Source organism: Phacochoerus africanus, chromosome 4 (assembly GCF_016906955.1).
Source record: "Phacochoerus africanus isolate WHEZ1 chromosome 4, ROS_Pafr_v1, whole genome shotgun sequence".
NCBI classification, from domain to species: Eukaryota; Metazoa; Chordata; class Mammalia; order Artiodactyla; family Suidae; genus Phacochoerus; species Phacochoerus africanus.
In genome coordinates this window covers 119,375,187-119,519,365 of record NC_062547.1, presented here as the reverse complement: position 1 = coordinate 119,519,365, position 144,179 = coordinate 119,375,187, and the positions used below count along the sequence as shown (strand labels likewise).

At 38.5% G+C, this 144,179-nt stretch overlaps 2 protein-coding genes across 4 annotated transcripts; both read left to right on the top strand.

The window, feature by feature from the left end:
* Positions 1-40,957: 40,957 nt before the first annotated feature.
* Positions 40,958-71,842, top strand: CCDC112 (coiled-coil domain containing 112). Of its 2 annotated transcripts, XM_047778445.1 has the most exons (10): positions 40,958-41,243; positions 52,412-52,533; positions 56,076-56,197; positions 59,134-59,223; positions 61,627-61,702; positions 62,100-62,490; positions 67,958-68,371; positions 69,776-69,871; positions 70,910-71,028; positions 71,226-71,842. In XM_047778445.1, exons 1-10 carry the CDS (start codon positions 41,127-41,129, stop codon positions 71,254-71,256), a joined length of 1,578 nt encoding a protein of 525 aa, XP_047634401.1. In that variant the 5' UTR covers positions 40,958-41,126; the 3' UTR covers positions 71,257-71,842. The 2 variants fall into 2 exon arrangements, with proteins under 2 accessions (XP_047634401.1, XP_047634402.1); XM_047778446.1 differs by lacking the exon at positions 69,776-69,871 and having other exon boundaries at positions 40,982-41,243.
* A 3,182-nt stretch (positions 71,843-75,024) lies between these two features.
* PGGT1B (protein geranylgeranyltransferase type I subunit beta) lies at positions 75,025-125,873 on the top strand. 2 transcript variants are annotated; one of them, XR_007134568.1, is made up of 10 exons: positions 75,025-75,200; positions 81,485-81,603; positions 93,770-93,837; positions 94,542-94,693; positions 96,228-96,360; positions 107,542-107,587; positions 115,920-116,104; positions 120,418-120,526; positions 121,045-121,124; positions 124,905-125,036. XR_007134568.1 is itself a non-coding variant. In XM_047778444.1 (9 exons), the coding sequence occupies exons 1-9, from the start codon at positions 75,061-75,063 to the stop codon at positions 125,084-125,086; spliced, it is 1,134 nt and encodes a 377-aa protein (XP_047634400.1). In that variant the 5' UTR covers positions 75,027-75,060; the 3' UTR covers positions 125,087-125,873. The 2 variants fall into 2 exon arrangements, 1 of the variants encoding a protein (XP_047634400.1); XM_047778444.1 differs by lacking the exon at positions 121,045-121,124 and having other exon boundaries at positions 75,027-75,200; positions 124,905-125,873.
* The last annotated feature ends 18,306 nt before the right edge of the window (positions 125,874-144,179 follow it).

Below are 144,179 nucleotides of genomic sequence, written 5' to 3'. Positions count from 1 at the left end.
AGCATTCATTCGGATTAATATGTGTCAATTAAATATCTCTCTCACCCTGCCAGCACATATGAAAGTTTGGAGGAGGAGAGTCTACGGTTTTGTGTAAAAGCAAGAAAACTTCTTTCCCAGAAGTCTCTAGTTCACTATTCCCCAATTCCTTTTGCCCAAACTGGATAATGTGTTCATCTCCTGACCAGTTTCTATGGCTAGAGGAATGTCGTGCCCTCATTAGCTTAAAATAAAGTTCAAAAACTGAGCATCTGCAAAGGGGATATGCCTACCCCAAAGTTAGAGGAAGGGATGACTTCCTTGCTGGGTGCAAAAGGGGTGGATATCAGAACAAAAGTCAGAATATAATTAAGAAGCAGGAAATGGCAAGTCCTCTTGTGGTGCAGCAAGTTTAGAGTCTGGTGTTGTCATTACAGTGGCTTGGGTTCAGGCCTTAGCCCAGGAACTTCCACATGCCACAGATGTGGGAAAGGAAGCAAGGAAAGAAGGAAGGAAGGGGGAGGGAGGGAGGGGGAGGGAGGGAGGAAGGAAGAAAGAAAGGGAGAAATGCAACCATCAGTGCCTTCTCTTTTAGTCTCAATATCACCAGCTATCAATGGCGGCAGTGTTATCTTCTTCACAATAGCATGGTAAGGATTAAGTGAGGTCAAACTTAGAACCAAGTTTGGCTCCTTGATTCACATTAGGTGCCCAATAAAGAGTTTCCATAACAATAAGAAGAAAAAGAATTTGCTCTTGTCAAGAACTCTGCAGGATCTGAGATTTCACACCATTTTCAAGCTTAACAAGTTTGCTGCCATAGATTAATGGATTTTAGACGAAGATACCATACCTCTGGGTCAGAGATAAAGAAGTTTATCACTCTTAGCCTTAGCAGTAGCTAGAGTATCAGTATTTTCTAGCACCAGTTCCTTGAGTCCCATCTCCCTCAAGGTGATTCTAAAGCCAGGTGATAACCTCTAAATTCAGTGAGTTACATCATAAGGGAGAAACTCTGGGCTTAGGGGAGCCCAATATTTTATAAAGGGCAGTAAACTTGTTCTTTGCTCCAGAGGGAGATATAATCTCTGTCTTCCAAAGCTGCTCTCTGTATAGACATCTTTGAAAAGATATATCAGAAAAAAAGGCATCTGTGCCTCTACTCATAAGACATGCAGAAATTCGAGAGATCCCATGCAAAATTATCTCCCAATATTTGTTTGGTGGTAAATGGGTAAAAAAGTTTATTAGCAGTCAAGTTTAATTTTTCTTCTTTGAAGCATTTTTTCAAATATTCATTTTCATTATGTTTATCCCAGGATAGTGAATATAGTTCCCTGTGCCATATAGTAGGACCTTGTTGTTTATTCTATATGTAATAATTTGCATCTACTAACCCTAAACTCCTATTCAGTCCCTCTGCCACCTCCCTCCCCCCCTTGGCAACCACAAGTCTGTTCTCTATGTCTGTAAATCTGGTTTTGTTTCATAGATACGTTTATTTGTGTCATATTTTAGACTCCAGATATAAGTGATATCATATGGTATTTGCCTTTTTCTTCACTTAGTATGATAATCTCTAGTTGCATTCATGTTATGGCATCATTTCATTCTTTTTATGGCTGAGTAGTATTCCATCATAAGTGTGTATTTGTGTACACTTAATTTATACACACACATGTATGTGTGTATAATGCACATCTCTTCTTCATCCATTCGTCTGTTGATGGACATTTAGAATGTTTCCATGTCTTGGCTATTGTGAATAGTGTTGCTATGAACATGGGGGTGAATTTAGGTTTTTGAATCATACTTTTTTCTGGATATATGCCTAGGAGTGGGATTGCTAGATCATATGGTAATTCTGTTTTTAGTTTTCTAAGGAACCTACTTACTATTTTCCATAGGGCCTGCACCAATTTATACTCCCACCAACAGTGTAGGAGGGTTCCCTTTTCTCCATATTCTCTCCAGCATTTGTTATTTGTAGGTGTCTTAATGATGGCCATTCTGACTGGTATGAGGTGATACTTCATTGTAGTTTTGATCTGCATTTCTCTAATAATTAGTGATTACTCGAAGCATTTGACTAATCCTCTTTGTGTAAGATTTGCAATCTGTGTAATATGTTGGTGGGGAACCAAATGTTCCTGGCCCTTATATGAGAAGTCTTAATAGATGAAATGAAGCTTATTTTGTATAATCATTACTCGTGTCCACTCACAGTTCAGTGTTCACTGATAACTGAGGCATCTCTAACTGGAGTGCCCTGAAAATAACACAGGGTAGTAGAGATTCTATCATATCCATGTAAAACTCAGCATGACTTTCATCTGCAACAATACAATGTCTCCTCACCTTAAATTAAGAGGACATTAGAGGTCTTAGAAGAATTTGGCAAAAAGGGGATTGGGGGTGTCTGGGAAAAGAGAGACAGGCAAAGAATGTACTACAGGAAGAGCTCCCTGGCTATTCAGTTCTATTCTCTAACTATACACAAAGAGATATAAACCTTTCTCTCAATGTACAGCAGCCCTGAATCCCTAAGCTGATTTGTTTCATCAATTCCAATGTGTGGGCCTCCAATGGACTTCAGAGTCAAACAGATGTTGCAGCCTCTACTGCTGACTAGCTTTGTGAGTTTGTGCAAGTTTCAGATTTTTGTTTCTTAGCTAGAAAGAAGAGATAATAATAGCACCTACCTCACAGGCCATTACAAAGGGTAAATTCTGAAGAGTACTTAGTTTAGAGTCCAGTATATGTTGTCAGTAAATGGTACCTGATACCTTGGAGAAACTTCAGTGGTGATAGTCCTGGTGATGTGTGGGAAAAACTGTGTCCTGTCCTCCATCCATGTTTACCATACACGTGGGACCAAAGTCATTCTATACACTACCTTCACGTGGCGAGTTTAGACTGGTCAGCAAAATGATGAGGTGTCCCAGAGGCTCATTACTACCGCCAGCTCACTATAAGGTCTCTCTGGGTGATGTTCATCTGTCCTTTTTCTGGACTCTCTGCAGCCATAGAGCCAACTTCCAGCTCCAGGAGATGGGTTTAAGGCGTAGTAATTAAACTATAGAATTTCAATATGCATCCTAGTTCTACTTCTTTTTTGACTTAGCATTGATATGCCATATTGCATAAGTTTCAGGTGTACAACATAGTGACTCACAATTTTTAAAGTTTATACTCCACTTATAATTATTATTATAAAATATTGGCTGTATTCCCAGTGATGTACCATATATTCTTGTAGCTTATTTATGTTATACATAGTTGTATATACCTTTTAATCCTTACTTCTTTCTTTCCCCCTGCCCCCTTCCCTCTCCCCACTGGTAGTCACTAGTTTGTTCTCTTATCTGTTTCTTTTTTTAAATATTTATTGGTTTGTTTTATTTTTTAGATTCCCCATATAAGTGATATCATACAGTGTTTGTGTTTCTCTGATTTATTTCACTAAGCATAATACCCTCCAAGTCTGCCCATGTTGCTGCAAATGGCATTACTTCCTTGTTTTTATGGCTGAATATTATTCCTTTGTATATATGTACCATATCTTCTTTAGCCATTCACCTATTGATGGACACTTAGGATTCCTCTAGATCTTGACAACTGTAAATAATTCTGCTATGAACATTGGGGTGCAGGTATCTCAAATTAATGTTTTTGGAATTTTTTTATATATATACCCAGGAGTGGAATGGTTACACATTTTTTTTTTTTACTGCAAACTGATCAACACTTCCACAAAGAGTTGTAATATTTAAATAAATCATGTTTATAAATTTCTAACTGGCAGTTTCTGGCACATTTTACATATCCAATAATTCTTTATTTGTTTCATCATATTGTTCTAAGGTGGAACAGGTGTTTTCTCCAAGTGATTGTCAAGTTGCCACTTGTGGGGTCTAGAAGGAGCAACTCTTTCAGCAAGTCTTTTTTTTTTTTTTTGTCTTTTTGTTGTTGTTGCTATTTCTTGGGCCGCTCCCGCGGCATATGGAGGTTCCCAGGCTAGGGGTCAAATCGGAGCTGTAGCCACCGGCCTACGCCAGAGCCACAGCAACACTGGATCCGAGCCGCGTCTGCAACCTACACCACAACTCACGGCAGCGCCAGATCGTTAACCCACTGAGCAAGGGCAGGGACCGAACCCGCAACCTCATGGTTCCTAGTCGGATTCGTTAACCACTGCGCCAGGACGGGAACTCCATCAGCAAGTCTTAAACTCCTTAAGTTTTAGTGAGCATCTAGAATACTTGGGGAGCTTGTCAAAAATGCAGAAATCCCAGTCTCCATTCACAAACTTTTGAATAAATGGATCTGAGTTGGTGCCCAGTAATCTGCATTTTTAACAGACTCTCCAGGTGATTCTTCCAGTGTTGGTGACCCTTGGACCACACTTTGAGAAATGCTGCCTCAAGTGTACCAAACTGTTTTGGGCTTAGTTATCTATGTAATATTACTTATTTCTGTTTCTCTTTTACCGTATGACACCATAAAGATTTTGTTTTCAGAGTGAGATGTAGGACAACGGTAGAGAGCATCCACCAGGGAAGGGGAGGGCAACTCTTCTGTCTCCATCTCAGAATCCTTATGTGGTTATCAGGGTCTAGAGTTGACACCACAAATAAAAGGTGAATTTTCCAGTGATTAGGAAAGTCTGAATTGGTTTGAGAAAAGAGAGGAATTTGCTAACTTAAAGGGCACAGAAGCACATGAAAGAAAAAGATTGTTAAAGAATAATGAAAAGGGTGTTTGCCAACTAAAAAGAACACAGTCCTTTAAAGTGGTTGGTCAGGAGTTCCCGTCGTGGCACAGTGGTTAACGAATCCGACTAGGAACCATGAGGTTGCGGGTTCGGTCCCTGCCCTTGCTCAGTGGGTTAAGGACCCGGCGTTGCCGTGAGCTGTGGTGTGGGTTGCAGACGCGGCTCGGATCCAGCGTTGCTGTGGCTCTGGCGTAGGCTGGGGGCTACAGCTCCGATTCAACCCCTGGCCTGGGAACCTCCATATGCCGCGGGAGTGGCTCAAGAAATAGCAACAACAACAACAAAAAAGACAAAAATAAATAAATAAATAAATAAAGTGGTTGGTCAGTGAGGATTCAGGTTATTATACAGATAAATTCAGAAATAGTGCTTATGTGTTTTCGATAAAGAAAATAGACTTTCTGGTTCTAATTAATGTCTCCTGTACTTGAGAAAAATCATACACAGATACGACTGATGGTAAACACTCTGCCATCTTCCATTTGGAAGTGCCCGATGGGGGATGGGTGTCTGTTCTTCCCTACAACACAGGCCTGGGGACAGGTTGGGCATTGTGTCCTGTTCCCAACTAGGTATTTCTAAGAAATGAAGTATTTCTGTGACACACCCTCTGTGTTCCTAAAGGAACGTCCCTGTTCATTATTCACGTCCATACAAATCCCTAGAACAGGTTCAGTAGCCGAAGTTCCTTTGCTTCAGGACAGTGAAGTATAAATAATTTTGTAAGATTGAAAGCCTAGATCATCTCATAATACTGAGAACATTGGAATGGAGCTGTGAATCAGGTTTCAAGTACCATTTCTTGAAGAAAAAAAAAAAAAACAACTTCTTTAATTTATCTCTCAAAGGTCTAATGAATTTGATTGCTTCTATTTTGAGCTCAGCTTCAACAGTACACCCAATTAACCTGGCTATGTTTAAAGGAGGAGGAAAAGAAACATCAAGTAAAATAAAAAGACAACACTCAGAGATACAAAACAAAAAACAGTGTTACTCTTTATCCAGTCATTTTTTGAAGTAGGTGAGTGACCTGGAGGCCTGAAATCTCCAGGCAATCCTAAATTTGGAGGTGAACATGGACACAGTGATATGGAATGATTGGCTTCCTTCGCCAGGAGTTCGAAGCTGATCTACAGCCCAGAGAGGGGAGACGGACCTTTTCTTCTCAGTTTCTGATATAGACAGTATCACTGCCCCCATTGCCTTCCTAAGAGAGAAAAGCCCTCCTCTACCACCTTTCCAGATTCTGTCACAGAGGATGTCATAGAGGCTGTGAGAGATGCTGATTGACAGGCTTTCCTACAATATCTTTAAATGTAACGGGACGCACTTTTCCAATCATATCCGTACTATAAGACAACTGTGACTTGCTGTACATACCTCTTTTCCCTTGCTCTTCCCTAGATAGAGCTGTCCAGCCATCTGTCCATCTCTTTCCTCCACTCTCAGACTCATTATTCAGAGAAGATCATTTTCCCAACCATTTCCATCATGGTCACTTACTTGTCTAATGTCTTATTCCCTCCTCCAGAATTCATCAAAGGAGAGTACTTAGAAAGCTGTGCGTAACTGCATCTTCAATATGCACCACAATTTCTCTGTGCATTTGTGAAAAGCAGTGGGTTTGGGAAAATAGGCAACAATAACTGGCTGATACTTTAGGAGTGTTTATTATGTGCCTGGCCTTATTCCAACTGACCTAATCCTCATGTCAGGGCCTGTGTTTATTGTGTCTATTTTACAAAGTAGTAAATTGAGGAGAAGAAAGGAGAAGCGACTTGCCCAAGGTCACAGTTCACAAGGCTTGGAGCCAGGATTGGAGTGCAGGCAGTGTGGCTGTAGTCGCTGTGCCTTTAGCCATTAACTAAATAAGAAAAGTATCCAGTAGTGTGTGCCCTCAACCCCCTTCTCCTGGGCAGACTATAAGTGGACCATGTGACTTGAATAAAAATGGGGAATAGGAGGCACTGCTAGAGTCACTCAGAATCAAGTCACGAGCTCTGGCCTCAGCACCACCTGAGAAACCTCAGAGGAAGCTGACCAAAGGTTCCATGAGTACCCTCAGACCTGGGCTCTGGAAAACAGGCCTCCGTCTTTCCTGAAGCCATAGGATGCTGAAGATCAATTGACTTTGTGCCAAGCAGACTGTCTCTAAGAAAAGGGAAGGGTTTCATTTCCTTTTTGGCTGTCCAGACCCCCATCACACGCCTTGGTGGGGAGAGAGGCCACGGCTTTCTGTCCTGGCTCCATGTTCTGGTGTCTGTCTGCTCAGCCTCATTCCCTAAAGCAGAGACGTCAGGCATTGGGCAGAAGTTCTGAGCTGTGAGGATTTGATGCAGATGGAGGGATTTTTCTCCCCTAAGCAAAAAGGACCCTCAGGGCCCCAGGTGTGGCAATGGAAGGTACTCACCAGAGAGAAGACACAACTGCTGTTTAGACCTGATCTAGCGTGGCTCCTGGATGCTCACACAGCACCACTCATGATCATCTTTCCTGCAGTCCACTCACTGGGCACCCCCTTCCGTACTATATCCCAGGATCAGACTCCAAGTGCCTAAGAGTATGTAAACTGTATCTGTTTTCATCACTACATATATCTATATATATTCAGAAAAAATGCTAGTTGTTGTCTTCCTTCTTTTTCGTTTCTCTTCTCCTCTGCTTTTCTCCCGCACAGTGAAAGTGCAGAGTATCTTCTGCCATTAGTGACAGCAATTCTCTTTGCATTTCTCCCCTCCACAGTGTTTTAATAATAGTGCTTCCAGTAATTTCTAAACTTCAGTGCAATGCAAAGCCTGCTTATCTTTGACAGGTAGAACACAGTTTTTGTAGAAACAAAACCAAACAAACATTGTGTGTTTGCAGTAACATGGAAAAAATAGATGAAAAGGGTACACTCCAGGTTATGAACGTCTGTTATCTCAGGAAGGAAATAATAATGGGGGGAGAGGGTTACAGAGGCAGAATTTATGTTATTAAAGGTTATTTTTTATTGTTTCCCTTTTAGAGTAAATTTTGTAAATTAAAGCAAAATAGTGAAAAATTTATTTTTTGCTTAAAAATTTATTTTATTGAGGTATAGTTGCTTTACATTGTTGTATTAATTTCTGCTGTACAGAATGAACAGCTGAAGTGATTCAACTATACATATAGATATATTCTTTTTCATTATGGTTTAGTATAAGATATTGAATATAGTTCCCTCTGATATATGATAGGACCTTATTGTTTGTCCATTCTTTATATGAGTTCCCAGGCCAGGGATCAGATCCCAGCTGCAGTTGTGACCTTTGCTGCAGCTGTAGCACCTCGGGATCCTTTAACCCACTCTGCTGGGCCAGGAATCGAACCTGCCTCCTGGCAATGCAAAGACGTCACCAATCTTGTTGCTCCAAAGCAGGAACCCCTGTAGACTTTTTAATGATGGCCATTCTTACCAGTGTGAGATGTTACCTCATCATAGTTTTGATTTGCATTTCAAAATAGAGAATATCTTAAAAGGAAAAAGTGGACTTCCACTTCTAGGAGGATGGAGTAGACACAATTTATTCCTGAGAATTCTAGGCATTATATATAAAACAAAAAGAAAAATACTCTGAAAGGTGGAGAGACAACACAGACTGTCCATGGACAGAGAAACACACAGGACACCTTGGTGTTTAGTCCTCTAGGTTTCCTGTCTGCCTCCTTTATCCCTCCTTGGAAGCCAGCCACCCAGAAAAGCCAGTGGATGCAGACACAACAAGGCCCAACAAACCCGCTCTCTCTAACCAAAGGACCCAGAGAAGGGCCATCTAGTAAGACAGAAAACAGATAAAAACCACTCTCGTCCAGCTAAACCCCCAGCAAGGCTTAAATGAGGAGCCTAGACTTCCACCCTCAGCAGGCTGTAGAGAGGTGGTGTCAGAAAAGGCCAGGTTGGAAATAATCCGTGCCAGACAGTAATAGGCCCCTCCCTTCATGGTGTCACTCTGCGTGGGCAGTAACAGGCACTCCTCCTCCCTCCCCCTGGGGACGTGTCAGGGAGTCAGGCACCACCACCACCCAGTGGTGATGAGATCCCACCCCCACCCCCAGTGAGGGTCCGCGGAGCACTAACAAGGGACTTCCAGCCTCTCCCAGCCTGGTGGGTGCCCACAGAGGCCTGGTGGGGAGCCAGTGGTCCATTCCCTGCCTAGCAGTAACTTCAGTCATCCAATTGCTTAAAAGCTGTGAGACTCAGAATACGCACAGTGCGAAACGTGTACTTGACTCTACTCATTAGCAGTTCATTAAATCTAGTGCCTTGAATGTTTGAAATATCTAATTTCTTCTCTGTTCTAAAAATATTAATGTTTAAAAAACTATCATGATACATGAATATATTCTAATTTGTTTGAATATATTCGAAAGTGCAAACTGCGTGGAAGTATATAGAAGAAGACAGTCATGGCTAGCGATTTAATATATATCCTTGCAGACCATTTTATACCCATTTATGTAAATACACGCATATGTATTTATAGATCGACAGAATAAGAGCCATTGAAAATTTTAAGTGGAATTAAGTTTTAGGGATTGTTTTACTACTTTTAAAAACTTTTTAAAAATATTATGGAGACCTTTACATGCTAGTATATGATACTTACTTATCAGTACAGTTCTTTTCTCCACGGGTGTGAATATATCACATGCATGCATCCTAATTCCATCATTATCATAGTGATTATCTTTGTATTCTTTGGGCATATATATATATATATATATATATATGTATTTTTCTAAGGAAAATACCTAGAAATTGAATTTCTGGTTTGACAATCGGACATTTCAAATGTTGATCCCACAGAGTTCCTGTCATGGCTCAGTGGTTAACAAACCTGACTAGCATCCATGAGGATGCAGGTTCAATCCCTGGCCTCGCTCAGTGGGTTAAGGATCTGGCATTGATGTGAGCTGTGGTGTAGGTCACAGAAGTGGCTCAGATCCAGCATTGCTGTGGCTGTGGTGTAGGCCAGCACCTACAGCTCTGATTCGACCCCTAGCCTGGAACCTCCATATGCTGTGGGTGCAGCCCTAAAAAAAAAAAGACAAAAACAAAATAAATAAGTAAACAAATAAAATGTTGACCCCAGAGTTCCTGTTGAGGCTCAGTGGGTTAAGAACCCGATTAATATCTGTGAGGACGCAAGTTCAATCCCTGGCCTCGTTCAGTGGGTTAAGGATCTAGAGTGGCCACGAGCTGCGGTGTAGGTCACAGATGTGCTTCAGATCTGACATTGCTTGTGGCTGTGGCATAGGCTGCCAGCTGCAGCTCTGCTTCAACCCCTAGCCTGAGAACTTCCATATGCTGCAGTTACGGCCCTAAAAAGTAAAAATAAATAAGTAGATGGATAAATAAATATAAATAAAATGTTGACCTCTTCCACCACATTGTCGTCAGTAGAGTGGGTATCAATACATACTCCCAACAGTCGGGGAGCCTCCACGGCCACATCTGGAACCCAGGATCTCTGGTCTGGGAGCACTGGCCAGAACATCTCCCAGCCCTGCAGTAGCCCTCTCCACAGTGTCCCCTGTCCACCCAGTCCTGCCTTCTCGCAGTCTTTCAAGGACTTTTCAAAAGGCTTAGTCCATTAGTGGCAGTTGTCCTTGTATTCTAGCATTCCTTTTATTATTTAGTTTTTAAAATGTCCCCTGTTCCTTGAAAGGGTTTGGAGAGGAAGGCATCTGTGCTCCGTCTGACATCTTGTTCTGATCTTCCAGCTCTGCACAAAGGGAAGATGAGTGGTTCAGAATTGTCACAAAACAAAGGCTTGCTCAGAATCTTTACATAGAAACTCTCTAGGAAATGTTCCTCTTTCAGAAATCTCTGACCCTGAAATCTGCCAGTGGGCTCTGTGAAACATCATCTGTCATGCTAGTTTTTTTTTTTTTTTTTTTTTTTGATTGAATGCCTCTAGCTGTGGGTCATGGGGGCAGAGGACAGAGATTTTTATATCATCCTAATGGATTAATGGCTCGAAATCAAATCCTGGCAGAGTATCAAAGGCTCACATGAGAAATGTAAGGGTGAAAGGTTCTTCTCTTGAAAATGTAGAATTTGAGACTTGTTTTTAAAATGTTGAATATGTTTATCACGTTGTTTTAATCTAAGAAATCAAAAGAAAACCACATGGTATTAAAGTACAGAAGAGTGCCTCCAAAGAACACAGAATAATTTTTGGAAACAATAACATCTACTTTAAAAGATTTGCTTGTTTTGAAGAGCAGCAAAATGATCTCATGTTTCATATCACATTCTCAAATCTGGACGTATGCATTGTTACCTGTTTAAAGTCCTTTGCAGGAGTCTGGGCAAATGCTTTGTCCAGCTGGTTTGTGCTTTGAGCTGCCTCTGCTCTGACTGGATTTCACCTGCTTGACTCGGCAGGAAAATTTCTGGTCACAGACTACCCGGCTCTGAGCAACATTGTGAAATGAAGAGACTTTTTTAGCCCCTGGCTTCCCAATTTGAGCACTCTTTTTTTTTTTTTTTTCCTCCTGCATTTTCTTCTACCTCCTAGCTGTTAAAAAACCGGTTGTTTATTAGATTTAGGTGCAAATAAATGATGATAGCTTAAACTTTGACCCCTTTAAAAGTACCTACATTTGATCCTTGATGCTATAACTGTGGAATCCTGGTGTCAGCCGGGAAGTGAGGGTCAGGGGAGGCGAGACTCTGTGGGCACCAGGGCCTTCCAAGTCCCACCTAGGTGAAGGGTACCCTCTCATCTGCTCACCTGGCCACCATTTCTCTTCTCCCCAGGACACTCATCTCACTATGGCCAACAGCATAATATTTTTGTGCCTCTTCTGTTCAAAGAGCTTCAGGTAGTAACTGCTTCGGTAGGAGCCCCCCAGGAGGCACCACGAGAGGAGAAAGTCGTGAGAGCAGGTGGGATTCAGGCCCCTCTCCCAACATGTTCTGCAACCAAAGTAATTCTTGTTTTTTTCCTCTTTTTTTTTTCCAATGTAAAATATTTGAAAAAAGGAGTTCTGTGCCTAAAAAACATATAAAACAATGTGAAGAAGACGTTCTCTAGAACAGAAATGATCTGGGCTCTTTCTCCTGCTTTCTGTTGCTCAGGTGAGTTCCATCTGGGGTGGCCTGATGTCAGCGACTCCCAGTGCCGCATGGAGCCAGAGGAGCTTGTACCTTGCAACTGCCTCCCAGCTCAGGCCACACGTTGTACAGATTAGACTGCTTATTCCATCCTTTGGGGTAGGAAAGATGATGTACATGAGAGAGAGATTTTCAGTGAATGTGGGAAACCATACTGTTACAAATGACATGCGATATTTTTTTTTTGTCTTTTTTTTGGCATTTCTTGGGCTGCTCCTGCGGCATATGGAGGTTCCCAGGCTAGGGGTCTAATCAGAGCTGTAGCCACCAGCCTATGCCAGAGGCACAGCAACGCAGGATCCGAGCCGCATCTGCAACCTACATCCCAGCTTACAGCAATGCCAGATCTTTAACCCACTGAGCAAGGCCAGGGATCGAACCCGTAACTTCATGGTTCCTAGTCGGATTCCTTAACCACTGCGCCACGACGGGAACTCCACAAATGACATGCGATATTTTAACTAACTCCCCAAGCCTCAGTGTCCTCATCTATAAAGTGGGAACAATGGCCAGTGACCTCATAGGGTTGTGGTGAGGATTGAGTACCAGGTAACTCACGCAAAGCTCTCTGCCCAGTACTTGGCCCACAATCAGTGTAAGTGCCAGAGCTACTTAGATGGCATTCTTATATTTTTCACCTCCCATGTCTCTACAATACCTAGGGCAATGTCTGGCGTATTGTGGGTTCTCACCAAAAACTTGTTGGTTGAGTCATAAATATTACAGCTGAGACCATGGACTCTTTTTTGCTTCTGTAGTCCCTAAAATTGTGTCACCTCCACTGCCCTCCTTTCTTTTTACTCTTTATATATAGAATGCAAGCACTTACTTCCAAGCACTTTTTGATTTTTTTTAGAAAATGAAGTTTCTCCTATTTGATTTTTTGTTTGTTTTGTTTTTTAGGGCTGGACCCATGGCATACGAAGGTTCCCAGGCTAGGGGTCACATCAGAGCTGCAGCTGCCAGCCTACATCACAGCCTCAGCAACATGGGATTCATGGCAGTGCCGGATTCTTAACCCACTGAGCAAGGCCAGGGATCAAACCCAAGCCTTTATGGATACTAGTCAGATTTGTTTCCGCTGTGCTACAACGGGAACTCTCTCCTATTTGATATTTTAGTCTACCTGTATGAAAATGTAAAGGAAGAAAAGGGATAAAAAATCAAGTTTTTCTGTTTTTTTCTTAAATTTACTTTTGAGTCAATTCAATGAGAGCAAATATTTTCTGCTTTTAAACTATTGAATCTTGGAAGCATTTCTTGTTTCACTTTGCTTTATACATTCCTCTTGCAAAAAGAGGATTAAAAACATGCTTTTGAGGGCGGTGGAGACTGTCCTGTTTTTATAAGATTAGAAACGAAAGCATCAATAAAGATTAACTGCATAAAGTGTAGGTAGTAGTAGGGGCATGAAAAGGATTATATTCTCTTCCACTGTTGGGTGGATTTTAAGTTAAAAATAAATTTAATATAAGATTAAGTTTGTAATTTATGAGGTGGCAAAATAAATGACTTGATTAAGTTGTTAAACTACACATAATAAATAGTGCAGTTAATACTGAATAGCAAAGGAGTTTCCTTACTTAACTTTAAAACTTTAAAAAGTAATAGGAATGGAGCTCCCATTGTGGAGACGTGGAAACGAATCCGACTAGGAACCATAAGGTTGCAGATTTGATCGCTGGCCTTGCTCAGTGGGTTAAGGATCCCACATTGCCGTGAGCTGTGGTGTAGGTCACAGATGTGGCTTGGATCTGGTGTTGCTGTGGCTGTGGCATAGGCCAGCAGCTGTAGCTCCGATTCGACCCCTGGCCTGGGAACCTCCACATGCCACAAGTGCAACCCTGAAAAGCAAAAAAAAAAAAAAAAAAAAAAAAAGGTAATAGGAATAAAATGGTATGGTTACTCCAGAATACAGTTTGGTAGTTTCTTTAAACATGCCTTTACCACACGACCCAGCAATTGCACTTTGGGACATTTATCCCAGAGAAATGAAAACTTAAGTTTACACAAAACTTGTGCGTGAATATTCACTGCAGCTTTATTCATAATAACCTAAAGCTGGAAACAACTCACATGTCCATTCAGTGGCTACATGGATAAACAAACTGTGGTCCATCCACATGCAGCAGTAGAAAGACAAACAGTTGATACACACAATAGGAACTCTGCTGAGTAAAAAAGCCAGTCTCAAAATATACGATAATTGCATATCATATGATGCAATTTGTGTAACATTCTTGATTCAACAAATTAAGTGATGGAGGACTGATTAGTGGTGGCCAGGGGTAAAGGAGGGAGGACACAGCCATAAGATGGTAGCCCAAGGCAGCTGTTGTGTTGATGAAACAGTTCTATGTCTTGGTTGTGGTGGTGGTTACATTCATCTGCACTTGTGATAAAATTGCATAGATCTGTGAACAAATGCATGCATGCGCTTGCACACACCGGCACACAAATGAAGGCATGTGAAGCTGGCGAAACTGAATAAGCTCTGTATATTTTACCGGTGTCAATCTCCTGGTTTTGGTATTGAGCTATAGCTATGCAGATGATGCAGTCAGAGTACATTGAGTAAAGTATATTTGAGACCTCCTTCTATCTGTCTGTCTGTCTCTCTTGCAACTTCTTGTGAATATATAATTATTTCAAAATAAAAATTAAAAACAAAACCCAATGAAGTTCTACACAAAATAAATTTCCACTGCACACATTAGTTTACTTAATATATATATATATTAAGTAAACTTAATATATAAGTTTATATATTACATATATAAGTAATAATAGTTTACATATATAAAAAAGGAGCCCTGTAGCACTGCAAATGATATACAGAGATTGAGCTTTGGGGTTTGGAGAAGCATGCAACAGATTTTCTCTTTGACTTGGCTTGTTAACACAGATGGAGTAGATTTTATCATAAAATTTTTCCCTCCCAATTAATAAACTAACTCCTAGTATGTTTATTAGTCTCTTAAAAATCCAGGAGAGTTCTCTACTATCATTGTGTAAGACCATACATACCTAGCCATATTTTTAGAGAAATAAAATGAAGTATAAAATGTTTTACTGTATGTATAGTATATACTACTGAATTTCTCTTATTCCGGAAATTCTTTATTCTCCACTGTTCTCTGTACTTCTTTCCCTTTCTTTTGATCTTCATAATAATCGCATGGAATACGTAGGGGAAAGAAGACAAACAGAAATAGAAAAATCTTTGGCTGCTAATATTACAGTTCTTCTGTGAACTGCCAAGATGATCACACCTAACCAGGCACAGGGGTCCTCAGTAACTGAGACACCCCACCTATCTCTCACATTTTATATCAGAAGAACATAAGAATGCAGAGTGATCTGACCATTCCTACAGAGCACTGTGCTGATTCAGGCGTTGTACTGTTTGGTTCATTCCATTCCCTAGTCCTTAATCCTATGACACAGGCATCTTATAAAGAACCTAGGTAGCTCATAAACTGGTCAGTGAAGTCCATAGATGACTAAGCATCTATTCAGGGCTAGTCCTGGCCATGCCACACTCACGGTGACTCTATGCTTGGCACTGAGAGCCATGCTGTGTGGCTGTGAACTTCAGCTCTACAAGTATGAGCTATGCTGGCCAGGCCAGGTATACATGACCTCTCTGTGCCACAGTTCCTCATCTGTAAATTATAGGGTATAATCAGAGTGTTTTGAAAATCAAGTAAGTTAATACATGTAAGGATTTTAAACCGGGGGTCCTCAGTAAGTCATTTAGCCCAGGAGTCATCAAGCTGTGTCCAGCCCCACAGCCTTTTAGGGAAAATAAAATTTTGCTGGAGCAAAGCCACACTCTTTCCTTACCTGTGGCTGCTTTCTCACTACAGCTGCACAGTTGAGCACCACTTGCAGTAAGACCAGATGGCCCACAAACTGAAAACATTCACTGTCTGGTCCTTTGCAGATGAAGTTTGCCAACACCAGCGTTGGATGAATTCTTGGTGAAAACTGAGTGCTCAGAAACTGGTGCCTATTGTTGTCACTGTAATTGTCAAAGCTCACACTGAAGTCGTGGAGAACAGCCTTGCCCCGTCCATTGAGGGCTCAGTACACTTCGTACTTCAAGCAGTTTACTCTTCCGTTGTAATGCTGAAGTCTCTAATTTAGACATCCTTTACAGTCAGCCATATTTTAGGCCTGTGTCAGGAGGGCAGTAACCTGATAGAACTGGTTTCTACTCTCGGAGAAAACTAGAGAGTCACTCCAATTAATCAAGTATAGCTGACCTGTCAGAAATCCTTGGTGGCTGGCAGAGTTGTAGCCCGGCTTTTCCAGGTCAGACCAACAAATGTGTTTGCTAGGAAAGCAGGAGGCAATGGACTGATTTTCTCTCCATACTAGGTCATGATGGACTTGTTCTGTGGGGATAGGAAAGGTCATCATCAGAAGCCCTGCTGTTTTTAGAGGTCACGTCTAAAGATAAGAAAGAATAAGGAGAAAGATCAGACACTAATCTGGATTTGGAAAAAAAAAAGAAAGAAAGAAAGAAAGAAAGAAAGAAAAACAACAACAGCAACAACCAAAACCGAAGAAACAGAAAATAAAATAAAAAGAGCAATCTTTTCCCTGACCCTAATAGAACGTCTGGTTTAATTGGTATCAGCCTAAATTACAAAGCTGAACTAGATCTATTTGTCACACAGTGTGCAGCTCAGTCTTTGAAAACACAGATCAGATTAGGTCCTTCCCTTGATGAAAATCTTCCACCAACTTCTCATTTTAGCAGAAAATCCGAATTCTGCGATCCTGCTCTACTCCGCCTGGCGCCATCGTCCCCTTGCTCACTTGGACCCATCACGTAAGCCTTCTTTTCTTCCCAGCACACGTCAGGATGCTCCTGCCTGAGCTGATTGCACCTGCCTGCCTAGAACACTACGTCCCAGCACCTCCACCAGGCTGGTGCCTTCTCATGTGTAGGATCTCAGTTAAAACGGCACTTCCGCAACCAGTTTCTCTTAGGTTCACCTGCTTGCATTCTCCATTACATCTTTCTGTTCTGTTCACGGCCCTCATCCTAAATCGAAATTATGTTTTTGCTTCCTTGATAACCATCTGTCTTCAGTCATTAGTACACAAGCTCTGTGACCAGCTGGAATTTCACTTGTACATCATCGGTATTTAATAAATAGTTTTTCATTGAATGAATGAATGGGCCAGCAAGGTTTTTACCTCACAACTTCAAGAGACTGAAGTAAAAAATAAGAACTCTTGAGGAAAAATTAATTTAGGTCACGAAGCAGGGTGCAGTTGCAGTGCTGTAAAGTGGCAGAGACTGTCAAACAGAGCTCTTTGGAATGTGCTTTTGAAATGCGTTCCTCTGATACATGTGTCCTGTCGCCTATGTAGGCAGGACTTTCCTGCTTCTATGGAAGTGTGCTCTAAGTAGCAGCTACATTCCTCCTTGTTAATCTTCTTCAGACTGCCTTTAAGGCCAGTAGACAAATGGAATTTCCCTGAGTGCTGAGTTCACATAAATGCCTGCAGGTAATTTTTCCTTTCATTGTCTCTGGCATGGTAGTCACAAAGGTCAAGGCCACCTTCTAGAAGAGAATGAAAATTATTTATAAACACTCTTTGAACTTTTTGTTTCCACTTACAGTTTTTTTTAAAAAAAATATGAGAAATTATTAACATATGAAAGCCTATTAAGGAAAATAACTTTGAGAGTAGTTCTCCAGTGTTTTCACGAAAGCTAAAAACAAACTTGTCTTATGGAAGAAATGATGTCATTAACCCTTGGAAAGACCTCTAACCGCAGTTCTTTTGTACTGGCATTAAACGAGACAAACATCCCACACAGAATGAGAGATCTAAATGGCCCTTTACAGTATCTATTCTGATAAACTAAGGCTGCCAGGAAAGCCAGCAACCATACTTCAGGAATCTCCCCAGGACCAAGCATGTCTCATTCATTTGTCAATAGCACATGCATATTACCACCGAAAATGTATTTAAATCTGCGTACAAGGTAAAATGTACACCGTTCATTCATGTGAAAGGTTGTAGATTAACTTTAGCAGTGAGAAAAAGGAAGAGTTAAAAATAATTGAATTGGAATTCCCATTGTGGTAATAATTGAATTGGAGTTCTCGCAGTGGAAACGAACCTGACTAGTAACCACAAGGATGCAGGCTTGATCCCTGGCCTCACTCAGTGGGTTAAGGATCCAGTGTTGTCGTGAGCTGTGGTCTAGGTTGCAGACACGGCTTGGATGCCACATGGCTGTGGCTGTGGTGTAGGCTGGCAATTGTAGCTCCAATTTGACCACTAGCCTGGGAAATTCCACGCTTTTTAGGTGCGCCCCTAAAAAGCAGCAACAACAACAACAAAAAAAAAAATTAAGAGAAAAACTGCCTGTAATACTCAGTGCCTTCATGTGATGGGAAGCTTAGCCTAGTACAAATCTTATTTTCTAGCCTAGGCAGTATTTTTTCAGTTGTATCGTGAAAAGCTTGCTGGTTCATTCACCCTTCATTCATTTATTCAACAGTGGACTTGTTAAGTTCCTGTTATATACCAAGGAAATTCTAGGGTCTCACAGGATTTATATACTGGTGCAGGGAGACAGACAGCAAAGAAGCAAGTGAATTTAATTCCAGTTTTAAATCTGGAAATTTTAAATATCAAACAAACGATCTGAAAGAGTTATAGCCTTGACCAAGCCTTAATATTCTTCACGTGAGTGATTGAACATCGATCTGGGCAGACCTAGGAAATATTAAGTCTAACAAGAGTTCAGAATTTCACATAGACACAGATTTGAGTGAGAATTTCAAAATGGGACAGAGGAGAAGTGTGTCTTCCAGTAGGATTTTATTTTTATTATTGAACTGAAGGAGGATTGGGCCCAGATTTTACTGAAGCAAATTAAATATTGGACATTTTGCTTTGTTTAATGTAACAAAATGCATTCTCTAAATGGAGTGTGTAAAACAAAAGCTTTTCATCTCTTCGGGGGAGCGGAAAGATGAGTCTTTCAGGGAGGGATGCGTTTTGTTGTTCCCCACAGCATGCTCCTCTGAGATGGGTCTCTGAGGGGTGCACACGTGTGCAGGAAAATGTGGGCCCTTACTTGCTGATTCTGGGCTCTCTGGCCATGCAGAGGGATCCACAGCCTTCATCTCATTTAAACCTCCCAAACAACCTGGCAGGACAGGTAAGGAGATGGATAGAAACAGAGAGTTAAGTGATTTTTGTGCAAGGTTTGCACAGACAGTATGTCATGAGAGACTCTAGATTAGTTTAGGTCTGACTCAAGAGTCCATAAGCCCTCAGCCATTCCTCTGAGTGGAGGAATATCTGGTGAGCTTGAATCTGAATCAAGGAAGTATTGTGGGCCATCTCACTGTTTCACTTCATCTCAAGTGAAGTGTTCAGATCCGCGGACAAATGGCAGGCATGTGACAAGCTCATTTTTTTGTTTTGTCTTTTTGTCTTTTTTATTTTAGGGCCATGCCTGTGGCATATGGAGGTTCCCAGACTAGGGGTCAAATCAGAGATGCAGCCACGGCCTACACCACAGCCACAGCAATGCCAGATCCAAGCCTACACCACAGCTCATGGCAATGCCAGATCCTTAACCCACCAAGCAAGGCCAGAGATGGAATCTGCATCCTCATGGATCCTAGGCAGATTCGTTTCCACTGAGCCACGATGGGAACTCCTTGACAGGCTCATTGTGATCTACCTGACAAAGCTATTTGGTCCCAGTGCTTTTGTTTTTTACTATGAATTTTAATTTGATTCAAGTACCACCTTTAAAGATTGCTTTCTGTATCACAGGAGAACATTTGAGCAGAGCTGTGAGGCATTTATACTAAGGATTCTTCTAAGTTAAAGTTTTAATTATGAACTATTTCAAATACACAAATAATACAGCATTTAATACTACAGACACCTGTGTAACTGTCTCCAGAATTTAAGACACACCAACTGTGGGGGAGGGGGAGTGGTACATTTTTATCCTCTCCTGAGATGTCCTTCTCCATGAAGGGAGCTGGGCTGGTGAGACACCCTGGTGTCTTGCTAATGTCTCACTTACTCCTGCTCCTGGGTGGTGGAGTCTGCCCTCACTGGCAGGTTTGGAAATGGAAACTACTCATGCTTAGGGCTGTCCTCTGCTATCCTCTTCCTCTGGAGCGCATGCTTGCCCACCCAGAACCTGAGGTTTGACCGCCTTCTGCCATGTAAGGAGCTAAGATTTAAAGGCACCTGTAGGGTCATTGATGGTAGGTCCAGCCCTGTGGGTAAATGAATCATTACTCTTGTCTATTCCTGGGGTCCATCATTTAGAATTTCATATCTGAGCCACATTTTCATCATCTAATAAATGTGAACTTTTGTTGTCAGGCTGTCTGAATCGTTGATTTTCTTTTATTTGGTTTAGCACTTAGGTGGGAAAGGGGGTGCTATTTGGAGGGAGCCCTCAGATCCCAACTTTAAAATGGAACCAAGGTAGGAGACCGCCTCATAATGAATAAAGTTACAATTATAGTTAAAGCATCCCTCTCCCCTCCCCCCACCATATTTTCTTCTCCTTCCTTTCCTAGTGCAGATCACTAACCTGAATGTATTTTCTCCATACACATTTTGGCACTTTTACTGTATAGGTATATGACTATCAACAGTATTATATCATTTTATGTGTTTTTAAATTGTATGGAAGATTATCCTGTGCACATCTCTTAGTAACTGGCCTTTTCCATTCAAGACTGTTTTTGAGATTTTTTTTCTCCATATTGATATATGTAGACCTACTCACTTTTAACTACTGTGTAGTGTTTCACAGATGAATAAGCTAAGTTGTTCTTTCCATTTTTTTGCTCAGAGTGAACAGTGCTACAATTGATGTTCATGTATACGTTTTCTTGCAAAGACATTTCCTATGGTAAATATCTATATATGTTAACAAGTGCTAGCTGTTGAAGCCCTGGGTTCAGATAAACATGGAAACCTCAGTGGCTTAACGTAATGACAGTTTATTTCTTGCTTATGTAAAACCAAGTAGATGTGTAAAGTGGGGGGGGGGGGGTGAGGAAGGGAGGAGACAGCCCTGTTCCAGGTAACCATTTAGATACCCAGGCTGGAGGAGATTCTGCCTCCTGTGAAGACCCGCTTCTCTGTCCACATCCAGCCAGAAGATGGAGAAAGAGGAAGAGTAGAGAAGGTATGCCAGTTTTTTAACCTCTTGAGTCCAGAAATCACACGGGTTACTTCCACTCACTTTCCCCTAGTGAGAACCAGTGCACCTAAATAAATGCAAGCTGGCTAGGAAAAATTAACCCTGGTTGGGCAATTACTCCCCCAACTGCTCTCCCTTCAGAAGGAAGGGAACATAAATTTTTGGAGGACAGCTGACCACCTGTGGCCATAACACCAGAAAGTGATGTTGCTACTTCTTTCAAAGAAGGGTTGTTCACCCTAAGGTGTTTGTCCTCTGGCCTTTTCTTTACACTAAGGATGATGTTACAGGCTTATGAGTCTTGGTAGCGGCAGAAATATGTGGAATTACTAGGAGCTTCTTTCTCTTGCCATTGTATTTGGTGGGATGATGAAAGAGAGCCACTGTTGGTTGTAAATTGTTAATGGTGGTGAGGGGAGGGCAACACAGTGGGTTTGTTTGTTTGTTTGTTTGTTTTTCCTTCACTGTCCCTTTCCTGGGCTTTGAGACTTTGGTAGAGCCCTTGGTTATGGTGATGTCCAGTGACCCCATCAGGAGAAAGTTCAGAGTTCCTTAGCAACTCTAAAGGAATGGGCCAGAAGATCAGATTGGTTGCATCCAAATATATGCCAGCAGAAATTCCAAGGGCAGGTTTTCTGAGGTCAAGACAGCTAGAGAACTCCTTGGGGCAGGACAGAGATGCCTATCCATCCCTATCTTTCAGAATTTCTGGGCTACTCTCAGTGTCCTCTGGTCACCTCACCCTAACTGAAAATAGGAAATGAATTTTATCATTACCACGTGGGAATAATAAAATCAATCCTATGCATATTTAGGATAAGTACGTAAAGGACTAGTGCCGAGAGAAACTATTTGAGAGAAATAAGATTTAAAGTTTTTTTGTTAAAAACAGGCTTTTTTAAAAACAGGAAAAAAGGAGTTCCCATCATGGTGCAGCAGAAACGAATCCAACTAGGAACCATGAGGTTGTCAGTTCGATCCCTGGCCTTGCTCAGTGGATTAAGGATCTGGTTTTGCTGTGAGCTGTGATGTAGGTCACAGACTCAGCTCGGATCCTGCATTGCTGTGGCTGTGGTATAGGCCAGCAGCTCTAGCTCTAATTTACCCCTAGCCTGGGAACCTCCATATGCCTGGGGTGTGGCCCTAAAAGAAAAACAAAACAAAACAAAAACAAAAACAAAATGTTTATGGCAAAATACCCTCCAATCCATTTAGTACCTAAATGGAAATGCCATTTAGGTGATTGGAGGGTAAAACTCTGTGGCTAATATCAAATGCTGCTGTGTTCTTTAATTTAGAGTTGACAGGATAGGAGATGAGGGGAAAAGAGAGTAATTAGAGTTTACTAGAGAAATTATCATGTTCTCTGTTACAGTTAAATGTTCTGCAGCCATCAAAAAGAATAGGGCTGTGTGCTAATACAGAATTATCTCTATTTGTTAATAAAAAAAATGTGTGTATAAACAGTGTATGAGCATATGTTTGTGTATAACAGGAGAATATATATATATATATATATATATACATACATACCCCACATACTTACTCATGTAGGGAAGAATATCTCTGAGATTATAAACAAGAAACAGGTTAATGATAGTTGCTTCCTCAGAGGGGAATGAGGGATCAGGGAAATGGGCATCAGGCGTGGGAGATGGACTAAGTGGTCACCGTATGCTCTTTTGTGGGTTTTGTTCTTGTTTTTTTCTTGCTTTTAGGGACACACCTGCCTCATATGGAAATTCCCAGGCTAGGGGTCACATTGGAGCTGCAGCTGCCAGCCTACACCACAGCCACAGCAACACCAAATCCCCAACCCTCTGAACAAGGCCAGGGATCAAACCTGCATCCTCATAGCTACTAGTTGGATTCATTTCTGCTGCACCACAAGGGGAACTCCCTGCTCTTTGTGTCTGAATTTGCTATAGGTTTGTGTGTATATTTGTGTTCAAGTGTGAGAAAGAGAAAGGTACAGTGGTCTGTCCTGCTGCCTGCTGAGCATGGTGTTTCAAGTTAAAGTGAAAGGAGGCAGCAATTGTCACTTGAAATTAAGGGAAAAAAGAAACCAGCTATGACAAGATCTATCCTTGGGGGAGGCGGGGGCGTGGTTCATTTTTTAGAAGAGGGGTTGTTTGTTTATTTTTAATGGCTGCACCCACAGCATAAAGGCCAGGAGTTGAATCCAAGCCGCAGCTGCCACTTCCACCACATGTGCTACAACGCTGGATCCTTTAACTCACTGCACCAGGCCGAGAATCAAACCTGCTGCCTCACAACAACCTGAGCCCCTTCGGTCAGGTTCTTAACCCACTGTGCCACAGCAGGAACTCCTGTCCTCTGTTTTTTTCCTAAGGTAATGATTCTCCATCTGGTTTTGGCTCAGCACACTGAGGATGTGATGCACCCCACTAAAGAACCCCAACTCCTCCTGGAGGTGAATCTCAGTTGGGGCCACATACCATGGGAAACCAGGACAAATGGCCTTAAATATGTTCAAGGGACTACAGGCAGAGAGGAATGGAGAAACAACAGGAGGCTAATAGTCTCAGAAATATAGTCACAAAATGGTTTACTTTAGAGAAATATCTCTTTATAAAACTATAAGATATGTTTTTACAACTGTGATTGGCTTTTATCCCCTTTTGTGACCAGGGTAGATTTTTTTTTTTTTTTTTTTTAACTTTGGGGCAGAGTTCTCTGGACTGGACAAGGTAAAATTGCCAGCTAATGCATTTTGCATTAAAGTGTTTCTGATCAGCCAACCCAGAGCTCTGTTTCTTTGCCATCCTAACCAAAGGAGGCCTGTGACAACCGAGGGGAGGAGAGTGGCCATAGCACCCTTCAGTAATTCTGATACCCACCCCAGCCTAACAGCCACCCTCACTCACTCAGCCTTGGGGGATAAATAGTTCTAAGTCGGAGGTCATTCTTGTGGTCCTTTGGTGATTATAACCTTGCCCTGAAGAGGGAAGTCAAATCAAAAGAAAGTTTTACCATATTCTTTTTTAATGTGCCAAGGAAGAAAATTATCATAACTGTTCTCACAATTTGTGATCCTAGCGTAATTCAGCTACAACATACCTCGGTTATAGGTGGATCCTTTAAGGGGAGACACCTTCCAAAAATTCCTGTGGGTTTTGCCATATACTTTTATTTCTCCCATACATGTATTAATAAACCTTATCAAAAGGAAATTCGTAACTAGCTAAATGCCAAGAGACCAGGTGAACAAAGTTAGGGCTGGAATAAGTGACCTGGTTTCACTAGATATTACAGAAAAATGACTGATTTATAGGTCACTGGCTTTTTTTTTTCCCTACCACAAGTGTCTGACTAAATTAGGTTACAGCCTGCAGGCCCTTCATCTGTTTCCCACATTTAAAAAAAACAACAACAACAAAAAAAACTTCCTGAGAGTGTCCTCCCAGCCCTACTCACAGGATGGCTGGCACAAAGACATTTCAGCTCATATAAATTATCTTTTGTTGCTGTTTATTTCAGGAGAAGCTTGATTCCCTCACATGGGTGTGGTGTGAAGATTTGCTCAAAGCCAAAAGTAAGTGATAAAATAGTCTCTAAAAGGATCCTTTTATGTCTAAGACTCTAGAATTCTGTGATTATAGGATATGGAATAGAAATTAATGCAGTATGTTTCACATAAATGAGCAGATCTAGGATTAGAAGTATGTCATAATTTGAAGACAACCCCGAATTTATTTTTAGGCTACATGAATCTTTCAAGGTCTCTGATTTTTTAAACAACCCACTCTAGCTAGTTTAAGCAAAAAAACTCCCCCAAAGCCTTTATTAAGTAAAGGTTTTAATAGTTCTCAGAATCTTAGTGAAGGCCAGAGAGTCAGCCACTGCTGCTCTGAGACCAGGAGCTACCTGCAAGTTACATAGCAGGAGGGCTCTGGGGGACACTCCGCTGTCCCTAGGACCAGACAGCTCTTCCTACACCCCCAGGGGTGGCCTAGTGCTAGGACCTCTCTGGCCATGGTCTCTGGAAGGTGCTGCTTCTCCCTCCATCTGCCAGAATGGATTCTGTGAGGTGCCTCATTCACTTTCCCAGTCATGTGGGTCTGGTTGGCAGAACCTAGACCCTGCGTCCTCACATCTAAGGCTTCTGAAGAATTTATGCTTTCTTTGGAGAGCACACTCTTAAACGAGGACATTCTCCAAATGTAAAATGGGTCCAAAGGTAATAGGTAGCTGAAGTACATGGTAGATGCCTGCTAAGCTCAGCTTCCCTCTGGTGCCTGGGGAGACCAAGCCATGCCTTTGCAGGGTAGTCAGTGCCCCATGGGGCAGACTCATGACCAGTGGGAGATGGGGCATGGGAAAGACCTGGAAGATAGATCCCTTTCCCTTCCCTTCTCCTGACGGGCTGCCTTGAGATGCATTCATTTACTTGAACTACTGAACACATCCGTGAGATGGAACATTAACCAGGCTTGTAACCAACCACGGGCTGACTCTTGCCTCACTCACATTGCCTCTGCCTCATTCTCTTTTCCCTCCCTCGTGCTTCCCTGAGATTGTACCTCCCCAGAAAATGGCAGCTCGTTAGCTTTCTCCTTGGGCTCTGGTGTCTGGTATCCAGGCTACCAGAGCATATCTTACAGATGCAACAGCGTAGTCTCACCAAAGTCTTTGCCTGATCTCTTCCACCAGCTTCAGTGATTTCCCCTAGAAAACCCATAATAGAAGCTCATGCTAATTTGTAAACCTGCATTTGCCATAGCTGTCACTCATGTTGAAAACGTCTTCCCTTCGCTGGGATTGGGTTGTGAGAGTGGGAGTGGAGGAATTACTTGTCATTTCGAGTCTCCCAGCTTCTAGTTGAAAGGGCTTCACCCTTTCATTACAGCAGGCTGACTCTCTTCTAGATTACACCCTTCATTAGAGCAGGCTGACTCTCTTCGCTACACAAGCCACTGTGTCTCATTTCTCTGAGCCCCCTCTCACCTTATTTTCTCTTCTAAAAGCCTGTTTATTCTTTTCTTTTTTTGGCACTGTATCTGCGGCATATGGAAGTTCCCAGGCTAGGGGTTGAATCGAAGCTACAGCTGCCAGCCTATGCCACAGCCACAGCAATGCCAGATCCAAGCCACATCTGTGATGTACACCACAGCTTATGGCAATGCCAGATGCTTCGCCCAGAGATCAAACTCACATCCTCATGGATACTAGTCAGGTTCATTACCCCTGAGCCACAGTGGGAACTTCCTGTTTCCCCTTTTTTTATTTCTGCAGTTAAATGCTTCTTGTCCTTGAAAACTAAGCTCGGGTGTCTCCTCTTTAAGGAAATTCTCTTGAGGTCCCCCAACCCCAACTCTAATTTACATTGAACTCTGTATTGCTGTGATACCTTGCACATTGTATTTATGTGTGGACCATGCTGGACTTCAGCTGTTGATCTATGAGCCTGTCTTCCCTAAAAGATGGTAGGCTTCTTGAGGGCAAGGCCCATGTCTCATTTGGCTCTGTAGCCCCAGCTTAAAGCAATGTAACTGGCACATAACGATATATAAATGATTAATACTTGTGGAATAATGGGTTGAATAATTCCATTCAGGATCCCTGTGCCATGTTGTGGCACTTGCTGAAAAATCCCCCATCCAGGCCCTTTCCTGGGTGGAAGAGTTGTGGCGACCCTTGCATCCACCTACGAGAAGGAGTCAGTAACTGCACTACATCATCCTACTGGAAAAATCTCAGTAAGTCCCCCAGGATGAAAGGATTCAGTGTCATATTTTTGGCTGGTTCCTAAGTGAGTGAATAAGGGGTATAAGAAACAAAATTGCTGCTAAAAATAATAAGGAAAGTGTACTTTCACCTTGGTGTTGCCTCAGATGACCGACGTTTTTGTCATCCACATACCACTTTACCAGTGGACAAAAATAGTTGCTTAAAAAAAAGACTTGCAATTGCTCCCAAATTTGGCAACTCTGTCTAAAGCTAATCCTCATTCCGTACATGTGTCCAAATATCTTCTAATGTTTTGTTTATAGAATATTTACTCATTAATTTATGCATGTATCCATTTAACAAATACTTATTGATGCCTGCAGTGGGCTTGTGTTGGGCCAGGAATGCAACAGTGAATGAAACAAAGCTCTTTCCTCATGGAACTCGCGTCCTAGTAGGGAAGGTGTACAAACATTGTAATCTGTATTCCAGAATTCTTTCTTGGCCTTCCCATTGTGGTTCAGTGGAAATTAATCTAACTAGTATCCATGAGAATACAGGATCAACCCCTGGCCTCGCTCAGTGAGTTAAGGATCCGGCATTGCTGTGAGCTGTGGTGTAGGTTGCAGACAAGGCTTGGATCTGGTGTTGCTGTGACTGTGGCTTAGGTCAGTGCCCACAGCTCCGATGTGACCCCTAGATTGGGAACCTCCATATGCCACAGGTGCTGCCCTAAAAAGACAAAAAAAAATTTTTAAATAAAAAAAATTTAAAAATTTTTAAAATTTAAATTAAAAATTATTTCTTTAGGTTCCCCAACGGGGAGCCAAAAAAAAATTTCTTTCTTTAAGTAAATAGTTATGAAACATTATTTATTTACAAATAAATACAAATAAAAACATTTCTTTATTAAGCACTACTGATGACTAGATGGCATAGAACAGGGGTGTCCCATGGAGGCTGCTCTCTAGATCAAATCAAATGGTGACACCTCTTGGATGGGAAAAACAGATGAGAAGAGATCCAACTCCAGATGAGGGTGGAGATGGCCGGAGAAGGCTTCCTTCGGAACTGACATTCAAACTGTGTCCAGAAGGGTCATGATTAAAGCGATGGTTAAGGATTCGCTCCAGATTGCGCTGCTCACATAGGCAAAGGAGCACCGGCGCATTTGGAGAACTGAAGAAGCCCAGGGTAGCTGGAGAACCAGGAAGGAAAGAGAAGGAAACAGGAAAGGTGGTCAGGCCCAGATCATGCAGGGCTTGTAAGTCATTCAAGGAGCCTGGTCACACACAATAGGGGATAATAGATTATCAAAGACTGAAAGAGGTAGTTGGTAAAAATTAGTTCATGAACTTCACAGTTTTACTAGTCTTTCTTCGTTTGGTTTACATTCTGGTATAAATAGTTGAGTTTCTTTTAAACTGCTTATATCATATAGAAATCAGTAGTGTTGAAAACTATGCTTGGAGTTCCTGTTGTGTGCAGTGGAAATGAATCCCACTAGTAACCATGAGGTTGTGGGTCCCATCCCTGGCCTCGCTCAGGGGGTTAAGAATCCGGCATGGCTGCAAGCTGTGGTGTAGGTTGCAGATGTGGCTTGGATCAGGCGTTGATGTGGCTGTGGCGTAGGCTGCAACCCCTAGCCTGGGAACCTCCATATGCCGCAGGTGCAGCCCTAAAAAAGGAAAACAAACAAACAAACAAAAACCCACCCTATTCTAATAATCTTCACTAAAAAGAGCTCTTAGATTTAGTATAAAATTTGGGAAACTGAATCTATTTAAGAGACAAAGTCAGTTGACTATATTTGAGAATCTGAATATGAGAGTAAATGTTTTTATTTTTCTGCCAAGGTTTTAACTAGTATGTGCCTTCCTACCCATACTGCTCATCGGTCTTAACAAGAACATCTAATTTTCATGCATAAAGCATGGAAATATATTTCTTTTGCAAAGAATCGAATATAGACTCTCTACGGTTGTTTGTTGTTTCTCGGGTGACATCTGGTGGATAAAAACTTAAATGCAGTTTCTGTAGTTTTGGAAAGGGGAGGTTCTCAAATTTCATTGGTAGGAAATCATTAAAGAATGTGAGCTGAGTTAGTTGAAGATTAATTTTGCTTACATTTTTTGGCATTTTATTTTCCACAGTAAGTAGTCATTAGGGTATCAGATATAATGGGAAGAGCATTCCAGTGCTGTGCTGGACTTGGCAGGCTTTAAGTTCTACCCAAACGTCTGACAGTAAATTGCAAAGTGATTTGCTTTTGTTTTTGTTTCTTAAAGAGCTTCCAAATTAAGGAAACAGATTAGCTACAGATGGATAAGAATCAGATGGTTATTGGATTTCTTAGTGGCAGTATTAGGTAGAAGAGACAATAGAACAATATCTTCATTGTTCTGAGGAAAACTTTCTATCTAAAATTTTCTACTGAGCCAGACTCTCCTTCAGATAAGAGCAAAATAACTTTTTTCAGACACACATGGGTATGAAGGTTAACCTTTTGTATAAGTCTCCTCTGAAAGAATTACTAATTTAAAATGCCATCTTTGAGAGTTCCCATTGTGGCTCAGCGGGTTAAGAACCTATCCGACTAGTATCCGTGAGGATGCATGCTCAATCCCTGGCCTCACTCAGTAGGTTAAGGATATGGCATTGCTGTGAGCTGTGGTGTAGGTTGCAGACATGACTCAGATCTGGCATTGCTGTGGCTGTGGCATAGGCCTATAGCTATAGCTCTGATTCAACCCCTAGCCTGGGAACTTCCATATGCCACAAGAGTGGCCTGAAAAAAGAAAATAAAAGAAAATGTTGTCTTTGTTAAGCAGGAAGTGTCCTTTTATTTTTGGGGTATTTTCTTTTTTGCTATTGCAATTTGGGTCTTTATTTTCATTATGTCTTTTTTTTCTTTTTCAAAATTGAGATGAGTTGAAATATGCATTATGTTTTCTAACTGGTTGTTTGTATGGATGAAGGCAGTTGATTTTTGCACACTAACTTAGTACCCATCCATCTCATAAGTTCTCATATTGTTTGCAACAGACTTGTAATTGAGTTTTTTGGGTTTTCCAAGTATACAATTATCTGTAAATAGTAATTAATGTAGCTTTCTTCCAGTGTTTCCTCCTGTATCTTTCTCTTGTCTAATTTCATTGGTTAAACCTCTAGAGCTATGCTAAATAATAATGGTGACTATAGGTATAATTGTCTTACTTTTGATTTTAATGGGAATACTTCTGGTCGTCCTCATTAAACCTAGTGCTAGTTTTTAAGAAATATTGATCTTTGCTGTTTTATGAAAATTATGAAAAATAAATTAGAGATGTTGAAATTTATCAAATGCTTTCCCAGCATATATAGAGAAAATTGTACCTTTTTTTTTTCTCTTTTAATCTATTTTATTAACCAGAGTTCACTTGCATGAATCAGAGAGGGATTTAATACAAGCGATGAGCTGCTTATAAATCAATGGGGAGCTGCAGGTGCAAGCTCTCTGGGAGTAACTCCCAAAGCCATACTGTAGAACTGGCCCACCAAGAGACCTGCTCCCTCTACCGTAGTGAGGAAGTCACGCTCCTCCTTTTAGCTCCAGAAGGTCACTGCCTTAATGTGATGTGGGGACAAGAAGTTGCCACCAGAATTCTTAGCTCCAGCATCAAGCCTTCTTATCTGTCACCTTTGAATTAGAAAACTGATGCTAAAACTCTCAGCGGCAGAGTTTCACTGTGTCTGCTATAATGTGTCCCAGCAAAATGTGTGCCTTGCTATGGTGTCTTTCTCTATTTGAGTTCTGAAATCAAATTTCACACAGAGGCCTCTGATTAGCAAAACATAATTTACATTGAGGAGCCTGGGAAATGAGGGTTCTGAGCTTTCCAGTCTCTACAGTACAGATGGCACAGTAAGAAGAGACTGAAATAGATGCTAAGTCAAACGACTGTACCCAGCCACTCCCTAACATAGTGAATAATACTGAATCATTCTCATGATCTTGAGGGGAGAGTTGCTGCTGGATTCAGTTTGCTACAAGGTGATAAACATTTTTTGCATCAATACTCAAAATTATCTTTATCAGTAGTTTTCTTTTTTGTGCTATTGCTGTCAGCTTTTGGTATCAATATATGACTATTATGAAAATTTGGACGTTTTCCTCTTTTTGTCTCTGCTCTGGAACAACTTAAAAATCATTAGAGAGGAGTTCCCGTGGTGGCGCAGTGGTTAACGAAACTGACTGGGAACCATGAGGTTGCAGGTTCGATCCCTGCCCTTGCTCAGTGGGTTAACGATCTGGCATGGCATTGCCGTGAGCTGTGGTGTAGGTTGCAGACGCAGCTTGGATCCTACGCTGCTGTGGCTCTGGCGTAGGCAGGCGGCTACAGCTCTGATTCGACCCCTAGCCTGGGAACCTCCATATGCCGCAGGAGCGGCCCAAGAAATGGCAAAAAGACAAAATAAATAAATAAATATTTTAAAAATAAAAATCATTAGAGGCTATTTATTCTGTAAGATTTCACAAAATTAGAGGCTTTATGAAACCCTCTGGGCCTGGTACTCTTTGGGAGCCTACCATTTTAACAACTTTTTCCTTTTTCTTAGGCTTTGTAATATTTAATATCTAGATTTTTGATTTAACAATTTTAGTAAACAGTATTTTTTTAGAGAAATGATTGATTCATCTGGATTTTCATATTTATTTGCAGTCAAGCAAAATAGTCTTCTGTGATTCTTTTATTTTCCTTTGTTTCCTTTCCTTTTTATTAAGTATATTTGTGCTTTCTTAATTTTAATTCTTAGGTTAGCTAGAGGTTTATCTATCTTTTTTTTTTTTTTTCTTTTTAAGACTACACCTGCAGCATATGGAAGTTTCCGGCCTAGGGGTCAATTTGGAGCTGCAGCTGCCAGCTTACGCCATGGCCACAGCAACACCAGATCCGAGTTGCACCTGTGATCTATGCTGCAGCTCACAGCGTTGCCAGATCCTTAGTTCACTGAGCGAGGCCGGGTATCAAACCCATATGCTACAGAGACAACATCGGGACCTTAACCCACTGAGCCACAGTGGGAACTCCTGGTTTATCTATCTTAACTGGTTAAATTTATTCATTAGGATTATCATTTCTGGTTTTTATTTTATTATTTTTTTCTTTGACTTTTCTTAATTCATTTTTTTCTGTTTTCCTTTTTTTGGTTGTTGAGTTTTCCCTGATCCTCTTGAGCAGGGTGTTTAGTTCATTTATTTTTTTTCTTTCTTGTTTATGAATATAACTACTGAAACTGCTAATTTTCTTCTGATGATTGTATTCTAGGGATATTTATATGTAGTGTGGCCAATGTTTTCTAATCAAATTGCATTTTTAATTTTGATAGCTCCTTTGACTCTAGAACTTTAAGAGAGTTGTAAAATTTTATGTACCAGGGTCTTTCTGTCTTCTCACTTTGAATTATATCTGTATTATTTCTGCAGAATTACCTAATGAACTAAGTCATCTAGTCTACTCTGTATTGAAGGCTCCCTCTCTGTGCCCTTCTCCAGGTAGTCTCCCATGGCAGCCTTAAGGAAGGAGAGCAGTTCTGCCATAGGTGGCTGACACCTACGGTTCCCAAGCTCTGCCAAGAAAGTTCTTGCCTCCCAAGCTAGGACCCAGTCCTCATAGAAATATCAATATGCAGGGGAAACACATCTGCAGGAATGAGTTATTGTGTCTCATTCATTTATACTGACCAATGGGCCAAGTCAAGTGCACACTCGGCTTTCCATACTTGTACAAAACCAAAATCTTTCCTTTTTTCTTTCTCTTTGATTCCATTAAGGTTTCCAGCAGGTACTTCCTGTAAGCAGATCTGTAATACCCTCTGAGCAGTCTCTCAATGCTGCCCACTTTTATGCCCGGCTTAGGGTAGGATGTCCATTTCCTGGTATTTCCCTCTCCTCGGAAGCCCTGTTTGGTAGCTGCAGTCTTTCCTTGATAACAGCCCTAAACTAATACTTGATTTTCCTTCCAGTGTGAGCAAGCCATACGGTGTCTCTGTGCTCCAAATTATGCCCATCACTAGACATTTACTTTTTGTAAACACCAACTAATATTAAAATGTTAGGATTCTCTCAGCCTGTATATAACAAAAATTCAAAAAGTACTGGTTTTAAAAATAGTTGTTTTTCTCACATAAAAAAAAGGCTGGAGGTAGTCAGTATAGCTGCTCAAATTAATAGATAATTGCAAAAAATCTCAAACATCACAGAAGTCCTAACCATTTGTTAATATTTTCTTTATCATTTTCATGATGTATAGTTTCTTACCTTCCACATTTATATAGAGAGACCTGTTTTGTTTTAAAATTCTCAAGCAAAAGTAAAACACTCAATTGAAAAGTTATTTTGTTCCTATGAGCTAGAAGTTCTTAAAATTTTGCAGTAAATCCAAGGGCATATATAGGTGATTTATGAGTTTAATTTTCTATCTAGCTGTAGAAGAATGAGCCTATGATGCCTCTTTCTGGAATCAATTTTTTAAATGATAAGTTCATGTTCATCACATTGGTTTGAATTTTCAAGCAGAAATGCTCTATTGGGGCCAAGTGGTATAGTCGTAAAACTGTCAACCATACTGAAGAGTTTTCATTTCCCTGAGGCGAATCTGAAAGATAAAACCCTGGGACTACCTGCAAAAGAATCGTCAACATCCATTCAAACACAAGTGATTATCTTCTTTATTTTCTACTAGCCTCTGGGAAAAAATTATTTTTCAAAACAAGAAAAATAAGCTCTGATGTTTTTAGGCATTGGGAAAATAAATATTGACTATAAAGTCAGATCCAGGCTTGATGCTTGGCTGTGCCATATTCTAGCTATATTATCTTAGAAAGTGTATTAACTAAGAGGCTTACAATTTATTTATTTACACCAAAGCATAGATATGTGTGTTGAGAAGAGTGTTTAGCACACAGTAGGCCATAAAAAGTAAGGAGTATTATTTTTAAAGTAAATGTTCGCATTTTTTTCCTTTTTATACAGACCCACCTTCAAATTGTCTTTAACAGCTACTTTTGAGGCAGATTGACTGTTGTTTCTCTGGCTGTTGTTATTGTTCAACAACAAATATTTGGGGCCCATCCTCTGGCAAATGACAGTCTGTTGGAGACTACCTGGTTAGGGAGCATTAATATTTCTGAGGGACTGTAAAGTACAGGCAGAAAGGCTGGGAACTCTTTAAATCACTTTCTCTTTTTAGTTTCCAGGAGTAATATAGTTAAGTTTAAACAAGTGAATATTTTGTATGAGAGCAGTAATTTCAAGGTCAGCCAAAAGGAGTTCAATTTTTTTTTTGTTTTGTTTTGGCTGTACCCATGGCATGTGGACATTCCCAGGTCAGAGATCAAACCTGCACTACAGCAGCAACAAGGCCATAGCAGTGACAATGCAAGATCCTTAACCTTCTGCACCACAAGGGAACTCTTAACTTTTTTTTTTTTTAACATGAAAACCGTAGAGGAAATTATCCCTCCTTAAGTAAGCAATATTGGTTACCTTTTATTCTGATTTCAGAAGTCAATATGAACCAACTTTATTCCAGCTCTGTCACTTTATACTAGTGGATTCCATAGGTCAACTATAAAATTATACACTTACTTAGAGTGTTTAGGAGAGTAATACAGATATTTCGTTAATAATTAAGCCTTATGTAAAAAGAATCCAGTGCCTAGGCATAAGAATATATTTGATTTTGCCTAACTCTCTGGGGCAGTTCTACACATTTTGAGTATATTATTCTGTGACTTTGGGATGAATCATAACTGTTTCACAATTGTTCAATTTGTAGTAATAATCGCTGCATAATTATTAAAACAAAACATTTGGCCCTTCTACGTCTTCATTTTATGATCTGATTTCAGGGGAACCCAGGTGACAGCTTTCTTCCTTCTTCCTGTCTGGAATAACTTTGAGAATTGGAAAGAAAGAGGTAACATGATCTCTATTTGTAATAGATAATGTAACAATGTAAAAGGAAACCCTAAAAGAATCATTCTAAAAACCAAAATTAAGAGACTTGATTAAGTAGCAATGTAAAAAAAATTAAATAAAAATCAGTAGTCTTTTGTATACCCAGAGAGTAACCAACTAGGTGATATTGACGAAAGGGAAATCACAGCTGTAGTTGTAATAAAAAAGATTTTTAAAACTTAGGAATAAACCTAAAATATTTACTCTTGAAAGATGCAAAAGTAGACTTGAAAAAATGTAAAAGCATACCTTGTTCATGAATCGGACAACTCTACATCACACATATGTTAATTCTTCTCAAGTTAGTAAAAAAAATATATATAATGTGATTCCATTAAAAATATTGAGATTTTTCTCCTAAAATAGACTCTTGATTCTAAAGTTATTTTGGGAAATGAACAAGCAAAGAAAGGTAAGAAAACCCCAAAAAGAAGAGAGGAACTAGCTCTGTAAGTTGTTAAAACATTTTATAAAGCCCTATAAATAAAGAAGTATGTTCACAGATACATAACTAGATATAGAGAATTATAGAATAGAATAAGAAATTCAAAATAGATCAATTATATGTGAAAAGTGGCACCTAAAATCACTGGCGAAAATGTACTATTTTTAATAAATGTTTTTGGCATAACTGGATAGCCATTTGGGAAAAAGTAAAATTGAATCCATGGCTCAGGCTGGATATGAAACTGAAATCCAAATAATCCAAATATCTAAATGTAAAAAGTAAAACTACACAAGAAAACAAGGATTTGTTTTTTTATAAACTGAGCCTTTCCAATTATAACTACAAATCCAGAAGCATCAAAGAATGTACTAAAACATTGACAAACTTGACTACATAAAAACAAAAAACTTTTTCAAAGCCAATGCCACTAAACAATTTAAAAACCTAGAAGGAAATATTTGTAATTTACATCACAAAATTATATCACAATCGCCTAATTGATGAAGCACTCTTAAAATCTGGAAAGAAAAAGGCCAAATCCCACTGGGGAAAGATGTGAACAGAGTTTTAAAGAAAAAACCAATGTCTTGGCGGCAGTCGCAGTGGTGGTGGATATGGTGGCAGTGGGGATGGCTATAATGGATTTGGTAATGATGGAAGCAGTTTTGGAGGTGGTGGAAGCGACAGTGATTTTGGCACTTACAACAATCAATCTTCAAATTTTGGACCCATGAAAGGAGGAAACTTTGGAGGCAGAAGTTCTGGCCCCTGTGGTGGTAGAGGCCAATACTTTGCTGAACCACGAAACTAAGATGGCCATGGCGGTTCCAGCAGCAGCAGTAGCTATGGCAGTGGCGGAAGGTTTTAATTATTACTGCCAAGGAGGAGTCTGCTACTACAGGCTTGTCAGCTCTTAAAAAAACAGAAGCTCATCAGTCCAAGCTCATGGCTAAAAGGAACATCTTTAAGAGGACCTTTATCTGAGCCACTCACTGCTCACATTGTTTTAACTGCCATGCAGTAATCATTAGCTGCTATGCAGCTGAAATTAATCAATTCAGTTTTGTGAATGGACTTTGGAAAATAAAAATGCATTTAACTTGGAAGGAAAAAAAAAAAGAAAAGAAAAAGCCAATATCCTTCAACATCTGAAAAAAGGCTGACCTTCATTCATAACACAAGAAAGGCATATTAAAATCACTAGGAGATAACATTTTTCATCTATTCAGATTGTCCAAGATACAAAAATTGATGAAATACTGTGATGGCAAATAATAAACAGGTACCCTCAGGCATTGCTAGTGGGACTGTAAAATGGTACAGCTTAGCCAGGGAAAGGAATTTAGCAATATCTAGCTATGTTGTCGTTGCATTTATCATGTGACTCAGCAGTTTCACTGAAGATACACTTCCCCAAATATGAAATACTGATGAATTGTTACTTGCAGTGGGGTTCTGGGCAGGCCACCTGCAAATTTGCCACTTTGGCACATTGTTCTGAATTAAAGTTACCTGAGAAACAGCTAGTGCAAGAAGGATACTCTGACCCTCTCCTCTTTACCCCTGAAAGCAGAAGATAAATCTCCAATGTGAAAGGCAACTTCCCTGCACCAGAAAGTAGAGACATTTTTCTTGTTAGGAATGGGGAATTCAGGCTGGAGAAGCTATATGAATAAACTCTGCTCAGTTTCTTTACTAACTAGTACCCAAGCCCAAGTTCCTTTGTCTTGTCAGTTCTTCACAAATTGATTGTTTCTTTGTCTAAAAAGTATAAAATCTGCCTGCCTTGGTAATTTCTTTGAGTCTCATTCATATTTTTATGAATTCTTTTTTGTATAAGATTAAAATTTGATTTTCTCCTGTTAATCTTTCTCATGTCAATTTAATTATTAGACTACAAGAAGGACCTAGAAGGGTAGAAGAAAAAATTTTTCCCCCATAACTTAGCAAAAGATTAGAAATACACCAAACATTAATAAATGACTGTTTAAATAAAATATTATGTGTCCATTGAAAAAACGAGGAAGGCGTTCCCATTGTGGCTCAGTGGAAAGGAACCCGACTACTATTTGTGAAGATGCAGTTCAATCCCTGGCCTTGCTCAATGGGTTAAGGATCTGGCGTTGCCATGAGCTGTGGTGTAGGTCACAGATGCTGTGATCTGGCATAACTGTGGCTGGGGTTTAGGCTGGCAGCCGTAGCTCCAATTTGACCCCTAGCCTGGGAACTTCCATATGCCCCACCCATAGCCCTAAAAAAAATTTTTTTTAAATGAGGAAGATGTCTGTGAATTTATATCAAGTGAGTTACAAAATATATAAGGTGTAGAATATTATGTATTGTGTTATGGGTTGAATTGTATCCTTTAAAGAGATATGCTGAAGTCTTCATGCCCAGTACTTGTGAATGTTGTCCTCACTTGGAAACAGGCTCTTTGCCGATGGAATCAAGTTACAGTAAAGTCATACTGGATTAGGGAGAACCCTAATCCAATGGTTGGTGTCCTTATAAGAAGAAGGAAATTTGAACACAGAAACACAGACACACAGGGGAGAAGGACATGCAAAGACAGAGGCAAAGACTGGAATACCACTTTCACAAGCCAAGGAATCCCACAGGGAACTGGTCACCACAGAAGGAGAGAGGCCTGGAACAGTACTCCCTCTGAACCCCCAAGAAGGAACCAACTCTGCTCCACCATGATTTTAAACTCTGGCCTCCTGAACTGTGAGAACACATTGCTATTGTTATAAACCACCCAGTTTGTGATACTTTGTTATGGCCACCCTAGGAAACTAATGCCATATGCTAACATGTTTTCATAAGAAAAAAGGAAAAAATAAGAATACATATATATATACTCATTTTTGCAAAAAAAAAATACCAAAGAACATGCCATAAATTAATAAAAATGGTTATATTGAAGATCAGTTGAAAAGGCATGCAGAGGATGTCTTTGGAAGCAAGACTTCTTTATTATATATATCATGTCATATCATTTTGATGGTACATATATTACACACGTTTTACATATTTTTAAAAAGTAAGCTGAAAACAGAAGAGGAAGCAGTGAAATGGAACACATACACAATCAACAGAATCCAAGTACTTAAAAATGGATCCCATTACTGCACAGAAAAGACAGATTTCAGAAAACTCTTGAACACAACACTCTATCTGGATAACCCAGGTAGGACATATTCTAAGGACAAAAAGAACTGCAAAATCATCTTAAGCTTTGCTCAGTTTGCTGTTAATGGTAATATTCAGAGTTGTAATTTGAAACTGCATCATTGTTGCAAGACCAAGTAAATAAGTAAATATGTTAATATTCTAAGGAACTAATATTTTCAGTGTTTAAGAGAAAAGAAATACAAATATAAAAGAAGTTAAGGAAGGGAAAATCTCTGATGTTAAGTTAGAATTGGTACAAAATATAAGACATGAAATTATACAATGAAAATATATTTTGTAGCTCTGGCTATGGAAAGGGCCCACAAATGATGACGCAGGCAGCTGCCTAATCTGCATATTGCAAAGGCCTGTTCTAATTTTCTGTTTATGAAATTCTTACTATTTTTTAGAATTTTCTATCCTAATAAAACATTAAAAATCATAAACAAAGCATCGTGCATATAGTTACTATAGTCTCTTATAGTATCTAGCCCAGTGTTGTCTCTGGCAGAGACCACTCAGTTCAAGTTATTGATTGACTGTTTTGTCTTGAGGGTACCAGGTTATTCTAGACAGTTACAAGAACTCAGGCAGTGCTGTGGCAAAAGACCTCATTTGGGGTGAAAGGTCAGTACATAAATTAGAGGGATTTTACCTTCTCAATACCCCTAGCTACCTTCCTCCTAGTGCACATGGAAGGGAAAGAAGCCCATCTTCTCTCTCCAAATCTACCAACTGACTTGTGGGCAACCCTCCAGTCCGGAAGAGTGGGTGCCCTTCTCAAAGACCAGACTTCCCATTGTGTCCTGTACTCCAGGGCATACATGCTCTCCATCAGTCCCCAACTTGAAACAACACACAGGCACCAGAGACCACACATCTTCTTTAATCACACATCTTTAGCCTACCACCTCATTTCACTGATCACTTGCATCACAAAACTATCAAAATTAGTTGTCTAAAGACATCATTTCTTCTCCTTACCTTCATTATCTCTCCAACCCCCTCACAGGGTTTGGTCTTGCCACCCCATGGACACTGCTCTTGTCGGGGTGTCCGGTGGTCTCCCCATTGTCAAATGTGGCTATCAAGTCTCTCTTTTCAAGTCACTCATCCAAAGAGTTGATCATTCTCTGCTTCTTGAAACACTTTCTTCCACTTCTGTGTCACCTGTGTTGGAGGGCTCTAACTAAGACTCACTTCCCAGATTTCAACGTATACTCTCCCTCGGTGAGCTCATTCAGTGTTTTAAGATATTTTCTACATGCAGAGGAAGACCAAAATTCATATCTTTAGCGCCAGTCTTTTCCTAGGCCCCAGAAGCATTTATCTGTCTGTTTAACATGCTTACAAGGAAGATCTCTGGAGTTAGGCCCCCAGGCTTGTATCCCAGTTCCTAGCTGTATGGTCTTGTGTTACTTAACTTGATCTGTAAAATGAAGCTAATTAGTATTTATTTCACTAGATTATTTAGAATAGTGCTGGCACAAAGTTAAGTGTTGGATAAATACCCTATTTGTTTACTTGTTTGAATTCTCTACCAGAAGTTTGGAGAGAAGAAACCTTGTGTGTGTCTTATTCAACAGTGAATTCCTAAGAGCTGACATAGAGTAGCAGCTGGATATTGATCAATGAATGGCTTTATCCATTCCTTTAAAGGAAGAAAATGAGTGCATCCAAAAAACGCGCTGAAATGTGACACGTTGCCCATGTCTTGGCTGGAGGAAGGAGTCATCTCTGGCTTTTTGCAACTTCCCAGCACTCTTTCTTTGGTATCTCTTTTCTCAGTGGCCAAGTCCTAGAAGTGCAACTGTGAAAGTCTTGCGTTTGATATCTGATGGTGTGGGACATGCTCTGTTTTGTTTGTTTGAAAATGTGAAATTTGAGAGTTCCCGTCGTGGCGCAGTGGTTAACGAGTCCGACTAGGAACCACGAAGTTGCAGGTTTGATCCCTGCCCTTGCTCAGTGGGTTAACGATCCGGCGTTGCCGTGAGCTGTGGTGTAGGTTGCAGACGCGGCTCGGATCCCGCCTTGCTGTGGCTCTGGCGTAGGCCGGTGGCTACAGCTCTGATTCAACCCCTAGCCTGGGAACCTCCATGTGCCGCGGGAGCGGCCCAAAGAAATAGCAAAAAAAAAAAGACAAAAAAAAATGTGAAATTTATTTATTGTTCAAGCTCATCAATAAGGTTTTTCTCATTTCGATTCAGTTTCACCAGAACTTAGTAGAAACCTAGAAGGAAGTTCTATTATGTAAAGTCTGTATATGGATGTATAGATCTCTCTCTCTATATATACCTTATGTCTATATTTGACACGAAAAAATTTAGGTGTAACAGTGAAAAACAATGAATTTTCTTGGTGGTTAAGGTACAGCGGATAGGAAGAAAGATTTTGCCAAAAAAGAGGTGGTACGTGCACTGTAATACAAGCCACCCACCCACCCAGCACGCCGGCCCCGCCCTGCACTCCGGCCCCGCCCTGATCCCGACCCCGCCCCGCCCTGTACCGGGGCCCAGCTCCGCCCTGCCCTCAGCCCCGCCCCGCCCTCAGCCCCGCCCCGCATCTCGGCAGGGCTGTGTATCCCCGAGGTCTCGCCGCCCTGGGAACTGTGCACGGAGCCAGCGTCTCCCCTCACCCGAACCCACTCAGACCTGGGGGGCCGCACGGGACCGGGCGGCTCGGCGTGGCAAGATGGCCGCCTTGACAACGGTGGTGGTGGCGGCGGCGGCCACAGCCGTAGCCGGGGCTGTGGCGGGGGCGGGAGCAGCCGCAGGGACCGGCGTGGGAGCCGCCTCGGTGCCGCAACAGGTAAATCGGGGAGGCGGGCGTGGGCCCCAGGGGCCCAGAGGCCCCGGAGGCGGGACAGGGCCCCGGGCTAAACAGGTGTTTTCTGCAGCGCGGCCCCGGAGACGGGGAGGCACGGTGTTAGCCTCCCTTTGCTCAGGGCCTGGCACCCGCCACCGTTGCGCTTTGTTCGCTTGTGCATTTAACTGCTTTAACGGAGCCATCTCCCTTGTGGTTTTGGAGTGGAAGAAGACTTGGGCGGAAACCCTGGCTCTGCTGCTGCTTAGCCTGTGATAAGAACATACTTTTCCTCTCCAGTGATTCAATTTCTTCTCTAAACATTGAATCTGATAATATGCATCTTCCTGAGCTGGGGACATTATGTCTAGGAAGCCCCTTGTACCGTGCTTGTTTGAAGGGAGATTTGATGCCCAGTGGTGGCTGCTCAGTTATTGTAACAGCGCTGAGAACACATGGAGGAATCAAATATGGGGTGGTCTGAGGCAAGTGTATTACCAAAGATCTTCTTAGAACCCCTTTCTCCGCAGGGAGGACCTGAAGATCCTTCATGAAGAATTGTTGGATCAGGCTGCTCAGGTCAAAGATCTTGCCTCCTCTCATTTTCCCACAGTCCACACCCAAACCCCAGCAATTCCTATCTGTTCTGCCTTAAGAATAAGTCTAGAATCCCACTCTTCTCACGACCTCAAGTACTACAACTCTTGTTCACGCTATCATTTCTCCCCTAGCAGAAACACTTAACTAGTTGATTTCTATTCTTCCTCTCTTATGTCAGTCCAGTAATGACACTTGTCTGCTTGGGTCCATTAGAGTAAAGCAGACATTTTTACTATGGTCTACAGAGTCAGGAAGCTGCCCCCATCACCTATCACCTCCCCAGTCCTCTGCTCTGAGTCACCTCTAGCCATACTCACCTCCTCGTGGTCCCTCAGACATGCCAAACACTCTCTTATTGGAATGCTCTTTCCTCATGGTCGCATGGCCAGCACCATCACTGCCTTCAGATATATTTGTTCAAATGCCATCAGCTCATTGATTCTTTCCATGACCTCCCCAAATGAAATCCCCTTACCTGGCACACCCTGTTCTCTTTTCTGGTTTTGTTTTTCCCCATGGCACTTATTACCATGTGATATATTATATATTTTATACCTATTGGAAAAGTCTTTTTCCACCCTATCTGGGAATAAATGCTGCCTTCTTTGAAGGAAAAAACTTCTCGAAATTTTATTCACTTTTGTATTCTCACCACCAAGACTGTGCCTATTTAGTTCAGAAATACAGTAGATACTCACTAAATATTTGTGTCCTAGTGCAAACCTGACGGCAGGCTGTTGTGAGCTGAGGATGACAGGTTCCATCTTTTTCTTCCTCTAGGGAAATACAGTCTTTATGTATATAAATTCAAGAAATTCCACCTCAGACAAATTCTCTCACACATCCCCTATAATACTTTTTGTTATTCTAACTCAAGCCCAGATGTTTCAGGAAAACTATAAAATATGAAAAAATACATAATAGGAGTTCCCGTCGTGGCTCAGTGATTAACAAACCCGACTAGTATCCACGAGAATGCGGGTTTGATTCCTGGCCTCGCTCAGTGGGTTAAGGATCCGGTGTTGCAGTGAGCTGTGGTGTAAGTCACAGATGAGGCTTGGATCCCACGTTGCTGTGGCTGTGGCGTAGCTACAGCCCCAATTCGACCCCTAGCCTGGGGACTTCCATATGCCACAGGTGCAGCCCTAAAAAAAGACAAAAAGGCAAAAAAAAAATAGAAAAATAAAAATACATGATATATAAAACATTTTTTAAATGTTTTAAATATATTTTTTTAAAATACATGACCCTAGTGTTTTAGCCCTCTTGCTGGCTTTCTCCATGAAACCTTCTTGGCTTATGTTAGTTGAAAATCACTTGTTCCCTAAATTCTTATAACCATGTTTTACCTCCTGGTTTGCATTACTCACAAGTTGCCTTATGTTGTTGATACACCCTCTTATTCATTACAGTGATTCTCAGAGGTTTGCCTTCCTTGGTGTTGGATGAGAATAACCTGTGGAGCTGTTTTAACTGTTGTATCAGTTCCTAACATTTAGCAATGTCTGGAGACAGTTTTGGTTGTCCCAGATGCAGCAGGGCTGTGGGAAAGGTTGTGTGTGCTGCTAGCATCTAGTGGGTACCTGCCAAAAGACAGCCCTCAACAACAAAAAATTATCTGGTCCAAAGTATCAGTAATGCTAAGGTTGAGATACTCGGCTTTATACCCTGCCACCAGTTTAGGGAAAGCAGACTCTCATCCTCGCAACAATAATGAGGTAGGAAAAAAAAAAAAAAAAAGGAGTTCCCATCACGGCTTAGCAGAAATGAACCTGACTGGCATCCATGAGGACGTAGGTTTGATCCCTGGCCTCGCTCAGCAGGTTAAGAATCCAGTGTTGCCGTGAGCTGTGGTGTAGGTCTCAGACACGGCTCTGATCTATTGTGGCTGTGGTGTAGGCCAGCAGCTTCCGCTCCAATTCAGCCCCTAGCCTGGGAACCTCCATGTGCTGTGGGTGCAGCCTTAAAAAGACAAATAATAATAATAATAATAATGAGGTAGAATTTCTCAAGGGTGTTTGGGTTTTACAAAAAGGAATTCGAATCTCTGCTGTACCATGTTGTGATTTTTGAGGACTTTATAAGTTATCCATCTTGGTACTCCCCACAACATAATACACACACACACACACACACACACACACACACACACACTGTATAATAAATTCTACAGCCTAGCACTGATCTTGAATATTTGTCCTAGGATTTCATGAATGAGTGCTCCTATTGACTCTTAACAGTGAAACCAATTAATGTTTTCCTGAGAAGAGATAGTTTTCCTCATGACAACCTCATGATATTAGAGATGCCTGCCAAAATATCTAAAGTTCCTGTATTAGCCCCCTAGGTCTTCCATAACAAACCACTACAGACTGGGTTACTTAAACAACAGAATTTTTTTGTTACAGTTTTGGAGGCTCGAAAGTAAGTCCAAGGTCAAAGTACTGTCAGGGTTGGTTTATGGCTTGTAGACAGCCACCTTCTTGCTGTGTCCTCACACGGCCTTTTATCTGTGCACATGCGGAGAGAGAGTTATCATTGTGTCTCTTCCACTTAAAAGGACATCAGTCCTGTTGCATTAGGATGCTTTCCTTATAATGTCATTTAACTTTAATTCTCTAACACCCCCCTGCATGCACACACACACCAAATCTAGTCATGGAGAAGGTCAGGGGCACAACATGAATTTTGAGGGAAATAATTCAAACCATAGCAGTTACATATATTATTTTGGAATAATTATCTTTGAAGTTTTATAACTTTTATATTGTATTTTATTTTACAACCTCCATAGGGTGCAGAATATGATAAATTTCTTACTCATTAAAAAGTAATCATGTCCTTATCTGTACATTTTAGTGTTTATATATTATTCGCTCATAATTCCCCTCATTTGTGTATTATTTGTTCATAATTCCCCTTCAAGGCCAAAGACTACAAATCTATAGATTCTCCTCACATGTGATTTCCCTCTGATCATTTCAGCAGTTGAATTATGCTTTTCTTGAAGTATCTCTAGCAGTATCACACTAGCTTATGTCCTGATTTTGTATCAGAACAGGGTCGTATCTTCTGTTTGTTTTGTTTCTAGTGGCCTTCCTGTGATGACTTGTATTTTATGTCATTTGGCTGCCTGGAGTGGTCCTTCAGTAATAACCACATTCTTTTTCTGACTTTAAATTATTACTCAAAATGTATTTCTTCTAGAAGGGCTGTGTGTATGTCCAAGTGTGGTAGAGTGAAGAATTCCCCTCCCCACAAGGGTAGTCACATCCTGATCCCCAACACCTGTGATTATGTGGTGGTTCATGATAGAAGGAACTTCACAGATGTGATTAAAATTGAGGATCTTGAGATGGGGAGCATATGCTGGATTATCTGGGTGGGCCAGTATATTCACAGAGGTCCTTGTAAAAGGGAAGTGGGAAGATTGGAACCTATAGTAGGAGATGTAATAATGGAAGCAAGAAGATGACATGATTTGAGGAAGGGGCCCTGAGCTGTGGAATAAAGGTAGCCTCTAAAACCTGAACAGTGGTTAAAAAAAAAAAAAAAAAAGTTCTCCTCTGAACCTCCAGAAAGAACACAATCTTGTCAACATCTTAATTTTAGACTTGACCTCCAAAACTGTAAGAGAATAATTGAGTTGTTTAAACCTTTAAGTTTGTGGTAAACTGATTTTTGGTAAATTTGTTACAGTAGCAATAGGAAACAAATGCATCGTAGAAGGCCTAGGAAAGCCTGAGGTCTCACATTTGGCTGAGCTTCAATCTCTATCCAAGCAGGAAGTGAAGGCTAAGGTAGAGTTGTTCACTTGCCCAAGTACTGATGACATTCTCAGCATGCATACAGACTTCCTCAGCAAAGTCTGGAAGACTTACTGGTTTAAGACATCTGAGAAAATCTCTGACCAACCAATCATTCACTGGCAGCTAAGCTAAAAAAGCAAGAGATTTCAGTGGCACACAAACAAATAATATAGACTTAAACAAATTAATTCAGAAAAATGACTATATAGCAACAACTACAAATCTTAGGGAGGGTAAAGAATCTCATTTTCAGAGTTGCCACATTATATTATTTCAAGTGTTGAGTTTTGACAAACAAATTATGAATTAACCAAAGAAACAAAGTATGGTCCACACACAGAAGAATTTTTTTTTTTTTTTAAAGAGCAGTACAGAGAAACTTTCCCTTAGGATGACCAGATGTTGGACATAATAGACAAAGACATGAAATTATCTACTTTAAATAGGTTCAAAAGGCTAAAAGAAACCATCTCTAAAGAAAGTATGAGAATAATGTCTCACAAAAAATAGAAAATACCTGTAAAAAGAAAAATTATAATGAATCAAGTAGAAATTCTAGAGTTAAAAATATAAGAACTCAAATGAAAAACTGACTAGAAGGACTCAACACTGGATATGAACTGGCTGAAGAAAGAATCACCAAAGTGAAGATAAGTCAGTTCAGAACAAAAAGAAAAAAAGAATGAAAAAAAAAATGAACAGAGCCTTAGAGACCTGTGAGACACCATCAAGTGTCACACCTAATTAGAGTCCCAGAAGGAGAGGAGAGAGGAAAAGGGGGAAAGAAACAATGGCTGAAATATTAATCTGCATGTTGTTGAAACTCGGTAAACTCCAAGTAGAATAAACTCGAAAAGATCCATATCTAGACATGTCAGATTCAAAAAGAAAAAACTAAGACAAAAAATCTTTTAAGGTTTTTAATCAGATTAACAGCTGATTTCTCAACAGAAACCTTGGATTACAAAGGCATGGGACGACATAGTAAAATGTTGAAAGAAAAGGACTGTCAACCAGAAATTCTGTGGCGAGCAAAATGATTATCTAAAAATGAAGGAAATTACATCAAACCAAAAAGCTACGGCACAGCAAAGGAAACATCAACAAAATGAAAAGACAACCTAATGAATGGGAAAAAAATATGTAAATCATGCATATGATAGGAGTTAATATCCAAAATGCGGTCTTATACAACTCAGTAGCCAAAAAAACAAAACAAAACAAAAAAAACCCCATCAGATTAAACCAATCAGATTGAAAATGGGCAAAGGAACTGAGTAGACAGTTTTCCCAAGAAGACACACAGATGACCAACAGGTACATGAAAAGATGCATATCATCATTAATTTTCAGGGAAATGCAAATCAAATCCATGATATGACTTCACACTTTTTAGAATGCCTATTACCAAAGAGACAAGAAATAAGTGTTGATAAGACTGTGGAGAAAAGTGAACCCTTGTGCACTCTTGGTAGGAATATAAATTGGTTCAGCCTCTGTGGAAAATAGTAGGGGAGTTCCTTAGAAAATTTAAAAATGAAACTGTCATAGGATCCAGCAATTCCACTTCTGAGTATTTATCTGAAGGAAATGAAAACACTTACTTGAAAAGGTATATGCGCCCCCATATTCATTATACCAGTGTTTATGATAGCCAAGATATGGGAGCAATCTAAGTGTCCACTGATGATTAATGGATAAAGAAAATGTGATACATACACAGATACACACACACACACACACACACACACACACACACACACACACAACACTGAAATACTATTCAGGTGTAAAAGGAAGGAAATCTTGCCATTTATGAAAACATGGATGGACCTTGAGGGCATTATGCTAAGTGAAATAAATCAGACAAAGAAAGGCAAAAACCATATGATCTCACTTAAATGTGGAATCTTAAAAATTAAACTAGGTACGGAGAGTAGGTTAGTGGTTGTCAGAGGCGGGGCTAGGGTGGGCAAAATGGGTAAAGGTAGTAAAAGGTACACACAGTTATAAAATAAGTTAAGTCCTGGGGATGTAATGTATAGCGTGGTGACTGTAGTTGACAGTAGTTACTTACAGAATAGATCTTAAAAGTTCTGATCTCAAGAAAAGCAATTTGTAACTCTGGTAATGGATGCTAACTAAACTTACTGTGGTGTGCATTTTACAATGTACACAAATATTGACTCATTACATTGTATATCTGAAACTAATGCTGTGTGTCAATTGTATCTATTTTTTAATTCAATTAATTTTACTATATTTATATTTGTACAACCATCATCTCAACCTAAATTTAGAACATTTCCATCCCTAAACCTGAGCCCACCCATCCTTCCCACCCCTTCCCCAGTTATCCCCTTTGGTAACCATAAGTCTTTGAAAGTCTGTGAGTCTGTTTCTGTTCTGCAAATAAGTTCATTTGTATCCTTTAATTAGATTCCACATGTAAGTGATAGCATGATGTTTGTCTATCACTGTCTAGATCCACCCATGTTGCTGCAAATGCCATCGTTTCATTCTTTTTTATGGCTAATATCCCATTGTATATATGCACCACATCTTGTTTATCCACTCCTCTGTTAATGGACATTTAGGTTGCTTCCATATCTTGGGTATTGTATATAGTGCTGCAGTGAACATCGGGGTACATGTATCTTTCTGAGTCATGGTTTTCTCTGGATAGATGCCCAGGAGTGGGATTGCTGGATCATATGGTACTTCTATTTTTAGTTTTTTGAGGAATCTACATACTGTTTTCCATAGTGGCTGTACCAATTTACATTCCCACCAACACTGTAGGAGGGTTCCCTTTTTTCCACACCTTCTCCGGTATTTATTGTTTATAGACCTTTTGATGATGGCCATTCTGGCTAGCGTAAGGCAGTACCTCATAGTAATTTTGATTTGCACTTCTCTGATAATTAGTAATGTTGAGCACCTTTTCATGTGTATTTTGGCCATCTGTATGTCTTCTTTGAAGAAATGTCTGTTTAGATCTTCTGCCCATTTTTTGATGGGGTTGTTTGTTTTTTTGATATTGAGCTGCAGGAGGTATTTATAAATTTTGGAGATTAATCCCTTTTCAGTCATTTCATTTGCAAACGTTTTCTCCCATTCTTTGGTTTGTCTTTTTGTTTTGTTTGTGGCTTCCTTTCCTGTGTAAAAATTTTTAAATTTAATTAAATTAAAATTAAAATTTAATTTAATTTTTGTTTGTATTGCCATTACTCTAGGAGGTAGATCTGAGAAGATATTGCTGCCATTTATGTCAGAGAGTGTTCAGCTTATGTTTTCCTCTAAGAGTTTTATAGTGTCCAGTTTTATATTTAGGTCCTTAATCCATTTTGAGTTTATTTTTGTGCATGGTGTTAGAGAGTATTCTAATTTCATTCTTTTACATGCAGCAGTCCAGTTTTCCCAATACTACTTATTGAAGAGATGGTCTTTTCTCCACTGTATATTCTTGCCTCCTTTGTCATAGAGCAGTTGACCATAGTTTCATGGAATTATTTATGGCTTTCTGTCCTGTTCCATTGATCTATATTTCTGTTTTTGTGCCAGTACTGTACTGTTTTGATGACTGTAGCTTTGTAGTATGTGTCTCAATTTTAAAAATCTAAGGACTTTGAATTTGATGGGAGCTTGGAATTATCTACTACAATATTTTTATTCTAAAAGTAAAGTTGAGACTTAAAAGTATTAAATAATTTGCCCCAATTACTGTTACTGATTTTCAACAAGGGTGTTAATATAATTTGATAAGGAAAGAATAGTCTTTTCAACAGATGATGTTGGGACAACTGGATGTCCACTTTCAAAAGCATGAAGATGGATTTCTACCACACTCCATATATAAAAATTAACTCAAAATGGATTAGAGACCTAAATGTAAGAGGCAAAACTATAAAGCTCTTAGAAGAACACTTAGATGTTAATCTCCATGACCTTTGATTCGGTAATAGTTTTTTCTGTATGACACCTAATGCAGAGGCAACCAAAGATTAAATAGATAAATTAACTTCCATTCAAATTGAAAGCTCTTTTGCTTCAAAGGATGTTATCAGGAAGGTGAAAAAAACAGAGAATGGAAGAAAATATTTTCAAGTCATATACTCACAATATATCTAAAATTATGTAAATAACTCTTATAACTAAATTTTTTTTTAGAAAACTAATTTTAAAAGTAGGATATAAGTAAACATCCCTCCAAAGAAGTGGCCAACAAGTACATGAATTGATGCTTAGCATCATTAATCATTATGGACTAATCAAAACCACTGTGAGATACCACTTCACACCCATTAGGATGAATGTAATAAAAAAAGACAGACAATATCAAGCGTTGGGGAGGATGTGAGGAAACTGAAACCCCTGTACAATGCTGGTAGGAATATAAAATGATGCAGCCACTGTGGGAAACACTTTGGCAGTTCTTTAAAAAGTTCAAAACTTTTGTGCTTCAAAGGACATTATCAGGAAAGTGAAAAGACAACTCAGATTTGGGGAAAATATTTGCAAATCATCTATCTGATAAGGGATTTATAAGAATGTTTCCAGCTTAACAATAAAGACAAAATTTTTTAATGGGAAAGTAAAAAGGAGTTAGCTTATGATCCAGAAATGGTGCTGCTGGGTGTATACTCAAGAAAATTGAAAACATGTATTCATACTAAAACTTGTACATGAATTTCTTAGTAGCATTATTCATATTGACCAAATAGTGAAAGGAACCTAACTATCCCTCAACTGATGAGTGATTAAGCAGAGTGTGGTACATCCATGTTGTGGAATATTACTTGACCATAAAAAGCTGTGGACAGATTCATGATACAACATGGATGAATCTCAAAAACATTATACTAAGTGAAAGAAGCCAGATAAAAAGAGATGCATATTGTTTGATCCCATTTATATTAATTGTCCAGAACAGGCAAATCCATGGAGTCAGATTAGTGGTTGCCAGGGGCTGAGGGGTGGGAGAGGGGTCGGGAAGCAGCTGCTTAATGAGTTTGGGGTTTCTTTTTGGTATGCTGAAAGTATTCTGGAACTAGATAGTGTTGATGGCTGCATGACTTTGTAAGTATGCTATAAACTATTGAATTATAAACTTTATGTACACATTTCGTGTTACATGAATTATATCTCACATATTCCCAAAATATTCCCTAAATTCTTTACTTTATTCTTGCTTCCTCTTTTCTTCATCTCCTACATCCAGGCTGTCAGCAATTCCTCTTGGTTATGTCTCCAAGATACATTTACTCTTCTTACTTTTAATCTCCACCATGACCCCAGTAGTTCTGAACCCCGTTGTTCCTTGTCTGTGTCGCTGCATCACCTGCCACATTGATTTTCCTGCTTCCAGTCTTGCCTTACTTCCTCTCCCACCTCCCACTAATTTATTCTCCAAAAAATAGCTGGAAAGATTTTCTTCAGTGTATGGTGGCATTGTCCTGCTCATAACCCTTCAGTAAAATCCAGATGTCCCCAGTAACTTGAAATGCTGGTGTGATACACCATGTGCCTACGTTTCTACTCTCATCTCCTGCCAAGCTCAGCACTTTACTAATCTCATATCGCAGTTGTCCTGTCTCTGCTTGAACTAGCCAAGGTTTTTCCTGCTGTACATTCCAATCTTTCTGCCTGGCACACCTTTCCCTACAGCATTTGGCATGGCCAGCGTATTCTTCCTTAAACGTCATCACCTCAAATAGACCTTCCAGGGCCATTCTAACTGAAAAAAACAAAACCTTTGAACTCGTAACGTCATAACAGCACTGTTGCTTTCTCCTTTCTTTACGTCCTACAGACCATACCCTACCCTCCCCTCCCTGGTCCCTCCCCCCCCCTCTTTCTCCTCCTCTTTCTCTCTCTTCTTTCTTTCTTGCTCTTTCGTTCTTTCTTTCTTTCTTGCTTTCTTTCTTTCTTTCTTTCTTTCTGTATTTCTTTCTTCTTTATTTTCTTCTTTCATCATTCCTTCCTTCCTTCCTTCCTTCCTTCCTTCCTTCCTTCCTTCCTTCTTTCCTTCCCTCCCTCCCTCCCTTCCCTTCCCTTCCCTTCCCTTCCCTTTCTTTCTTTCACTTTTTATGGCCGAAGCTGAGGCATATGGAGGTTCCCAGGCTAGGGGTCAAATCGGACTTGCAGCTGCTGGCCTACACCACAGCCACAGCAATGCTGGATCCAAGCCGCGTCTGCGACCTACTCTTCAGCTCACAGCAATGCCGGATCCTTAGCCTGCTGAGCGAGGCCAGGGATCGAACCCTCATCCTCATGGATCCTAGTTGGGCTCGTTAACCACTGAGCAATGAAGGGAGCTCCAGCACTGTTTGTTTCTTTAATGGCACTTAATGTAGTTGGGTTTTTAAAATGTATTCCTTATTTCCTCTTTCTTTTTTTAGTCTGTTTCCCTCACTGGACTATATCAGGGGCCATGTTACCATGGGCCATCATTGTTTCCCTAGTGTCTGTTCCTTCACTGGTCACATCACAAGTGTTCAATACATATTGCTAAATGACTGACTGAATGAAAGAATTAGATCTTTTTCTTGAAACCCTGAAAACTTCACATTTCTTACTAATTTAGCATTTCATGATAGATATCCCTCCTTCCACAAACTATGTTCTTAAAAATTAAAAAAGATTGGCCCCCAAATTATCCTTCGAGGATCTCCATTATTGAGGTTTTATCTCTGAAAAAAATTTCACTTTTATCTCTGGCTGTTACTGTTATTGAGGGTAAATTTATTTTTATTTTCTATTTAGCATGATAGCAATTTTGGTACTTCAGGTGGAATTCGACCTTTTCATCTTCAGAACTGGAAGCAGAAAGTTAGTCGGACTAAGAAAGCAGAATTCATACGCACAGCAGAAAGACTTAAAAATCAGTAAGTATAAGAACATTACCCTCATGTAACATTACTAGCCATTTTAATGAGCAATATAAAGTTACTTCCAGTCCATCTTATCCAGTCCAACAATAAGTTAAGAAATTCTAGTTACTAGTCTTCTAAATGTAAAACAAGAGAAAGGACATGTGAAATAGACAAATATAATAAACTATTGAACATAAAGTTCATTTTAAGTAGAGTTTTTAAAATTTCATTTATTTATTTTTCACCATTTTGAATCAGTATATTTCAAGGAAAACAAAAAGTTATTTTTTAGATTACGTACATCAAGTAACCGATGAAATATATTTTCACTTACCAAAGTAAGCACTTGCTAACTATTTTTGAGTGAATGAAAAACTTTAATCTGTCCTCTACCCTTGAGTTATTTTTTAATGGGCTTTTTTTTTTTTTTTTTTTGCTATTTTTTTGGGCTGCTCCCCCGGCATATGTTCCCAGGCTAGGGGTCAAATCGGAGCCGTAGCCACTGGCCTACGCCAGAGCCACAGCAACGCAGGATCCGAGCCGCGTCTGCACCTACACCACAGCTCACAGCAACGCTGGATCGTTAACCCACTGAGCAAGGGCAGGGACCGAACCCGCAACCTCATGGTTCCTAGTTGGATTCGTTAACCAGTGCATCAGGACGGGAACTCCTTTTAATGGGCTTTTAATTGGTTTCCCTTCCTTGATATATCTGCCCCTTTCAGATTCATCTTCCGCATTATGACTAGAATAATCAAGAACTTGGCATTTAAGTTTTAGTGTATATGTTCTTTTCTTTAAATAGCCTGTGATAGTTACTGAATGTTCAGCATTGTCAGTAGCACTCTATGATATGATAAATATCATGAGTAATGATAAAATAATTAGAAGTCAGAGCACCCAACCCTACCCTATTGTTGGAGGCTTTATAAAAAACACTGCTTTGAATTTGTACAGCATCAGTTTTTTAAAGAACCAAGTGAAGAGGAGCCATTTGTAAGAAATGGTCTCTGCACCAGAATTAGTTCCAGTTATCTGTTTAGAAATTCCACCAATAAAACCGTGTACTGTTTGAATTTTTTAGAGATAGACCATGCTGTAGCTTTGTGAGATTGAATTCTCAGTACATTTGTTTAAGTCTTATATTTTTAATACTCAGAATTTGATAAAGTACACATTTTTTTAAATTTCCAAAATACATGACCTGAATAGAGTTATATCCTTGGTTAGGAATTTTGGTTTATGTGTCTTTCTAGATAGGGTAATCCACCAAGCGGTTGTTGTCCATCTATATAGCAAACCAGGAGATTATGCCAGTACAGATAGCTTGTCTACCAGTATGTGTTGGTTTTATAGCTCTGGTTAGGCTTTCTTCATCTGTTATAATGCTTTTGAAAAACTTATTGAAAGAGTGTTAGAAGAATTCATTGAAACTGAATCCAACAATTCCCATTGAATACAAAGGGAAAAAACATCATTTGTAATATAAATGTTTTATTTTCAGAATAGGTTATACATTCACATGATTTAAAAAATCAGTTCATATCAAAGGGTCCTCAGTGGAAGGTCTTTGTTTCACCCATGACCCCAGGTACCCATTTACCCTCCCCTCAGGCAACCACTATTTTTAGTTTCTTGTGCATCCTTCCACAGATATTTTATGTGTTTATAAGGAAATAAAAATACATACTCACGGAGTTCCCATCGTGGCGCAGTGGTTAACGAATCCGACTAGGAACCATGAGGTTGCGGGTTCGGTCCCTACCCTTGCTCGGTGGGTTAACGATCCAGCATTGCTGTGAGCTGTGGTATAGGTCACAGACGTGGCTCGGATCCCGCGTTGCTGTGGCTCTGGCGTAGGCCAGTGGCTACGGCTCCTATTCGACCCCTAGCCTGGGAACCTCCATATGCTGCAGGAGCAGCCCAAGAAATAGCAAAAACACACACACACACACACACAAAAAAAATACATACTCAGATTCTTCCCTTTTGACATAAATGGTAGCATATTCTACACACTGTTCTGCATCTTGATTTGTTTTGTTTTGTTTTTACCTTAAGAGTATATATTAGATACCAAGGAATTAGTGATTTTGTCAGTCATGATAATGGTATTATAATTCTATAAGTCAAATATCCATAATCTGCACACTGAAGTATGTTAGGATGAAATAACATAACGTAGTGGATTTACTTTCGAATACTTCAGCAAAAAAAGAAAAGGTAAATGAACCAAGAAAGGAAAAAAAAGAGCTAGAATTGTTGAATCAGAGTGATATGAGGTATATATCATATGAAGCTATATTGGGGAGCTTCCACTAAGCCATGATGGGAACTCCTGACATGTTTCTGTATGATCATAGTAACTTCCCACACCCCAGCTATAGCCTGGATGGGCCTGCAGGTCCTCAGTGCAGGACTCCAGTAGCCATCCTCAAGCCATTAGCGTTGACCTGAAGACTGAAATCTATTTGATGTCTCTGTCCTACCACTGCTTCCTCTCCCAAACATACATACAAAGTTTTGAACCGCCCCCCACCTCCAGCTTTGGGGGCAGCCAGTTAGGGCCTGTGGTATGCTCATCTGTTTACCCCCATATGCCTTATAAACATTAATTTCTTCTCTATGTGTGGCAAGAGAAAAAAATTGGGAAACTCTACCTTAAATAGTTGCCCCTCAGGTTGTATGAACATAAGTCAGTGGCCAGAGACACTCCACCATTCATTAAATTCAGGATTACTGAAGCAGTCATATTAATTTCCACTTTCTGGGAGAAAGAATGTAGGTGTTGAGAAAACAAATTCCTAGCCACAGATGTTTGTTTCCTAATGGTAGTTTTTTGTTTTTTTTTTTTTACCCAAGGGTTCAACTTAACTTTTGAACTCCTTACTGGTAGATGGACTAAAGTCAAGGAGTAAGGATGAAATGAAGGACGCTTTGGAGTAAATATAGACAGTACTCCTTAAATATATTAAAATCCCTGTTTTCATAGATCGTTTGCTTTCTGAAGTTTTAGTTTTATTAATATTAATAATGTATATTTCCATAGTCCATTTTAATGTATTGTGATCCCTCATCTATATTCTCTCATATAATGTTTATCACAGCTCTATTGGGTAGTGGAGAGCTCTTATTATTCACATTTTAGTGATGGGGAGGTTCACACCTGGAAAGGTTAAATGTCTTGGTTCAGGTTACAAAGTTAACAGTATCTGCTCTTGAAAACAGCCATCCACAGTGGTGACCATTTTCAGCCCACAGTGAGATTGAGTTGGAATCAGTAGCCAAAGGTTTATGTATTTTCAAAGAAGTCTAGTGATTCCATTTTTCTTAAATTAACATTTGATAATTTAAGTAACAACAAATTACTTGTAATGTTAGTTGAACTTAATACTTTCTACTGTTTTGACTCCTTAGCCTTACTGATCCAAATAATCATATTTTGAGTCCTTAGATGAGTTGATACAAATAAATACTAATTGGAAATGTCTTCATATTTTAAACAATTAAAAATATATTTAATCATATTTATGCTATTTGTTTCTTCTCTAAAGAGTTATTAACATAGAAAAAGATAAACGCAGTCATTTCTACAACCAAAAAAGTGACTTCAGAATTGAACATAGTATGCTGGAAGAATTGGAAAATAAATTGATTAACAGCAGGAAGACAGAAAGTAAGTTGAGTTCATGATGAACCAAACCTGTTGCGTGATATAAAGTTATAGTTTTGCCTGGTGCTTAGTCTTTGTGCATTGACTATGTTGTATGCTCAATCAAGATGCTTTCTGGTTGGTAATGAGTTTGTCTTTTGGGTTATGTATTTATTTTGGGGGGGGGTCACTATTTAGTCATTCTAACTGGATTGTTTTCTGTGTATGTTTCTTTCATTTTAATAGCACAAAGAGGGTTTTGTTTTCTGGTTGACAAATCAATGCTGTTAAAATTTTTTTAAGTAAAGAGAGTTTGATTCCTAGGCTGTCTAATTTTAGCTTATCACCGTCATCTTATTAACTGAGACCTGGACTGAGTAAGCATCAGCAGATTCAGTAGTATGCAGTAGTCAAATCACATAATCACTTAAACCTGAGTTTACTTGTCTGTAATATAAAACCTACCATTTCTACCATAGGACAGCTGTTTGTACATCTGATGAGAGAATATATATAAGAAAATGTCTTATAGATTGTACAGGGAACATGTTCTGTTGTTTGATATGAACGTTAATCATTGTTAACAGTATACTAAATGTTGACCTTAAAGACTTCTGCAAGAATACCTTGCTGCTTTGTAAAGATTTTGTATGTTGAAAAGCCCTTATGTTACAATTAAAAAAAAAAAAATCCTTAGCTTTGATTAAAAGAAATAATGATTATCAACAATAAGCTTTGTAAAATATTAAGACTTATTCTATAAAGATTATACTGCCCATGGGACTCCCTCACATCCAAATAAAAGAAATTCTTAGTAAGTTTTTTCTTAAAGAATATAAGATCACTTGGGAGTTCCTGTCATGGCAGAGTGGTTAATGAATCCTACTAGGAACCATGAGGTTGTGGGTTCGATCCCTGGCCTGGTTCAGTGGGTTAAGGATCCAGCGTTGCCATGAGCTGTGGTGTAGGTCAAAGACGCGGCTCGAATCTGGCGTAGGCCGGCAGCCACATCTCCAATTAGACCCCTAGCCTGGGAACCTCCATATGCCGCGGGAACGGCCCTAGGAAAGGCAAAAAAAGACCAAAAAAAAAGAACATAAGATTATACTATTTTTAAAAGCCATCTTTTGTCCAATAGTGCCAAGACTCATTCTCCCTCTTCTGTTGGAATGACAACAGGATGTGCTATAAATACCAAATTTTCAGTTCTCTTTGATTCCTAGAGGAATCTAAACATCCTTTGTTTAATATTTCTTAATGTCCCTCAGTTCTTTATAGACAGTTCAACACTGATCTTTCTCTCAGTCATGCCATTAAGTTCAGTGTCTCTATTCCATGCATTTTAAGTCACTTGATTTCCCCCTTTTTAAGGCGACTTTATTTTTATCTTTTTATTTCCCTTTGTTCTACAGTTTTGCATGTCTTCATTCACACTTTGTGTTTATCTGATCTAGGAGAAGAAGGAGTGTTAGTATAAGGATATAGAAATTTCCTCTTCACATATACTTAGAGATACTAAATACCTATTCCTTACCTCAAATGTCATGCTGTAGTTTTAGGCATTTATGTAATATTGTACTTAAATGGTCTGCCTGCAGTATACAATGTCAGTTCCAAATGAATAAATGAAAGATTGTCTTATAGTGGTATCACTGTAGCTCATCAAACTATGGCAAACATAAAACAACAAGAAAAACCCACTTTTCTGATTACTAGGGAAGTTTCTTGACCTAAAGCCAACAATGAGTAATACCCTATAAAATTCATTGAAGTTTCTACTTTTATGGTACTCATGAATTTTAATAAAAAATAGAAAAAGCCAGAGTCATATGTACTATATTTGAGGTTTGTTTTGATGATTAATACTGTCTTCAGGACTAAAGGTAAACTTTTTTTAAAAAAATAATTGCTTTTAAGGATATTTCAGGAGAAAATTTTGGTGTTTCATGTTCATTTGTGGAAAAGTTGCATAAAAATAAGGAGGGTGCATAAATGAAATACCAAAGATGATAAAGTAATATTACTATTATATGAGTGTGAATATTTGACATTAGCCTAATACTTTAAGTAAATACTAAAGTAAGATTATTACTGGAGTTCCCTGATGGCTCAGAAGGTTAAGGATCTGGCATTGTCACTGCTATGACTTGGGTTGCTGCTGTGATGTGGATTTGATCCTTGGCCTGGGATCTTCTGTATGCCATGGGTGTGGCCACAAAAATGTAAGATTATTACTTCAGAAATAAAATATGAAAGAAAAATTCAGTTTTTCTGCTGCTGATACAGAACATCTGAAAATGTCTTTGAGACCCTCCTCTGTTCTTCAGGCTTTTATTATGGGCCTAACAGTTTACTTCAGATGGGTCCTTTGGTTGAGCTTGGCAGCCTGCAGCATAGATACCTGTAAATGACACCTGAGACATCTCTTCTAGACCATGACTATGACAGTAAATATCACCAGCCCTCTATTAGAGGATGTGATTAGTTAAAATTAATTCTCTCTAGGAATTTTGCCAGTATTCACAGAATAAATATCGGTTAGACAATTTTAATATTCCAACAAAAGTTGAGATAAAAACCTGTGTCCATAAATTATAACAAATTAAAAAAGAAAAAAACTGTTAAAGAACAAATGCCTGTGCTACTGATCCATGTATTTAAGTGTCCAATAAGTCAGCCTCTAGAGTTTGAAAAAAAAATGTCTCCAAGGACATTTCTTTGCACAGATTACAGTAGGATTTAACCTATTGTGCTTTGAAGTATTGCAGCAAATTGAGATATGCTTTGTTAGAGCAAGAGTTTGTTCAGGCTGTTTTGACACTCATAAATAACCATCTTCTGTTCATTAATTGCTCTTTACTATGATTTACTAAGTGATGGTGATCAATCTTGTGTTAATAATGCTGAATTGATAACTACATTTGTCATAGAATTATTTTAAAGTACATACTTCTGTACAGGAGCAAAAATCCAGCAACAGTTGGCCAAAATACACAACAATGTAAAGAAACTTCAACATCAGTTAAAAGATGTGAAGCCTACACCTGATTGTGAGTAAATTTAGATTTTAATATTGTTCTTATGTATTCATATCATTTTTTTGTTCGTTAGAAAAACATACTTTTCTTCTAAGAAAATGTTCTGTTTGGCATTAATGGAGATTCTAAGCCCTACTCTATGGTTTGGGATTAATAAGGATTCATTGGAAAACTATAATATCTGGTGTTTATGTATTTTTTTAATCTTTAAAATGCCATCAAATCCTTACACATTATTATACAGTAGAATAGATATTAGTGTCACATATGGGATGAAGAATATGTGGTATGGAAAGATTCAGATTCAGCTAATAAAGAGGAAAAAAGACTGATTTCTTGATTCTTAGCCTAGTGTTTTCTAATCATTTGCTTTTTGAAGTTACTGCCTTTCAGAGGCATTTCAGTCACCTAGGGGAATGGCTTAGTGATATCGGGGAAATTTTTAGTCATTTGTATAAAAAAAGATCAAAGCACTACTGTCAAATGCTCAAGGCGTATGGACTCATCAAACAGTTGTTGGGTCAACTCCTTCAGCTGTGTTAATTGATTTTAGGCAAGTTCCTTGCTCTGTTTGAGCTTTCATTTCCTTAGCTCTAAAATGGAGATAATCATAGGAACTAACTCAGAGTTGTTAGGGAAGTGAAGTGAGACAGTGCACATAAAGCATGTGTGCATTGCTTATAAAATAGTAAGCGCTAGAAAATAGTAAGTGTGAGTATTTAATTCTTATATATTTACTTTGTATGTGAAACCATCGGAGTTCCTGTCGTGGCACAGTGGTTAATGAATCCGACTAGGAACCATGAGGTTGTGAGTTCAATCCCAGGCAAGGTTAAGGATCCGGCATTGCCATGAGCTGTGGTGTAAGTCACAGATGCGGCTTGGATCCTGCGTTGCTGTGGCTCTGGCATGGGCCAGCAGCTACAGCTCCGATTAGACCCCTAGCCTGGGAACCTCCATGTGCTGTGAGAACGGCCCTAGAAATGGCAAAAAGACAAAAAAAAAAGAAAAAAAAAGTGAAACCATAAAAAGATTAGAAGAGAACATATGTTAACATTTTTATAATTATATTATAATTTATAAGAATGACAAAAATCAGGAATTCCCATTGTGGCTCAGCAGTAACAAACCCGACTAGTATCCATTAGGACGCAGGTTCAGTCCTTGGCCCTGCTTAGTGGATTAGGGATCCGGCGTTGCTGTGAGTCGTGGTGTAGATCACAGACACAGCTTAGATCTGGCATTGCTGTGGCTGTGGCGTAGGCCAGCAGCTGTAGCTCCGATTCGACCCCTAGCTTGGATCTTCCATGTGCCACAGGCGTGGCCCTAAAAAGACAAAAAAAGGAAAAAAAAGAATGACAAAAATCAGAACCATAAAGAAAAAGTAGACATAATTTATTACTTTAAAAAACTCAAATCATAAGCAAAGTTGAAATACAAATTAGGAAAATATTAGTAATATATACATAACTTAAAATGTAATATCCGTGATATATGAGTGCCTACATGTTAGAGCAACAAATATAATCTAATAGAAAAATGGGCAAAGATTATAAGGTGCATATTATTGCAAAAGAAGCACAAAATATGGGAAAAAAGAATACATATATGTGTGTGTGTGTGTATATATATATATAAATGATTCTCTTTACTGTAAACCTAAAGCTAATACAATATTGTAAATCAGCTATACCCAATAAAATAAAATAATAAAAAAGAAACATAAAACACATGTTAAAAAGTATACAGGTTTATTAAATATTACAAAAATGTCAGCTAAATTAATGATGATAAACATTTGATTATTTTGGAAATGGTTAGAAGTACCGGGGAAGGAGCACTCTCAGAAACTGTGAGTTGGTAGAGCCACTTTGAAAAACTGTGTGATAGTATCTAGCCTACTGTGAAATGGGAATACTTTTTTAATTTAGCATTTCAGATTATCATTTATCCTCTAAAAATATTTAGTTGAGCACACAAAAGTATGTATGCAAAGATACTACTGCATTGCTTCTGTTTAAAGGTTTATCAATTTGAAAATTAATTAAATGATTAGGGTAGCATTAGACAATAGAAATACCATGTAACCATAAAAAGAATGAAGTAGCCATATGTATTTTGATATGGAAAGATAACTACAATACTACATTTTGTTAAAGAAAAAGAGCAAGTCACAAACAAATATGTAGTGTAAATCATTTTTTGGAAAAAATAATTAAGGTATGTGTGCATGAGAAAAAATATGTAATCAAGAAAATTGCAATCATAAAATTCACTTTTTAAATGCCTATTTTCTTCTTATTCTTTAGGTTAAATGTTTTTAAATTAAGAGAACATTCCAATTTTTTTCCTAATATTTAATTCTTAGTCATAATGAAATATGACATGACATAATTTTTCCATTTTTTTTAACAGTTGTTGAAAAGCTCAGAGAAATGATGGAAGAAATTGAAAATGCAATTAACACTTTTAAGGAAGAGCAGAGATTGATGTATGTTTTAAATGCATTTTGATATAAAATTATTTACCATTATTTTTCAATAACTCTCCACTCACTTGTTGTATATAAACTATTTTTTGTTATGTATGTAATACTAGTCTTATACAAAGGCAATATAATACCTCTCGTTTTAGATTTTAGACTGCTTTTCATGTTTAGAGTGAATTTGTATTTATGTTTGGACATATAAAATCCCAATGAGAATTTGAAAGATTGTTTTTTTCTCTGAGGAAACTCTTTTAAGGCTTAGATTTATGAATGTTAATAAGGTTAACTGGAGAACATGACATGCAAAGGGTCAGGAATAATAAAATATGAGGAAAAAAATGAGAGGTTAATAGGGATTTGTTTGTATCTTATTATTGAAACTTTACTTTTAAATTGTTAGATATGAAGAGCTTATTAAAGAAGAGAAAACAACTAATAATGAGTTGAGTGCCATATCAAGAAAAATTGACACATGGGCTTTGGGTAATTCAGAAACCGAGAAAGCTTTCAGAGCAATGTCAAGCAAAGTTCCCATAGACAGAGGAACACCAAGTACTCTTCCAGAAGAAGTGCTCGATTTTGAAAAATTCCTTCAGCAAACGGGAGGGCGACAAGGGGGCTGGGATGACTATGATCACCAGCATTTTATGAAGGTGAGAAACAAGCATAAAGGGAAGCCAACATTTGTGGGAGAAGTTCTAGAACACCTTCCTGGAAGAACACAGGATGAAGTTCAGCAGCACGAGAAATGGTATCAAAAATTTCTGGCCCTAGAAGAAAGAAAAAAGGAGGTAATAATTATAATAGCTATTACTTGTTGTTTATTTCTGTATTCTAGGACTGCTAAACTTTTTTAACACGCATCGTTAACTTTACAACAATCCCATGAGGAATGTTACAGTTTTTCCAGCATCTTGAGAGTGAAACAGGTATTGAGAAGTTAAGGAATTTTAGTGGAACTACAGTTGGGCATCCTCAAGACCAAACATATCTACTCCAAGAAATAAGCCAGTTTTCTGACCCTCTATAGCCACTGGAAATGTGGGAAATTCAGATCTACCCAGGCTTTTGATAAAAGTCATCTTACCAGGAAAAGGGCACATTGTTTTCAATGGAAAATAAAGAGGCAGTTAGGAAAAAAAAAACTCTTTTGACTTAGAAGTTTCTTTGAGTTTTGTAACTTCAGCCTCATTTCTTGTTTTCGAAGACTCAAAATTTTGGCAACCCCATGGTAAAGAGTAACTCTTAACTGTAGCAAATATGTAACATTCCATTTTCACAAAAATATACTGGCACTGGGTTAGATCAGGATTTATCAGCATTGGCCCTGTTGCCTATTTGGGCTGGATAATTCTTTACTGTGGGGGTTGTCCTGTGCATTGTAGGATGGTTAGCAGCATTCGTGGCCTCCACCCACTAGATGCTGGCTGCACCGTCTTAATTGTAATTATCAGAAGTATTTCCAGACCTTGCCAGATGTCCCCTGGAGGGCAAAAATTGTCTGAGTTGCTTTTTTATAGATAGTCTTTAGATAGTCTAAGTCTGAGTCGCTTTTTTATAGACTTAGCTTAACTCAGTTGGTTTAACAAGAAGGTATGACAGTTCAACAACATACCTAAGGAGCATTAAAGAAATAGTTGATGTATAGTCTATAAAGTTGTAGAGGAAATGGCTGATATTTGTTGTTGCTGTTGTTTCTCTCCAAAATAAGTTGAATGTTTGGAAGGTTGACATTTGAAACTTTAAGAAAAAAAAATTGAAATAAAAGTTATTTTTAAAGTCTCAGAAAAAGAAGCTTTTAAGGATCATTTGGGCTTTTTTTCCAGGATTCTGAAAACATGGGGTCCATGGACCAACAAAGTGGTCTGTGGACCAGCAGAAAGAACCAGCATCACCTGGTACTTGTTAGAATTTAGCAAGCCCCAACCCCAGACCTAACATGAACTCTGAGGGTGGGACCCCGAAATCTGTGTATAAACGAGTCCTCTAGGTTATTCTGTTAACAAACTAAAGTTTGAGAACCACCTCTCTAGGGAAAAAGAACGGACTCAGTGCTTCTTGTAATAAAAGTAAACCACCTGAATTCGGCTTTCTTTTCCTGTTCCCAACCACTGTTTTTCCTGATATCTGATGATCCATGACATGTAGGGGTGAGGTAGGAGGGGGTATGAAAGTGCAGGTGCCATTTACTGAGGTAGGACATGTTGGAGGAGAATAGGGAAGTTTGGGGGCAAAGCATCAGGAATACAGACTTATTTTTTTAACTCAGTGATTTTTACTACATTTGTAGTTGTACAATGATCATCACAATTCAGTTTTATAGCATTTCCATCCCAAACCTCCAGCCCACCTCCTCACCCCCCAGTCTGTCTCCTTTGGAAACCATAAGTTTTTCAAAGTCTGTGAGTCCATATCTGTTCTGCAAGGAAGTTCATTCTGTCCTTTTTTTCAGAGTCCACATGTCAGTGATAGCATATGATGTTGTCTCACTAACTGACCCGACTTAGCATGATAATTTCTAGGTCCATCTATGTTGCTGCAAATGCCATTATTTCTTTCCTTTTTATGGTTGAGTACTATTCCATTGTGTATATGTACCATATCTTCTTTATCCACTCCTCTATCAATGGACATTTAGGTTGTTTCCATGTCTTCACTATTATATAGAGTGCCACATTGAAACATTGGATTACATGTATCTCTTCGAGTCATGTTTTTCTCAGGAGTGGAACTGCTGGATCAGATAGTAATTCCATTTTTAGTTTTCTGAGGAATATCCATACAGTTTTCCATAGTGGTTGCACCAATTTACATTCCCACCAACAGTGTAATAGGGTTCCCTTTTCTCCACACCCTCTCCAGCATTTATTGTTTGTAGACCTTTTTATGAAGGCCATTCTGGCTGATATAAGATGATACCTTATAGTGGTTTTGATTTGCAATTCTCTAATAATGAGTAATGTTGAACATCTTTTCATATGTTTTTTGGCTGTCTGTATGCTTCTTTGGAGAATTGTCTGTTTAGATCCTCTGCCCATTTTTTGATGGTGTTGTTTGTTTTTTTGGTATTGAGCTGCAGGAGGTATTTATAAATTTTGGAGATTAGTCCCTTGTCAGTTGCTTCATTTGCAAAAATTTTTCTGCCATCCTGTGGGTTGTCTTTCCATTATGTTTAGGTTTTCCTTTGCTGTGCAGGAACTTTTAGGAATGTAGTTTTAAATCTGTTAAGTTTAAAATGTCAAGTAGGAAATTTACCATTTTTAATCTCCCACTTCTTTTAATATAACCTATATTTTGCTTAAATGAAGATACTTATTTTCAGACAGTCTATGAAATTTCTGGCCCAAGTACCCTTGCTTATCTTGTTTTCACTTTCTGGAACCTCCATTCTTTCTTTCCCTCCACTGCCAGCCTACCTAAATCTGCTCAGATCAGTTACTACTTCCTTTTCACCCACCCAAACATAAATAATCCACTCAGGATTGCACTAAAACTTTGTTTATACATTTTATGTGATGCTGATGGCACATTCTGTATGCTAGTATTTATGCACATATTTTATCTCACATAGAACAGTGCTATTCAAACTTGGTCCATGGACTGGATGTTAGTTTGCAAACTATTTCTGGTCTTCAGTGAGATAATGTGATTGCACCAGAATCAGCACCCAGTAAGCACACTATTTAGTTTAGCTGACTCTTTTTTTCATAGAAAACTTTCTCATTGAAAGAAGCAGTATATTGATTTCCATTTTGGCCTGAATTCTTGATACTGTTGTGGGCAGGTATTTTGAGTAACACTATACCAAATGGCATTTGGTATTGTTTTAATCATCTTTGGTCCATATCACATTGTCTTGCATATAGAACACATTCTATAAGGATTTATTCAGTGAAAATGTGTGATATACCATGAGGAAAGATGAGGAAATATTTCCCAACTTGAGGGGAAAGTAAGTCAATGGATGTGTCTTTTATGGGCATAGAGAAGACTGCTAGAATTTTAAATAATCTGCACATATCCATATATAAAGACATGAAGCTATTTATCCTTTTTTTTTTTTTTTTGGTCTTTTTGCCATTTCTTGGGCTGCTCCCTCGGCATATGGAGGTTCCCAGGCTAGGGGTCTAATTGGAGCTGTTGCTGCCAGCCTATGCCAGAGCCACAGCAACACGGGATCCGAGCCACATCTGCAACCTACAGCACAGCTCACTGCAACGTGGGATCCTTAACCCACTGAGCAAGGGCAGGGATCGAACCTGCAACCTCATGGTTGCTAGTCGGATTCGTTAACCACTGTGCCATGACGGGAACTCCTATTTATCCTTTTTTGTGCTTATGTGGTACTGTGTGCCAGGCACTGATTTATTTAATCTTCATAACAGCCCTATTTGAGAAGTGCTATCTGTCACTTACACATGAGCAAAATGGGGACAGAAACATTCAGTGACTCATCCAGAGACACACCTAGTGAATGGCAAAGCCAGGATTTGATCCCAAATACCTGGCTTTAAAGCACATACTCTCAATTATGCCGCTTTAATTCCTCTTCTGATATTTGACTAGATAGGGCACTCAGAAAAGATTCTAAGCCTAGAAAGAAGATTTGGAAGCAGAAGTGAAACGATCAGAGGAAAGGGACGTTCCCCCTGACCGTTAGTGGGGGTAAAGGGAGGGAAGATTTTTCACGAAGTGCAGTCCTTGCATACCTGGGTTTAAGAAAGGAAGAAAGGAGTTCCCATCGTGGCGAAGCAGAAATGAATCCGACTAGGAACCATGAGGATGTGGGTTCAATTCCTGGCCTTGCTCAGTGTGTTAAGGCTCCGGTGTTGCTGTGAGCTGTGGTGTAGGTCACAGATGCGGCTCGGATCTGGTGTTGCTATGGCTGTGGCATAGGCCAGCAGCTGTAGGTCCGATTAGACCCCTAGCCTGGGAACCTCCATCTGCCGTAGGTGCAGCCCTGAAAATACAAAAGACAAAAGAAAAAGAAGAAAAAAGAAAGGAAGAGAAAGGCCAAAGATATAAGCCATCATTTAGTGTTTTAAAAGCTACATTAAGGGGATTCTGCTGTGGCATACAGTGGGTTAAGAATCTAGCTGCAGGAGTTCCCGTCGTAGCTCAGTGGAAATAAATCTGATGAGTATCCATGAGGATGCAGGTTCAATCCCTGGCCTTGCTCAGTGGGTTAAGGATTCGGCATTGCCATGAGCTGTGGTGTAGGTCGCAGATGCGGCTTGGATCTGGTGGTGGTGTGGCTGTGGTGCAGACCAGCAGCTGTAGCTCCAATTCAACCCCTAGCCTGGGAACCTCCACATGCTGCAGGTGAGGCCCTAAAAAGACCAAAAAAAAAAAAAAAAAAAAAGACAGACTCCAACTGCAGTTGCTTGGGTCACTGGAGGTGTGGGTTCAATCCTTGGCCTGGTGCAATGGATTAAAGGATCTGGCATTGCCACACCTGTGGTGCAGATCCCAGATATGGCTGGGATTCACTCCCCTGGCCCAGGAACTTATAAATGCCACAGGTGCGGCTATGAAAAAAAAAAAAAAGATATATTAAATTTTTTTACAAACAAAGGTAGAAAAAAATGCATTGTTTAAAAAAAGACATTTTGGGGAGTTCCTGTCGTGGCTCAGTGGTTAACGAATCCGACTAGGAACCATGACGTTGTGGGTTCAATCCCTGGCCTCGCTCAGTGGGTTAAGGATCCAGCGTTGCTGTGAGCTTCAATGTAGGTCACAGACACGGCTTGGATCCTGCGTTGCTGTGGCTCTGGCATAGGCTGGCAGCAACAGCTCCAATTAGACCCCTAGCTTGAGAACCTCCATGTGCTGTGGGTCGGGCCTAGAAAAGACAAAAAGACTAAACAAATAAATAAAGACATTTTTGGAGTTCCCATTGTGGCTCAATGGAATTGAACCTGAGTAGTATCCATGAGGATGCAGGTTCAATCCCTGGCCTTGCTCAGTGGATTAAGGATCCAGTGTTGCCATGAGCAGTGATGTAGATCACAGACACAGCTCAGATCCCACATTTCTGTGGCTGTGGCATAGGCCAGCAGCTATAGCTCCAATTCGATCCCTAGCCTGGGAACTTCCAAATGTCAGGGGTGCAGCCCTAAAAAGAAAAAAAAATTACAAAACTCAGTAGCCAACATTCTGCAATCACTGTTCTTTCTAGAAAGATGGATTTGAGGTTGTATTTAAATGTTTTTGGTTATTACAAGTATTTCCTCTTGCTGTCTCTTTTTAACCATTTAGTCAATTCAGAATTGGAGAGCTAAAAAGCAGCAAAAAAAGGAGGACATTTTTAAGTTGAAGGAAAAGGCAGAGAATATACCTGCGCTTTTTCATAACAAACAGGAAGATAATCAAAAGCAAAAAGAAGCACAAAGAAAGAAACAGAAATTGGCCATTGAAGCTTGGAAAAAACAAAAAAGTGTAGAAATGTCAATGAAATGTGCTTCCCAGTTGAAAGAAGAGGAAGAGAAAGAGAAAAAGCAGCAGAAAGAGCGCCAACGTCAGTGTAAACTAAAACTGCTGCTAGAAACGTATACCCAGCAGAAGAAAGAACAGGAAGAATTTTTGAAACTTGAAAAGGAGATAAGGGAAAAGACAGAAAAGGCAGAAAAAAGGAAAACTGCTGCCGATGAAATTTCCAGGTTTCAAGAAAGAGTGAGTAAATACATTTCCTAAATAATTTTTCAGTACTAACTCACGGAGGTATTACTTTTAGGTTCCATTCCGCAAAAATTAATCCAGTGCTTCTTATATATCAGGCCTGGACCTATTAAAATAAGTAGGCTGTACTCTCTGATTTCTAGTACATTATGGTGTAGTTGGAAAGACTTGTGTGTAAATAGGGACTTCAGTATAATGTGGTAAATAAACACTGTGAAGACTGAGGTGTGGACAGAGAACTTTCGAAGGTGGATATGCAAGGAGGGAAGCTTGAGTTCCGAGTGTGACAGAGGAGGTGATACCTGGGTTGAGTCTTGGAAGAGAAGAAAGAGGGAAGAAAGGGGAGCACTTTCTTAGCAGCAGGAACAGCATGAATGGGCAGCTTGGAGGAGTGTAACAGAGTGGTTTGTAGAGGACAGTTCAGTGCTCTTCAGCATCAGGTGGGAGATGGGAACCCGTGGGAGACAAGGCTGGAAAGGTAGCCATAGGACAGGCCATGAATGTCTTGTCTTCTTTACCGAACCGACTGGCTTTTCCCCATAGGTGATTTGCTTACTTGTTCACTGTCCATCTCCCTCCCATAGAGTAAGCTCCATGAAAGCACAGGTTTTGTCCTTTTTGAGTCATAATCTACCCTAGGGTCTAGTAAATTGTAGATACTCAGTGTATACTTAAAGGAATCAAGGTTAGTGGTGAGAGAATTATAGGTGATTTTAAACAAATGTATACAAGAAAAACCCTAATCAAAGAAGGAAGCTGCAATCTTATCAAAGTGGAATTCAGTCAAATGTATTTAAAAAAAAAAGACAAGGAAGGGTACTTGAAGATGAAAAAGAGTTCAAATGAGAGGTAACTTATCAATTGTTAAATGCATCAGAATACATAGAAGCCATACTCATAAAGCAAAAACTTAAGGGAAGTATAAAAAAAAAAGGCAAAAAAATTTACTAGTCAGATTTCTTTTAGTTCACACATAAACATTTCCCTAAATAACAAAAGATTCCCCCCCCCCCCCCCGCTAAAAAGACAAGCAGTTTACATAAAAGACTTAGAAAATAAAAACTGTGAAACAGAAAATATAATTTGAGAGATCTAAAACCAGGCATGTCTTTATTGATAGCGAAAATAGGCTAAATCACCTATCAAAAGACAAGTTTTAGATTGAACCATTAAAAAACAATAAACATCGAAAAGAAAGTGATTCAGAAAAGATGTGCTTGTATTACATTTATATTCAGGGAAAATAAAGTTCTTACCTTTTGTTGGAAGAGTTGATATTAGAGGAATATTGATAGTTAAGGTAATTTAATTTTACTTACAAGCAACTAAACTTTGAAACAAATTCTAGCTAATTTTACTTTCTTAATGTTATCTTAGTTGTTGGTATATGTCTTTTAGGATTTACATAAACTTGAAATGAAAATTCTAGACAGACAATCAAAAGAAGATGAAAAGGCAGAAAAACAAAGAAAACTGGCAAAATTAAAAGAAAAGGTATTTTGTACTGAGATTAATTTATTTTCATTGTTATTATCCTAATTCATTGATTTGTAAGGATACAAACATAAAATCCATTTTCTTTATATCCATCTCCTTTATTTAATATTTATTTACATACTATAAAAAATAACTTGGTACCATTTAAGCAACTATTTTTTTAATTCTGCTATTTCACAATATAAGCACCTCCTCTGCTTTTACCCTAAATTCCTTCTCTCTTCCTCCTCTTCATTCTTTTCTTCATTCTTCCTATATAAGCCTATATTTTAGACCTATGGCAGCGATAAGCATTGTTTAATTTCACGGTGAAAAAGGTACTGGTGAGGCTCATGGATAAAACAAAGAACTTTCTGGTGGTTATTTATCTTAAATTTATTGTCTCATACTTTGCTGCATTACATTTCCTTCATGATAGAAGTAGGAAAAAACAGAACAATAGTATAAGTAGGATTAAATAAACTAGAAAAAATATATTAACAGTTTATTAATAGATTGATGCAATCCAAATTTTATTTTAGCTATATAAGAATAATTGGAAGTTTACTTAAGTGGTTATTAACAGTTTTATTATTTAGCTAATATCAAATATTTTTTTTCTTTTTTTTAAAGGTTTATTGGCGTATACTTGACTTACAATGTCAAGTATTTTTCTTTTTTTTTTTTTGTCTTTTTGCCATTTCTTGGGCCGCTCCCACGGCATATGGAGGTTCCCAGGCTAGGGGTCTAATCGGAGCTGTAGCCGCCGGCCTACGCCAGAGCCACAGCAACGCGGGGTCCGAGCCACGTCTGCAGCCTACACCACAGCTCACGGCAACGCCAGATCGTTAACCCACTGAGCAAGGGCAGGGACCGAACCCGCAACCTCATGGTTCCTAGTCGGGTTCATTAACCTCTGTGCCACAAAGGGAACTCCTTTTTTTTTTTTTTTTAAGTATTTTTCTTAAAACTTCTTGCTATTACGAAGGATCTTACAAGTACAAACTTTAATAGTTCATATAAATTAACTGGCATTCATTTTACTTCTGATTACAGGTTGAAAACAATGTCAGTAGAGATCCTTCTAGGCTTTACAAACCTACCAAAGGTTGGGAAGAACGGACCAAAAAAATAGGACCAACAGGCTCTGGGCCACTTCTGCATCTCCCACATAGGTACAAAGGAGTTAGAATGGGTATTCACTCTATAAGAATTTAATAAGCTGCAATTTTTATATTTTATTGCAATTTGTGTATGTATATTATATTTTATAATAAAAAGCAAATCTATATACTTTTTAAATGTTAACATTTAATCGGTACTTTAAAAAATTCCTATGTATTTATACTTGCTCTTCTCTTCTTCTCCTTAGGGCTATTCCAACCTGGAGACAAGGATTTTAGAAAAGGACATAGGATAATGAAATTGGCGTTCAGTTGATGAGAATATTAGCATATTCAGTAATAGGAAGAGAGAGTGACTAACCGTGTTCTTTAAATATCACTAGCCTAGTCAGATTGATTATTGTGTTGTCTGTGAATTGGCGAGTATTAAGTTCCATGTGGCATTACCATTAGTATTTCCTGTTTATACTAAGAGGGTATTTAATGTAAAAGTTGGCCTGTTATTGTTGTAAAAATTCTTTGAATAAGTTTATGTTAGAAACACTATTTCCTTTAAATACTTTTACTTAGAAAACATTTCAGAGATTCTTTGTTTTTGTCATGGCACAGCAAAATAATTTGAGACAATCAGAGTGACATTTTTAAACCAAAATTTTGTAACATTTATAAATGGAGCCAAATGAGCTTGAATAACAAAAATCTAAAGAGTTTTTTTTTTAAGTTATGAAATAAGTTAGTGCTTTTTCTAAGTTTAAGAGATTGGTAGTTTGTCGAAACATTTTTGTGTAACAAACATTTTGTATTGTTTGAAGCATGCTTTGTTTTATATAGAGAATATTTATTTTAAAACTATGCCTCTTACCTCGTATATACCCTATTATTTGTATTATTGATATAATCTTTTTGGTTTCCTTCAGCTATTCCAGATTTCCTTTCAGCCTTTCTGGACTTGACATATTTATAAAATCTTTGTGTCTTTCACATATTCCTGGCTGATGCAGTTTTCCTTTCTGATTTGTTTGTCTCAAAATACCAAGACTCTGTTTTAAAACATCATCTGAAATAAGCTGGCTTTAGAGTACTGTGATTTCTCTTGGTGGTATTTAAAATGTTTTAAAATTGCTAAACTGGAGTTTCCGTCGTGGCACAGTGGTTAACGAATCTGACTAGGAACCATGAGGTTGCAGGTTCGATCTCTGGCCTTGCTATGTGGGTTAAGGATCCGGCGTTGCCGTGAGCTGTGGTGTAGGTTGCAGACGTGGCTTGGATCCCGCGTTGCTGTGGCTCTGTTGTAGGCCGGTGGCTACAGCTCTGATTAGACCCCTAGCCTGGGAACCTCCATGTGCTGCGGGAAGCGGCCCTAGAAAAGGCAAAAAGACAAAAAAAAAATTGCTAAACTAATATATATAGTCAAAGGATTAATTTTAAAGTTTCCAAACTTTTGTAAATGAAAACACAGTTTAACATAATTTGACTCAGTTTTTCATATTAAAAATAATCTTGGTTCCCAATGGTATCATATACATAATAAATATAAAAAACTCATCTTACAACTTTTAAGAGTATCTCTAGTTGTAATTTGATACCTTTAGATCAGATCACTCAGAAATTTACTATGAGTACTGAGCAAAACCTTTTCTTATTTCACAATTAATTCAAAGTAGATGGCTTCCAAATTTTGGAAGCTAAATTCTGATTATAAAATTATTGGTGCAAAATAAGAGAATTAACATAAAACATCATTAATCAGAAATGCCCATTTTATTTGTTGTACTTGTTCTTCTTAACTTTTTTAAATGCTTTGAGGAAGTTTAGAAATAAAATATAGAACAAGTCAAGGAAATTTAAAAGCAGAATTCACGAGTTCCTCTCTGGCTCAGTGGGTTAAGGACTTGGCATTGTCACTGCTGTGGCTCAAGTCACTACTGTGGCATGAGTTGGATCCCTGGCCCAGGAATTTCCACATGCCATGGGCATGTTCAAAAAGATGAAAAATGAAAATAAAATAGAATTCAACAGCAACAAGATATAGAAAAGGAAAGGTTTCTCAGGCATTGCTTTCTAACATGTTGTTTTTTGTTATACACAAATGCAGCTTTACGCAAAGCCTGGGGGGGGTGATGTGATTCTTAAGGCTTTTTATTTTTTTATTTTTTTTAAATAAAGTATGAAAGTATTTTGAAGAAGGTAGTCCTTCTAACTGAATCTAAAATAAATGAGGAATTTATGAGTCTTTTACATAGACGATATAGAATAAACACAATAATGTCTTCAGTTGCCAGCTCACAGAAGATATGTAAATAAACATTTCTTATACTGGATTAAGAAGTGTATTAATAAGAAATTTAGAAAAAAACACTAAAGGAAAAATGTTATAAAGCACCCATAATTCCACTACCCTAAGGTAACTTTTTCAAAAAATATACCTACCTGTTTTTAAACAGCTAGTCTCAGTACATTTTAGATGCTATGCTATAATTGCTTAACATTACATCACATATATTTTTCTTTCTATATAATTCAAACATTATCACTTAATGGCTAAATAATATTCAATTTTATAGATACTCTATCATTCCCATACTTTCAAGACTTGTACTTTTTAGCCAATAATGTACAGTGACATTTTATGTGGGGGTTAGGTTCTGTCACATGATGTCAAAAATCCCATTTAATCAAAATCACCCAGGAAAAGGTGGATGGTTAATTACCTAGGCATTATATCATCTCTCAATGAGTTCACCACAGAAGTATTTCCACGAGATTTGGATCAGATTGCTGGTTCTTGTGATGAGAATCAGGTGAACTATTTGGCTTCCCTTTAAGGGCTAGGTTGAATAGGATTGTCTTTCTGAGCTTATATAGAGTGAGCATAGTGGATTCTAGTAAGTTCAGCGTGTGGAATGTGACTTCACTTTGAATATTTTCAAACACTTAGTGATGGATAAGTTTTAAGTGAAAGCCAGATCTTCATTGTAATCATGCAGTGAAAACTCCTCTAGACTGGGCATACCTACAAGGCAAAGACTGGCCCCATATTTGGAGGGAAGCACCAAGGACGACCCTTTGCCCTTACTTGGCAGTTTGTTAATGCAGTATTTGTTACATGCAGGAATACCTGTGAATAGTTACTAGTACCTGTTATACTAGATGCTTTATACAAGATGCTTTGGATTGGTGAAATAGGATAACTCCAGTTCATGTGGTAGTTTTTTAAGAGAAACATTTTCTAAGAAAGCTAGCATTTAAATTATGCCTAAACTCCTATAGTTGATTACAAAAAGCCAATTCAGGCCTGATCCTTAGGGCAGATTCACACCCCACCCCAAGACTGCCTTGTGAACTTTTAAAGGCAATAGTATATGGCTGAAACAACTTAAATCCCTCTTTTTGAAAAAAACAGCTAGAAGCACATGTTTCTTTTCATTTTTTAGCATATGCGTAGTTGGAGAACACGTTGAGCATATTTGCTATTGCAAATTTATGCTGCATTGATCCTGGATGATCCTGACTCAAAGAGTAAAATTTTTAAGACTCGTAAAAGAAAACGATACTAGGAAGTCTTAACTTTCATCGCGTTGGTAATTATTTAATAAGCATTTGTCTATCTCTAATTTGATTTGTAGGTTTAATTTCGCTCTCCGTTCAGCTTAAAACTGTGGCTTCCGAAAATGAGTCTGTTGACAAATTTATACTGACTCATCCCCGTTTTCATATATACCATCTTCGTGTTCTTTAGGGCCGTGATTTTTCTCAAAGTGAACTTGAAGCTACTGACCTTACACTTCCCCCCACGATAAAAGTTCTGCAAAAATTTGTGGATCTGTGGGCTGCATTTTACAAGGCCTGCAAGGTGTTTCCAAACCTTTGGGGCTTAGAGTAGAAAAGGCTGGTTGTGCGCTACGGAGGGAGAACGCGCCGCTTGAGGCATTGTGTTGACAGCGTGTAGTCTCCATTACCGGGAAGAACAGGGGCAGGCGCACGCCCCCTCCTCACCTGCCACGCGGTGGCCGCCCTTCGGGTTTCCTTCGCGCCGCGCGCCAACTGCTTCCGGGTCGCAGTGGACGTCGTTTCCGTAGCAGCATGGCGGCCACGGAGGACGAGCGGCCGGCTGGGAGCGGTGACGGAGAGCGGCTGGATTTCCTGCGGGACCGGCACGTGCGGTTCTTCCAGCGCTGCCTCCAAGTCTTGCCGGAGCGCTACTCTTCGCTTGAGACCAGCAGGTAACTGGGGGTCAGCGGGACCAGCACGGGGCCCGGCTCCAGGAGCATGGAGGAAGACGGCTAAGTGGGTGGCCGCAGGGGGCTGCGGCGCAGCCCACCCTTCACTGCCTCCTCTCTCCTGCCGGCCTGCGGTCACCCTCACTCCCGAGCTACGGCGGTAGGAATGAAGGGAGCTGCGAGTCGAGGGCTTTTGGAATCTCCAGTTTCCGCCCTTTTCACTTCCCATTTTTTTTCCTGTCAACTGGGAGCTTCCTTTTTTATCCCTTCTCTCAGCCTATATGAGTCACTTTGACCTCACTTCCGATAAAAAAGGAAAAAAAGTGTTTGTCATCGTATTTTATGTAGATAATCTTCGCTGTGCTTTTCTTTCCTCTATAAAGCCGTTGAGTCTTAATTGAGTGCCTGTATGGTGTTCAGCGTATAGGAGCGGCAGCAAACCTCTAAGGTTTGCGTAGATATGAACTTTTCAGGAATTGTACATCTAATGATAGGATTGATGAAAGAGGTGCGGTGTTGCTTATAAGCAGCCTGTTAAAGTTTATTTGGAAGAGCCTTTTGAGTTGGAGTAGGCTAAGAAACTGTGAATTAGTCATTCAGAGTAAAAGTCTGGCGATGAGAATAATGAAAGGAAGAGGCGATCTTTGCTCTGCATTGCTGTGTTTTGAAGTGAGATTCCAAAGCTGCATGAGACTGGTTTGGAAGAGAGAGCAAATTGGTTTTGCTCTCTTTCCATATTTTCTTAACTGAGTCTCTGGTATATTTTGAGCGCTGCATGACCGGGTCAGTTTGGGAAGTTTTATAGATTATTTCTACATAACATGGTCAAGAGGTATTTGTTACGGCAGGTGCTGGAGGACAGCTGAACCAGACAAGCAAGCAGTTTCAATAGGGTAGGTTCCTAGCCCAGATTTCCCTAGAGGGGCCTTCCCTAATCACCCTTTCCAAAAGAGACCACTTCCAGTCACCACTTGAAAGTATATATTTACTGACTTATTTGTTGCCTATCTTTCACACTGGATTGTAAACTTCATGGAGGCAAGATTTTTGTCTCCCTTGTTTACCTCCTTAACACCAGGGTTGCCCCATCCAGTTTGGTAGCCACTAGCCACATTAGGCTATTTAAATTTGAATTAGTTAAAATTAAATCAAGTTAAAAATTCACTTCCTCTGTTTGCAGTAATACTACATTTCAAGTGCTCAATCACCACATTGGCCAGTGGCTTTTGTTTCTTTTTCAACATTTCCAGCATCTCAGAAAGTCCTACTGAACAGCTTTGCACTAGGACTTTGAAATATATCTGGCATAAGAGAAAGCAGTAACTACGTGTTTATTGAATAATGTGAGCTGAGCCCTGAAGGATGAACAGATTTTTGCTGAAGAAAAAGTGAAACATCATTTATATTCCTTTCTCCACCCTTAAGTATTGATTGACTAGCAGAGAACGTACTAGACCAAAATTAACATTTCCAAAACTCAGAGTATGTTGATTGTAATAATACAGGATGTTTAGAAATATATCGATATATCACATATTTTATGGGGATTAATTTTATGTAGATTTAGAGCATTTGAATTAAAAAAAAATCATCCTGTTTTGATCATTAACAATTGAACTTTGCTTGTACTTATCATTGGTCTCAGGTTGCATTTTCAAAATGCCAGTGTGTTTGGTCTGTTCTTTAAAATTCAGCCAGGGCAAAACCATATAGACTAATGCATGTTGACAGTAAACTGTAATCCTGCTTATAGCATGAGTAAAATAGCAAAAATTTTCTGATTAAACAACTAATTTAACAATTGATTTAATAACTTTATTATAATCTTAGATCTTTACCAAGTATTGTGTATTAGATGAGAGATATATCACAGTGCACTATTTAGGAGATGTTAGTTATATCTTTTTTATGCCTCATGTTTGTCTTTTAAATATGCTTTATCATTTTGGAGGGTTTTTTTAATGGCTCAGTTAATCACTCCATTTGGGACAATCTGTACATAAATACACCAATTTTTATAGTGACTTTTTAAAGTTACTCAGTTTTTCTCTTTCCTGATTCACAGCCTTTACTTTCCTTAGTTCAATATTAAGTCCTCTTGGGGTGATGTGATTCAAAATTGACTTTAAAATGCTTGTAAAGAAATTCCAACTTTTTAAGCAAAGGTAACTGGTCACAAAATTTTTATTAACAGTGGGGTTTTAAAACAATGTTACCTAAGTCATAATATTTTTTTAAGACCACACCTGTGGCATGGGAAAATTCCCAGGCTAGGATTCGAATTGGAGCTGCAGCTGCCGGCACAGCCACAGCAATGCCAGATGCAAGCCACTTCTGCAACCTATACCACAGCTCACGGAAACACCAGTTCCTTAACCCACTGAGCAAGGCTAGGGCTCAAATCCACATTCTCATGGATACTAGTTGTTTTGTACATCTGCTGAGCCACAATGGGAACTCCTAAGTCATAATTCTTATCTAGTATAATAGTTCAATTCCACAAGCATTTATTGAGGGCCTTCCGTGTATCTGGGTATGGGGATATGGTATTAAAGCAATAAATCAGGTATTCCTGTATTCACTTTTTTTTACTGATAGATATGAAACAGCTGACTCTTAGGAAAGCTAACATTGAACCAGACATTAAGACACTTACTTTCTGACCCACCGTTTTGGCAAAACTCTATTTCCCTGTTTCTTTTAACCTAACCAATAAAAAGACATTTTTATTTTTCTAGTATCAGTGGCCTTTTTTTTTTTAATTGCCGCATCCGTGGCATATGAAAGTTCTTGAGCCAGGGATTGAATCTGAGCCATAGCCACAGCAACACCAGATCCTTTAATCCACATTGTAAGGTTGATATCGAACTGTGCCTCCGCAGTGACCCAAACTGCTGTAGTCAGATTCTTACCCACTGTACCACTGTGGGAACTCCTTATAGCAGTGGCTTTATGAATGTTTAAAGGCATATTTTTCGTTGTTTCACTTCTGCTTTTTCTTTTATGTTGAGTTCTGGAAAGGGATAGCTACTAGTTAACTCAAGTGAATAGAGACTTTAGATTGTGAGCTTTGTCAAGTGTTCTCCCTCACTCCCACCTTGGCCACACCCACAGCATATGGAAGGTCCCAGGCCAGGGATCGAACCTGCACCACAGCAGCAACCCAAGCCACTGCAGGGACAATGACATTGTTTCTGTGAGGATGCCGATTCAGTCTGAGGTCTTGCTCAGTGGGTTAAGAATCTGGTGTTGCCACAAGCTGCAGCATAGGTCACAGATGCAGCTTGGATCTGCCTTTGCTGTAGCCGTGGTGTAGGCCAGCAGCTGCAGCTCTGATTCAGCTTCTAGCCTGGGAACTTCCATATGTTGCAGATGTGGCTGTAAGAGAGAAAAAAAAAGGGAAGAAGATAATATCTGTACTAGTACCTCCATATAGCTCCTTAGTCATTTTCCCCCCCTAGTTTAACTTGCTTAAGTTTAGGAGGTTTGTTTTATTTATTTTTGTCATGACATCCAGTTTAGTGGATGTTCAGTAAACATTTCTTATTAAAAATTATTTTGCATGTTGTGTAATTCCAAAAATGTGTGACTGTACTTGAAGTTATTTGTAGGATGAATCAGCTATTTCAAAATATTGCAAGTAAAATGTAGACTTAAGATTCTAGAAGTAATGAGTCTTTCCTTCATTCATTCCAAAGTACTTATTGGAGGCTCTATGGCTATGTATTTTAACTTCATGATTCTTTTCAATGTATCCTATAAGGCTCTCTCTTCATTTCTAATATTACCAGTTTTATTCAGCATCTGTGTTCCTATTTCTTTTTTTGGTCTTTTTGCTATTTCTTTGGGCCGCTCCCACGGCATATGGAGGTTCCCAGGCTAGGGGTCGAATCGGAGCTGTAGCCACCGGCCTACGCCACAGCCACAGCAATGCGGGATCCGAGCCGCGTCTGCAACCTACACCACAGCTCACGGCAACACCGGATCGTTAACCCACTGAGCAAGGGCAGGGACCGAACTCGCAACCTCATGGTTCCTAGTCAGATTCGTTAACCACTGCACCGCTACGGGAACTCCTGTGTTCTTATTTCTTAATGTACAGTATGATTTGGCTATAGCCCCGCCTTAGATCTAGGCAGGACGTTTAAAAAGACACTTGTAGATGTCAGTAAAGAGATTTGAACAAAAATGGGCAGAGCAAGTAATCCAAAATTTGGGAATCTAGTAAACTCCCATAAACCAGTGTTTCTAATGTACTCCCAAATGGTCAGTCACCTACTCTGGCCCGACGGTACAATACTCATTTAGTGGCTTAGAAAAACCTTATTACAGTTGACCCCTTGAATGGTTTGAGGACTAGGGGCACTGAGGTGCATGGTAGAAAATCCCAGGTGAGACCCTCTGAAATTCTGAAATTCTGCAACTGAAATACGTATTTACTGGGAAAAAAAAAAAATCATGCACAGTTTAAACTCATATTCAAGGATCAGACTGTAGTATGGCTCTATTCTTTTTTCCACTGCACAGACTATTTTTCCTTTTTTTGTTTCTATTTAATTCTTGTTTCTTTTGTGCCATTCTCTTAAGTCTGAGCAAAAATTGTTCTTAAGCCTGAAAAACTAGAGTTCTTCTGGAAACATCATTTAGTTTACCCCTTCTACCTGCAGAGTGACCCACTGGTTAAACTACTTGATTTGGGAGGGGCAAGGGGATGTGACTTCTTCATCCATGTAAGATAAACATCTTGTATATACTTTCCAGAGTAGGAGAAGGGGCAGGAAGACATATCTTACTTCAGTTTTTCAGGCTACAGACTCAGAGTTCAGTTCCAGGAAAAGAAGAAAGCAACAGGCCAGGTAGATGTTCTTCAAAGAAGTAGTAATAACCTGACTGACCTGGTTTTGGGTGCACATGTTAGCCAGATCACCCCCTCTGGGTGCCTGCACCACTTCAAGTTGCCTGGCAGTCTCTACCCCAAGCAGAAGTCATCTACTGCACCATAACACCCTACTTTGTTATTATCCTTTGGTAGAAGGGGGCTGGATGTTTGCTTCAAATTAACTTCTTGGTTCTGTCTGTCAACCACTGCTGGGTGCTGAACTTGGTAAATAAGCTTTTCACTGTAGTTGTGCTAATCCTGTAAACCTTAGTTTCAGCTGCTGTGGGTTGAAAATGCTGGACTTTGAGAAAAAGCCTTTAATAATTAAGTATACAAGTTTTTTTTCTTTTTTTTTTTCTTTTTAGGGCCACACCTGCAGCATATGGTAGTTTCCAGTCTAGGGGTTGATTCGTAGCTACAGCTGCCGGCCTACACCACAGCAACGCAGGATCCGAGCCACATCTGCAACCTAGACCGCAGCTCATGGCAACACCAGATCCTTAACCCACTGAGTGGGGCCAGGACTTGAACTCCCATCCTCATGGATACTACTCAGGTTTGTTACCACTCAGCCACAGTGGGAACTCCAGTATTTGAGATTTTTAAGTAGGTTTTTTTGCCTTTTTTTTTTTTTTTTTTTTTTTTTCCTAGGACTGCACCCACAGCATATGGAATTTCCTAGGCTAGGGGTCAAATTGGAGCTGCACCTGCTGGCCTTCGCCACAGCTCACAACAACTCAAATTCTTAATCCACTGAGCAGGGCCAGGGATCAAACCCGCATCCTTATGGCTACCAGTCAGATTCTTAAAGCACTGAGCCACTACAGGAACTCCTGAATTCTCTTTTTCCAATCTACTTTTAGTCTTCAGGTTGTTCATAAACTGACTTCAGTGAATTCATGTATACTTCAGTTGAGTAGGATTGGTTTCTTAACCCTTAAATGTCTCTTTATTCAAAATTAACACAGGGAGTACCCGTTGTGATGCAGCAGAAATGAATCTGACTAGGAACCATGAGGCTTCAGGTTTGATCCCTGGCCTCACTCAGTGGGTTAAGGATCTGGCATTGCCGTGAACTGTGGTGTAGGTTGCAGACATGGCTTGGATCCTGCTTTGCTGTGGCTGTGGCAGACTGGCAGCTCTAGCTCAGATTGGACCCTTAGCCTGGGAACCTCCATGTGCCATGGGTCCGGCCTAAAAAGACAAAAAAACCAAAAAAAAAAAAAAAAAACCCACAAAGCTTTGATTGATATTATTAAATTATAAGAATAAGTTGGATTTTCTGGCTTCTGCAAGTTGAGGCTATTTAAATTATTGTAAAATTAGAATGAGTTTATTATTCTTCTGAATCAAACAGACTTCACTGGTTTGATAGTTAAGATGAAATTTTCTATTTTTTGTCTTTTAGGTTGACTATTGCGTTTTTTGCGCTCTCTGGGCTGGATATGTTGGACTCCTTAGATGTGGTCAACAAAGATGATATAATAGAGTGGATTTACTCCCTGCAGGTCCTTCCCACAGAAGACAGTGAGTGAGTTTTTAGCATTTTATTTTTAGTGTGACTAGTTTTACCTGGCATACCATGTGTTGGACTTGGAAATCTTAGTATTTTTAATCAACTGTTAACATATTTTATTCATATGTGTTTTGTTTGTAATGCAGTATTCCCTTTCTATTCAGACGCAATGCCAACCAAGTCTAATCGTTAATCTCTGGAGAGAACAACTTAGGGATGTCTAGGGTTAGGTGGAGATTCACAGTTGTGCACCATGCTAAGCGGTGGACCTCCATGTTGACAACTGTGTGTTGATTACTTGTATTCCATATTTATGTTTGCTTGATTTTGTAGCATTCACTCTATTTTTCTTTCCCAACCATTCTTTTTGTCACTTGACTGAAAAGCTCTTGATCATCAAAAAGTTTCATTTCAATCTCTTGGCTGATTTCCCTCTAATGTTCCACTAGCATTTCTTTAAGGGTTTCTTAAAGCTCTTACTTATACTTCATTAATTTTTATACTTCTTCAAACTTTATACATTCTGATAAATTAAGTAAATTATCAAAATTCATAAATTACTGATCTGTTAAAAAGAATACATTTTATAGACTCTGTTGGTCACTCCATTAAATGTAAAATACCTATGATTGATTTAACTTGTAAATATTAGAAATTCTAACCTTGAATTGAATTAGATCAAGCAAAGAAACTCCCAGAAAATCAGACAGTTTTTATCTGTCACCACTTACCTTTCTTTTAAGAGTTGCATTTATAAATTAACGGTGTGGTTCATTGGTTGGAGTAATCATGTATAAATCTCGCCCAGATGAACTTCAAGGAAATAATAAGCTAAAGCTTTATTTAGAAAGAAAAAAAGCTTTGATCTCAGCAGATGCTGTTAAACATAGTTTGTGGCTTCCTACTTGATTGTTCTTGAGGTTTGTGATCTTTGTTTCTATATCATTTTTACAAATTTGTTACAGATTTTGTATAATTTTTGTTTACTGAAAATGCATGTCCTGATCAAGTTATGCAGTGTATTTCTTAAACATATATTTATCATACTACAAATAGAAGTTTATACATTGTGGTGCATGGGAAAACTATAAGTTTTTGCTAAAATATATTTTATGTTATTTTTAGAAGATATTTATGAGACTCATTTCTTTAGAATAAAATAACTGTTATCTTTCTAGAAATGTAGTGACCATAGCATTTTAGTGAAAGAACTCATGTTATTGGTTACAATTACCAGGACACGAATCACTTATTCACTGTGTTTCCTACTTTCTGCCTTTTTTAATATTTTTGTCCACTTTTAAGAACTATTCGTTGACTTCATGATAGAGCTAATTAATAACCATATTCTTTTCAAAGATTTCTTACTTTTTCCATTATTTGATCTTTTGTTGTAAGAGCTTTGCTGACTGTTATCTGAACTTTCATATTTTCCCTAATAGTGTTTGCAGCTTACTCACTGGAATGGCCAAAACGAAAAAGCTGGAAAATGGCAAATGTTGATGAAAATGCCATACAACTACAACTACTATTTTACAGCTACTATTTGGCAATATTTACTAAAACTGAACATATATGTATTCTTTGAGCTAGCAGTTCTACTCCCTAGTACATAACGAACAAAAAAGATAAAAAAATGTTCACCAAAAGATATGTACTAGAATGTTCATAGCAGTATTTTTCACAAGAACCAGAAGTAGGAGTATACAAGCTATCCGTCATTGCTGTAATAGGTAAATGATGTATTAGCATTCGCACAAGGGAATACTATCCAGTAAAGGGAAAGAACATTCTAGACCTATATGCCAAAATTTGAATGAATGTCACAAACACAGTTTGAGATAAAGATGTATATGGTGTATTACTCTATTTATTTAAAAAAAAAAAAAGAAGTAGGTAAAACCAATTTGAGCAACAGGACAGTGGCAAGAAGGAAACAGACAGTGCTCCTGGGATGCTAGTTATGTACCTTCTCTTGAGCTGAGTGCTGGTCATACAGGTGAGTTTACTTTGCAAATGTTCATTGAGCTGTTTGTTGTACTTGGATGAAGGTTTGGAAAATTTTTTGAATTAGGTTTGATACTCGCCATCTCTTCTGAGATCCATCAGAATTCTCTTTCTCTTTATACTTTCAGCTCCATGGACTTGATTGAATTGAAGCCTATTGCTAATTTCTTATTTTTTTCAGTCACTGCTGCTCTACTATTGCTTAAAATATTTTTGCTTACATCTGAATTGTAAACATCCAGTAGGTAGGAGATGCATCTGTCTTATATTTCTTTTCCATTTTGGTCCCTAGAGCACCAAAAGTTGCTTGGACTGCTAAATTACCTGAACCTTTTCCTACTTTACTGTTCCTCCTTTCTGTATTTTCATGTTTAGCCTAGTGTGTCTGCTGGCTTCTCAGACATATTCTCATTTATAAGGCATTTGCTGACTGAATAGAATGTGCTTTCTGTAACTCATTATTCTTTCGCTGTAAGTGAAAATTATTGCAACTTTTGGAAGAGCATTTTAGCAGTATAATATTTTACCCTCACATATGCTCATGTATGCTATAGTTAGTTGAGTAATGGTGCCCAAAAGGTATATCCACCAGAACCTCAGAGTGTGACCAGGTTTGGAATCAGGGTCTCTGCAGGTATAATTAAGTAAGGATCTCAAGGTCAGTGACTGCTGTCCTTAAAGGAGAGAGGAGAGGGAGATCGGAGACACAGGGAAAGGCCACGTAAAGACAGAGGCAGAGATTGGAGGCTCAGCATGGTAAGGAGCATCAGGACTGCCCTAAGCCACCAAAAACTAAGAGAGGGGCATCAAGTCTCAGAGCCTCCACAGGGAACCAACCCTGCTAACAACTTGATTTTAGACTTCTGGGCTCTAGAACTATGAGAGAATAAATTTCTGTTCTTTAAGGCCACTCGGTTTATGATAAGTTGTTGATAACCTCCAGAAACTAATACATGTGTACAAAAATCTGTGTAGAAGAATGTTTCTTTTGGCATTGTTTGACGCAGTGGTAAATTAGAAACAAAATAAATATCCACCAAAATGAAAAAGTTAAATAAATTATGGTCTAATAAAAAGAACTGTGCAATAGTAAAGTGCTTGAGATAGATCTGTATGTACTGACATGAAACTGTTCATCTTATATGGTTAAATGATAAATAACATTGACAGGAGTGCTTTGTTTTAAAAACCTGTGAACATCCATGTGTAGGAAAAAAACTCTAAAAGCCTTCATCATCTTTGTAGAAGAGGAAGTAGATGGAAACAGAGGTAGGAAATGGCAGGATATGGTATTTTAGTTTTAGTCTAAATATCTGCATTGTTTAAATGCTTACAGTAAATATGTTTCTGTATTTAAAAATTCAAGTTAAAAAATCCTTAGCTCTCTTCAGAACACAACAAAAATAAAAACTAAACCAATTTATATGGCTATAACGAAAATACTGATATTTTGCTAATGGCAGAAATAGTACTGTACATTATTTAAATACTTAGTAATTTTCAAAGCACTATCAGGCACATCATCAAACTTGTTCTTTCTCTAATCTGCCTTCCCCAGAAATGGAAAGTGAGAGGCAGAGTGATTAAGAGACCTGCCTAAGGCCACACACAGATGTTAAGTAATAGAGTCAGAGTAAAATCCTTGTCTTCTGACTCCAAGTCCCAGTGCTGCTTTACAGTTGAAGTTACATAGGTCCCTAGTGGAGACTATCATGTATGGCACTTAAGTACATTGTGAATATTTAATCGTAATTAACCCTGACCTTCCACTTAATTCCAGGGTTGTAAAGACCCTAGTGGTATTCTCGTAATAAGTATGTGGTCAGACCTTTGGAGGGTTGGGGCCCTGCTCATCAGCATCAGCAAATATTTAGGAAATACAGGGATCAGGCTGGGAATTGTATCTTGCCTTTTCTAATTAGGGGCACAACCAGAGAATTTTGGAGCTAGAATCAAACAAGGAATGTTATATAATCCATCATTTTACAAATAAAGATATTAGGATCCCAGGAGAATAATAATTTGTCCATAGTATTATAGCTAGTTAATACTAAAGGTATAATTAGAATACGATTTTCTGTTCCTAATTTTCAATTTTTCTAATACGGATCCAGTGCAATAGGTGCTATGCTTATCACATAGGCTTTTCTGTGAGATAGGGATTTTTTTTTTTTTTTTAATGAGAATTCTGAAATTGTCTTATGGCTACAAAGGAAAATAAATCTATTATCTGTCCCATAGCAGAGCTTATAAAACATTTGGGTTAAGTGTTTAGAAATATAGATAAGGTGGTTTAATATTAAAAGATAAAATGTTTAATGATTTAATATTTTTAGTAGACTTTCGGTCAGACTGCTGCCTTTTTAAAATAACATGCTAAAACTGTAAGTATAGTTTCATGTGGCTGAATTGAACATGTTACACATTTTAGAAGTTACAGAGCATTTATTTGGGAAGCATTGTAGATGAAGAATTTTTTGCAAAGATAATCTCATAGTGGTTGGTTGGTTTCTGTCCCCAGCTGCACCTAGTCACATATCTGTAGGCTCTACAACAGATTTTTGCAGTCTTACTGCATTTCCAAATTCTTAATTTACTATTTTGTTGGGTGAAACACTATTACACTTCTAATCTCTATGAAAGAAAGTCTCCCACCCACCTTCTGTTTAGCTGACTTAGGTCCTACTGTGACATTTAGAAAATAGATATTTAAAAAAATTTTTTTAAGCTATAGAATGTTTTATTTACTTTGGGTCTCTTTTGACATCCTGAAACAAAGTGTTGTGCACGGTGTCCTTTTACTAGGAAACCTTGTGTTCCTTGATACCTGTGAGGAATTATTTCTATAGCTGTAAAATATAAATGTCCATTTTTACAGTATAAAATTGCCAAATTCCTCATTTGAATTCTGTTCGCTTAGTGCAGAAACCTAACTTTCAAAATGAGGATTAGAAAGTTATGAAAATGACCAAATCAAGTTTTGGATTCTTTTCAGGCAGCATGACCACAATTAATAGAGTGGTGATATTTTAACCCAAGAGTTGTCTTTTAATTTTTTCTGTATTTTTACTTTATCTTTCACAATAAAATTTTCTCTCGAGGGGAAGTACATTACTTTCTTCTTATGAAAAGTAAAAGTAACTCTGCTGATTAAAATAAATCATGTAAAACTCTCTTTTTTTGGCCATTCCATGACATGTAAAAGGATCAAACCTAGGCCAGGGATCGAACCCATGTCACAGCCCATAACCAAAGCCACAGCAATGACAATGCCAGGTCCTTAACCCACCAAGCCACAAAGGAACTCCTAAAGCTCTCATTAAAGTTTTGCACTGTACTGGTTTATAACCATTTTCTTTGTTTTTTAGAGAATGTCTAAATGCGCTTTTTATGCTGCTTGACATACAGTTGGTGTTTATTGTGAGCTTAATAGTAGAATCCTAGGAGTTCCTGTCATGGCGCAGTGGTTAACGAATCTGACTAGGAACCATGAGGTTGCTGGGTTCGATCCCTGGCCCTGCTCAGTGGGTTAAGGATCCGGCGTTGCCATGAGCTGTGGTGTACGTCTCAGACGAGGCTCTGATCCCGCGTTGAGGTGACTCTGGCGTAGGCCGGTAGCTACAGCTCCAATTAGACCCCTAGCCTGGGAACCTCCATATGCCGCAGAAGCGACCCAAGAAATGGCAAAAAGACAAAAAAAAAAAGGTAGAATCCTAAATTGTAAAGTGAAATGGGACCCAGTCATCAGGCAGAAGTCCACTTTATAACTTAATAATTATCTTTCATGTACAGGCATGTGATCAAGGGATTATTTTTCCTTATAGTTGATAGCTGAACACATATTCTCTAATAACCCATCCCTCTACATACTCACATATAAATACACATATGTGCATTATACACATAATAGCCATGCACATGTTCCTGCTTTTGCTGCTTCTCCTTTCCATCTACTCAACTTCATTTTTTTTTTTTGTCTTTTTGCTATTTCTTTGGGCCGCTCCCACGACATATGGAGGTTCCCAGGCTAGGGGTCAAATCAGAGCTGTAGCCACAAGCCTACGCCAGAGCCACAGCAACACGGGATCCGAGCCGAGTCTGCGACCTACACCACAGCTCACGGCAACGCCGGATCGTTAACCCACTGAGCAAGGGCAGGGACCGAACCCGCAACCTCATGGTTCCTAGTTGGATTCGTTAACCACTGCGCCACGACTGGAACTCCTCAACTTCATTTTTTAAAGTAACCTGGGTTTTCATGATATACAACTGTCTGAAGTATTTCCATAGAACAAGGTAAACTAGTTCGCTTTCATAGATGCATTCATTCACCAAATAAGTGGTTCTCAATTCTGACTGCATATCAAACAGGGATTGTTTTTCTTTCTTGTAGATGATTGTCTAGGACCTACTCTGAGGGTTTTGATGTGGCCCGGGGTTAGGACCCAGAAGCAGCTGTATATTTTAGAACTATACTTGATTCTGTTGATCAGCCAAACCATACTTTGTTTGCTTGGTTGCTGCTGAATAGAAACACTAGATGGGGGAGTTCCCGTCGTGGTGCAGTGGTTAACGAATCCAACTAGGAACCATGAGGTTGCGGGTTCGGTCCCTGCCCTTGCTCAGTGGGTTAATGATCCGGCGTTGCCGTGAGCTGTGGTGAAGGTTGCAGACGCGGCTCGGATCCCGTGTTGCTGTGGCTCTGGCGTAGGCCAGCAGCTACAGCTCCAATTGGACCTCTAGCCTGGGAACCTCCATATGCCGTGGGAGTGGCCCAAAGAAATAGCAAAAAGACAAAAAATAAATAAATAAATAAATAAATAAATAAATAAATGTCACTTTAAAAAAAAAAAAAGAAACACTAGATGGTGCTATCTAATAACCTCCAAAGAAGTTTAAGCTTTACCCTGCCTCTAGTTGTAAATTTGGAATAAATTGCATGTTTATACTGTAATAATTATCATGAATAGGTTACCTTACTACAATTACAAAGGAATACACAATAGCAGACAAATCTTGACAGTAACCACAAGGACTTGCCCAATGAATTTTTTTAAGCCGACAATATGTACTCTCTTTTGAAAAGAGAAGAAAAGGCCTTTTTTTTTTTTTTTTAAGAAAACAGCCCTTGTTAAATTATAACAAGAGCTGTTAATTTCCTCCTATTTCATTTCTGATAAAATCTAATTAACTCGTTTTTTTTTCTTTTTTCTTTTTTCTTTTTTTCTCTTTAGAGCTGTACCTGTGTTATATGGAAGTTCCCAGGCTAGGAGTCAAATCGAAGCTGTAGCCGCTGGCCAATGCCACAGCCATAGGCACAGCAACATGGGATCCAGGCCACATCTGTGAGCTACACCACAGCTCACAGCAATGCTGGATCTTTAACCTACTGAGCAAGACCAGGGATCAAACCTGCATCCTCATGGATCCTAGTCGGGTTTGTTTCCACTGCACTACAATGGGAATTCCTATAACTGGTTACTATTTATTGCGCCTTAGTCACTGTGCTAAACACAATCTAAACATACCCTTTAATCTTTAGAGGAACCCCGCTAGATACTGCTTGAAGTCTGTCACTATTCCTAGTTCAGAAATGGAGGGAACCAGCTCACAGAGGTTGTTACTTGCTTCTAGAACACAGTGCTAATAAAAAGAGGATCTTGTGTTTGATGCCAGGTGTCCACGGCACAGTCTCCTAACCTTGTGTGGTATTTTTGAGCATCAGTATTTTGGTTGCTTTTCAGAAAAGTTATTAATTGAGCAAATAGAACTGCTATTCATTTATTTCTAAGAAAATAATTCCATTCAGAAGCATAGTTATTTAACTCTTAATATATGTCAGCCTCTATATAAAGGCCTGGCAGAAATCTCTAACTTAGTGGGGGCTCCAGAAATGCTTCCCAAGGGAAGTAATAGACTCAGACCGGAAACATGGGATCAGAGATTTCTTCTATTAAAAATAGAAATAGGACTGGATTTTCGTAGAGGACCATCAGCAGTCAGTAGCTAAAAAGCGTTAACTTTTAAAAAGGCAGTCCCTAAGGGGGGAAAACTGATTTCAAAATTTTAAGTCATGATATGGAAACATTTTAGGCATCAGATAAAATACTGGGTCTGGGAAATACCTTTTGACATTATCACTCCCCTAATTAAAGAGGAATTAAAACACTTAATGGTAAAAGGATAAAGGCATCCATGACTTGGTAAGGAAGGGATGATTTATTTTTAGATTTTAAAAGTACAGTATTATATCCAGTATGAAATATGGAAGACGTATTAGACACAATTGTAAAGATGTTCCCCCCAGCCCCCACCAAAGTTCCTGTTCCCTGGTTATTCAGTCAAACACTAAGTACTACAGATTTTGCAGATGAAGTTAAGGTTACTGATTAGCAGACTTTAAAATATGGAGCTTATTTTTGGGTGTTTTATATATACGGCCTCAGTGTGATCACCTGACCCCTTAATAGAGAAGAAGGCGGAAGAGTCAAGAGAAATGCAATGAAAAGGGGCTGAAAAGTGCAGAAAGGGATGCCAGAGAGAATAAGCCTAAGAAAGAGTAGAGCCTCTTTGCTAATTCTGAGATACAAGGGCCCAGATGCAAAAATGGCATGAGTGGCTGCCAGGAGCTAAGGGGACCCCCAGCCAGCAATTAGCAAAGGAATGGAGACTATTGGCCCACAACTGCAAGGAACTTGGTTGTGCTGAACAACCTGATTGAACTTGTAGGCAAATTGTTCCCCAGAGCCTCCAATAAGAAATGTAGCCTTAGCAACATTTTCATTTTAGCCTGATGAGACCTGCCCTGGACTTCTGACCTTATAGAACTGTGAGATAATAAATGAGCATTGTTTAAAATCATTAAGTTGTGGTAATTTGTAATGACAACAATGACTAACACAGAGAACAAAATTCACCTTTATGCATATCATCCCACAAAATATTACTTTATTCCCTTCCGAACTTTGATAATAAACACACTTTGCTTAATTATAATACACATATTTTTGTATCCTGCTTTTTCTCTTAACTTGATCATATGCATTTCTCCATGTTGCTACATGGTTTTTCCTCAGCATTACTTTTAATAGAGGTACAATGTTCCTTTTGGTAGATTTAGTATAATTAATCTCTTGGACTTCTGTGAGACTTCACAGTTTTTAACCATCATAATACTGTAGCAAGTGTTTCTGTGCATATATCACTATCTCACATTTGAAGTTTACTGGAGTAGATTCTCAAGTGCATCATTACCAAGTCAAAGGATATGAGCCTTTTTTTTGTCTTTTTAGGGCCGCACCCATGGCATATGGAGGTTCCCAGGCTAGGGGTTGAATCAGAGCTGTAGTCGCTGGCCTATGCCACAGCCACAGCAACACTGGATCCTTAACCCAGTGAACGAGGCCAGGGATTGAACCTACGTCCACATGGATACTAGTCAGATTCGTTTCTGCTGAGCCACGATGGGAACTCTGGGTGTAAGCCTTTTTATGACTCATTATATATTGACAGGTCTTAAATGGCTTACCAATTGGAAAGTTTTTAGGAAAGATAAGAGAACTATGTTCATCAAAATAATTATCACCTGAGGGGTAGGGGGATGCATTGGGGGTTTGGGATGGAAACACTGTAAAATTTGGTTTTAATGGTCAGTGTACAACTGTAAGTGTAATAAAATTCATTGAGTAATAAATCGTTATCACCATTAAATAAAATATTATTGTTTGTTAAATAATTCCTTTTGTTAATGGGGGAAGATGCTTGGTGGAGATCTTTAAATTTAGGGGTAAAGTTTCCTAAATTACTCAAGGAATTAATGTATAAGCTACTATTCTAAGTATTTCAAGGGATATAAAGCTGAATAGCATACAGTACTTACTTGAAGAAAAACAAGAGTGAAAACCAGTTATTATGATTAGTCGTGTACCAGTCATAAGAGATACAAAGCTGATTCTGAAATGAGCCTATTTTTAAGTCAACTTGATTTTTTTTTTATTAGCAGTGCGTGTACAGTCTGTTGATACTACATTCCTACCTTCTACATCTATTATGCTAATTTTATAATAGTTCTTAAAACCATAATTAATTTCTTATTTTTCATTTCTATTACATTTCTTTTTTTCCAGCTTTATTGAGATGTAAGTTTAAGATGTACAGCATGATTATTTGAAACAAGTGTATGTTGTAAAAGAGTTATACAGTAAGGTTAGTTAACACTTCCATTCCCCTCACATAATTACCTTCTTGTATGTGTGTGGTGATAACATTTAAGGTCTACTGTCTGAAAAATTTCCAAGTATACAGTAAGTATTGTTAACTGTAATCATCATGCTGTACATGCATTAGATCCTCACAACTTACTCATCTGAGAATTAAAAGTTTGTGCCTTTTGGCCAGCATCTCCCCATCACGCCCCCAGTCGGCCATGACAACTTCTATTCTACTCTCTGTTTCTATGAGTTCAGCTTTTTTAGATTACGAATATAGGTAAGAACATACAGTATATGTCTTTCTCTGTGTGGCTTATTTTACTTAGCACAATGCCCTCAAGGTTCATCCATATTGTTATGAAAGGGAGGGTTTCCTTCTTTTTGATGGCTGGATAATAATTCCCGTGTGTGTGTGTGTGTGTGTGTGTGTATGACATTTTATATGTATATAAAATATATCTCACATATGCTCTATCCATTTGTCTATTTGACACTTAGGTTGTTTCCATGTCTTGGCTGTTGTGAATAATGCTGCAGTGAACATAAGAGTACAGATATCTATTTGAGATAATGATGGTATTTTCTTTGGATATATATGCCCAGAAGTGGAATTGCTAGATCATGTGGTAGTCATATTTTTAATTTTTTGAAGAATGTCCATACTGTTTTCCATAGTGTCTGTAACAACAGTGCACAAGGGTTCCCTTTTCATGGATAAAATTATTTTCTTTCTTAAGTTCCCAGTTATGTTCTATTGATATCTTGAAAAATAAAAATTATTAGCTAGGAAAAATATTTGCACAAGTAAATATACTTTGAATAGAGACTAAGTGCCACTTATGGCATTCTTTTGTACTTCAAAGCAAAGTGGGTTTTTAGACTCAGAATTAAAGTCTTTCTAATTCTGAAATACAAAGTACATGTATTTTCTCTGACTATAGAGCAGTTATGCCTTTAGGTCACTCCCCTGTAAAGAAGCAGTGAATTAAAGTAAAAAGACATCGTATGGGATATTAGGACTCTAGATCCTTTTGTATTGCTAACCAGCTGTTACCTTGGCATGCCACTTGGTATCTTGGCCTCTCCTTTCTGTTTTATAGAATAAGGAATTGAAATGTTGATCACAAGAAAAATAGTCCTTTAAGAAAAGTATAAAAGCGTTTTGTATGCGGTGAGGTAGGCTTAAACAAAAGGTATATGGTCGAAAATCATTATTTTGGTTCGCACTGGTTTGGAAATTAAATGAGGAAATTCCTGTAAAGCTCCTAGAGCAGACCAGGCATGTAGTAAGCATTCAGCATTAGCTAGCATGAAAAGGGAGACAGTGAGAAAGCTTTGGTACTAAAATAGTCTTGTTTCTGAAAGGTTGTATAATTGCACTGCTTTAGAATCTGTACAAAATAAGATACACTTTAAATAAGTACATATTTTTAGCCAAGACATGGAAACAACCCAAATGTCCATCAACAGATGATTGGATTCGGAAGATGTGGTATATATACACAATGGAATACTACTCAGCCATAAAAAAGAATGACATAATGCCATTTGAAGCAACATGGATGGAACTAGAGAATCTCATACTGAGTGAAATGAGCCAGAAAGACAAAGACAAATACCATATGATATCACTTATAACTGGAATCTAATATCCAGCACAAAGGAACATCTCCACAGAAAAGAAAATCATGGACTTGGAGAAGAGACTTGTGGCTGCCTGATGGGAGGGGGAGGGAGTGGGAGGGATCGGGAGCTTGGGCTTATCAGACACAACTTAGAATAGATTTACAAGGAGATCCTGCTGAATAGCATTGAGAACTTTGTCTAGATACTCATGTTGCAACAGAAGAAAGGCTGGGGGAAAAATGTAATTGTAATGTATACATGTAAGGATAACCTGACCCCCTTGCTGTACAGTGGGGGAAAAAAAAAAAAAAAAGTACATATTTTTGTTTTCTAGGATCAAACCTAAATCGTTGTGGTTTCCGAGGCTCTTCATACCTGGGTATTCCATTCAATCCATCAAAGGTTGGTTCTATTAGGGTTGGGAAGAAGGCCAAAGAGGGTGGAGAAATTTTAGTGAGAAAGAAAACTGTGAAAGTATATAGAAAAAAGCAAGATTCCAAGTTTCAGTGTAGCTGAGGACTGTCTAATAATGTATATTCTGAACTGGAACTTGCGGAATTTTATCTCTAGAGAATTTTTCAATATTATTATCTTGATGAGCTCTTTGCATTTTTAAAAATTTGCTATTCTGAGTACCAGTATTAGTAGAGACTCAAATAATTGACCCGTATATGAGAGAAGAATAAGATTTTTCTATTTTATAGTGTTGTAGTATTTTTAAATGGTGATTACTACTGTGGTGTTTAATTTGAATTTGTACAGCATAAAAGAATGATTTCTACATGCTTCTCTGGCTTTATAATGCTTAAATTATTAGTGATATGTTGGTCAGATATGAAGTTGAAATAATTTGATTTGAATATCAGATGTACTTCCATAAAAGTTTGAAGATAAATGTTAAAATTATGTGGCCTGGAAAGTATATAATCATACTTATGTTGAGACAAATGTAAAGTTGAGTTTTGTTTTTCTCTATCAGGTGTCTATACAAGTAGTACAAGCAATATTTAATTTTATTATTTATTGAAACCTCGTGTCAAATTACATAATGAAGTAAGATTTCACTTCATTTTTTCTAATTAACATTATATTAATTTTGAATCTAGAATCCTGGAACAGCTCATCCTTATGATAGTGGCCACATAGCAATGACCTACACTGGCCTTTCATGCCTAGTTATTCTTGGAGATGACCTAAGCCGAGTAAATAAAGAAGCTTGCTTAGCAGGCTTGAGAGCCCTTCAACTAGAAGACGGGAGGTATGGGTCGTTCTTTGTTACTTGCCCCCCCTTTTTTCTTTCTAAGAAAAATTTTTTGAAACTAAAAATGGATATAATACTGTATTAGAACTATAGAGTTTATTATAATAAATTCTTATTAGAATCACCTAAAGGTCTCTGTATACATATGGTTTGAGTGCCTTAGCAATCAAATATTTTTTATGTGGATGAAAATAAAAGTAATCTCAATAGCAAAACTTTTCTATTCCTATTGTCATTTCATTGTTTTTAAGAAAGGAGATAATATATCCATAAATAAATGATTAAATAGCTTCGGGATTAGGATATACTTTAATTTACTTTCTGGGTAAAAAGTATTTTGAAGCAGACATCATTTTATGCTTTAAGACATAGTGAGGTAGAGGAAGAAAGGGATGAACACTGAATATTATATTGTATTTTAGCGTAGGTAGTTTCCATGACACTTTTAAAGGACAGAAAAAGAAATTAATGAGTTCATTAATATTTGATGGTTTGAGTGTTGTGTTTAATGAAAAAAGAATCTTCCTAGAGTTTTAAAAGGAGACTTTTTTTGGAGTTCCTCTCATGGCTCAGTGGGAACAAATCTGACTAGCATCCATGAGGACACAGATTTGATCCCTGGCTTTGCTTGGTGGGTTAGGATCTGGCATTGCTGTGAGCTGTGGTGTAGGGTGCAGATGCGGTTCAGATTCCATGTTGCTGTGGCTCTGGTCTAGGCCAGCAGATAGAGCTCCAATTTGACTCCTAGCCTGGCACCCTCCTTATGCAGCCCTAGAAAGACAAAAAAAATAAAATGAAACATTTTTTAAGTCCAGGAAGTGATAAAGCAATGATGATTCTGTCTAAAGGAAAGACTTTGCAAACAAATCCTGCTATGTTGTTATAGCTGTACTCTATCAATTACTGTTGTCTCTATTTTCCTATAAGTATTTTAAAAATATGGCTCTCGATGCAGGGAAAAATTAATTGAAATATGTAAGATGAATTGACTTTAGTTGGAAATAACTGTTAAACTAAATATTTACCTCAGCCAGTACATGCGACTAATATTTCAGTATTTCATTATAGTTTTTGGTTACTACCATCTTATTCTTATTTATAAATAAAAGAATAAATATGAAACAAACTGTTATGCTCTTTTCTAAAACTAATTAAGTAGATGAAAATCAAATTAAAACAATGTAATCAATTAATTAATGGTTATCTGTATTTACATCGAGAAGAAATTTCACATAAGCAAAACTTTGGGTTTGAGCATTTCTTACTAACCAGTAGGAGCCAGGTTTTACCTGGTAATTTTTCTGCCATTAATTTTCTGCCATTAATAACCCACTGAGCCACAACGGGAACTCCCAATAGATCTATTCTTTATTGATTAATGGAAGTAGTAAATTGTTTTTGAATCCATACCTAGTGATAGATTTTTTTTCTAGTGAGTGAAGATATGAATTAGGTGATTATAATCAAACTGACTACAAAAAAAAAATTATAGTACAGTGTTAATAGTAAATCGCATGGTTATTATTTTCAGTTTTTGTGCAGTACCAGAAGGCAGTGAAAATGATATGCGATTCGTATACTGTGCTTCTTGTATTTGCTATATGCTCAACAACTGGTCTGGCATGGATATGAAAAAAGCTATCAGCTATATTAGAAGGAGTATGGTGAGTTATGTTGATAAATTGACTCTTTGTTTTACATTGTTATTGCTGATATATGGGCGCTGAGGCATGCTTCATCTCTTCCAGCAAGAATTTGGGTAGTAAGTTTGCTTTCTGGGTACATTATATATCAGAATAGCCACATAAAAATAATCTTCTAAGACAGATTGACTTTTTAGCCATTAAATTATAATTGTAATCCTATTGTATCCAAAGAAACAACGTCTTTATCAGAAAGACATAGATCAGCCTTAGAATAAAAAAATAGTAAAATCTTGGAGTTCCCATCATAGCTCAGTGGTTAACGAATCCGACTAAGAACCATGAGGTTGTGGGTTTGATCTCTGGCCTTGCTCAGTGGGTTAAGAATCCGGCGTTGCTGTGAGCTGTGGTGTAGGTTGCAGACGCGGCTCTGATCCCGCGTTGCTGTGGCTCTGGCATAGGCCGGTGGCTGCAGCTCCGATTAGACCCTTGGCCTGGGAACCTCCATATGCCGCAGGTGTGGCCCAAGAAAATACAAAAAAAAGACAAAAAAAGAAAAATAGTAAAATCTTAAAGGTAAAGTTGATGGCCTGTCCTTCTAAGGGGTCATTGGGGAGTCACAGCCAAACATAAGGGAAAATTATGGTTCCCTTGATGAGTTTATTCCTATATTGAGTGTGAGGTATGAGTTACTTAAGCCATTTTGACTAGCAGGATTGACTAGACTGACAATAGATTTTTGGATCACTTGATTTCTTAATACTTTTATGTGGTTTTTTTTAACCTAGGATTTATTTTAAAGAGAATATCAAGTGGAAGTGTTATTCTTTCACACAATACAATGTAATCTTTTTATCAACAGGTTTATCAAGTAAGGAAAACTTAGTCTCCAAGACTTAAACTCTCCTAGAATGATCCTTTACTCTACTTTTTATTTTTTTTTTTACTTACTCAATGATTTTATTATATTTATAGTTGTACAGTAATCATCACAACCAAATTTTGTATTATTTCCTTCCCAAATGCCCAGTGCATCCCCCAGGCAAGCTGTCTCATTTGGAAGCCATAAATTTTTCAAAGTTTGTGAGTCAGTATCTTTTCTGCAAAGAAGTTCAGTCTGTCCTTTTTTTGGATTCCACGTGTAAGTAATAGCATATGATGTTGGTGTCTCACTGACTGACCTCACTTGGCATGATAATTTCTAGGTCCATCCATGTTCTTGAAAATGCCGTTATTTTTTTTAATGGCTGAGTAATATTCCATTGTGTACATGTTCCACAGCTTCTGTATCCACTCCTCTGTCAGTAAACATTCAGATTGTTTCCATGTCTTGGCTGTTGTAAATAGTGCTGCAATGAACATTGGAGTTACGTGTATCTTTTTGAGTCATGGTTTTCCCTGGATAGATGCTCAGGAGTAGGATTGCTGGATCAAGTGGTCGTTCTATTTTTAGTTTTCTGAGGAATCTCCATACTGTTTCCCACAGTGTTTGCACTAATTTACATTCCCACCAATAGTGTAATAGGGTTCCTTTTTCTCCACACCATCTCCAGCACTTACTGTTTGTAGACTTTTGGATGATGGCCATTCTGGCTGGTGTAAGCTGGTACCTCAGAGTGGTTTTGATTTGCATTTCTCTAATGATGAGTGATGTTGGACATCGTTTCATGTCGTTTTTGGCCATCTCTATGTCTTCTTTGGAGAATTGTCTGTTTAGATTTTCTGCCCATTTTTTGATGGGGTTGTTTGCTTTTTTGGTATTGAGCTACAGAAGGTGTTTATAAATTTTGAGATTATTGGCAAGAGTTGGTGTTCCAGTTGGGGGTAGTGTATGTGCCCTGAACGAGGGTCTACTTTTCAGGTCGACTCTACCTCTTGGGTCTAAGTTAATGTATATGATAGTAAGGACTTTGTGGTGTCCTTCCCATCTGAGAGTCGCTTTCCAAAACCTCAGGTAGACTAAAGTCCAGATGATTGGACAGGCTCTGAAGAGTTCTGACTGCCCTTGGATTCTGCAGAGGCTGACGTCTTAGCCCAAAGGCAAGGGATTGAATACTGCGCTTGCAGTGATTTTGCAGATCACACTTGGATGGTGTTTGGCCTCTGGAGAGCTGAGCAGGTAGTTGTGAATAGAGAGTGCAACCAAGTGGTTCCCTCTGTGCCCACTTTGTGAAGGGTTTTTATCAGAAATGGGGGTTGGATTTTGTCAAAGGCTTTTTCTGTGTCTGTTGAGAGGATCATATGGTTTTTATTCTTCAGTTTGTTAACATGGTGTATCACATTGATTGATATGTGAATATTGAAGAATCCTTGCATCCCAGGAATAAATCCCATTTGATCATGATCTACAATCCTTTTAATGTATTGTTGGATTTGGTTTGCTAGTATTTTGTTGAGGATTTTTGCCTCTGTGTTCATCAGTGAAATTGGCCTATAATTTTCTTTTTTTGTGACACCTCTGTCTGGTTTTAGTATCAGGGTAATGGTGGCTTCATAGAATGAGTTTGGAAGTGTTCCTTCCTCTGCGGTTTTTTGGAATAGTTTCAGAAGGATAGGAGTTAGCTCTTCTCTAAATGTTTGAAGAATTCACCTCTGAAGGCATCTGTTCCTGGACTTTTGTTTGTTGGAAGTTTTTTAATCACAGTTTCAATTTCAGTTCTTGTGATGGGTCCATCTTTTCTATTTCATCTTGGTTTAGTCTTGGAAGATTGTACTTTCCAAACAATGTGTCCATTTCTTCTAGGTTGTCCATTTTATTGGCATATAGTTGCATATAGTAGTCTCTTAGGATCCTTTGTATTTCTGTGATGTCCATTGTTACTTCTCCTTTTTCATTTCTATTTATTGTTTGAGGTCTTCCTCTCTTTTTGCTTGATAAGTCTGGCTAAGGGTTTTTCAATATTGTTGATCTTTTCAGAGAACCAGCTTTTAGTTTCATTAATCTTTTCTAGGTTTTCTTTGTTTCTATTTCATTGATTTCTGCTCTGATCTTTATGATTTCTTTCCTCCTGCTAACTTGAGGTCTTTTCTGTTTTTCTTTCTGTAGCTGCTTTAGATGTAAAATAGCTTCTTTATTTGAGCTTTTTCTTGTTTCCTGAGGTGGGTTTGTATTGCTATAAACTTTCTTCTTAGAATGGCTTTTGCTGCATCCCATAGGTTTTGGAGTGTTGTATCTTTGTTGTCATTTGTTTCTAGGAATTTTTTAATTCCTCTTTGATTTCTTCGGTGATCCATTGGTTGTTTAGTAGCATGTTGTTTAGTCTCCACGTGTTTGTGGTTTTTTTCCCCAGTTTTTTTCTTGTTGTTGATTCCCAGTCACATAGCATTGTGGTTTGAAAAGATGCTTGATATGATTTCAAGTTTCTGAAAGTTGCTGAGGCTTGATTTGTGGCCCAGAATGTGATCAATCCTAGAGAATGTTCCATGTGCACTTGAGAAGAATGTATACTCTGCTGCTTTTGGATGGAATGTCCTATATATATCTATTAAGTCCATCTGGTCTAATGCTTCATTTAGGGCCTATGTTTCCTTGTTGATTTTCTGTCTGGATCATCTGTCCATTGCTTTAAGTGGGGTGTTAAATTCCCTACTATTACTGTGTTATTGTCAGTTTCTTTTTTTTTTTTTTTCTTTTCCCACTGTACAGCAAGGGGATCAAGTTATCCTTACATGTATACATTACAATTACATTTTTTCCCCCACCCTTTGTTCTGTTGCAACATGAGTATCCAGACAAAGTTCTCAATGCTACTCAGCAGGATCTCCTTGTAAATCTGTTCTAAGTTGTGTCTGATAAGCCCAAGCTCCCGATCCCTCCCACTCCCTCCCTCCCCCTCCCATCAGGCAGCCACAAGTCTCTTCTCCAAGTCCATGATTTTCTTTTCTGTGGAGATGTTCATTTGTGCTGGATATTAGATTCCAGTTATAAGTGATATCACATGGTATTTGTCTTTGTCTTTCTGGCTCATTTCACTCAGTATGAGATTCTCTAGTTCCATCCATGTTGCTTCAAATGGCATTATGTCATTCTTTTTTATGGCTGAGTAGTATTCCATTGTGTATATATACCACATCTTCCTAATCCAATCATCTCTTGATGGAAGTTTCTCCTTTTAAGGGTGTTAGTAGTTGCTTTATATATTGAGGTGATCCTATGTTGGATGCATATATATTTACAGTTGTTATACCTTCTTTTTGGGTTGATCCTTTGATCATCATGTAATGTCCTTCTTTGTCTCTTATAATATTGTTTATTTTAAGGTCTGTTTTATCTGAGTATTGCTACTCCACCATTCTTTTGCATGGAATATTTTCTTGTATCCTCTCACTTTTGATTTGTATGTGTCCCTAGAAGTAAAGTGGGTTTCTTGAGGACAGCATATATATGGATCTGGTTTTTGCATCCATTCAGCCAGCCTATGTCTTTTGGTTGGGGTATTTAGTCCATTAACATTTAAGGTAATTATTGATAATTTACAGCAAACATTGAGCAAAGATATACAAGATGTAAAACTTAAGCAAGCAGGGATGCAAAATACAGTAACTGAAATGAAAAATTCATTAGAAGCAACCAACAGCAGAATACAGAAGGCAGAAGAATGAATAAGTAAGGTGGATGACGGACTAGTGGAAATCACTGATGTGGAACAGAATGGAGAAAAAAGATTGAAAAGAAATAAAAACAATCTCAGAGAACTCTGAGTCATGTTAAATGCACCAACATCCATATTATAGGGGTGCCAGAAGGAGAAGAGAGAGAGAAAGGGACAGAAAAAATATTTGAAGAGATAATAGCTGAAAACTTCCCTGACATGGGAGAGGAACCACTCACTCAAATCCAAGAGGCACCACGAGTACCATCTAAAATAAACCCAAGAAGGAACACCCAGAGACACATATTAATCAAACTGTCCAAAATTAAAGAGAAAATACTGAAAGCTGGTAGGGAAAAGAAACAAATAACGTACAGGAGAACCCTGATGAGGTTATAAGCAGATTTTTTAGCAGAAACTCTGCAGGCCTGAAGGGAGTGGCACAACATACTTAAAGTGATGAAAGGAAAAAACCTCCAGCCAAGATTACTTTACCCAGCAAGGCACTCATTCAGATTTGAAGAAGAAATCAAAAGCTTTACAGACAAGCAAAAGCTAGTAGAATTCAGCACCACTAAACCAGCTTTACAGCAAATACTAAAGAAACTTCTCTAGGCAGAAAAGAAAAGGCCACAACTAGAAACAAAAATCCCACAAATGACAAGGCTGGCCAGTAAAGGCACATATACAGTAAAAGTAGGAAATCACCCATGCACAAATATGCCACCAAAATCAGAAATCATGAGGAGGGTACAAATGCAGGACACTGGAGATGCACTTGCAATTAAGAGACCAACAACTTAATCTTGTATATATAGAGATTCCTGTATCAAAATTTCAGGGTAACTGCAAACCAAAAAATCTATAGTTGATGAACATACAAATAAGAAAAATCAACTCAAATACAACGCTAAAGATAGTCATCTTGGGAGTTCCTGTCATGGTGCACTGGTTAATGAATCTGACTAGGAACCATGAGGTTGTGGGTTCACTGGCCTTGCTCAGTGGGTTAAGGATCCAGCGTTGCCGTGAGCTGTGGTGTAGGTTGCAGACGTGGCTTGGATTCCATGTTGCTGTAGCTGTGGTGTTGGCTGGCAGATGTATCTCTGATTAGATCCCTAGCCTGGGAACCTCCATGTGCCACGGTCGCGGCCCAAGAAAAGGCAAAAAGACCAAAAAAAAAAAAAAAGGATAGTCATCAAACCATGAGAGGAGAGAACAAGAGAGGAAAGGGGAAAAAAGAGCAACAAAAACAAATCCAAAACAGTTAATAAAATGGCAATAAGAACATACAGTAATTACCTTAAATGCTCAATAATTACCTTAAATAATAATATAGTACTAATAATACAAATATTAATAATAAATATAACAATAAAATTAGTAATAGATTTTATAATAAGAATTAATAAATATAATAATAAAATAATAATATAATGCTTCAATAATTATCTTAAATGCTCTACTTTTTAATCTCTCATGTAAAACCAGAGAAATAGAAGTGCCGCTTCCCAGGTTTATTTTATTTACTCTGTAAATATGAAATGTTCATGTTTATAGATTAGGATATTAATTCAGCTTCCACTAGCCCTTATTTGAAAACAAAAATTAAGTTCTTAAAGAAATTGAATTTTTGATTGAATGTTGTGGATGTGTATCAGATTTTGTAGAATCTATTACAGCACAAAATTTTCAAAATCTGTGAAGGCAGAAAGACCAAACCTTTAAAGGAATTCTAAGAGGAAAGGAGATTTATGTTATAGGCAAAGGAATACTGTAGAAATAATACTGTGTTCGTCTCAGTGCATTGTATTTGGAGGTACAACACATTTGTTTGCCCTGTTATTGGTGATCTTAATTCTGAGTACTTGATTATGTTGATGTATGACAGATTTTTCCCTTTGTAATTGTTTAGTATCTTGTGGTGAGATTTTTAGAGACTGTGTAAATATCCTGTCCCTCATCAAAGTTTTATATACTGGTATTAATATGCATTGATGATTCTCCAGCTCTATCATTCATTCCATAGTTATCAATTAAAATTCTTCTGTTAGAGGAGTTCCCAGGGTGGCGCAGTGGTTGATGAATCCGACTAGGAACCATGAGGTTGCAGGTTCAATCCCTGGCCTCGCTCAGTGGGCTAAGGATCCGGCATTGCCGTGAGCTGTGGTGTAGGTCACAGACACAGCTCAGATCCTGAGTTGCTGTGGCTCTAGTGTAGGCTGGTGACTACGATCCCGATTGGACCCCTAGCCTGGGAACCTCCATATGCTGCGGGAGCGGCTCTAGAAAAGGCAAAAAGACCAAAAAAAAAAAAAAATTCTTCTGTTAGAAAAAAAACTGTTCCTTCACCTTTACTTATTTAATTTCAATATGGACTTTAAATTCTTGTTTTATTCAGTGGATTATTATCTGTGGCTGTTATTTATTTTGATGATGTCCCAGATTGAGCCACTGACAACCCCTGCATTCAGGCTCTTGTGCCCTTTTGCTGTGTCCCCTTCATTCTTTGAGCACGTCCTTGCTTTTTGGCACAAGATATTCCACGAGATATTCATATTTTAGTTTCCCAGCTCTAGCTCTGAAATCAGTCATTTCTTCAAGGAGTTCTGGTTCTTCTTATTGGAAGGTGGTGTTTGAAAATGATTTGGGCATAGGATGTGCTTATTGGTACTGGGATATCATTGCTTCTAGCCCCTCTCTCAGCTGACAGAGCTAGGAAATGTATTTATGTATATACAGACATCCTCCTTATACACATACACAACTCTGTATCTATTTCCCTATCTATTTATCAAAAATGTGAGTACCTCACATTTTAACCTAACACCACAAGGTTCATTTTAATTTTCCTCTTTTCATTTATGATTCCTTTCTCTGACAGTGACAGACCTGGCTCCTGTTAACCAGAATTCATTGGTTCTTTTGTTTAGAGCCTGAGGGAATATAGTCAAAATGTTAAATTTAAAAAACACTTGGGTTTCTTTTATTCCCTCCATGACCACCCTCATCCCCCCACCTTTAGTATATTTGTTATTTATGTGAAATAAAGTTGTTTATTTCTCTTTGGATTCCCTTTTCAGATCCCCCCTAACTTTGTTGATTTTATTTATTACTTAATATATGAAATATTAACTTATTTCTAAAAGTCACAACAATACAAAAAATTGTATTTAGAGATGTGTAACTCACAGGGCTGCTTCTTCCTTCTATCTCCACACCCTTCCCAACTCCCATGTTTACTGCCTGTTCCTGTTCACTCTGTAGGTAAATGCTCTCAGTGGTTTTTGATTAGTCCTTCCTATACTTCTTTTTCATGAACAGATTTGTATATTTTTATTTTTCCTTTCTTATGCAAAATAGTACTTTTTTGCAGTTTGCTTTTTTCACTTAACAACATAGCTTCAAAACCATTCTATATTATGTATTAAGTCATAGAGATTTTCCTCATTCTCTTTTTTTTTTACAATTTTGTAGTACTCCATTGTGTGCACATGTCATAGTTTTTCAGCTATTCTGTATATGGGGTTATTTTCCAAACATGAATGGTGTTGAAATAAATAACCTTCTGCATATGTGCTTATGTCTTGTTGGGAATATATCTTCAGAATTAATTCCTAGCTGTAGAATTGCTTGAACAAAATGTAAATGCTTAGATAATTTTATTAGTGTCCATTTTCTCTCCAGAAAGTATGGACCAGTTTGTATTCCCACCAGTGTATAAGAGTGCCTGTGTTGACATGGTCTCACCTATAGAATGTACTGTAACATTATTTTTATTTTTATCAATCTGGTAGGTGAAAAATGATATCTCAGGGTGTTTTTAATTTGCATTTATTTTATTAGGAGTGAGAGTGACCATTTTCTTTAGGACTAGACAAAACAAGGCCACCAGCCAAATTTAGCCAGCAATCCCTGGTTTGCTGATTCCTACTTGTAGTCCATTATTTTGCCTTTTGCTTTGGGTATTCTAGTTTTGCGTATTTTCTTTCTTTGCTTAGCTTTCATTTCGTTCACTTTCTCTTGACCATTGTTACTTCTTTGTCTCATATTTATTATCTTGGTGGTTTTTAGCCTTTCTTCATTGTCCCATGTTGTCTTTTCCTGAAATCATTTAACTCTCCTTCTTTCTTCCTACTGTTAATCCTTTTAATTTTTTAATTTTTGATTTTGTTTTCATATTCTCAAATGCTTATTTGAGGGTATGTAATTGAGTTTAGGGTGCTGTATTCCAGTTTTTCTTTATCATCATTTTTTGGAGATGAAGGCAGATTCTCATATACTGGGATGTTTTCATTCAGATTGCTGTGTTTTCACCTCAGAGTCACTTTGTATAAATTTGTCTTTTTCTGTTTAGTCGTTAGTGGATCTTTTTTTTTTTCCTTACAGGAATTCCTAGTTTAGGTGTGCCCTCTTTTCAGTGCAGGGAAATAAAGTGTGATCTCTTTAATGAATGTCTTTTTGTTTGTTTATTTAGTGATGGGGGAAGGATTGTGAGTTGTATGATTTTCTGGTAGAAGAGAGGTTCTTTTTTGGTTTCTGGGTCTTTAAATTTTGCTCTTTTTATTTTCCCTTATCTGAACTTCAAAGGACCTTTCTCCCTTCCTTTTTAACTGTCTGCACAGAGTTAGGCCCTTTGGATGCTGCCACCTTGACTTGGACACTCTCATAAGTCCCTTCCTCAGTACAGGCAGTCCTTGCTTTGCATGGTAGCTCCAGACTCTAATGATGGTCATGCAGGCTGAAATGATGCAAAGTGATCTTAATCATCAGTGGGAAAAATTACCATTGTTCTGTGACCTTTATAATTATTTTCCAAAACATTAAAAACTTACTGTTAGTTATAAATATATAGAGAAGTTTTAATGGTAAAACCAATATTTATTAGTATACTGTCATTTAAAACATCAGCATTATTGGAGTTCCTGTCATTGCTCAGTGGTTAACAAACCCTACTAGCATCCATGATGACATGAGTTCAATCCCTGACCTCACACAGTGGGCTAAGGATCTGGCATTGCCGTGAGCTGTGGTGTAGGTCACAGACATGGTTCGGATTCCATGTTGCTGGGGCTCTGGCGTAGGCCGGCGGCTACAGCTCCGATTGGACTCCTAGCCTGGGAACCTCCATATGCTGCAGATGCAGCCCTAAAGAGACAAAAATACAGAAAATAAAATAAAACATTTGCATTATCGAAAATTAATAAATTTTTCTTTATAAAAATTTTTTCAAGAGTAGTTTGAAAATGCTCTTTGCCTTCTTATTGGTAACTTATGATATGGACCAAGCATGTTTTCTGTCTTGGTAAATAATACTACTCCTCAGAGTCAGTTTTTGCCAGCGTCACTTGTCTTTTACATCTTCATCCTTTTCATTCCAACCACTTTCCTCATTCATGTAGATATTTTGCCTTTACTTAATTTTTCTTAGTTCATATCTAGTCTCAGACAGCCAATACTGTCATGATAGCTGTTTTTTCTATTATTCTCTTTAATTTTACTTGCAGTGTTACTCCTTTTCATTTCTTTACTGCACTTTCATCTTTGGTATTCCTTTTTTGTTTATCCCTTTTTGTAAAACATCATCTCAGTTTACCACTAAAAGACAAAGAGACGGCACAACCACACACCTTGATATCTATGTGTGACTGAATAACATGTGCAGTGACCAGTTAGTAACTGACTTCGAAAAAAAAGGTGATGTGATTGGTCACTGTGATACACACCTGTTATTTATGCAGTAGTTAGTGGACTGAGGAGCTAGCAACAAGTTTGTACTTTGTGCAATTGCTCACAGTTAATATACTGTTATTACAAAAATTTGAATCATTGTGTTACTTAAGTAAGCCATGATACCTGGACTTTGTGTATATTGGAGCTGTGCAAAGGAAAGAGTGCCTATATTTTACACTTGGGGTGGACTTTTCCTTTGAGCCAATAACTTTAGATAATTTCAGACCTGCCATTAGCTCCCCTCCTCTCTCTTCCTCATGATTTTTCATAGATTGCCCTTGCTCTCTGCAAAAGTGTATGAAGAGTGTGAGAGACGGCTTGCTGGGATTTGCTGTTTCTTTTTCTTTAGACAGGTAATTTGAAGCTTGAGCATGTCTTCTAGGCTCCAGTTTTGTATAGTTGTGTTGATCTTATCCTGTTTTGATGTCATGGGACATGTGGGGAGATTCAAATTGAGGCAGGCACTATTATTCTCAGCTACCCAAAAGCCTCACAGTAGATTTGTGTTGTGTTTATAATGTTTATCAGTATAATATCCTTACATTTTCCTTAAACTCATATATTCTTGCAACTATGAAAGGAATATGGGTTGGGGCTTTTTACTGGGTAGAAATTAAATATGTAGATGTCATTCTTTGAACAGTGTATTCTCAGCATGTGCCTAGTCTGTATATTACTAGGCATACTGATTTGGCTTGATGAAGAAAACAAGATCAGATACTTGAAAGCACCTAGATTGACTTCATTGTGAAAAGAGTACATATTTTGAAAGATATAAAGGAGAAATAAAATTAGATTGAGACAAAAATTAGCATAATTACAACTTATTATTTATTATTATTTCCCTATTAAACTGAGTTATCTTTTTCTCTTTCAGTCCTATGACAATGGGTTGGCACAGGGAGCTGGACTTGAATCTCATGGTAAGGCATCTTAAAGTAAATGGCCATGTAGTTTGTTTTGTTCCTTTAAATTAATGTCATGGTGTCTTCACCACATAGGACCTCAGAAGTTTGTCTCAACCCTTGACGCAGCCTGATTATCTTCTTTCCCACTTCTCTGTTGATACTGTTGTGCTACCCTGAGCCTCTGCTAGGTTGGTAATCATTTAGAAATTATCCAGACCAGAATGTTCAAACACTATTTTTTAGTAATCTTTTCAGATGTTAGATGCATGAAAATGTCTTGGGATGATTTAAGGTATTGTTAGGAAACAAGTTTTCTTCTTTGGATAATACTAAAAAGCTAAATATGGACTATTAAACATGAATCCCATGAAGAAAAACATTTTTTATCTTCTTTAGTTACCAAACATTTTTCGGCATAGCATGTGTTCACTACATACATTAGTACAATTTCTCCTTTCACATTTTTCCTCACTTTTGGCAGAACCAGAAGAGTGATAGTTACTTGGTTTGTCAGCACATCAATAGCCTGAACTATTTCAGATGAAATATTTTCATGTAGAAGTAAATAAACTTCCATGCCCCTCTTTTAAAAAGAAAGAGCCCGGGACAGGAAGGCCCTCTGAGTGAACTCTTTGTCTCCTCTTCATCACAGCAGTATCTTTGTGCATCCCTGTTGTGCCCAGACCTCTGCTAACAGTGGAAAGAAAACATGAGTAATCAGCCACACGAGCTGTGTGACTTAGCCTCCTCACTTAATCTCTCTGAGGCTTTGCTTATCAATAGATTAGAAATAATTATATCTTTCATTAAGATCATTGTTAGGATTATGAGATATGAGGGAAAGTGGTTTGAAAACTATGAAACATGTATACATTTTTTAAAAGTGTATCTTGCTTGTACTTCCCCTAGGGCCTGTCCTATCAAGTTTCTCCTTCCTCGCTTACATTTTCACTCACTCCTTCAGTGATACTTGTAGAGTGTCTGTGTCACTAAGGGGTGTATAGAAGACTGTCTTGGATCTTTGTCTTAAGCCATGCTATGATTAGGACATCATAATTCTTGAGTGTGCCTGAGTCTGTATGAGATTGGAGGTGGCAGTAGCAATTATATCACTGGTTGTCACCACTTGGTAAGGAGGGGTATACTTGGAGTTGCACAAAGAGGAAATCTGGCCTCTATAAGAATTTCTGAGAAGACAGGGCCTGGTGTGCACTATTATAAAGATGTTAATGGGCACTCTGGCTGAGGAGATACTTGGCAGTGCAAGAGATCTTTGGAACAGACATTACTGTCCCCCAGAAAATAGGATTATGTTCTCTGGGATACAAAACAGAGAGGGCTGCTCAAACATGACATTCTGTTGGGAAAAAAATCTTGCTGAGTCAACAAGTAGTGATTTTGAGTCAGTATGATTGAGTAGGATTGTACTATCAAGATTATCATTGATGGATTGTGGTTCATGCCAGAAAGCTTACATCCTCCTCTTACCTCTCTTTTTGACTTGGTAGGTTTAAGGTCTAAAGCTCCAGAGAAGGGCTTCCTCCTCAGGTGCACAGTTCACGGTGTGCTGCAGGTGATTTAAAAAGTAATCCTGTGGTTTGAGCGCTCCGTGAAGTCATTGTGTTCTCTTTCTCCTCTTATTGTTCATCCTTTTTTTGTGTTTTTTTTTTTTTTTTTTGTCATTTTAGGGCCACACCCACAGCATATGGAGATTCCCAGGCTAGGAGTTGAATCAGAGCTAGAGTTGCCAGCCTACACCAGAGCAACACAAGATCCAAGCCACATCTTCGACCTACACCATAGCTCACGGCAATGCCGGGTCCTTAATCTACTGAGCAAGGCCATAGATCAAACCCATGTCCTCATGGATACTAGTTGAGTTTGTTACCACTGAGCCGTAACGGGAACTCCACTGTTCATCTTTTTAGAATAGTGGTCTAGGTATACTACTCATTTACTCTTCTCCAACGGTGACTTGTTCTTTAATTTTTCTGTATAAGCTTCAGCAACTTAAGTGAAATTTCTCTTTTAAAGTCATGAATAATCTCATTTCAAGTCCAGTGTCTTTTTCTCATTCCTCATCTTCTATTTATTGAACATTTGAAACTGTCAGCCTCTCCCCCTTCTTGAAACATCATATTCCTTTTGTCCTGTTTCTTGACAAGTTGTTTCTGGCTCTTTTACCATTTTTGTTTCTTCCTCTCACCTCTTTACTTTAGTCCAACTTTCTTCTTTTCTTTGGATCATTCATCTTTCTAAATATCAGGAATCTTGTACTTGCTATTTATTCTATGTAGAATCCTCCACCCCCATCCCAAGCATACACCTGGCTTCATTTTCATATCCTTCAGGTATTGATTCAAGTGGTATTTTTGGATAAGCCTCCTATTTAAAATTGCAAACTACCCACATACATATACTGCATTCCTTATCCTCCTTTCTGGCTTTATTTTTCTCCATATCACTTAAATTTTTTTTATTGTCTCTCTCCACATAGTACATGCCTTCTGTGAACAGAGCTTTTGGCCTGTTTTATTCACTGTTGTATTTCCCTCCCCACCCCCCACCCTGACTTGTAACATGTGTCACATAGTTGAATGAACTAACAGATGGTTCTCTATCCACCCTCCCTGGGGTGATGGCACCCAAACTTTGTTTCCAAATCTATATTGTTACTTCTTTTTTTTTTTCTTTTGTCTTTTGTCTTTTTGTTGTTGTTGTTGTTGCTATTTCTTGGGCCGCTCCTGCAGCATATGGAGGTTCCCAGGCTAGGGGCTGAATCGGAGCTGTAGCCACTAGCCTAGGCCAGAGCCACAGCAACTCGGGATCCGAGACGCGTCTGCAACCTACACCACAGCTCACGGCAACGCCGAATCATTAACCCACTGAGCAAGGGCAGGGACCGAACCGCAACCTCATGGTTCCTAGTCGGATTCGTTAACCACTGCGCCACGACAGGAACTCCTATATTGTTACTTTTGAGCTACATACCACCTTTCCATTTGCGGGTGGGGCATATCTGCTTTGATATCACTGCAACCTCTCGAGCTGCACAGTTGTTAAAACCATCATTCTCTTTTCTTCCTCCTAAGCCTGCTTTTGTCATTCAGGAATGTGGAACCATTAATTTCAGGAAAGCCAGAAATCCAGAATTTGGGGTTTTATAATCCCCTGGGGCATTGTCTTTAACTTACTAGGCACACCAGTCTTCCATAGGTCACCAGATTATCGTCTTCTACAGACTAAAAGGAACATAATTTATTTACTAAGCAGCTGCTCTGTGCCACCTACCATTTAGTCTCATTTCATCCCCACACCAGCCCTCTGAGAGTGAATATCTTTGTATTAGTCACATTCACTCAGAAGCAAAATCACTGTGAATATTGACTAGGAATGAATATATATATATAGGACTAAGATTTTACATGGTTGTAGAAGAAGATGGAGAAATAAGGGCCTGAAAGGAATAGTTGGTTGGTCAGGGAAAAGCCACTGACAAGCCCTCCTGAGGCACCTTCACAGGTAGATGAGTAAGACCTTGCAGGGGAGTCTGGAAAGCCAGGCACGTCCAGCCCCCAGAATGTGACTGAAGGGCTATAGCTCCTGCATCCTCTGTGGGTCTGGGGTTACTAGAGCAGGAAGTAAATAGAGCTTGGATTCCAAGTATCTGGAGAATAAGAACAAGCAGGACCCTCCCAGCACCTCTGCCCTTATTACTTCATCTGTTCACAGCCAGGCCAGTGGCTGCTGCCTCACTTCCACTTTACAGATCTCACACAGGTTTCTCTTATTTCAGGCCATGTAAGGAAGGGAGTTCTGGGAAACAATTCTAGCTTAGCCAGCTTAACACAGTAGAAAACCATCACAGCAATTATTGTCAGGTTACTCAGAGAAGTTGAGTAACTTACCTAGCAGGCTCACAGATCAGGTAAGCATCATAACTTTCCTGAAACCCTGCCTTGTTTAGCAATACTATTCTGGACACATTTAAATCCCTTAGTTTAGTTCTCCATGAGCCCGTCTCAGCCTAGCTTTGTAGATGCACACGTGAGAGATTTTTCTGTGTACTCCAGGCTGCAGAGAAAATACCTTTTCAACACTGGACTTTTCTAATATTCTTTTTCCTTTACCTGAACTGATTACCCTTCACTGGCTTCTCTTTATTTACCTTTTCTTTTCTTTTTTTGGCTCTTTAGGGCTGAACCTGTGTCATATGGAAGTTCCGAGACTAGGGATCAAATTGGACCTGTAGCTGCTGGCCTACACCACAGCTCACAGCAACACCACATCCTACTGAGCAAAGCCAGGGATCAAACCTACGTCCTCATAGATCCTAGTCGGGTTTGCTACCTCTGAGCCACAACGGGAACACCTTTTTTGCTTTTTTTGCTTTTTAGGGCTGTACCCATGGTATATGGAAGTTCTCAGGCTAGGGTCCAATTGGAGTTACAGCGGCCAGCCTATGCCCCAGTCAAAGCAGTGCAGGATCTGAGTCGTATCTGCGACCTACACCACAGTTCACAGCAATGCCAGATCCTTAACCCACTGAGCGAGGCCAGGGATCAGACCTGCATCCATATGGATCCTAGTCGGGATCGTTACCACTGAACCACAATGGGAACTCCCTCATTTACCTTTTCTTAATCTTCAGATTTTTACCCATCTTTCTATGCCTGGTTCCACTGTCACGTTCTTCGTAAAATCTCTCATCATCTCCTACCCCCACTAGCCCTAAGTAGTTTCTTCCTTTTCTATATTCCTGTAATACTTGGTTCATGCCGTTTACCTCTGTTTAGTGTATCTTCTATGTTAGGTAGTAAGCTGATCATATCTTACTTAGGTCTTAGTACATATGCCTTTAACATTGTAGTTTTTCGGTAAATATTCAGTCAATCGGTCATCCTATATTCCAGTCTGCATCCTGAAGCTGGGAAGGCTGAATTTGGAATGTGTACTTCTGCTATAGGTTGATATTAATCAAGTTTCTTCCTGTGCTTTTTACCTAATTCTGCAGTCTAAATGCTCTTTAATATACTGTTTTCTTTTTCTTTTTAATTCAGCTGCGCTTCTGCAATATCTGGTTAGCTGGAGCCCATTTGTCATGAAAATTAAATAACCACATTATACCCTTCTAGCCCATGATCATCGAATGTTAGATTCTGTTTATCCTAGTGATTCTCTTATTATACTACAGTTTTAGGGTAAAGTGTTCAGGTGTTTTGAAAGAATTAGATTTTCCTACTTTGCCAGGATTGAAACTACTTTTTCTCTGTAGATTCATAATGTAAAAAAGTTCGGGTAAATTAGATTCCAAAATTCTTTTAAAATATCTCTACTCCTTTAGTTCCCTCGTGACTCAGCAGGTTAAGGATCCAGCATTGTCACTGCTGTGGCTCTGGTGGCAGCTGTGGTGTGAGTTTGATCCCTGACCTGGAAACTTCTACATGGCACAGGTGTGGCCAAAAAGTAAATACACACACACACTTATTAAATCAGAAGAGAAATGTTAAACTTTATTTGGCCTAATTTCATCTAAGTATTCAACTCCCTTGAATTTACCTCATTTTACCTTTGTCATGTGGTATTTAAGAGTAAAATGGTGTACTTATTAGCTTTCTCCTTAAGCTATGTGTTTGTTGATTATCTTAAACTCTTCATGGGAGCAATAAGTTAAAATACAAGTAAATCCTATCATTTAGAACTTTATCCTGCTTCTGGAAGAACTGGAGTAGATTGTAAAGAGAGAACCAGTCCCTTCCAGTTGTGGTTTTTATGATTGAGGTATTCTGTGTACATTAATTGTCCCTATAACTGAAGCTTAACACTTTAGGTGGCAAAACAATTTCACATAGACATCTTTCTCTTATTTGTATGTACCTTAATATTCTCTTACTGTTATATGCCTTCAGTAAAGAAGGTTATTTTCATACTTTCTTCAGCCAGGGCATAATGAACACAATTTAACATTTTCTTGATGAATTCAGATCATTATTATCAGAAGCAATTCTTAAATTGTGCTTTAATATAATGATGTGATATTCTTGAAGTGTTTTGAAGCTTATGGGAATCATTGACCTAATCCTGTTGAGCCCCAAAAGGGTATTCTAGTTGAGTTCTTGTGCCTGCTATTTAATAATGTCTCTTAATTATTGTCAAGATATTACCTATCTTGCTGTTTTTTTCTGCCTCTAACACTCTTCTAACATCGTACATTTAATTCAGGTTTTCAGAACTGGTGTTTCAGAACTTTTTAGACAGGAACCTCTCAGGGGTAAATGGTGATAAATCAATTTTGACTTAAATCATAAACTTTGTAATGACGTGTTTGGCTCCTCAGAGCTGAAATTAACATCAGAAGTTGTCACTTTCAAAATCTGGTCATTTTGGCAAAGTAAAGAGTTTTTTATTTTGAACTGTACTGGTTTGCTTTATAAAATCCTATCAGTTATTTTGGAGAGTAACAAACACTCCTTTATTTCTTGGCAGTTAGTTGTAAGTATTATATACTGTCTATTAGAGCTTTATATTTAATGATGTAATAATACATGAAGTTGCGGCCAGCTTATAATGAAAGAGAAATTGAAATAGTAGGTCATTAAAGGGGAAAAATGATAGTTGCTTAATAGAAATTATTCTAAAAGGTTATGATAAATTGTTTTACTTGTACTTTAATTCACTCATGACTAACATAGATATTTCTCTTTTTTTTTCTGTCGGGAAAAATTCTGAAGACCAAAAATTCTTACAGCCACCTGTTTTTGACAGTGATTTTTTTATTTTTTTCTTTACTTTTTTTGGCCACCCCTTGGCATATGGAGTTCCTACGCCAGGGATCAGATCTGAGCCACAGTTGTGAACCTAAGCCACAGCTGCAGCAACACTGATCCTTAACCCGCTGTGCTGGGCCGGAGATCAAACCTGCATACCATCGCTCCTCAGACACCTCCCATCCCAATGTGCCAAAGCAGGAACTCCTGACAGTGACTCTTTTAATGTGATAGCTCCTTTATATTTTCTAGAGAGGATGCTCACTTTTCTTTGCCAGAAAATACAGCCCAGATATGTAACACCGAAAGGAAAATTACAGGATGGGATATTAGAAACAATCTATTTAAAGAGCTGGAATTAATATACATCACTAGGTGAAGCTGTAATAAATTGGAAATAGAAGTATTTTCAAATCGTTTGTTGTTGACAGCAGATAATGCCAATGGAAAGTCTTGTTTTTGTTTTTCCTTTATGGAAAAAATACTGACCTTTCATTTCCCAAGGAAAGGAATTTCCTTTGTAATTATATCAGTTCTATTAATGCTGTAACATTTTTATTAAACTTGTGGGCTGTAAAACAACACAAATTTATTCTCTTATAGTTCCAGGGGCCAGAAGTCTGAATTGCATCTTACAGTTCAAGATGGCAGCAGGGCAGTTTCCTTCTGGAGGCTCTAGGGAGAATCTCTTCCTTTGCCTCTTTCAGCTTCTAGTGGCTGTGGACATTCTTTGACTTGTCATAACATCACTTCAGTCTCTGCTTCCATTGTCACATTGCCCCCTCTTTGATTGTAGTTAAATCTCCCTCTCCCCCACTGTATAGGGACACACGTGGTTACATTTAGGGCACACCCCATCCTGGATAGTTTCTCCATCTCAGGATCCTTAACATCCATCACATTTGCAGAGGCCCTTTTGCCAGATAAGGTAACATGCCCATGTTCCAGTGATGAGGACCTGGATATCATAGTGGGACATTATTCAGTCTTCCATAGTGAGCGTGGGTACATATCATGCCTCTACTTCCAGATACAGTTTTCTTCTCCACCTTCCCCCTCCCCTACCAATACATACACACTCTCCCTCCCGCTTTGCTGAAACTTTTTTTCCTTAGATTTCTTAGCCTGACTGCATATGAGCTTCTAGTTTATATGTGAAGGTTGGTCTGTAGTTTTAAGCAGCTGGATTCTTAATTCATAAGGAATACACTGTCTTTAAGGGAATTAAAAATCAGACTCAGGTGATAGAGTAGTAGACAGGGAGTAGCAGTCCCACATTTTAGTTTTAACTCTCCCATGAACCATAATTTTGAACTAGTTTCTTAATTTTCCCAAATCTTACTTTTTTGCATTAAGAAAATGGTTCTTATAGCTTTATATTTAATTTTTTTCTGTTTAATCAAATTCTTATTGAAGACTTCATTGCTTAGTGGTTATTTTAAAATTATAATTAATGTATTTTAATGTTACTTTTATTTCATTATTTTCTAGAATTATTTAACCCTTTTTTCTTCAATCAGTTTGTATTATTTTCCTAGACATCTAATAAATTTAAAGTATTGTGTGATTTTAATTAACAGGAGGATCAACTTTTTGTGGCATTGCATCACTGTGCCTCATGGGTAAACTAGAAGAAGTTTTTTCAGAAAAAGAATTGAATAGGATAAAGAGGTGGTGTATAATGAGGCAACAAAATGGTTATCATGGAAGACCTAATAAGCCTGTTGACACTTGTTATTCATTTTGGGTGGGAGCAACTCTAAAGGTAAGAGAAATAATAAAAAATGAGAAACCTTTATTTGTTATAAAAATAAAGCAAGTTATAAAAATAAAATTGTGCTTAAAGGGTTTGGTCTTTTTAATGTTCATTAAATATTGTTAGGTTTAGGCTACAGAGTTTTTCCTGTTGCTCTGCCAAAGCTAGTCTCTGTATGGTTTTTGCGTAGAATTCAGTTATCTGCTATACTGTCTCTCTGTCTGTCGTTGAAAATTTCTATTCTTATAGAACTCTAGTGTCCCAGAACTTATGTAAGAAAAGTAGGTATAGTGTCATATGAAACTTGTAACTAAGACTGATCAGTAGTCCATCTAGAGCAGATATCTGTCGGAACAGTCCAGTAAAAGATTTATGGTAAGATACTAATCTTAAAAGATAAACTATGGGTCATTCCTTTAAAACCATTTAATGTTTTCAGTTTTTCATTAATTTATTTGTGTAAACCTTCTGAAATGTATTAATATGTTCATATATTTTTCCCCATCTCTGCTACCTAATAGACCTAATTCCACAAGGTTATTAGCCACTGAGTATCCATAAGTTTTCTCTATCTTAAAATTGCCCCTTTACCTCTAAAAAATATCACCTAGGTCTTATATTCTGTATTCTAACAAAAGTCTTTGTTATCTATGTAATATCCTAATTTTTTCTCTTAAAATTCATACTGTGGTTGATATTAATTGGGAAAATAGAATGATTTAAAATGAAGGTAGCAGCCTCTGTCTCTCTTCTCACTTCTAGTGCCATTCATTCTCAGGTGCACCATTTAAATTTTTTTTAATTATGAAAAATTTCAGACGTACTCAAAAGAGAGGAGTGTATACTTATATATTCATTAACCAGTCTCAACAGGTTTCATCCCAAAGCCAGTCTTCATTCATCCATACACCTACCTACTCCTCTCCCCCTTGCTGTATTATTTTAAGGCAAATCCCAGATAAAAGTTTTTATATTATCTGGAAATTCTTCAGTATAATCACTAAACAAAAATAGCTTTTTAAAAATGGTACTATAGGAGTTCGTGTTGTGGCTCAGCGGAATCAAATCCTACTAGGAACCATGAGGTTGCGGGTTCGATCCCTGGCCTCACTCAGGATCTGGTGTTTCCATGAGCTGTGGTGTAGGCTAGCAGCTATACCTGCGATTAGACCCCTAGCCTGGGGACCTCCATATGCCACAGTGCTGCCCTAAAAAGCAAATAAATAAATAAATAAAAATGGTACTGTAATGTCATTGTAACATCTAAAAAATCAGCCATAATTCCTTATTGTCATTAAATATTGAGTCAGAGTGATGTGTATTTCCTGTTGCATCACATCAAGAGGCATATAATCTCTGATTGTCTCTCCTGATCAGAGGGCTCCAGAGTTGTCAAAACTGATGTATCCATTATAAAGTTCCCCATCAGTTTTTTTTTCACATTTTTTTATGTTGGTAAAATATACATAAAGTAATATTTATCAGTTTAACTATTTGTAAATTACAATTGCCAGTGCTGTATAACCATTACCACTATCTATACCCCAAATGTTTTCATCATCCCTAACATAAACTCTTTTTACTAAATAGTTATTCCCCATTCACCCATCCCTCCAGGCCCTGGTAACCTCTCTTCTACTTTATGTCTTCATGAATCTGCCTATTCTAGGTATCACATATAAGTAGAATCATATAATGTGTATCCTTCTCTTTCTGACTTATTTCACTTAGCATAATTTTTATGTCATGTTGTCATATATATCAAAATTTAATTCCTTTTTATGGTTGAGTAGTATTCTGTAATATTCCATGTATATACCACGTTTACTGTTGATGGACACTTAGATTGTGTCCACCTTTTAGCTATAAATACATTCTTTTTCTCTTGCTATCTTCCATCATGTTCTGTCCCAAGCGACCAGATATAGTTCCCTGTGCTGCTGTACAGTAGGACCTCATTGCTTATCCATTCTAAATGTAACAGTTTGCATCTACCAACGCCAAACTCGTCATCCATCCCACTCCTTCCCCCCTTCCTCTTGGCTATTATAAATGGAATTGTTTGCTTAATTTCCTTTTGGATTGTTTGTGCTGGTGCATTAAAAATCTCATTATCTTTTTACAGAATTGGTTTTAGCAGCCATTGAGGATCATTACTTAGATCCATTATGTAACTGGGGATTGCTAAATGGTGATATTTTATCATTCCCTCTAACTTTATTAACTAGGATTCTTTTATAAAGAAGAATTTCACTTTAACGTGAGGTGTGGTTGTACAGAGAAAGGCAGATGATTCTCTCTTAATTTTAATGATGTTTATTCAGTACAGTGTGTTGATTCCCTAGCATCCTCTAAAGTTTACCAGTAAGGTAATTGGGTTTTAGAGGATTTTTGGGGTTTTTTTTTTTTTCACCCTTTGAGTATCATTGTGAGATTTTAACATTTTATCATTTTATCCATTCTAATCCATTACATTGTTCTTTTTTTTTTTTTTTTTTTTTTTTTCATTTTTGGCTGCCCAGGGATCATATCCGAGCCACAGTTATGACCTACACCACAGCTGCAGCAACACCAGATCCTTTTAACCCACTGTGCCTGGTGAGGATCAGACTTGCATCCTGGTGCTGCAGATTTGCCTCTGATCCCATTGCACCACAGCATGAACTCCTACATTGTTCTTTTTAAATAATATGCTGATTCCTAAACACCTTTAGACATTATCTTTGATTCACAGCTATGAAAAATGAAAATTTGGCCTCTCTTTTTTCCAGCAAATTGTTGTTTTTTTTCTTTTTTTTTTTTTTTTTTTTAGATCTGAACCTTTTCTCTTCCCCTTTCTAATTGTGTCAGTTTACCTTTTACTTTTATAGTGTCATGTTAGGTAACATCCATATTTCATTCAATAACAATAATTAAATATTTAATATTTTGCCTGTAGGCTGATTCTAAAATTTGAAAACCAGTAATCACTTATTATTGTGTAAATATTATTTATTGCTAAACCAAGTGCAGTGTTAAGATTATAGTTTCTTCTTTCTATGTAATGATCCATGCACACTTTATGAAAAATGCACATCAGGGATTCTAAAAAAGATTCTCTTTCCTTATGTTCTATTAATTAAATAAAAATAAGTGAGTACATTTTTTTCTTATTTGTACTATAACTTTCTTACTAGTTTTGTTTCTTTTTTTGAGAAATTATGCTTTTTCATTAATCATTAATACCTTTTGTGGCTCTGGAGTTTAGTAACACACTTTCAATTGCTGTGTCTTACAGACATTCCTTGAACTCTCTAATCTACTGCTCACTACCACCCCCTAAACTCCTTCCTCTTCACAATTTGACTTTTCCTCTTCACAATTTGACTTGTCCTTTTTTTTTTTTTATCCTATTTAATGAGATCTTGAGAAAAAAGGACTAATACATGTCCTAAATCTTTAAGCTGTATAATTTTTTTATGGTAAAATTGTGTATGTCTCACCTTGTATCTCTCCCAACTAAAAGCACTTTAATTATTTATCATTCTCAAACAAAACTGTCTGTAGCACCTAGTTGCTCTTTTTTGAAATATTTTTAGTTCTCGTTACTAGCAATTTGTAATTAATAATTTGAAAGCCTTTATCATATGAGTTAAAATATGGGCAGATAAAATTGCACTTTTTAAAGTAAATAATGAAGTTGAACACATTGGGAAGTTGTGCTTTGAATGTAGCAAAATGTGATGCAAAGAAATTAACTGGTTATGGGTCAAAGAAGGAAATAGTGGGTCAAGAGAAGGAGAGTAGGAATTCCTGTTGTGGTACAGTGGTTAAGGAATCCGACTAGGAACCATAAGGTTGTGGGTTTGGTCCCTGCCCTTGCTCAGTGGGTTGACGATCCTGCGTTGCTGTGAGCTGTGGTGTAGGTCGTAGACGCAGCTTGGATCCTGAGTTGCTGTGGCTCTGGCGTAGGCCAGGGGCTACAGCTCCGATTCGACCCCTAGCCTGGGAACCTCCATATGCCGAGAGAGCGGCCCAAGAAATAGCAAAAAGACCAAAAAAGAAAAGAAAAGGAAAGAAAGAAAGAAAGAAAGAAAGAAAGAAAGAAAGAAAGAAAGAAAGAAAGAAAGAAAGAAAGAAAGAAAGAAAAGGAGAGTAAATTTGATAAGGTGATTAAAAAAAGATAATGTGATGATAATTTTAAATGTTCAAGTCCCCTAGGCTTGCTCTGAGAGCGTTACCTAACTCAAGGAAAGCATATTTAAATGATAAATATATGAAAATCGAGCCAAAGATCAGTATGAAAGTTTGTCAATAAATTTGTGTTTGTCATGTCATTTCAGCTCCTGAAAATTTTCCAATACACTAACTTTGAGAAAAATAGAAATTACATTTTATCAACTCAAGATCGTCTTGTAGGGGGGTTTGCCAAGTGGCCAGATAGTCATCCAGGTAATTTATTTTTTGTACAAATCTGGAGCAGCTTTTCTTTTATTTATTGAGTTGTAAACTAACTTTAAATAATGTTTTTTAAAAGGTAAATTGTTTAAATTTAGGGTAGATTTGGGGTAGTGAGGGATATAAAGGAAGGGTTTGATTATCAGGATGTATTGGTATAGTTTGCCTTTTTTTTTCCCCCAGATATTTCACTTAGCAATGTTTTATTTTATTTAAGGCAATAAGGCAAATGGTGTGAATGGTGCCTGTCCAGAATAGAATCATTTGGTTCATCTGTTAGCTCTAGGATTATTAGCTATCACTTGGGCTGTGTTGAATAAATTACTCTTAAATCCAAAAGGAAACTAGTTCCTAATCTTTTCACAAGTCATTAAATCAAAAATTTAGATCCCAAATACAAGTGTCCCTCATTGCCCATACTCTTATTCTCTGAGTTTGGGCAGATTCAGGTTATTTTTCTAGATGAATATTTTGCTATCTGAACTCTTAACCATTCACTCTCTAAAATTCAGGAACCAAATAGATTCAGACAGTACAATATTCCCAACTCGGGAATGGCATAGATGTGAAGAGCAAAGAATTCTTGTATTTCGTAAGTACTTTTAAATGAGTTCTTCGGAAGTTATCAAAAATCTTTATTAGTAGTGGCATTTCTTCAGAATATGTGGATAATTCTGCTATTTTCCAAAACTAGATAGGCCTTATTCCAAAATGCATGCTATCTTCTAATAAGGTCAGTGATCCACATGCCCCTCAGACCTAGCCTGCCAACCCAGCTCATTATTTCCGTGCTCCACCCTGCCCCAGATCTTCAGTGGCACTGGGCCCAAGCTCAGGCCTAGGGTTTTGCAAAGGTCTTGTCAGTCTTCCTTCCTCTAGTCTAGTGCCCCTCCTATTGATACTCTGTGTGTATGTGTGTGTGTGTACATTCGCTTAAATGAGAGGAGAGGGGCCAAAGCTCTTTTCGGGTTCTCAAAGGAATGCAAAAATGGCTGAGAACCTCTAATCTAAACTTTTCTATTAAATCTATTAAAATCATTCAAAGACTCTCTTAGCTCTCAGAGTCAGTTGGCATGGCACACAGGGTCCTCCCAAGATTTGGCTCCTCTCCTACCTCTTAACATCATTCTCCAAGCTACTTGCCGTGCACTTAAGGTTTTCATCTACAGCAAAATGAATTAACAGTTTCCAAAAAAAGTCAATTCAGGAGTTTATTAAAAATAAGTCAGAACACTGTCACTTTTGATAAACAAATAGAAAATATTAGCTATAAATAAATGCAGCTAGACTCAAGGAATGGTTTTGGCAACATTGCAGTAGAATCATGGTTTTCATTATTAGTCTAGAACCTTTTTAGCTCATCTCTTGTCATAGAACTGCTATGGTCAGAATATGTACCTGAATCAATACAACTAGAAGGTTCGTGGAATCATATTTTTTGTATCTGAATTGAGCAGGAGTATTTCCTCGTATCCATATTTACTTGTATTTTCATGCAAAATATGCTTCTTTTTTAAAAATATACAGTACTTTTCATTTCTAAAGTAAAATAATATTTTAAAATTTTTGATGTCTATTTTTGATGTCTATGTTTGAAAAGTGCCTCATGAGTTCACATTGTGCCACAATGGTTAACGAGTCTGACTAGGAACCATGAGGTTGTGGGTTTGGTCCCTGGCCTTGCTCAGTGAATTAAGGACCCGGCATTGGCCATGAGCTGTGGTGTAGGTTGCAAACACGGCTCAGATCCTGCATTGCTGTGGCTCTGGCGTAGGCCAGCGGCTACGGCTCTGATTTAGACCCCTAGCCTGGGAACCTCCATATGCCGTGGGAGCAGCCCTAGAAAAGGCAGAAAGACAGGAAAGAAAAAAAAAAGTGCCTCAAGAGACCAGTTATTTTGGCATTGATTCCATTTCTTTTAATCAGTGCATGGTACTATTTTAAAAAATAATGTACTTTTTTGTTTTGCTTTTTAAGGCCTCATCCGCTGCATATGGAGGTTCCCAGGCTAGGGGTCGAATCAGAGCTATAGCTGTTGGCCTACACCGCAGCCACAGTAACGCCAGATTCAAGCTGCATCTGTGACCTACACCACAGCTCATAGCAAGACCAAATCCTTAACCCACTGAGAAAGGCCAGGAATCAAAACCATGACCTCATGGTTCCTAGTCAGATTTGTGTTTCTTCCACTGTGCCGTGACAGGATCTCCAATAATGTACTGCTTTAACAAGTAACGGGAGTAGGGAAATGACAGTCTCTAGAAAAGTGTTTCTTATATAAACATATTGAAATAAATATTCAGTGTTTACAATAATAGCTTTTCAGTTTTTTTAATTAATTAATTTATTTTATATGGCCACACCCTCAGCATATGGAATTTCCCAGGCCAGGGATTGAATCTGAGCCACAGCTTTGGCAATATGGGATCCTTTAACCCACTACGCCAGCTGTGGATCACACCTGCGCTTCTGCAGCCACCTGAGCTGCTACAGTTGGATTCTTAATGCACTGCACCCCAGGGGGAACTCCTATAGTAGCTTTTTTAAGAGAAAATTCTTGGAGTCTTTTTCTAGAGAGATCAGTTGCTAACTTTAACCTTTGTATAAATACTTGGATATAATTTTTTAATAGATATGTTACAATGTCTTCAGATACTATACATTATAGACTACAGAAAGTCTTTGATAAATTGAATTTATGTGGAAAAGATCTACTCCTAGAGCTGTTATAAAAATCATTTTAAAATTAGTTTTAAAAAGTTTTTAAAATTAGCTTATTCTTGGTTCTAATAAATTAGCCTAGTAGCAGACTCAACATAAAGAGATTTTATATACATTATAGGAAAAAACTTATGAAAAGAATAAAGTTTTATTATGAAGAAAAAATATATTAAAGTGCTTGAATACATCACCACCTACAGATAAGGAGGGGTTTTTTTTAATTTATCTTTGAGGTTTGAAACATATAACGTCTTAAATGGAAGAAGGTATTTTTACATTACCTGGAAAGTGTTAAGATCCTATTTTATGTTATTCTGAGTGTATTTTCTCTTTCCATTGCATTTTTTTCCTAGAAAAGTTTCCTCATTTCTAGGCAATAAAATTTATTGTTGTTTTGTACCTTTTGTAATTTTAGAATAACTTCAAGAAAAATATAGTGGTGGAGGGAACATCAAATTCCTTTTTTCAGGTCCGAAAATTAGAGGAAAATGAGCCAGAAGAAGTCTAAGCAATCTCTGAAAAAGACATAAAAGGGGATTAACATGGGTGAAATAAGCTTTTCACAAATAACTTTGAGTAAGCACATCTATCTGTCATTTCTGTTTGGAAAAGTAAATGACACTTGTATAAGTAAAACTTTTGTCTTTAATTCTTTTGGCAAAGTTTGACTCAGTAAGATGTTTTGAACTTTAATAGCTCATGAGGCCATAAACGATGACCAGTTCAAAAATAGAAACAAATTTTGACTGCTGCAAAATCTGTTTTCTCTAGTGTTTCCATAACCGCAGAGCTCTGAGCTCTTCACAAGTCCATATAAGGCTCTCAGGCAAGCAACAGCCATGTAATTTCAGTGGCCATTTTAATGGAGGAAGGTTGCTACCCTCTGAAAGACCGGAAACTGTAGCGAGGCCAGTATAGAAAAGTTGTTATGGTATGAACACACACTTGTAACCAAATAGAATGTTTGAGTTTGTTTTCATTGTCATGTCAGATATTTTTAGAATGAGTGACGTTACCCAAAATAGGAAAATTAAATATGGTACAACATTCCAGAATGGATTATTCTGCTTAAGCTTCTTTTAGTTATGATGTCCAAAATATGGGCATCATATATGGTTTAGGAACTGTCAGAGGTAAAATTTGGCAGGGGTTTAATGTTACTTAGATTCAGAGGTTTGTTTATTTTGATTTTTAGGAAAAAATTTTACTTTTTTAAGTAATTTAATGTTACTTAGATTCAGAGGTTTGTTTATTTTGATTTTTAGGAAAAAATTTTCCTTATTAATAGCATAGTCCATTGTAGGCAAAAGGGACAGTCCTTTAGAGTGAGAAGTTTTTTATATTACTGCTACTCTTCCTTTTTTTTTTTTTTTTTTAATCACATAGGATGTTGGGAATGTCACTTCTTTAGCTAGGAACTGTTTTCCTTTGTTAGTGTTATTTTCTTGAATAATCTGTCATCTGATTTTGATCATCTGGTTTTTAAATTTTTGGTGTTTGAGACTTTGAGAAAGCAAACATTTAAAAAACTATATTTAGTATTTCTCTAAATTTATTTTTAATGTAGTAATAGGCTGAAAAGTAGCTAAAATATTTTAGAGCGTGTACAAATAAGAATGTCTGTTGTGATAAAAAATGCCTCTATTTTCAGATGCTTTGCATGCATACTTTGGGATTTGTGGCCTGTCACTAATGGAGGAAAGTGGCATTTGTAAAGTTCATCCTGCCCTAAATGTAAGCACACGGACTTCTGAACGCCTTCGAGATCTCCATCAGAGCTGGAAAACCAAGGACTCTAAACCTTGCTCAGAGAATGTACATATCTCCACATGACTGACTTTAAGATTGGGGGGAGGGGGGATTTGTAGCATAACTGTAGCTCAAGGTTAAAAGCCATGTATAACCAAGTGTGCTCTTTTTTCTAAGAGGTAGAGTCTTACAATCGAATCTTGTGCTGATGTCACTTTGGAATATGGCCTTGAGCCAGTAACCTTTGTACTAGGTTTCAGGAAAATCTTTGCTGAAATTTGAGCCTCAGTGGACTCTGCTGTGGTTCTTAAATGTTTATACTGTATTTCTAAGTTCTTTGGGGCAGATTAACTCTATGTAGGTAGATCATCTTTTTAAAAACTCTTCAATACAAAATTGTATCATATAAAATGGACACAAATCTTCAAAAGAAGTTTACAGTTCATATAGCATTGATAATCTTCGGGTGAACACTTAGTGATCATTTAAAGAGTTTGCTGATGGTAGAACATTGCTTTAATGAATTAAGTATCTGGGATTATTCTTTGAAAACATGATCCCATAATTTTTAGAAAGAAGGATGACTTATTTTGTCTTATTCTTAAGTAAAATGTGCCAATTAAACTTTTGTGGACTATACACATGAAATTAACTTCATAGCAAGAATGACTAGGCTTAACTAACACAATAATTTTCTAAAGAGAGATTGTTTTAAAAAGACTATTATGTAACTGAGGGAGAAGTAATTTAATTATGTAACTGTGAATGGGAAAGTTTTGTGCTGTGCAGGTCATTTATTTTAGGTGTTGCTGGGGCAAATAACAGTTATGTTTGATTACAATCTCAAATAATTAGTCGTTTTTGTTTTGTTGTTGTTGTTGTTGTTGTTGTTTTCCTTTATGCAGAGACAACAGTCTTACTGGGAAGGAAAGACATTTAGTGGTTTTGTTTTTTTTTCTGAGATATACTGTAAATTATACTTTCATAACTGAGTTATTTTTAGCCGTTTGTGGGGGGGGGGGTTTTAGTTTGTTGCCCCCAAGGTGTTAGTGTGTTAGCTGCTTTAATTTCAAACTGATGATTTTCTAATCTTTTCAAATTAAATAAGTGAACATTTAAGTAAAAAAAAAACTAGCACCATTCAAGTAAATTTAATGGTGTAGCTCCATACATGGTCATTCATATTTTTGTATTTTCAGGTAAGTGGGAGAGAAATGTATCATTTAGAAGTTAAGGACTGTGGTTTAGGTTTTGCTTGTCTTTATTTTGTTTTCTTCATTCTGTGACCTAGCTGACTGTTAAGGGGTTAGTGTAAAAACTCATCTTCATTAGGAGTTCCCTGGTGGCCTAGTGGTTAAGGATTCAGTGTTGTCACTGCTGTGGCTTGGGTTTGATCCCTGCCCAGGGACTTCTCCACATGCCATGGGCATAAAAAAGAACTCTTCTTTACTAATAATCAATTTTTTTATTTTTTGTCTTTTTGTCTTTTTGTCTTTTCTAGGGCCACTTCCCACGGCATATGGAGGTTCCCAGGCTAGGGGTCTAATTGGATCTATAGCCACCGGCTAACGCCACAGCCACAGCAATGCGGGATCTGAGCCACATCTGTGACCTACACCACAGCAACGCCGGGTCCTTAACCCACATAGCAAGGCCAGGGATTGAACCCGCAACCTCATGGTTCCTAGTCGGATTCGTTAACCTCTGTGCCACAACGGGAACTCCCTAATAATCAATTTATTAATAAATTACATCCATCTCTGTTGCTTAATGACATTCAAAATTATTAAGGTATTGCTAAAATGGAGAAGGAAATCTCTTCACTAAAAGATCTAGGTTTAAGTTAAAGTCGTGATGATAATAAATGTTGGTATAAAAAACTAAGTTACTAGTATCACTGTTTTAGGTATTGTAATATTTAACTCTTTATTTTAATTTCCTTCCTCGAATGGAGACAAACCCCCCTTAAATAATGGTACTTTCCAAGGGAAATCTAGTAAATACTTTGAAAAATTATTGATTTATTATTGGTGTGCCTAATTTTTAATCTCAATTTGCCAGAGTCAACTTTTTTTAATTAAATATAAAATTAGTTTTCTGATGGTGGGGAAAAAATAAGCTTAACAACATATATCATCCTTCCATGAGTTATTCCAGTTGTACCTGTTTGAATCCTGACAAATTAAGACATCTATGTCTCAAACTAGGTCATCTCTTAGACTTCTGGAATTAAGATGGCATATATGTAATGACTTTAGAACTATATAAAAAGCCCAGATTGTTTTTCCTGAATTGCCCTTGGTGGATGGAAGCTTAAAAAGTTAGTAGTATAACAGTATTCATAAATGGAGGCGAATTCCAAGGCCAAAGTATTTCATAAAACTATTAAGAAATATTTCTAACTCCTTATATTATTTTAATAGCATAAGATTTATATATGACAGTATGATTCTAATTGATATACTCATGAGAGGCCTTCTTGTGAAACTTTATGGACCTGGGAATGTTCACATTCCACAGCAGCTTACTGACCAAAATACCAGGCCATTGTGAGTTGTGGAGAAACTACCCCTAACTTTTTCTAGTTACTTATTTTAAAAAGGTATTAATAAAATAAATTATAAGCAATATTTCATATATGTACTTGGTTCTTTAGCAGTGGAGATGGAATGAGAAGGGGAATATGAAGTCTCACTTAACTGTTCCCTTTGTTCTATCCCCGGTCCCAGTATGGTATATTTTGAAAGATAATAGGAGAACCTTTTTTTTGAGCATCTGCATAAAGACAAGGTTCATCAGGTTGTAAACGTAGTTCAACGTATTTATCATCTACAGTGCTTTTAGATTTGACTAGTGTATATATTTTATTAGACCTTTAAATAATTATTTATAAATATTCAAATTCAAATAGATATTTTGCCAACAGTGGTATATAGTTTGAAACTGTTGGACCTGATAATATTTGAGAGTCACTTTAGTAAGGAGGTGCCCTGGAGTCAGATGACTTGGATTGAAACTCCAGATCTGCCAGTTCACCACTGTAATCTTGGACCCTAACCTGCCTTTCGGTAAAATGAGGGGGAAGGAATTTAACTCCCAAGGTTTTTTTGAGGATTAAGTAATACACATAAAGTACTTAGCATAGTACTTGAGATACATAAGTTCCTAATTATAATTTCTGTCATAACCATCAAAAATTGTTATTAAAACCTCTTTTCTATAATAGAAATCTCACAGAGTTTAAACTTGAAAATGGTGGCAGCAGTGTATTTTTGAATCTCCCCATATGAATACAGAGTAACTAGGATAGCCACAGACCTATTCTATAAAACTAGATGACACAGTGTTCCCATGAACTGAAAACACAATTTTATAAGGACAAACCACTGACCAACATAGTTTCAGCATCTGTGTGGGAGGAAGTGAGAGGCAGGCAGCTGGTTTCTGACAGCCTTGAGAATGGAGCTGTAACACTGCCCACAGTTTCTCACTGGAAAGTGGCAGTGGGCCAGTCTGAGAACAGAAGCTGAAACTGGGAGGAGTTCTACAGGTCCCCATTTGCAGGTAAGTGTTAGAGCAATATAATATGGTCTGATGATTGTGCTAGAGCAGTCTGGGCCCTGTCTTCATACATCTTAAGACTAATGAGACAAAGCCTAGCTAGAATTAGTATCTAAATCGCATAGGACACGTTGGGCAAAGAGAGAGTTCAGATAAATATCAGGAAAGAAGGCCAATATACATGGGCATTATATGAAGACATACATAATCTTTTAAATCACTTTGCGAAAAAAAACAGGAGCTTTAAGGCCATAGAACAAAGAAAAGTCATCCTGGAGCACCCCTCCCTCTTAAAAGTACAGAAAAACTCATTTTACCAAAAAACAAATCAAAACTGAGAAGGATTACAGTCAAATCTCCTTCAAAGTTGTAAGAAATAAGAGAGTAAGACCAGTGTCCCCACAGACAATGAAGGCACACTAGAAGGTCACAACCACAAGACTGATGAAAACTTAATATTTTTTAAAAAATCCATTGTGGCAGGAAATGTATAGTTTTAGAACTATATCATTAGAAATGGGAAAAGCTAAAAATTAAAGTCAAGTCTTGAAAACTTGATGAAAAAGCAAACCAGAAGAAAGTAGAAGGAATGGATTAACAAAACGGGGGAAGGAGGGAAAGCAAGATAGACAAACCATCAGCCAGCCTATTCAAGAAGAAAAGGGAAGAAGCAAAAATAAAAATTTAAATGACAAGAGAGAAATAACCATAAAACAGGGAAATTTTCAAAATTATAACACTACTTTGAATAATTTTATATAATAAATTAGAAAATAACTTTTTTTAGAAAAGTACAAATTGTTGCAACGGCCCATAGTAGGTACAGAAATTCAAAGCAAATGGACTCTTTTTCCAAAAACAGCATCAGACCCAAGTGTTTCAAGTGCATTATTTCTACCAAACCTTCACAAATAATCCCAATGTTATTAAATGGTTCCAGGGTCTGTAAGAAGAATCTTGAACCTCACAGGGCAAAAAAAACAAAAAAAGCCTTGCAAATTCATTTTGTTAAGTGACTATGATAGCATTGTTTCGAAAACCTGACAAAGATTGTACCAAAGAAAATAGAAACCACTCTCACTTATGAATATATCAGTACAAAAAATGTTAATATATTAGCAAACAATTCAACAATACTCTATGAAAGGTAAGTCGTGAGTAAGTTGGGTTTATTATAGGAATGCAAGAATAATATTAGTCCATTAATATTAAAAGAGTTAAGGAGAAAAATCATATGACTGTCTCCATCTTTGCAGAAAAGACATTTGAGAAAATTGAGCACTCATTTTTTAAATATACTCAGTAAGTAGAAAATGATGGTTAATTCAGTGACGTTGTACCTCTGCCCAAAAGCCAGCATCTTGAGTTCCCCGCAGGGCTCTTTGGAAACAAATCTGACTTTCAATCCATGAGGACGCAGGTTCGATCCCTGGCCTCGCTAAGTGGGTTAAGGACCTGGTGTTGCCGTGAGCTGTGATGTAGGTCGAAAATGCAGCTCAGATCCTGCGTGGCTGTGGCTGTGGCTGTGGTATAGGCCAGCAGTTCCAGCTCCATGTCAACCCCTATCCTGGGAACTTCCATATGCGTCTGGTGTGGCTCTAAAAAAACCAAAAAAGCCAGTGTCTTAATGTCGAGGCTTTCTGACTAAAGTCAAAAACAAGGCCCACCATCTCCTGGGCTACTTAACTTTCTGTTGAAGGATTTAGCCAGTGAAATTAGACAAGAAAAACAGATATGTGAATTGGAAAGGAAGAGGAAACGTTGCAGATACGGTTTTATATCTGGGAAACCCAAAGGAATTTGTTGAAAAACGGTAAGAGAACTTAAAGTAACAACCGCATGCAATTAATGTACAAATGTCAGTAGCTTTCACCAGACACAAAAGAGTGAATACTCCGATTCCATTTTTTTTTTTTTTTTTTTGTCTTTTTGCTATTTTCTTGGGCCGCTTTCGCGGCATATGGAAGTTCCCAGGCTAGGGGTCGAATCGGAGCTGTAGCCACGGGCCTATGCCAGAGCCACAGCAACGCGGGACTGAACCCGCAACCTCATGGTTCCTAGTCGGATTCGTTAACAACTGTGCCACGACGGGAACTCCCCTGATTCCATTTAGATGAAGTTAAAAGGGGGCAAAATTACATTGGTGTCAGAAATCAGCACCCCATTTCAGTCACAACCTTCTTCCTCAGAGGTAAGCGCTGTCATGGCTTGAGTCACCATCAGTTTTGCCAGTTTTTGGACTTTACAGAAGTGGAATCGTAATTACACATTTTTCAACTAGCATCTTTTGCTCTGCAAGGACTGAAGAGTTCAAGGCAGCTTCTCTGGTGCTGGCAGTGTTCTGTTTCATGATCTGGGTGCTGGTTACATAGGTGCATTCACCTTATGAATATTTATCAAGCTGTACACTTATGATTTGTGCACTTTTCTGTATGTATAATTGTAGTTCAATAAAAATGTTTCCTAAAAAGAATAAAAGACTTTATATATATATACAAACCTAATCTAGTTAGAAGATATGCTTAAAGAAAAGATCCCCTTTATTATTGAAAAAAGTAAAAAAAAAATGAACAGATTTCCCGTTATGGCACAGTGGAAATGAATCTGACTAGTACCCATAAGGATGCAGGTTCAACCCCTGGCCTCACTCAGTGGGTTAAGGATCCAGCGTTGCTGAGCTGTGGTGTAGGTTGCAGACTCAGCTTGTAAACTTAAGACATGTCCACAACTTACATGAGGAAACTTAAAAAGGTAAATCTCTTAAACAAGGGAAAAGATATATATGTACTATATTCTTAGGACAACATCAAGATGTACTTTTCTCCTTAGGCTAGTTTATAAGTGCAATGCTATCCCAATAAAAATTATCTGTGTTTTTGTTTTTATTTGATAGAACAAAGAAGAGTAACTGAGAACACTGAAAAAGAATCATAGTGAGAGGAAACAGCCCTACTATTAAAACATACCCTTGAATCATGGAGGCATGATTAAAAGTTTGGTCTTGACACATGAATAATGGAACATAAGAGAAATTCCAGAAATAGGCCCGTTGGCATATTAGAATACAGGGAGCATCTCAATCATTGAAAAAATTAACCTTTATATAAGTGGAAGTGGAATGACCAGTGCTCAGTTGTTCAGATACATATTTTTTTAAAGAATACGTAGATTTTTTCACTTGGAACTTTTTTGTTTACAATGAGCGTTTATTATTCTTTTGATTAAAAAAAAAATAGAAAAGCCAGTGAGTCCTCTCCCTACCTCTGTTCCCAGACTATACTTTCTAGAGATAACTGTAACTGTTGTATAAATCCTTGGGACTTTTAATCATTTTTCTCTCTCTCTGCATACATACACATGTAGATTTTTTTTTAATATCTATAGGTCTGAGCACTAGGCATCCCAGTACTATAGACATACTTAAAAAATACATATGCAACTATACTTATATGAGATACTATATAGGCTGTGGTATAACTTTTCTCCATTCTATGTTGTATTGTAAATGTCTCTCAATATCCATACTTTTCTTTCTTTCTTTCTTTCTTTGTCTTTTTATGGCCACATCCACAGCGTATGGAGGTTACCAGGCTAGGAGTCAAATGGGAGCTGTAGTCACTGGCCTGTGCCATAGCCACAGCAACTGGGTTACGAGCCGCATTGCAACTTACACCACAGCCCACAGAAATCCTGGATCCTCAACCCACTGAGCAAGGCCCGGGAATGAACCTGCATTCTCATGGATACTAGTGAGATTCGTTTCCACTGAGCCATGATGGGAACTCCCATACTTTGCTTTAAGCAGTTACATAGCATTGCATTGCATAAATATGTCATAATCTTATTTTTTACAATTACAAAAATACTGCTATAAGATACTTGAAAATGTATTATTGCCTACTTAGATTCTTTAAATTTATAGATGTGAATGGTTAGGACAGAGTGTGCATATTTTAAAATCTGATTGCTCTTGCCACACTGCTTTATAAGAACGTTGTACTGGTGCATGCTACCTTGACACAGATTTTAAATGTGTTAGAAGCTTAGTTCCTCACTCTTGTTTTACCAATTATAAATCTGGGGCCCAAAGATGAAGGAACACATGCAAGATCTGAAATTTTATATATATATATATACATATATATATGTATGTATGTATATAAACTGAAATATATACATATATAATCTGATGTATTTGTAATTATATGTATAATCTGAAATATATATATGTATATAATATGATGTATTTGTAATTTCATAGATAGATAGATGTATATGGCAATGCTGCAACTGGAGTGCAAGTTTCTGTTTCCAGAACAGGAATCTTCTTTTCATGTCGTAATTCTTTGATTAAGGTGTTCATCCTCTCGCCCCTTTAGTTCTAATAGCATTTCACCAAAGCTCCTACTAAGGCTTTAACTAAATTAAGAGTTGTCATTAAAAGTATATGTGAATTGATTGATTTCTGAACTGATTGATAATTGCTGCAGTGTTTTAAGATGTCACCATTGGAGAAGCCGGGCAATGGCTATGTGGGGCCTCTGCACAGTTTGCAGATTCTTGTGGGTCTACAAATTTTTCAAAATTAAAAGACTTTTTTATGTGTATATGGGAATATGTAAGGCACATAAAATTCATGGGAGAAATTGAGTTTAAGCTTAAAGCTAATTTATCCCTCATTTAATCCTAGATGAGCAAGTCAGGGAGTTTGGTAGAGCTTTATAAGATATCTAACTGGTGAGGGAGTTCCCATCGTGGCTCAGTGGTTAACGAATCTGACTAGGAACCATGAGGTTGCGGGTTCGATCCCTGGCCTTCCTCAGTGGGTTACGGATCCGGCATTGCCGTGAGCTGTGGTGTAGGTCGCAGACGCGGCTCGGATCCCGAGTTGCTGTGGCTCTGGTGTAGGCCAGTGGCTACAGCTCCGATTCGACCCCTAGCCTGGGAACCTCCATATGCCGCGGGAGCGGCCCAAGAAATCGCAAAAAAAAAAAAGTGCTTAATTATAATGGAAAATGCATTAAATTTTAAGATTTTTGGGGGCCTCGATCACGGCAGGTTGAAGTTCCTCAGGCCGGGGATCAAACATGTGCCACAGCAGTGACAATGCCAGATCCTTAACCACTCCAGGCAACTCCAAAATATTAATATATTTTGAGAGGAAGAGAGAGAGACCATATTCACATAACTTTTTTTTGCAGTTTATTGTTATACTTGTCTAGCTTGTTATTAGCCCTTGTTATTATTCTCTTACTGTGCCTAATTTGTGTATGTATAGAAGAAAACATAGTCTATATGAGGTTTGGTATTACTGCAGTTTCAGGCTTACTTTGTGGGTCTTGGAACTGACTCCTCTCAAATAAGGGAGGATTACTGTACTCTTAACATACTGTCCAGCAAGCAAGCTCCTTGGTATTTACCCAAAGGAACTGAAAATTCTATCTACACAAAAACCTGCACACAAATGTTTATAGCAGCTTTATTCATAACTGCAGAAACTTGGAAGCAACCAAGATGGCCTTCAGCAGGTGAATGGATAAATAAACTGTGGTGCATTCAGACAATGAAGTATTATTCAGCTCTAAAAGGAAATGAGCTATCAAGCCATGAGTAGATGTGGAGAAACTGTAAATGCATTAATGCTAAGTGAAAGAAGACAATTTGAAAAGGCTACACATTATATAATTCCAACTCTGTAACATTCTGGAAAAGGCAAAACAATGAAGACAATATCTAAATGTGAACAACTAATTAATAATATAAGAAAAGCAGTCTGCAAACTGAAAAAAAAATCATTAAAATAGAGTACCACACCAGAATACTCCAAATGATATTCTGTTATAGAGTATCTTTTTATCTGTTACAGAACATACTGTAGAAAATTATTCAGTGGTTAAATTTTAGAAATATGCCTATGGGAATGTCTATAGGAATAACTGTTTGGTCAATACTGATTACTTTTATGACTTCGTAAGTTTTTAAAATTTCTCATATTAAGGTTATTTCTAACTTACAAATGTTGCTGTGAACATCATGTGTTTGGTTTCTTTCCTGTGGAGTTCCTAGACGATTTCTGGATTTAAAAAATCCTGGTAACTGTTCATAAACTCACCAATAGGTTATAAGCCCACCAATTTCCTCATATCTTCTGCAACACAGGATATTTATAATAAAGTTTTTTTATTCTGCATGGGGAGAAAAAGGGTATTCCCTTTTGATGACACGTGTAGTAAGCAAGTCTAAGTTGCGGGTGCTCGGGGAGGAGTTTCATTTTTTATAGGTGGTGTGAGAATGAATGATATGTGTTCTGTATCTGTAAGAGTAAAATCAGAATAATGACTTTCCATTAGTTTAGGACTTACAACAATCATTTGTAAGTCCTAAATTATAAATTTTGCAGCCAGAACACTGGGATCACCTGGGAATTTCAGAAATGCAAATTCTCTGGCCCCCACCTTAGACCTACTCCTATCAGAACCTGGGGGTGAGACCAGCTAATCTGTTTTAACAAGCCATCCAGGTGGCTCTGATGCACTTTCAAATCTGAGAGCCAATCACTGACAGGAGAAGGGGCTTGGGCAGGAGAAGCAAGGGAGAACCCTGTAATTATTTGCAAATTTAAATTTTCAAAAGAGGTTTTAGTTAACAGTAAACTCAGGGTGATTCAAGAATGTGATTTTTACTCCCACTCAAAAAGCTAATATGATCTTAGTCTGTGGTAGTAGGTTTGAAATGTCACGAATGCTCAGCTATGCAATTGAAAATAGAACGTTTATTTTCTCGAATGGATCTCATCTGCATTTGCCCGTAACTTTGGCTGTCGAGGGTAGGGGGTGCTAAGGAGAGGAGGCATTTAAATTTGTCAGCAAACAAACCGTCTCTGTCTCCTCTGACGTCAGTGTTTGTTTCTCTTGCTCCTTGGTGTCTGTGTGCACTTGGTGGGGGCCTTTGTTGCAGGTTGCTGCTCTGGTCTGGTCCCCGCCCTGGTACCTACTGAGGTGTCTGATACTGGTCTCATGCAGCCTTTCCAGGTGGGTTACTGCCATTTGCTTGATTGCACAGTCCCAGCACTATGGCCTTTTTGCTCTAATCTCAGGCTTCCGCCAATCTCCCTGATTTTAGACTCCACATCTGCACCCACCAGCCGCCTACACATACACACACCCCACCTCGTCTCTTTGGCCTACACAGAAGCTCCTGGGCCTACACCTGAAGCACTGTCTTTTCATATAACCAGCAACCTCCCCTCCAACTTCCAAGCTACTGACCCCCCCAAGGATGGAGAGGCAATTTAAAACTAGTTCTCCCAAGACCACCCCCCTTTTCTGGCTGTGCCTAGACAAGCAGGTCCAAGGGCCACTTCCCATACCACATGCCTAAGTATTAAAGAGATACAAATCACACTAGAAAACTGTGTTCAAGGAAGTTCCCAACATGGCTCAGTGGTTAACAAAACCGACTAGCGACCATGAGGTTGCGGGTTTGATCCCTGGCCCTGCTCAGTGGGTTAGCATCCGGAGTTGCCAGGAGCTGTGGTGTAGGTCTCAGACACAGCTCGGATCCCACGTCGCTGTGGCTTAGCATAGGCTGGCAGCTGTAGCTACGATTAGACTCCTAGCCTGGGAACCTCCATATGCCGTGGCTGCGGTCATAAAAAAAGACAAAAGACCAAAAAAAAAAAAAAAAGGGGAAAACTGTGTTCAATCCTAGTTTGACAAGTATATCATAATGACAGATTTGAAAAAGCAAGTGGATCATACCAAATAATTGTGACTAGCATAAACACACAATTAATTTCATTTTCCACCCCAGGCCATGGTGTGGTAGTGGCTGCTGCTGGGCTGGAGCAGAATGGGCAAAGGGAAAAGATTTCTCTCTGGCTTGCTGGCTTGCCAGCCCTGGCTAGCTGCTGTCCTCAGGGATACCCACAGAATCCGAAGCCACTTTCTCTTCTTCCTGGAGGGAGTGTTGAGGGTGGGGACGGGACACTTTCACCCCCAGATGATCTCTTATCAGCCACCTGTACCACCTCCATCTGATTACAGGATTTCTCTTTACTCCACACAGTCTGAGTCAGGCCATCTTTGCCCACATCATGGTTCCAGCCTCCTACCTCACCAAAATCACCCTATCAAATGCCTCAAAGGAACCTGAGGCTGGAAGGCCAGGTGCAGATCAAGACATCTTGGAATTCTTGGGGTTCCCAGCCCAGAGCCAGCCCCCTTCCCCACCCTAGGCACCCTCCCACATCTTGAGCTCCCTGATGCTGAGACAAGTTCCATATCACCTCCAGCTCCCCAAGGCAATGCACCACCCTCACACCTGGACCCCAAGGGTGTACTCACACCATGGCAGCATAGTCCAAAAATCATCCAAGAGAGGACCCCATGTGGGCTCTGGAAGTGGGCTCAGGTGGGCATTTCAGGACCTCTGGTACCTGGGGCAAGCTCTACCAAGGGGCCCACCACTCTCTCCTCTTACGGGGAGCACAGGAATGGGATCCTCTAAAGCATGTGGGCCCTCTTACCCAGATCTAAAGACAGTACTGACAGGCCAGCGGCCCCTATGTTCTTAGTTTCCTTCACACCCGTCTAGACGTTGCTACTAGGCATTCCACACACCCTCTTTCCTCTGCCCATCTCTTTCATCCTTTCTGCACTTTACTGGACTGGGAGAAATAAGATTTCTCCCTTCTGTTTGTGGCAGGGACTTTCCCTTCTTCATTTCCTGAATTCTCTCTACCATTGCCTTGTCATGTAAACTGGAGTTAAACTTAGCGAATCCTTTCTCAAGTGACAAAGGCCAGCTTTATGATTCTTATTTGGTTGCAAACGCTAAAGCTGCTCATTTCCTCCTTGCTGTAATAGGCCAAACCTCTGGTGGAACAGGAGATGCAAAGCCAAAAATAACACATCCCAGTTTTTCAAAGTTAGTATCCCTGCCTAGTAAAGTAGCACTTTAATAGATGTTGGGAAGCTAAAATAAAGGAGGTGGTGATACCACTGAGCTCAGCATTGTTTCAAGGTACCACCTATCTAAACAGTCAGGAGTAGGAAGATCAGGCTTTGGGGGGGAGGGTAGCAAGGAGAAATGGGCTGTATTTATCATAGTCAAATATCTAGACAGCTGTTCTGAGGAAGGTTTAGATTCAGTGCCAACTCCAGAATTTCCATTTAGTGGAGTTTTGGGAGAGGCCGTCCTCAAGGACTTGACGTGAAGGTGATTTGCATATCGCTAAACTCTTTGCTGTGCATTTATTCAAACTGGCTTTAGAGAGCAGGTGAAGATTACAGGTGAATCTTAACGTTTCCCGCTCCTTATTAGTCACACTCTTAATTCCACCACTAACTGGACCGCTCCAAACTTTTAGCATGCACAATATTAATGCTTATTGAATAATAGAACTGATAAATGAATTGCTGTGTGAGAAACATAGAGAACTTGGCAACGTCAGAGCTTCGTGAGACTGGAATGGAACCAGGAAGCTCCCAGTGACCGGAGAAGGTAAGCTTAGCTGGAAGGCACAATTGGAGCAGAGGAGTACAGGCTGGCAGCAGCTAGACCCACTTTGAGATGGCATTCCGGTTGGACAGGGAGCTGTCAAACAGGAAAATAATTATTTTAGAGCATTAACCCATTTCCCTAAAAAGCTAGCATGCATATTGCCTGTTTTTTTAGTTGCACTTTCAGAGGAAACAAATCACCCTAGTTGATAAGGGAAAGTTCCCTTTTCCAGGAAAAAAAAAAAAAAAGTCTCAGTTTAAATGTAGAAGGAAGGATGAGGATAGAAAAGAATTATTTTAGAAATGCTCACAGATTTTAGGCAAAAAGCTTCACCAGTGGATACTAAAATCATTAGGAGCAAGGCTGACGGGGAATTTTAAAATGGCAAGCTCCGGTTGCTAGCACCTGAATCCACTGAGCAATCCTGCAGTCTGGAAGAAGAGTAGAACAATCAGATGGTGTGGCCTCCTGTACCACGTGAGGTAACAGTACTAGCTATGAAGTATCCTAGGACTGAATCTAATCGTTCTGCTGGACCAAATTTCTGACCTCACCTGGGAAATTATTAACCAAAGTGGGGTTTGCTGCTCATTGCTCTAAAGCCAATAAAGAGGCAAGGTTGGTGGAAAGGAAAGTTTGATTTATTTTGGATGCGGTCAAGAACTGGGGGTGTCCAAAAGCCAATTCCTCCCACTGACAATCAGTGGGCAGGAGCTTTTAAAGGGAAGTTTCAGCTTCAGCAGAAGGAGGGGGCTACATGCAAAACAGCAGTCAGCTCTGACAGTCATCTTGAAAATGGTTGTGCAGTGGTCTGATCAGCATTATCTTGATTGTTTTAATTACAGTTACTCTTCGGTTCCAGGGTCAGTTTGTTCCCATTTCCTTGGGGTCAGTACTTGGAATCGTGGCAGTTTATGTCATGGCTGTAGTCTGGTCATCGTGCAATTAACTTCTTCCACCTGGTGGGAGTTTTGTATCCTATAAAACAGTTCAAAGGATATGGCTCAGAAAATTAGCTATAGCTCTTGAGAAGGAACTAAAGGTCCTCAACTTTGTTTAATGACTAAACTATTACTACTTATTTGGTCTTGTTGACAGTTTTCCTTGGCTTCTGCATTTTCTCACTTCTCTGCTTAACTTACTCTTTGGCTAAAATTTTTCTGCAGACAAAAGGCAGACAGAGGGCGTGGCAGGGAAGTCCATAGGGTCCTTCTCCATTTCAAAAGGGGGAAAGTAAGGTGGCACCACGAGGAAGCTGAGGAAGCCATTAGCCGTGTCAGAGGGAGCCCATCATAAAGGCAAATCTGGTTTCTGAACAAGCCCATATCATAAAAAGATGGAGGGAGAGGGATATGGTAGACTGTTCTAGATTAAAAGAAATGGGGAGACATAACAACACATGGACCTAATTGGGTTGGGTCCTAATGTGAACAAACTTTTAAAGGACATTTTTGAGAAGACTAGGGAAATACGATTGTGAACTAGCTATCAGGTGATTTTAAAATAATTATTTTTAATTTTGTTATGACCATGGTTTGTGTTATACAGTTTTTTTTTCTCATATTTTAGAGACACATTCAGAATTTAGACTAATTCAGAGCTACACTTTAAAAAGACTGTAGTGAGACTCACCTCCAAAACTTTTTATTTAGAAGTCTGTGGTAGAGACAGAAATCTTTTTGTTTTAAGCTCCGCAGGTAATTATGATGAGAAGCCAGGTTTAGGAATCATTATATTAAATAACTCAAAATGTCCCTTCTGGAGTTCCCTTCATGGCTCAGTGGTAAGAAAGCTGATTGGTATACATGAGGTTGCTGGTTCAATCCTTGGCCTTGCTCAGTGGGTTAAGGATCCGGCGTTGCCATGAGCTGCAGTGTAGGTCATGGGTGTGGCTTGGATCTTGCTTTGCTGTGGTTATGGCGTAGGCCAGCAGCTGCAGCTCTGATTTGACCCCTAGCCTGGGAACGCCCATAGCCACAGGTTCGGCCCTACCAAAAAAAAAAATTATATATATATATATATATATATATATATATATACACACACACATACCCCTTCTTTCATGAAGAGTAGGTGATCTTCAGGTGATTTCAGGCTAATATATGCCTCTTAAGTAGTAGTTAGGAGCAGGGTCTTTAGGAGGCATTTATCGGATATATACACACCTCCCTCTGCCCTGACCCACCAGGCCTCAAAGTTCATCTGTAGCAAGAAATCTGCAGATTTGGAAAAGAGAAAAACAAGGTAAGAATCCCAGCAACTCTTGATTTTCTATGTCAGACCTACCTGGGTGAGGCTGTTTCACACTGGACAAGAAAATGTTTTTATTGTAAACACTGAGGAAGTGGGGGTTGGCTCAATGTTAGTTATGATATTGAAACATTTATATTTTATCTCTATATCCCTCATAGTTGAAACCCAAAAATTCAGGAAGAATTTCTAAGTAGACGGCCCATTAATATGTAAGGGGACAAATGAGTTTCAGGAAGCATTGCTTTTAAGTTTTTTTCAAACACTGCCCTACCTCGTAAGAGGAGAGGAGATTGCAGAGCGCAGAGCTCCATATCAAATTATTTCGGCTTTCACTTCTATCACAGGCATGGCTGGGCATTACTTCAGTGTCTAAATGAGTTCAGAAACCTCACTCTGGTTCACTAAAATGAGATTTTACTTAAGTCAGAGGAGATTGCAAGCTGGGTTATAACTGTTGAATGTTTAATATTTATGGAAGACACCAGCCTTCTCTCTGCTTATAAATATATAATACCATAATGGAAGCTATCCATTAAATGTTAATAGTCACTATAGCATCTACCTGGAATGTGCTTTTCCCCAGAGTTTTGTGAGAGTATGTTTGGGGGGAGGGGGTGGAGAGAAGGAGGAAGGAGGGGCATCAAAGAAGATGTTTGCCTGTGTTAAAAGGAAATGTCTTGGAGTTTCCTTCATGGCTCAGTGGTAATGAACCCGACTAGTCTCCATGAGGACATTGGTTCGATCCCTGGCCTCACTCAGTATGTCGGGGAATCCAGCATTGCCATAAGCTGTGGTGTAGGTTGCAGATGCAGCTCAGATTGAGTTGCTGTGGCTGTGGCTGGCAGCTGCAGCTCCGACTGGACCCCTAGACTGGGAATTTCCATAGGCCACTGGTACAGCCCTAAAAAGAAAAAAGAAAGAAAGAAAGGAAAGAAAGGGAAGAAAGAAAGAAAGAAAGAAAGAAAGAAAGAAAGAAAGAAAGAAAGAAAGAAAGAGAGAAAGAAAGAAAGAAAAGATGTCTTTCCTTCCAGCATTATGTTTTATTTTGTAATCTTACATCTCATTTCAATTATGTTTCGCTGTTGTCTAAAGAGAAGGTAGAAATTGTCAACTGCAGATACAATTGTAAAAAAATTCTGACTTATGGGGCATTTATTCTACAGCTTGATTTCCTTAATAATTTGCCCAGGCTCTGGGTAATTTAGCTTCAGAAGACCTGATGACTTTCATCTTCTCCCCTTAAGCATCCAGAACAAAAAGAGCTTCAAGACTCAATGCACCAGGAGGAAAGTGATGGTTACTGCCCAAACCAGTGCTGCAAGGATCTTCACGCTTTTCAACCACCGAGACTTCTGTCTTTCTGATTTTTTTAAAAGGTAAGCAATCATATCAAAAAAGTCTTCTACAGGATAAATGGGATACTGTTGGGCTCTCCCTCTCACACCGACCCCCATTCTGCAGTCTTCTGCAGAGGCAAAGCATGACCCCTTCTGTTCTAGAAATGGACCTGCAGATGCAAACACATACGTGTGAAGGTTTACTCTCACATACTTCTACACGATGGTGGGTTCCAGGACCAATCGACTCGGCACAAATTCAAGTTTTCATTTCTTTGACACAGCCTGGCATTTTCCTATTCCAGATTTCTACTACCAGTGATTAAGAAAAATGCCTGGTTTAGTCATCTTTTCTATTGAGAAAGGAGTAGAGATATTTACAACACCTCAAACCCATCAAAAGAGTTAGACAATAATAAGAAGGTTATAGCACAAGATTCTTATTTTTCTTTGGGTTTTTTTTTTTGTCTTTTTGTCTTTTTAGGGCTGCACCTGCAGCATATGGAGGTTCCCAGGCTAGGGGTCAAATCAGAGCTGTAGCCGCCAGCCTACACTAGAGCCATAGCAACTCGGGATCCAAGCCGCATCTGCAACCTACACCACAGCTCATGGCAACGCTGGATCCTTAACCCATTGAGCGAGGCCAGGGATTGAACCTACCACCTTATGGTTCCTAGTCAGATTCGTTTCCGGTGCACCACTACAGGAACTCCAAGATTCTTATTTTTCAATTCCACCACTCCTGTGAGCTTGGTAGAGCTGGGCTGTGACAGACACTACCCCAGGCAGGTTAAACTGAGTCCCCTGCAGAGGTGAATTGGAACCAAGCTTTCAGTCTCCTAACACTTAATGCTTGAGGAGGTCAGGTTCTGAGCCACACCAATAACTCACATCAGCCGCTTTGAATAAGTGGAGCTACTTGTTGCAACACTGTGGTTTCTCAGGAGAAAACCAGATGGTGGTTCTTACAGTGCAGACCTGCTTGTTCCAACTGGCTTTGCTTCTCCACCTTCCTCACATCATAGAAGCCACAGAAAATACTGTTCACAGGGCACCCACAGTAAGATCAGGAGGCAGCCTATGGGCAGAATCCAACATCCTGGATGTTGGCCCAGGTCTCACCCCTAAACCCTTCCTCTCAAAGAGATGAAGGTATCACACCTTAGCAGGGAGGTCATCCATTCCAAGTGCTAGAACTGCTGATTATCAGCTACCTACGTGCAGCCTGCAGACCATGTTATTGCAGCAGGAGCATCCCCAGGAGCTTGTTAGAAAAGCTGACTCTCAGACCTGTTGAATCGGCATCTGTTTTAACAAGCTTCCTAGTGAGTTGTGTGAACACTAAAATTTGTGAAGTGTTGTCCAGAAGGTGACCTGGACCTCCTTAGTGTGCTGCATAAGGCCCTGGAGAGCTAAGCCCTGCCTCTGTCCAGCCTCCGCTTTGGTCCCTTGCCTCTCCCCAACCCACCCGCAGTGAAGTATCCATATATCTGAAGGCACTGTGCTCTCTCTGTTCTTTCCTTTGCACTGGTTGCCTCTCAGCCTAAAACGCCCATTGCCTTTAATTCTCAACCCTTATCCTTCTTCTGTCAACTTAAAAGTCAAGTGTCACCTGCCCCAGCTGAATTAGGCAGAGCAAGATGCAGGCCCGTCATAGAGTCTTCCTGCCGCCCTGGTGCTCTCTAGTTCTGATTATGTGCCTCTGTTATAGATCTTCCCATATAGGACAGTAATTAGCTGTTTGCTATCCAGCATCTCAAGCAGACTGTGAGCTCTTGGTGTCAGCAGCTTTGGTTTATTCATCTTTGAGTTTTCAGGTTGTCACACAGCACGTGGTCAGAATGAAAGTCATGCTTATTGGATAAATCAATCATGGAATCTTGCCGTTTCTGCCAGAAAGCGATTTCCTCCCACAACCATAGTGTAGATACTATTTCTAAATCATTTCAAAGTAATTCTGTTTGTATGCCTCTGATTTGTGGCCCCTTTCACAAAATGCAGGATGGCATGTAAACCCATTTCTTAACCTTCAGGCCAGATGTAAGATTATGCTCTATCTTAGCAAGATTTAATATATTTAAACTGTAATAAAGTTATGGCAAAGAGAAATTCAATCATATCAAAATAAGTTATAGACCGAAAACCTCTGATATGACTACCATCTACTAAATCACCTTTTAAAAAATGTAAGACTAAATACTGATCACTGTCTTTTCCTTACAAATACTTAAAATACACAGATCCCTAGCGGGTCTGCATCCACTTTAAAAACTACATTCTCACATTGTACCTTTTTTCTTCCTCAAGAACATTGTAAACTTATCTCCACATGTATCCTCAACCAGCCTTTTTCCACGCACCACTTTTTCAGTCCTTAAGTGGCTAAGTCCATTCTACCTTGTTAGGAAGACTCATAAGAGGAAGAATTTATAAAAGACCAATTTCCCCCTGATGCCTCGACAATTATTGGTGCAATTTACCTAAGAATTGCAGCCTGTGAGACCATGCCAGCTGCTGAAAAA

What these genes read in the sequence shown, in the direction of transcription:
- CCDC112 (XM_047778445.1), top strand. Translation starts at nt 41,127, where the DNA reads ATGGCCGCCTTGACAACGGTGGTGGTGGCGGCGGCGGCCACAGCCGTA. An exon ending in TGTGAAGCCTACACCTGATT is followed by an intron (nt 59,224 to 61,626) that starts GTGAGTAAATTT and finishes TTTTTTTAACAG; the next exon opens with TTGTTGAAAAGCTCAGAGAA. An exon ending in CTTCTGCATCTCCCACATAG is followed by an intron (nt 71,029 to 71,225) that starts GTACAAAGGAGT and finishes TCTTCTCCTTAG; the next exon opens with GGCTATTCCAACCTGGAGAC.
- PGGT1B (XM_047778444.1), top strand. Translation starts at nt 75,061, where the DNA reads ATGGCGGCCACGGAGGACGAGCGGCCGGCTGGGAGCGGTGACGGAGAG. An exon ending in CTTCAACTAGAAGACGGGAG is followed by an intron (nt 94,694 to 96,227) that starts GTATGGGTCGTT and finishes TATTATTTTCAG; the next exon opens with TTTTTGTGCAGTACCAGAAG. An exon ending in GCTATATTAGAAGGAGTATG is followed by an intron (nt 96,361 to 107,541) that starts GTGAGTTATGTT and finishes TTTCTCTTTCAG; the next exon opens with TCCTATGACAATGGGTTGGC.